At 32.2% G+C, this 144,179-nt stretch overlaps 6 protein-coding genes and 3 long non-coding RNA genes across 33 annotated transcripts; 3 read left to right on the top strand and 6 right to left on the bottom strand.

Moving 5' to 3' along the window:
- Nucleotides 1-28,010: 28,010 nt before the first annotated feature.
- LOC145318627 (neural/ectodermal development factor IMP-L2-like) lies at nucleotides 28,011-36,761 on the top strand. Its single transcript, XM_080160017.1, has 9 exons — nucleotides 28,011-28,107; nucleotides 31,316-31,359; nucleotides 31,807-31,835; nucleotides 32,744-32,840; nucleotides 33,807-33,864; nucleotides 34,374-34,441; nucleotides 34,860-34,994; nucleotides 35,760-35,887; nucleotides 36,210-36,761. Exons 1-9 carry the CDS (start codon nucleotides 28,050-28,052, stop codon nucleotides 36,295-36,297), a joined length of 705 nt encoding a protein of 234 aa, XP_080016143.1. The 5' UTR covers nucleotides 28,011-28,049; the 3' UTR covers nucleotides 36,298-36,761.
- Nucleotides 36,762-38,385: 1,624 nt separating this feature from the next.
- On the bottom strand, nucleotides 38,386-39,106 carry LOC145318646 (uncharacterized). Its single transcript, XR_013879404.1, has 2 exons — nucleotides 39,001-39,106; nucleotides 38,386-38,499 (listed from the first exon to the last, which is right to left on the bottom strand). It is a non-coding gene; the product is annotated as an uncharacterized LOC145318646 (long non-coding RNA).
- Nucleotides 39,107-40,451: 1,345 nt separating this feature from the next.
- LOC145318644 (uncharacterized) lies at nucleotides 40,452-78,128 on the bottom strand. Of its 4 annotated transcripts, none has more exons than XM_080160050.1 (12): nucleotides 78,056-78,128; nucleotides 72,138-72,202; nucleotides 71,562-71,628; nucleotides 67,186-67,242; nucleotides 65,970-66,077; nucleotides 62,978-63,043; nucleotides 58,449-58,535; nucleotides 53,303-53,377; nucleotides 46,207-46,327; nucleotides 45,675-45,712; nucleotides 41,610-41,835; nucleotides 40,452-40,744 (listed from the first exon to the last, which is right to left on the bottom strand). In XM_080160050.1, exons 2-12 carry the CDS (start codon nucleotides 72,182-72,184, stop codon nucleotides 40,563-40,565), a joined length of 1,074 nt encoding a protein of 357 aa, XP_080016176.1. In that variant the 5' UTR covers nucleotides 72,185-72,202; nucleotides 78,056-78,128; the 3' UTR covers nucleotides 40,452-40,562. The 4 variants fall into 4 exon arrangements, with proteins under 4 accessions (XP_080016176.1, XP_080016178.1, XP_080016175.1 ...); XM_080160052.1 differs by having other exon boundaries at nucleotides 67,186-67,244; nucleotides 71,570-71,628; XM_080160049.1 differs by lacking the exon at nucleotides 78,056-78,128 and adding an exon at nucleotides 75,085-75,153.
- On the bottom strand, nucleotides 78,126-95,227 carry Sap30 (SIN3-associated polypeptide 30). Its single transcript, XM_080160054.1, has 7 exons — nucleotides 95,150-95,227; nucleotides 94,263-94,311; nucleotides 93,773-93,917; nucleotides 93,475-93,545; nucleotides 86,793-86,879; nucleotides 82,476-82,550; nucleotides 78,126-80,350 (listed from the first exon to the last, which is right to left on the bottom strand). Exons 1-7 carry the CDS (start codon nucleotides 95,211-95,213, stop codon nucleotides 80,215-80,217), a joined length of 627 nt encoding a protein of 208 aa, XP_080016180.1. The 5' UTR covers nucleotides 95,214-95,227; the 3' UTR covers nucleotides 78,126-80,214.
- LOC145318641 (uncharacterized) lies at nucleotides 95,226-107,734 on the bottom strand. 10 transcript variants are annotated; one of them, XM_080160040.1, is made up of 10 exons: nucleotides 107,482-107,734; nucleotides 106,777-107,253; nucleotides 106,089-106,433; nucleotides 105,364-105,736; nucleotides 103,134-104,410; nucleotides 102,802-102,902; nucleotides 102,510-102,613; nucleotides 102,205-102,300; nucleotides 100,958-101,223; nucleotides 95,226-95,463 (listed from the first exon to the last, which is right to left on the bottom strand). In XM_080160040.1, the coding sequence occupies exons 1-9, from the start codon at nucleotides 107,531-107,533 to the stop codon at nucleotides 101,100-101,102; spliced, it is 2,949 nt and encodes a 982-aa protein (XP_080016166.1). In that variant the 5' UTR covers nucleotides 107,534-107,734; the 3' UTR covers nucleotides 95,226-95,463; nucleotides 100,958-101,099. The 10 variants fall into 10 exon arrangements, with proteins under 10 accessions (XP_080016166.1, XP_080016173.1, XP_080016169.1 ...); XM_080160047.1 differs by having other exon boundaries at nucleotides 95,226-95,908; nucleotides 101,004-101,223; XM_080160043.1 differs by having other exon boundaries at nucleotides 101,004-101,223.
- Nucleotides 107,735-109,778: 2,044 nt separating this feature from the next.
- On the top strand, nucleotides 109,779-111,402 carry Pus10 (Pseudouridine synthase 10). Its single transcript, XM_080160016.1, has one exon. It carries the CDS (start codon nucleotides 109,824-109,826, stop codon nucleotides 111,294-111,296), a length of 1,473 nt encoding a protein of 490 aa, XP_080016142.1. The 5' UTR covers nucleotides 109,779-109,823; the 3' UTR covers nucleotides 111,297-111,402.
- AP-1-2beta (adaptor protein complex 1/2, beta subunit) lies at nucleotides 111,378-143,926 on the top strand. 13 transcript variants are annotated; one of them, XR_013879399.1, is made up of 30 exons: nucleotides 111,378-111,627; nucleotides 112,360-112,562; nucleotides 115,548-115,652; nucleotides 116,509-116,590; nucleotides 117,017-117,096; nucleotides 118,130-118,255; nucleotides 119,274-119,381; nucleotides 122,287-122,361; nucleotides 122,646-122,756; nucleotides 123,559-123,630; nucleotides 125,030-125,140; nucleotides 125,534-125,630; nucleotides 131,067-131,146; nucleotides 131,862-131,960; nucleotides 132,221-132,329; nucleotides 132,860-132,969; nucleotides 134,666-134,731; nucleotides 136,838-136,973; nucleotides 137,739-137,762; nucleotides 138,142-138,216; nucleotides 138,483-138,558; nucleotides 139,474-139,625; nucleotides 139,730-139,794; nucleotides 140,392-140,505; nucleotides 140,702-140,762; nucleotides 141,377-141,493; nucleotides 142,163-142,245; nucleotides 142,586-142,858; nucleotides 143,064-143,166; nucleotides 143,713-143,926. XR_013879399.1 is itself a non-coding variant. In XM_080160013.1 (28 exons), exons 1-28 carry the CDS (start codon nucleotides 111,438-111,440, stop codon nucleotides 142,610-142,612), a joined length of 2,754 nt encoding a protein of 917 aa, XP_080016139.1. In that variant the 5' UTR covers nucleotides 111,378-111,437; the 3' UTR covers nucleotides 142,613-143,926. The 13 variants fall into 13 exon arrangements, 2 of the variants coding, with proteins under 2 accessions (XP_080016139.1, XP_080016140.1); XR_013879398.1 differs by having other exon boundaries at nucleotides 143,064-143,227; nucleotides 143,697-143,926; XR_013879396.1 differs by lacking the exon at nucleotides 143,064-143,166 and having other exon boundaries at nucleotides 142,586-142,934; nucleotides 143,780-143,926.
- On the bottom strand, nucleotides 134,924-135,406 carry LOC145318626 (uncharacterized). Its single transcript, XR_013879403.1, has 2 exons — nucleotides 135,243-135,406; nucleotides 134,924-135,002 (listed from the first exon to the last, which is right to left on the bottom strand). It is a non-coding gene; the product is annotated as an uncharacterized LOC145318626 (long non-coding RNA).
- Nucleotides 135,415-136,068, bottom strand: LOC145318625 (uncharacterized). The gene is made up of 3 exons (XR_013879402.1): nucleotides 135,932-136,068; nucleotides 135,699-135,780; nucleotides 135,415-135,517 (listed from the first exon to the last, which is right to left on the bottom strand). It is a non-coding gene; the product is annotated as an uncharacterized LOC145318625 (long non-coding RNA).
- Nucleotides 143,927-144,179: the final 253 nt, after the last annotated feature.

The following is a 144,179-nucleotide window of genomic DNA, read 5'->3' as shown; positions in this document are numbered from 1 at the left end:
AAAAATCCAAGATACAAAAAAATACATTGATAACTGATTTCCACTTTATTACGACTATCATTTAACGAAAGCTTTTTAATTCAACCTTCCGACGAAGCCTTGTGTGATGCTAGGGTGTTTGGAGTTCTTAGGGAACCACACTAATTACATAAAATTATCTTGAGATATCCAGGTTTTAAGCTATAAACAGACTTATACAATTGAATATGTCAATATCTTTAAGTTATTTATAATTTATAGAATGGCACGGTTTTTTTAAGCCCATATCATATTCAACCTATATTCGCCCTTTAAGGAAATATGTTTATTACCTTTTTAAAAGCGAAGCTTTTCTATAATTAGGGTCGTTCCGTCCGTACGTCCCAGTTAGCTCTTTTCGTAAATTTAAATAGGTTAGAATTGTCCTATCGATTTCAAACTTTGCAAGATGATTCCTGTAGTAGTTAGGTACAATGAAGAAAGCGAAGCAACTCTATAATCAATGCCAGAATGTCTGTACGTCCATTTTAAACATGTCGTTTTTTTATAACTTTTTTGACAATAAATTTTTGTATGTTAAAATTATCCGATTCTTCTGATTTTTGAAAACTGATTTTCCTATTACAAAAAGGTACAATGTTATAAGCGAAGAATCTCTATAAACAAGTCCCAAAAATGTAAGTATTTCCTTAAACACTATCATCTATTTATGCAGTTTTGCAACAAATTTACTTACAATATTGTTTGTACTGATGCATTAATAATCTGCTAATTGAGTTCTGACAATCTACAAGTGTTAATGTTCGTTGTCTTTCCATTTCAGAGTTTCACTTTTATGGATGTTGTCATCCTTGTTAAATATAAAATAGTTCTTGAAACACTTTCTTATATTATTTTCTTCAGTAACCTATATGTTTAAGAAGAAAAAATCATAAATATTTTAGTTCATTTCATTCATTCGTAAACAATTTTAACTCTACTGATATTGATCTTCCTAAAAATATATTCAGCAATATTTCTTATATTCTCATTTACGGATCTACTCTATAATTCAATCCAATGTTGTTCTGTCTGTCAGTCTGTTATCAACTCAGTGAGGGGCCAAAGCTTAAGTTTTCATTTTATCCTTATATAAAATTAACAGGATGTGTGTGTGTGTGTGTGTGTGTGTGTATGGCTCTTCTTTACAATGTAGCTTTTCATAGGTCCTTTGAAGGTTGAAACCTATTTCAAGGGAGGCTACTTCCCCTCCGAAAAAAATGAGGGGGGGAGGGGGGGATTTTTAGTTTTTCCTTCTAAAAAGTATGGAGGAGCGGGAGGGTTGAATTCAACCCCCACCACTTCAAGTGCTCCTAGAGGCATCTAGAACGTAAACGCAAGTTTTTAATATAGGAACAACGTTCAGTTATAAAATTTTCCATTTCTTTTGAAATTTCTGAGTGCAAAATATTATTTTTCCCCTAAATTTTATTTTATCCATGACGTTTGTTGGTGAAATAATTGTACAATAATTTTGTTATGTTGTTCAACTTTTTCTTATTTTTTTCATTATTTAGCTCCTTTGTCCCTCAATCTAAAAGTAACAGGGACTTTTTCCATTAGTAACAAGTAAAAAAAACACATGTTACAGTGCATGCTTGTGGTCGAAGATGTTTCGGGTTAAAGTCTGGATCACACAGCGTCATAATAATGACGTTTAATATTGTATCTGCTGGCGCGGGACACTAATACACAGGTACAACTCATTACCATGTACAGAATAGGGTAAGAGGTAAATAGAAGAATAATTGGGTATAGTCTCTTTCGTGGCAACGCCTCTTAAGGGGTTAAATTGCAGTAGATCCGAAATTATGAAAACTTTTTTCACCTATACTTTTAACCCTGCTTAAATTGAAGTACTCTCCTACACATTCCATAGAACAATATGGTAAACTTAATTATTTATATCAATACAAATCAGGTATCTTTCGTGATAAGACAATAAATTGACATACATTCCCAGTAATAAAACTATAGTGTTGTCTTCTGCTCTTTTGAGAATTTAGAAAAATGATTGCATGTCGATACTCTGTCAACCAACTATATTTAGTATGGTTGGGCCGGATACTTTTTTGGCCGGATACCGGATACCAGATATCCGGCTGATTGTAATGCCGTATATTCGGTTCCTGCCGGATATCTGGCCAACGTTCGATATCCGGCAAATTACCGGATACCGGTTCGGATGACCGGATATCCGGCATTAAAATCAGCCGGAAATCCGGTATCCGGATAGTTTCAATATCCTGTATCCGGCCGGATAATTAGCCAAACCGGATATCCGGCCCAACCCTAATATTTAGTATATTAGAATCGACACTAATGTTATCAATGATCTCATTTGAACAATGGCTTGTCGAAATTAATTTCATGCTTACAAAATGGTAACACTTTTGGAAGTGTAAGTGTAGGATTGAGAAGAACCCCGCAAGGTTAGGGGTTCGCAGGACCTAACCTTGTCGCATGGGTGTAGCTTATACTAATAATGAAATTAATTCGGGAAAAAAAATCACGAAACCTATTTCAGTTTTTTTCAGTGTTTTTCAGCTGTCGTTGGGGGGCAACACATCGTAAAATTGACGACCTATCCATTTGCCCCCCAAATATTATTTTAGATTTATTTCTCTTATTGGTTATACCTTATTTCTGGGAGAAGTGGCATAGAAAACCCCTAAAAAAGAGATGCATAATCACTCATTTTTATGACGTCACATGGCTGTCACATGACTTTGTAAAGTTTCTTTACTTGACCTTTTATCTGTGGATGATGTATTTGTACTAACTAAAAATATTTTACCCAATTGCAAATATATTAATTATAGATTAAGATTTTTAACATTACGTAAACATAAAATAGAATAAGAATGACAACATCTATTTAAGCAAATCTTAACAAACCAGGACAAACGACCTGCTTACACTTTTAAGACTTTAGTAAAAGTAGTTGTAAAAATAGTTTATTGCAAATAAAAATAATTTTCTCTTAATTATAAAGGCAAAGATTTATTGCAAATAACGAATGTAATACGGATGGAAAACTGTAAAGAAGTTAAACTGAAGGGAATGCCATGACCCATACAAGGCGCAACTCTGCTGCCAGATGTTTAGGAGCTAGCTGAATTTAAAGCCATTTAGTCAGAATAATATCCTTGGAATTCTGTTTTGGTCCATTAGAGAATCCAAATCATGTACTCAGGGTTCGGAAGCCGCGCCTCAGCCGCGCATAAGCCTCAGTTTTAAACCTGGTTGTGAGCAGAAAAAAAATTTCAGAAAGAAGGATTGTCTGCTAAAGAGCAGTTTTATACATCCAGCTGAATTTTATAGTGATAAAATATAGATTTCAATGAGGCTTACACGCGGCTTACGCGCGGCTTCCGAACCCTGCATGTACTACAGGTTTTTAAGGCATAATTTTTTTGAAAACCGGAAAAAAGTTTCTTTTGCACGCCAAAAAACTCCCAACGCCAATGAAGAAAATAAGATATAAATGACTAATTTCTTTGAATGGTAAGTGGGTTATTTATGAAATACTTTTGTTCCTTTAAAAAAATACCCCGTAAATAATTAATATGATACAAATTCAATTGGCAAATGCATTCAAAATTTATCAAACGCCTTTTTAAAGTCTAAAGAACAGAAATTAAACCAATTGCGCCTTTGTCTTCTGCAAGTCCTAACTGTGCAGGACAATGAGATGCGCCTGGTTTTTTTAGCCAAGTCATTCCCCCTACTATAAATTATATATTAATGGCGCGCATCTGAAATAGCAACATTGGGATCTAAATTTGATATCTTTAGTTATGACGCGGTGTTAATCCGAGATTCGAACCCTCCTCGACGACGAGCGGATGTTTATTGTGTTTATATGTACAGCTTATCAGCGCTTAGTTACAGATATAAACTCTTGTTCTTCATAAAAATAATTGATTTCCAAAAATAGTTTAAATTAATTGAAGAAAATTAGCATGATGATTTTTTAGCTCGTTCTCAAAGTGCCGGGCAAGCACTAAATCTTACCCCCCTGTATTTGAAAATACGTTGAAATAAAGGTGATTAAACTAACCATTACGGGGCCCTAACCCTGCGGGGTTTACTTGTACCCAATACAACCTAACCTAAATAAAATAAAAATGAACATATGCAAAACTACGCTCTCCCTTAATTTTAAAATAAGGTGGGGAGGATTTCTGTGCTCGACTTCGCACTATGAAGGAAACCGCCAATAACTTTCTTATGAAAATGAATAATGGAAATATAATTTTACCCGTAAGTAGCGCAGCAATAACAAGAAGATGAATAATAAGTGTATTGATTTAGCTGCGATCATAAGACAAATTTCCCCAACAGAAGATAAAAATTATCAGTAACAAATTTTGATTACAGCTAATTTAAGCTACCCAATCTAATGAATAAGAAGCTTTCAGGGGTTTTAAAGCCTACGAAAGAGAGAATGTGTTTACAAACTTTAAAGGCATGTATGATTTAAAGTCCAATATTTCCTCCCACACTGAATTTTAGGGAATTTAGTCTAACGGCAGTAAAAATGTTAAAAGCCTGCCACAGTTGAATTCAGCTTAATTGCAGATTATAATGCATAAACCACGCTTATATTGAACCCAGTAATATTGTCGGACTGATTATGACGTAAAAAAAATGAGAGGCCATTATTGACCAATGGTAAAATTTATAGTGGCCTCTCATTGGCTAATTATTTTTTTTACGTCATAATCAGTCCGACACTTTTACTGGGTTCCTTATATTTATATTATATTTGGCTTATATTTTGAAGAAAAAATGTAATTAAAAAATGTCCTGATATTAGATCTAAAAAAGTGACTAGAGCCTAATTTTAAGATGAAAAAATAAGATAAGTAAAAATATATCAAGGGCCTGAAGACTGGTTGTGCTTGAGAGTAGCTGCGCCTCTAATAATATGATAATTCAAAAATTACTGTTGCTAAATGTTTTTGTTATGTAAACTTAAAAAGTTTTATATCAATTTAGGTTTCCAAGCAAAATCTTCATGAGGGTATTTGAAAAGCCAGGCTAATAAAAGCGTTATCCTTATATCCAGAGTGTTTTATAATGCTTATATTCCCTTAACATTTAAGATATTTTAGCTAAAATATTAAGGATTTGGCATCCTACTACTGACCATTTTATGACATGAAAAATCTGCAAAATTTATAGAAAAAATTGTACAAGCTAGTACATAACAGTTCACCAACCAAATTTTTCTTGCTGAGATAATGATCGATCAGTACCTTGTAGATTTTTTTCTGTTAGCTTTGCGGATTATTCGTTATTATCCTATAAAACGGACAAAAGTAAGCTACCAGTACATTTTAATTTTACTTAGTAAAAATTATTTTTTTACTTTTTCATTTTAAAACTAAAATTGAAAGTAGAGGGTGGTCGCCCCGGGTCATCTCAAAAAACGCCTATCTCAGAAAACGCCTATCTCAAAAAAACGCCCATCTCAGAAAACGCCTATCTCAAAAAACGCCCATCTCAGAAAACGCCTATCTCAAAAAACGCCTTTTTCATAAAATGCCTACTAATTTATAAAAATAAAGCCTAATTTATTAATAGTATTCAAAAGAATAATACAATACTTGTCATTTGTGATCTCTTATTTAAAATACAAATAAATAGTTACCAAATCAACCATTTTGTAAACTATGTACAAAGATGGATAAAATGGTAAACTAGAGTAGCTGCTATATTTAGAGAAAAGGGGTTTAAATAAATGGGAGAAAATTATTGGAGGGAGAACTCATTGGAGGAAAGAGTTTAAAGCATATCATACTCATTTTAATAATTATATAACATGAATCTAAAATTTCTTTCAAGCATAATAAAAACTAGAACATAATTTTGTGTTTTCCAAACTATTTATCCCTTCCTTACACCCTACCCAAATTTCACAACCCCACTTTGAAATTCACCCAACCAAAATTCCACAACATCTTTATAATTATCTCTGAACAAATTTACTAGGTTTAGTCATATTTACAACATTTCAACCTGATATTCTGATAATTCAAGATATTAGGTCAAATAATAAAGAAAATAAATAAAAAGTATGTTTTAATAGAGCTCATAGTTGTTCATCTTTTTGTATTTACTGAAAAGTAAGCTGGGTTGTTTGCAGTAGATATATGAAAAAAAAATTAAAAGATTAATTAACTAGGTAAAAGTTTTTGATATTCAATTGTGATAAACCTTTAGTATGTTGTTACTCAAAAGTCTTACAAAAATAAAAAGTGCCTAAGGAATGTACAAAAGTGACATTATACTTTCCCCCCCGCTGCTTTCCATGCTAATATAAAAATAATCATCGTCGACAAGAAATGTACTGTATTTCCGCCAAATGTCAAACGATGAGAGAGATGCTGTAATAGTTGACAATAAAGAAAATGTTAAAAAAAAATGGCTATTATTATAGAACAGTTTAAGGCAAAATAAATGAATTGGCTATAGATATAATTAATTTCAAATGATGAAGAGAATTTGAGAGATTTTTATAGATCATTTTAAATTTTTGTCATAAAAATTGAAACCATATTAAAGTATATTGTTAATAATATGATGTCGTTGTAATTTTGTTTCTTAAGTCCTCTAAAACAGCGTAACCTTTACAAATCTTATATTCAGTTAAGTTCTTTCGTGTTTGCTGCAAAAAAGGATTAAATAATCATTAAGGATTAATTAAGATATCAAAAATTAATTTTATTATCTTAAAAACTAATTTACAAATTTCTTTTGATTGGAAATCATTAAACCAATAAAATAAAACTAACATTAAAGATACTAAATTTCCATAAGTTTATTATATTTCCAATACTGTAAACTTAGGGATAGTTCAATGGGGGTTGGGTGGGGCTTCATGGAGAGAACATTCATAAGTAGCGAAACTCAAAAATTATGGATGGATATCCGGAAAAAATAAACTATAGAGCAGTTTCATAGAAAAACATTAAACTAAAAAATCACGAAACTTTGGAAGATTTATAATGTAAAAATCTAGGAATCGATCTAGCAACTCAACTAATAAGCAAATCTTAATGAAACTTGATAAAAGTATGCAGAATATAAAAGTATCCAATCCCTGAAAATTTAAGCCGTCTATCTAAAATAGGAGTTGAGAAAATCATGAAAACCTAAAAATGTAGGAATCGATCTAGTACCCCAATCAATTGACGAATCTTAATGAAACTTGATAAAAGTATGCAGAATATAAAAGTATTCAATTCCTAAAAATTTCCGCAGTCTATCTTGAATAGGAGTTGAGAAAATCATAAAAACTTAAAAATGTAGGAATCGATCTAGAACCACAACCAATTGACGAATCTTAATGAAACCTGATAAAAGTATGCAGAATATAAAAGTATTCCATTCCTAAAAATTTCAGCAGTCTATCTTGAATAGGAGTTGAGAAAATCATGAAAACTTGAAAATTAAGGAATCAATCTAGAACCCCAACCAATTGACAAATCTTAATGAAACTTTGTGAAAATATGAAAAATGTTAACATATTTAATCCCTAAAAATTTCAGCCCTCTATCTTTTATAGGAGCCGAGAAAATCACGTTTCCCCCTTTCTGCCTCTGACGGACGTACATTTCGAATTGTAGAGTAGCTTCGCTACTAAAAAACTACCCCATCACTTATATTAAATTCTTATAAAAAAAAGGGGGGGAGGGGGTAAATGCTTGATAGAGACTTTGATGGACAAAACAACAGAAATGATTATTTCTATAAACAAGGATGCCCACATGCATAAGTAGCGAAGCTTAAAAAATATGGATGGACATACACAAAAATTGAACTATAGAACAATGTTATACAAATTAAACATTAAAATCACGAAACCTTTTATGATGTATAATGTGAAAATATATGAATCGATATAGCACCACAACAAATAAGTAAATCTGAATGAAACTTTGTGAAAATATGTAAAACTAGCGGCTACGCCCCCTAGAGGCCTCTAGAGGCACTTGAGTAGGGAGAGTCAAATTTGATAACCCAATTTCTTATTTCACATTTTAAAAAAAAAGCAAAAATAATTTGGGGGGGGGAAATTTTTTTCTTGAGGGGGGGGGGTGCCCCCCAACCAATTTTGAATTTTGTTAAAAAACTGAAGAAATTTTATTTTTTTTTTTGGGGGGGGGTAATTTTTTCTAGGGGCGATTTCTCTTTGGAGTGTGTTGGTACCCTCCCCCAAAATAGTTATAAACCTTCCCGGGACCTATGAGAAGCTACCCTGTTAAGGAGAGCCCGATGGGTTCAGCGGTTAGCGAGATCCTCCGGTACACACAAACAGACAAACATCCTGTTTCTTTAGTACAAGGATGTGAACTTATTCAATCCCTAAAAATTTCAGCCGTCTATCTGGACTAGGAGTTGAATAAAATCTTGAAAACTTAAAAATCTAGAAATCGATCTAGCACCCCAATCAATAAGCAAATCTCAATGAAACTTATAAGAAGTATTCAGAATTTGAACCTTTGTAATCCCTGAAAATTTCAGCCGTCTATCTGGACTACGAGTTGAATAAAATCTTGAAAACTTAAAAATCTTTGAATCGATCTAGCACCCCAATTTAATGACATATCTTAAAAAACTTGGTAATAATATGAAAAATGGGAACTTATTTACTCAATGAAAATTTCAGTCGTCTGTCTAGAAACGACGAGACGAGAAAATCATGTTTCCATAAAAACGTTCCAGACAGACATACGGACATTTCAAATTATAGAGTAACTTCGCTAGTAAAAAGAATTTAACAGTGTTATAGTCGGATATATATCATATAGGATGTACATCATATTACTTACATCAGATTAATAATGATATCATTATAAAATCCAAGAATTTATTTTGGACAATGATGTAATTCATTCTTAAATTTCATGTCAGATTAGTAATTCATTATTAACATGTCATACACTAGTTTTCTTAAATAATATCTATCTTATTTACCCTTATGAGTAATAATAGAAATTTATCATCCTTTTTTTCTCATCCTTATAATAAAGTTACAGGATGTTTGTCTGTGTGTTTGTCTGTATGTTTGTCTGTGTGTTTGTATGTTTGTATCGAAGGATCTCGCTAACCACTGAACCGATCGGGTTCTCCTTAACAGGGTAGCTTCTCATAGGTCACTGGAAAGCCGGATTTGATAGTTATCAACCGTAAAAAGTAGCGATTTTCGTTTTTTTGGCCAAAACTCAAGCAGGGAGTTGTTTTTTGGGATTGACACCCAAAAGCAAGTTTGTACAACTTTTTTGGGGCGGACTTTTCTTTACTTACGCATTATCTGCCACAGGTGAACCGTTTGGCCGATACGCGCCGCCAAAGGCACGATTTTTGACGATTTTTCAAAAAATCTTGTTTTTTGCCCCTTTAGGGTATGACGGAGCCGATTTAGCGACTTAGGACACTTCTTCATTAATGTTCAACTTTTTGAGGCGGACATTTCTTTACTTATGTATCATTCACCTCTGGCGAACCGTTTGGCCGTTATTCGTCGCCGAAATCGGCTCTGTCATCCCCTAAAGGGCAAAAAAACAAGATTTTTGAAAAATCGTCAAAAATCGTGCCTTTGGCGGCGCGTATCGGCCAAACGGTTCACCTGTGGCAGATAATGCGTAAGTAAAGAAAAGTCCGCCTCAAAAAGTTGTACAAACTTGCTTTTGGGTGTCAATCCCAAAAAACAACTCCCTGCTTGAGTTTTGGCCAAAAAAACGAAAATCGCTACTTTTTACGGTTGATAACTATCAAATCCGGCTTTTAGACGGCCACCTGTTAAAAGCTTTCTGGCCAGCCGTACGGCCTTAATGATATATCCCTGGAACCGCCAGGGTATGTAGAATTTTGGTTCAGAAAAACATTTAGACCTTCTCATTGCAATTTTGTTGGATATGGCGTGTCTTAAAGACCATAGTCAGCCTAAATTCTAACGTATGTATAAATCCATCAAATTTTTAGGATTTACCAACATTTTTAAAATTGACACAAGTTTGTCAATTGTCAACCTTTTTTCACATTTTAAGTTGCTAAAATTATCTTCATTTCCTAAGGTTTTTGGTTTTTGAAAAATTATTAATGAAAAATGTAATTTAAAGCATATTTTTTTAATTTTAGATGAAATTTTGAATTTTTAAAATTTTTTTTTTGGGCCGGAAATGGCCGGAAACCGGTCAAAAGACCGGATTTTAACAATTTTTTCAACTCTAGGGATCATATCCAGTGTTGAGGAATTCAGATCAGACCTTAAAGCAAAAATCATCATTGGGGCGTACCCAGGAGGGGGCTTGATTTACAGATACCCCCTAAAAACCGGGAAAAAAACGGTTTTGGCCGGATCCGGCTCAAATTTTGCATGGAGTCATCCTTTGGTATTCCCCACAGTTGATACTTGATCTGGCAAGATCCCAGAAAAGTGTGGTATATCTACCCCGCCCCCCCCCCCCCAAAAAAAAAAAAAAGATTCATGATCAAAATTAAATACAACAATTGGCTATTAAGTACAAAAATCATTAAATTGAAATTGAAAAATATTCTATACAAAACTAGCAACTACGTCCCTTGTGAACCCTAAAGCCCTTGTGGAAAAGCAGGGGGGGGGGGTGAAAGTTGGAATCTTCACTTTCCTAGACCTACTTAAACTTTACTGTAAAGGAGAACCATATAGATTCAGCGGTTAGTGAAATCTTTCGCTACGAACCCTCAGACTTATACAATGATATCCTGTTACTTTATTTAAAGACTAGCGTCTTCGCCCCTAGCCTCTAGGGGCTTTTTTCCTGAAGGTTCAGGGGAGAATTTTATAAATTTTGTTTCAAATTTTTTAGATATTTTCTGTATTTTATAACTTTTTATAACTCTTTATGACATTTTATAACTCTTTATAACTTTTTATAACTTTTCATATTTATTTATACTGATTTATATTATTTAAAACCTCGATTTTTTTTTTAATGTTTTTAAAAATTTCTTTGCTATTAGCCTCTTGGGCTTCCTACAGGAGAAGGAAGGTTTCACATTCTTTTTGAATTTGAAAAAACAAAGTTTAAAAGAAGAAAAGAAATTTAAAAAGGAGAAAAAAATTGAAAATATAAAAAAGTATAAAAAAAGTTTAAAAATTTATGAAAATATATAAAAACATAAAAAAAACTTTAAAATTTAAAAAAAATATGAAATTTTTTTTTTTTGGGGGGGGGAAATTTTCATTTTTTGGGAGGTTGGGGGTGTCCCACCCCCCAGGAAAATAGCTTAAAACCACCACAGGACCAGTAGACATATTCTCTGAAGAGTAGAATCCAATCGGTTCAGTGGTCACCGAGATCTTAAGGGACAGACGGACGGACGGACAGACAGACATTGTTCTACTTTGAATTATAGATAAATCACAGGTATATTTAAGTTAATGCATCTTATATCTATAAAACAAGTTTCTCCTTCAGCTATAGCCGCGAAATCATATTCAACCCATAGAAATAATATTTTTATTAAACCCCTTGCAGAAGTCTAAAATGCAGAAATTGATAAGTTGGTTTTAAGTGTCAATTAAAAAAAGTTACAAGACTTTATGTTTAAGTTTCTATAATTAGGGTCTGTCCGTCCGTACGTTTATTATATACATGTTGATTTTTTTTACTTTTTTAACAACAAATTTTTATGTGATCTAATTATCCGATTGTTCTGATTTTTGGTAAACTGATTCCTGGGACAACAAAGTAAAATATTATAAGCAAAGCAACTCTATAATCAAGTCCTAAAAATGTAAGTATTTCCATAAACATTATCCTGTATCAAGAAGTTTTTAACCAATTTTCTCATAATTTTGCTTTGACTCTTATACATTTATATTCTGATTATTAATTTCCGACACTATACAAGTGTTAATGTCCGTTTGTTCTACCGTTTCAGAGCTTCGCTTTTTGGATGTTGTCAACCTTGTTTTTAACATAATTTGACTTTCTGTGGGTCCCCCATCAATTATTCTAAAGTGTTTTATTTTGCTGCTAAATGACATAGGCTTCTGGAATTTCTTTTAATGATTCTCTTGACCAATTAACATCTACTCTGTAAAACTTACTTCATCAGTCATTTTTTACTAATTTAGCAAAGTTATTTTTTATTTCACTGCTGCGCTACTTTCATTCGAAACCTTTCTATAATGAGGGCATGTACGTATGTCCGCAAGTTACGGTTAGCTCTTTTCGTTAACTTAGACACGTTAAAATTTTAAATTTTACATGATAATTCTTGTATCAGTAAGGAACAATTTAGAAAGCATAACAACTCTATAATCGTTACCAGGAGGTCCGAGCAGATTTTTAACTTTCTTGACAACATTTGTTTTATGATACAATTATCTTATTCATTTAATTTTTTGAACAATGATTCCTAGGACAATAAGATACATCTCTATATTTCAATAATAAAATTTAAAAGGTGTTTTTAAAGAGAATTCTGTATTTACGCAATTTTTGTTTATACCTTTCAATGAATATTCTGTTTATCAAGTTTTGATACACTATGTACAGATGTTCATGTTTATTTGTTTGATTTTAGAGTTTCGCTTTTAATGGATGTTCTCATTTTTGTGCCTTCATGGGAGATTTGCACGAAATGGAAAGAAATACATAGTTCTCGTGTGACTAATAAAATGAAAATGAAATTAATAATTATAATCTGCATTGATTGCCAACTTGCAGAAAGACATGTACTTTAAGGACATGGATATGGTACTAGCAGACAAAATATAGATATAGAGTTAAATTAGATTTAAAACCTTAGTTATAAACCTTCCCTGGACCTAAGAAAAACTGCCCTGTAAAGGAGAACCATACCGATTCAATGGTTAGCGAGATCCTTTGGTACAGACAAACATCCTGTTACTTTATTATAAGGAATAATATTACATTCAATTAATTAGTTTATTAATTGTTCTTGCGGGGCTTTAAAATTACCTGACCTAACCTAAATTTAAGGTGAGTTGGGGGGGGGGGGGGAGAAGCTTCACTTACGATTTGATGGATGTAGCTCAATAATTTCTTCATGTTCCAATATTTTTTTTTACAAGAACAAACGTAACAACCAATATATTAGCTATTGTCACGCTAAAGGAATAAAGATATAATACTAAAATAAAATCCTAGCGTTTAAAAAAAAACTTTTATGTCTTTAACTTTTTCACCATTTCAGGTTTGAGACAAAATATTTTTTTAGGGTGCCATTACATATTTTCAATAAATATTAAAGCTTATTTTTCCCTTTTAGTAGCGTAGCTACTTTATAATTCGAAATGTCCGTCCGTCCGTCTGTCCGTATGTCTGCCCGTCTGAGACAGAAAAGGAAACGTGATTTTCTCGGCTCCTATAAAAGATAGAGACATTTTCAGGGATTAATTATGTTAATATTCTTCATATTTTCACCAAGTTTAGTTTAGATTAATCAGTTGGTTGAAGTGCTAGATCGATTCCTACATTTTTAAGTTTTCATGATTTTATCAAATCCTATTCAACATAGACGGCTGAAATTTTCAGGGATTGAATACTTTCATATTCTGCATACTTTTATCAAGTTTTATCGAGATTTGCTTATTGGTTGGGGTGCTAGTTCGATTCCTAGATTTTTAGGTTTTCATGATTTTCTTTACTTCTATTTGAGATAGACGGCTGATATTTTTAACGATTAAATAAGTTCACAATTAACATATCCCCACAAAGTTACTATAAGATTTGCTAATTTGCTGAGGTGCTAGATCGATTACTAGATTTTCACGTTATAAATCTTAGAAGGTTTATGAAACTGCAATAAAGTTCATTTTTCCGGATATCCATTCTTAATTTTTAAGCTTCGCTACTTATGGATGTTGTCATCCTTGTTTAATTTTAAATTGCACTTTAAAATAAATATTATATCCATAAATAGCACAGCAGTATGAAGCAAGCAAAATTATAAAGTCTGTTTAACTCAATTCTTCAAGATTTATCAAATATACAAAAATTTTATTTTAGGGAATTTATCATATTTTAATACAAATATATCCATAGATGGGCAACCATATAAAATAATCTGTCAAACCTAAATAGATTTTTGTTTATATTTAGTAACATATGATTTAATTTCATGAAATAAGCGACGAAAATATTTTAGAATATAATTTCCCCAAGCAAAGCTGTATGATAACTATGCATTGCAGACTTATTCTAAATATTTGATAAACAAGGATGACAAAATCTATAAAAGAGGTACCTTCAGACAAATGAACATCACACTTAAGCTCTGAAACGTTATGACTAACGAATATTAACATTTTCAAAACTAAATAATCAGAATATAAATGTATAAAATTCGAAACAAAATTATAATAAATATATTTGTTGAGAAACGGCTTAAATACAGGATAGTGCTTAAGGACATACTTACATTTTTGGACTTGAATATAGAGATGCTTTGCTTATAACGTTGTGCTTTGTTGTCCTAGGAATCGGTATGCCAAAAATCAAATCAATCGGATAAATATAACACATAAATAATTGTTAAATAAAGTTAAAAATTAACATGTTTAAAATGGACGTACGGACATTCTGGTAACGAATTTAGAGCCACTACGCTTTCCAAATCATACCTACCTACTACAGGAATCACCATGCAAAGTTTGAAATCGATAGGACAATTCTAACATGTCCAAATTAACGAAAAGGGCTAACCGTTCCACGAAAAAAAACTAACCGTTATGGACGGACATAAATACCCTAATTATAGAAAAGCTTTGCTTTTAGAAATGCCAGACCTTTTGTACAAACAATTTGCTGATAATATATATATTGCACTGAGAAAATATAGAATATTTTTTATACTAATTAATTAACAAACAAAGATAATCAAAGATAGTCAAGGACGTCTAAGCGTTTTTTCATGCAGGAGAGGGTGATGTAGAAGATGCTCCCTTTTTAAAAAAAAGGGAGCATTTCTAAGCATAAACTTGTCCCTGTTGCCTAGTTACAAGTCACACTTAAATCTGGTTAGTGGCAGTCTTATCTTGTAGTAGGGGAACAGGAAAGATATTTGGGCCTTATTTAGGTGGTATCTAGGCATAAGCTGAACCAACATTATTTTAAATTTAAATGGATATTTCGTGGTAAATCTGTCTGGATAGTGATTCTTTAATCAATAAGATAGTCATTTCGGTTCGGACTCTTTGGCGTAAGTTGGACTTGATCCATATTTAAGGATTGGGCTTAAAGTACCAGGGAGACACGAAATATCTAGTGAGTTACACTAGAAACCCTACAGTGAAATGGCAGGTGATTTAGGCGATTTATTTATTATCTAATTTGTAAATTGTATGAGCTTTTAATCATGGGTTGGTGGTAGGATAAAGTAAATGGTTGAAGGAGGCAAAGACGAGTAAAAGTGAGACAGCGAGGGATGAGAACAACTGATGAGATGCTACGCAACTACATAACATTCATTTTTACAAGTACATCTTTACATGTCGTCATTCTATTAGTCTTGATATTAGAATAGGAATATAGAAATATGTTTTTTAATAGCCATCTTTCTTCATCCCTTGGTAAGCCTAAGGGGTGAAAAAAATTTTTTTTTTAATGACTATGGTAGACTTCACCTCCTTCAATGGATTTTTTTATTTTACTCCAATAAAGTGAAACTTGTAGCAGGCTAAAATAACGCCCCCCCCCTCACCCTCCATCAACCCCATTTACCCCCTACCATAATATCCACGTATATTTCAGATCCCTTCCCCCTCCCTTAAAGTTTAATTAATAAATAATTATCCATAACTAGGACATGCTCAGTGTAATAAATTTATAAATATAGATGTATAACCAGACAACTAATTAACTAATTCCCCCTGTTGGTGACCTTTATCGTCTGCTAGGAAATTTTTCCCTGCTCTTTTGTAGCGACTTGGCTGTGTTAATATTCCAGATGCTATTTGTAGATTTTCAAAGTCGACACAGGGTCCTCGGTGTGTTGACATACAGTAATTTACCCCCTGCACTCTCTATTCTTTTACTTTAATTACCTTGCTTAAATTACTTAAATTATTATACAAAAAATATTTTCTAAATAAATATATAATGTACAGTTCTAATTTTTTAACGACATCTTTTTCTTTAATTTTCTCTTTTTTAAAATTTCTGTTGGTATTTTTTTCGACTTTCTGTTTCTTTTTTCTTTAACACATTCAATGGTTGGTCGTACTTTTTGCTCATAATTTCAAATAGATTTGCTACTTTTAGACATAATTGACCTTATTATTTTTTTTTATATTTTGGTTTTTATCCTTATTTTTAGCCCTGTCTTTAACATTTTTAAAAGCGAAGCTTTTCTATAATTAGGGTCGGTCCGTCCGTACGTCCGTAACGGATAGCTTTTTTCGTTTATTTAGGCATGTTAGAATTGTCCTATCGATTTCAAATTTTGCATGGTGATTCCTTTAATAGTTAGGTACAATTTAGAAAGCGTAGCAACTCTAAAATCATCACCAAAATGTCCGTTTAAAACATGTTGATTTTTTTTACTTTTTTAAATTTCATGTGATCTAATCATCCGATTGATCTGATTTTTGGTATATTGATTCCTGGGACAACAAAGTATAATGTAGTAAGCGAAGCAACTCTATAATCAGGTCCTAAAAATGTAAGTATGTCCATAAGCATTATCCTGAATCAAGCAGTTTTTCAAAAAATTTACTTACAATTTTGCTTTGACTCTTATACATTTATATTATGATTATTCAGTTCTGACACTATGCAAGTGTTAATGTCTGTTTTCCTACCGTTTCAGTGCTTCGCTTTAATGGATGTTGTCATCCTTGTTTTAAATAAAAATAACATTTTTACAATACTTGAAAATTTTACCTCTTAAAGCACCCAATTACAGTGGATTTAATATTTCATAATGATACATTATTTTAAATTATTTTATAAAATGTACAAATATAACTAAAATTTTTAGAAACATGAAGAAAATTATTGGATCGAGAATATAAGTGGATATTATGAAAGGGAAACAATTGTTATCAATTTAGTTTGCTAACATGGAACTCATTTATTGGTCAATTCGTTCATCCAGTAGAAGGAAGGCGAGGGGGTAAAAGGGAAATTCGTTATTTTAGCCCTCTACATGTTTTACTTTATTGGAGAACATGGAAATCTGGTGTAAGATCCAAGTAATAATATATACATTAAAGTTTTACATTGTGAAAATTAAATGGATTTAGTAGAATTGAATATTTAAACTATTTAAGTAAAGTATGACGTATAAAATAACGGACAGACAAGCCGGAATGATATTAGTTATTTCAAGCATCGTATTATAAACAGCTTTCCGCGGATATATAATGTACAATTAAAGGATTAAAACCAGTTTTTTTAGCCCCAAGGTGCCGAAGGCACAGGATAAAAAAACTTGTTTTAATCTTATGATTGTACATTTCTATATTCGTAGAAAGGTGGATATAATACGATGCTAGACATATTTTTTTCGTATGGATGAGAACTGGTTTCTATCCACCGGATTCGAATGAATACGAGAAAATAGATTACCTACGTATAAAAATGTGTGGGTTAAAGTACAACAAAATTATAATTTCAAAGTACATAAATCATAATTGAAACATTTTCATTGTTCCTTTGCTTTTTTTATACATAGCCTAAAAACTGGCCTTGATCAATACCCAGATTACAATAGTAAAGTCGTTTACGGGCATAAAAATACTTGATTATTGAAATTCGATAGAGTAACTTAGCATAATGAATGATGATCGACGCACCCAATTTATAGAATAGCTGTGATACTAAAACGATTCGAGGACAAACGCAGGTGTGACAAACGTCGGAGTGGACAAACGCAGGAGTGTTAAAATATACAAGGGTTGAGATATGAATATGCAAAGAAGCCCTCGCAAAAGTTAGGCATTTAAAAAACATATACGATTTTAATAATATGTTAGGTTAGGTTAAGTGTCCACTCTGACGTATGTCACGCCTGCGTTTGTCCTAAAAGACTACTTAAATGACAAGAAAATACAACTTTAAGACTTATTCTTTTATATATTTTAAGCTGTATTAACTGTTGCAAATTTCATCCTTGTTTTGTTAATGTACAATGTAGGTGTTAGGATTCTAGCATTTAATTACATACATGTAATAACATCATGAAGTCAGAATAATAAATATATAATTACACATCTCGTGCAATGTTAAAAAAAGATTCAATTTGAAGATGAATTTTATAGAAAAAGAAATTATTAAGATATTATCATAGTTCTTTTTAGCAGTAGGTAATCTATAAGAGTTCATGTATGTCAGTTTTGTCCCTAATTGATTTATATCATAATATCATTAAATTTTTTCAAAAAGTGATGTCTTTGTCTGTCTGTGTGTACAAAAGGATCTAACGGCTAAACCGATACGTTTCTTCTTTACAATGTAGATTCTTACAGGCCCTTACAGGTACCACAAGAAAACAATCCCCGCCTCCCATTTATTTACTTTTCTTTTTCTAACTAAAATTTAAAGTGGGTGGTAGAAATGTCCCCCCCCCCCCCCCACACACACACAACTTCAAATGCTTCTTGGGGCATAGTCGCTAAGTTATTCAAATAAACAAAAATAAAAAGAGGTATAAATAGAAATTATTTATTTTGTGTTTTTATCTAGTTTTCATCCTTAATGAAGTATCAAGAAAATACAGCATCCATAATTAGCAAAGCCTCTTGATAAAAACAAACATTATTAAAATTTCAATTCCATCAAATAGACAGACAAAAAATTAATGGACAGATGCTCCTTCAAAAGGGGCTCTTAAGATTCTATCTAATGCCACATTAATAAATTTTGTAATTTTCACATAAAAATAAAAGACAAACCGACATTTGTAAATTAAAAAGCAGCTGGAGGTCTAAAAATGTCTGTGTATTGAATTTTTAGACACCTAGACGGATTTTAATATGCGGCTTACGGTTGCATTTAAACAATGAATACATAGAACATAATAAATATATTTATTAATAAATAAGTTATCAAAGGATTGGCTTATGAAATAATTCATGTTTGTTTACAAATGCACTCAATTCATTATTTTCTCCTTTCTATTTTTGATTTTGTTGATAGAAATAAATTTTTGGTATATAAGATATTCTACAGGCCTTATTGGTTGGTTTCAATAATAGTTTTCAGGCGATTAAATTGTTACTCCGATTATTAGATTAGATTTATTATTCTTGGGTGTACATACATAGAAAAAAAACAATAATAAATGAATTAATTGAATATTATATACAATTATATATACAGTCAAATTTTATTGATGTGATTAATTCATAAAAGAATTTTTTCCCCAAATTGCAGCTTCCTAAAAAGTATGCAGTAATGTTTTTTCACACATTGTTTTCAAACAGGCCGTGAGTGATGTTTAGCACCTTCCAATAATGATGTGAAACCTTTTTTTTGTGTGAAGTTTTCTATTGAATATAGTTATATTAGCTAAAAATTTAAGTTCCATAACAGTTTTACAAGGACGTCAAAGCTTTTTATTTGTGGAGGGGGGTTGGATGGGTACAAAAACTAAAAATTATAAAAAAAATTAGGGGGGGGGGGTAATCTTTATAACATAGGACGACCAAGCTTTTTTTATTAGGGGGGGGGGGGGAGGGTGATCAAAATAAAATTGTTTTTTTTTTTGGGGGGGGGGGATAATCACCCCTTTATTAAAAAATTATAACAGATATGACGTATAGTCGATGTACAGACGTACGAGTGTCTAATTACAGAGCAAATTCGATACAGTTTAAAATATTAATGATTACCAAATAAGTTTAATTAAAAAATTGTATTTACAGGTATATAAAAAATAACACATAAAAGCACTAGCAAATTAAAAGGATTTGTAGGAATAGAATGGATATAAAATGTGAGTAAGCTTGGACGTTCTGCACTCTATCAATACTGATACTGGCGATGATGGATAGACCGCGTAGGCGTTCACAGGGAAGGCCACAGTCAAACACTAGTGTGCTGGGAAGATAACTTCACACAATGGCACACTACAATCAACTGCCGGCTGGAGCTTCAAGTCTGATAAAGATGGCGCCTGGATGTGATGGGAACACAGTAGGAGAGCTGGAATACATTGGGACAGGAACAATGATTCTGGAGATCAAGGACTAGTGCTTTTAATATCACAGATATTTTTATAAGAATAATATCAAATGTTTTGTTGAGTTCAGCGTGTATTTAAAAGATTACAAAAATAGCCTTTTATACTAGAAAATGGAGGAGTACAATAAGGACATTTACATTTTTTACATGCTTAGATTAACGATAGGGACTTGCCGTTACATAGGAAAGGGCAGACGTTTGGACGGCCCTTATAAAAGATCGGGCCAACAAAAGTGTTGTCAAAATATGACATTTCTTGAAGATAAAATACCGCAATACATGCAATTTGTTATCCTTGTTCATTTATAAATTTATTCATTTTTTCCCATTAAGTAATGAATAACTATATTCATGCCATTTGGAATATTTACACAATGTATTTGTTTTCAATTTTAGAAATTTCATTTTAAAAAATATAATATAAATAGATGATCTATAAACAATTATAAGGTTTTTTTTATATATTTAAGTACGTAAATCATTTTTCAACCTTACAAAAGGTTCTTACTTTTAGTTTATACTAGCGGCTACACCCCTAGCATCTAGGGGCTAGAAAAATAGCTTAATACCATCACAAGACTTAAATCTGATAACAAAATAGCCTAAAACCATCATAGGACCTATATGAAGCTTGCCTGAAATAGAGAAGACAATCGGTTCACCAGTTATTGAGATCTTAAGCTTCAGACAAAAAAAACATAATAGGATTAACACTATAACAAAAAACTAGCAGCTACGCTAGAAAAATAGCTTCAAACCATCCTGGTACAGTACAATTTTAAAATGATACAGACAAAAACCATCAAATGACCTAGGTAAAGCTTACCTAAACTAGAGTTTCCAATTGGTTCAGACTAAAAACATTTATCTATAATACAAAGTACAACGATGTCTATCTGTCCGTCCGTCCGTCTGTCTGTCCACATCTCGGTAACCACAGAACCGATCGGATTCTACCCTTCAGGGAATATACCTCGTGGGGCAAAGCTTCTAGAGGCTAGGGGCGAAGCCGATAGTTACTTTATATAATAGGATAATAAAAAATATATTTGAAATCATTTTTCAGTTTACAATCACTTTACTAAATCTATTGGAAAGAGAACATAGGTAATACGTGTTAAATTCATCTTCATCCTTGGGACAAAATTGTTTTTTTTTCATTGTTATATCCCTCATTTACTCACATTCATTTATTTAAAGTTACTCTTTTTAAAAGCAAAGCTTTTCTATAATTAAGATCGGTCCGCACGTCCCTCCTTACGTCCGTCCGTCCGAGACGGACAGCTTTTTTCGTTAATTTAGGCATGTTTTAAACTTTGCATGGTGATTCCTGTGGTAGTTAGGTACGGTATAGAAAGCGTAACATGTCTATAATCATTACCAGAATGTCCGTACGTCCATTTTAAAAATGTTGATTTTTTACTTTTTTAACAACAAATTTTTAAGTGATCTAATTATCCGATTGTTCCGTTTTTCCGTCCAATATTATAATTAAATAAACTCTATAATCAATTCCGTAAACATTATCCTGTATCAAGAAGTTTTTCAACAAATTTACTCACAATTTTGCTTTGACTCTTATTCATTTATATTCTGACTAGCTGCTAAGACCCTAGCATCTATATATGGGCTATATATTCGAAGTTATGTGTAAGGGAAGAAAAATAGCTTAAAACCATACTCAGGATTTTTTTACAAAAACATAAAATAGCCTAAAACCATCCCGAGACCTATAAGATGCTTCATTGTAAAGGAGAACCAAATCGTTTGGGTGATTAGTGAGATCCTTCGCTACAGACAAAAAAAGCTTATTACTTTATAAAATAGGATTATTCAGTTCTGACACTATACAAGTGTTAATGTCCGTTTGTACTACCGTTTCAGAGCATCGCTTTTATGGATGTTGTCACCCTTGTTTTTCTAAAATCAATTACACTTTTTATGTTTCTTTAGTAATTAAAATTTTATGTCTTCTTAGGAAATTAAAGATGAATCCAACAATTATAAGATCTTACCAGGGACATGAATTCAGAATTAATCAAGTTTTTATTGTGTGTCATTCTGCCTTTGGTTTCTTCCTTTTAACATGTTTCCTTTTCAATCATGAATCTAGCGGGTGGTCTTTCCCCCCCCCCCTCTGAAAACCCAACAAAAATAGCTACCAAATCCCCCCCCCCCCCCATAAAAAGTAATTTAAATTATCTTGCTGGAGCCAACCAAACTTTCAACTAATATATAATATTAGACCCAGAAATTTTGGGCAGGTCTTGATGAAAGTGAATTAAAATTCTCTAATAAATGTATCTGTTTACATATAGGATATTATCTTATAGATGGGAAAATAAAGCATTTCAATGGCTGCTAGCACCAGTGATCTAAATGGATAAAACGTTTGGACAATCAGCTAAATAAACCAATCGATCAAAATTCAATAAAAGTGTCCAAAGTCAACGAATAAGAAAACGTTAAAATAAAAATTTTGGGTTCAAGTGTAATTTATTTATCAATCTATTATTATTTTAAATAAATTCATTGTTTAAAAGCAGCCGTAAATAAGCGAAAATTCTAGGTGTCCTAAAATTTCAATGAACTGACAGTAGTGTGGCCCAAATGAAGGTCTAAATCGTTTTTCAATGTGCGGAATGTAAAAATAGGTTATGTATTGTTTGTAGATTTTAGCCCTATAATTGATTTTAAGAAAAAATCTATCGCTACTTCGTCAAATGCATATTTATTTTCACCTTATCTACCCCCAAAGTAAGAAAGCCTTACACAAGATATAAAGCAAAACATAAAATTATCTGTCTGTTTGTTTACAAACATTGAAATAAAATATTAAAATCACCAGGAATAAACATATGAAGAAAGAACGTATTAAAATTTATTTATGTACAATTACAATAATTTAGGAAAGCTAATTCATACTGCAAAATAATTGAAAAAAAATAATTAAAGATAAGCCTTACTCTTTCTCCTGGTTTGATAATAAACAATCAAATTATTATTTGCAATATTAATTTTTTTTATTAGTATCCTTTTTTTTTAAAGTTGAATATGAGAATAAGTATATTACTTATTTTTTTACCTTCATTTAATTTTTTATTTAAATAAATTGTCTCTTTATTGGCGACAATGTCTGTTAAGCCATGAAATTTATTAAAAACACCTTTTCCTATTTTATGTCTTTAAAACGTATATCTTTTAGAGTTTTTCATCATTTCTCTTCTCATAAGACTAATAGCTACTGTTTTAGTTCAATTTCTTACACAAATTATTAATTTTAATAAAACAATGTTTTTATACGTTTTTCGGAATTATTCGGCAGGAATGGCGGTTCTGCCTATTTTTTATAATTGCTTCATATTTGAACTCTTGTTACATTATTTTAGGCTGGCAGTTCTCTAATTATTTCTTGTTAAAATCGTGAAAATATGAAGTTTTTGAGGTCAATTTTCATTGTAGAGAGGTCTAGTTTTCACTAAAAGGTCTACTTTTGAGCCGGTAACAACTTCAAGGTATCCGCAAATTGATATGATAAAGATTTTAAAATTCATGTTTTTTTGGGCTAGTCTAGACTGACAGTTTTAAGTTTATCAATCGTCTTTAATGCCCTAGTAGACATGGATTTTATTATAGAAAATAAAGATGATTAAAGTTCCTCCACAGATTATGACGTCATATGATAGAATAGCCAATGAGAGGCCAGTATAAATTTTATCATTGGTCAATTACAGTGTATACAGTGGAGGGACTTTATTCATTATAATCAGATAATTAAAGTGTAATTGACCAATATGGTAAAATTTATGCTGGCCTCTCATTGGCTATTCTATCATATGACGTCATAATCTGTGGAGGAACTTTAATCATCTTCAAGACAAAACAAATAATTTCTATCGATAGCCCGTGCCTTCAGCATCTCGGGGCTAAAAAGACTGCTTTTAATATTATAATTATAAATTTTATGTTTATAATACGATGCAAGAAATAGCATATTCCAATTTAACCCAATAAAGAATAATTGAAACCCTCTTCAAATGAATATATAATATATTTTTAGAAACAAAATAATGAATACTTTTTATCAGGAAAAAATACATTCATAAAGTGGTTAAAAAAATACTATTCAAAGGACATTAATTTTATTCCATATTGATCTAAAAAAAGGTGCTTTCCTTAAACCTATATCTTCTAATTTTACCCCCCCCCCCTCTTTTTTTTTTAAATTTTTGAGAAATAAACATTTATATTCCTACAGGGTACCTTCCACGCGGGGCTCTTCAAACATTTAATTAAACCAACCGGACGACACTGTTTCTATAACTGGCAGAAATACAAAAAATAGCAAAAACAATTATCATAATGCTTTAAAAATTAAATTCAGAGCCCTTTTAATTAAACAAATTAAGTGTATTTTAAAATAAAACAAGGATGACAACGTTCATAACTCGTAGAGTGTCAAAACTTTACAAAACAGATTATTGATTTGTAAAATTGTATGTAAATTGTCCAAAAGTTCAAAGTCAGCATGTTTTAAATGGAAATACGTACTTTTTAAAAAACAATTGTATAGTTACAACGCTCTCTTTATCGTGCCTAACTATTACATGAATTAACATTCAAAATTTGAAACCAATAGGACAATTTCACATGCCTAAATTAACAAACAAAAAAAGCTAACCGTTACGGACGGACGGACGGACCTACCATAATTATAGAAAAGCTTCGCTTTTAAAAATGTTTAGACATCTTTGATTTTTAGCCAGCTGGCCTTTAATTACACTATGTCTTAATCATAAACACCAAAGATATGAAGAAAAATGTGAAAAATTTAAAAAAAAACCAAAAACCTGCAAAAAGGCAGTCTGCCCGCCATTGATGTGTTCTTGAAACGAAAGGAAATTTAATTTTGATATCTATAACTGAAAAATTTTTGAAATCGGACCATAAACACCAAAGATATGGAGAAAAATGTGAAAAATACAAAAATAGCCTAAAACCTGCTAAATAGCGGTCCTATCGCCATTGATGTTTTATAGTTAATTGTGCTCCTTGATAATGGGAATGTTGTCAAAAAATTTCAGCCTTTTATCTTTTATAGGAGCCGAGAAAATCTTGTTTCCCCCAAACTAAGACGGACAGACAGACATACGGACAGACGGACATACGGACAGACGAACATTTCAAATTATAGAGTAGCTTCGCTACTAAAAAGGTTGCATAAGGCGGTTGATGGGGTAATACAGTTATTTACCCCCCTCTTTTGTTTTACCTTAATCAATCGCCAACAGAGAAGGGTGGACTATGTTCCATGGAAATTGTGAGGCAGTTGGTTCAGCCAATTATGAGATCTTACTGAACATAATTTGACATGACAAGAAGTGGTGCTTTCACTTATTCCTGTTTTTGGACCACCAATCACCCTCCCGTATTACTAATATTTTAAGAAGAGAAATTTATAATAGCCTCCCCTCCGTAGGGGGGGGGGGACTTTAATCTTTCTGACCCCTATGAAATATTATCCCAGGGGGCTCTTTTAACAAAACTTACCTACATATTTTTTTTTCTTTAATAGTTTGTTTATTTTTGTGGAGATTTTCATTCTTGATTCATATAAACCTAGTAATACAATACAAAATATTATTATACACATTACTATTGGCTAATTAAATGAACAGATAATTTAATACAACCCCTAGTGTTATAAAGATAGAGAGTATCTCTGTTAAACTTGTTGCTCTTGTTAAATCGACCTCAGAAAATATCCATAATATCAGATCAGAGAACAGAATTGTTCTATCTTCGACATAAAGTAGACGCAAAATAATGTACATTACTCCATAAAATAGCAAATTCATAATGAAACTTTTATAATTTTTTTTATTCTCAAGCAGAGTTGGGTTTTTGGAGGGTAGGGGGGTGTATCTTCTCTCCTGGATACACCTCCCTAGGTGTCCACCCCCCTAAAAGAGCCAAGGGGTGGTGCCGAGGTAATAAAGTCAAACATCCCCTGAGATGGGTTTTTGAAAGAAGAATGCCGCGTTTTATTATGAAATTATTATGAAAATGCCTCGTAGGATTTAAACAGAGTATACTACTTAGGAATTCAAAATTTTAAAATTATTATTTCAGCCATTTGTGTAATGTCTAATAATGCTCTAAAAATATGCATTAATTAATATACAGCAAAAATGGATTTAAGATTATTTATTTTTCTTCTATAAAAGCCGTACCAACAAAAGCGAAAAAATTAAATAAATAGTTGTATACTCTGTTTAAATCCTACGAGGCATTCTTCTTTCAAAAACCCATCTCTGAAATTTAAGGAAGATGTAAATTTGTTTTGCTATTTACCAGCAAAGGCTGAGTATGTTGATTATCTAGAAAGTTGAATATACCGCCCTGAAATAAATACACTTTATTGTTTTTTCTTCTCAATTTTGCTTTAAGAGGGATGAGAAGATTTTCGGGTACCCTGGAAAAATCCCGAGCACGCCACTGTACTTAAATCATAGCTTTTCCTGTTCTAAGATAATTTTTCACAACACTTCTCCCCCCCCCCCCTTGCTGATGTCCATACACCGCACCGGAAGTGCAAAGCCCCGCGGGGGGCGGGGGGGCCTTGTCCACCAACCTAAAAATAACACACACACAATTATTTCATCATATCACAATGACGTCAAGGCTCTAGATATAGACGGGGATAGGTACTCTAGAAAATAAAAAGGCAAGATTAAGAAATTACTTAAATACTGATTAATTAAACAATAGTTCAATAGAAGGAAAGCTTTTTGAAAATTATTAACATTTGGGAGAGATTAAGTAATGGGCTACTATTCCAGACTGACAAAACGAACAAAAAAAAACACAAACTTATATTGAACATTAGCTAAGATGTGGCGTACATTCAAAACCATACTTCACTTCAACTGTTAAAAAGTTAAAGTTTATCATTGAATGCTTAAGACCAAAATAACGCTAAAAATTGTCCCTTTAGCCTTTTTTTTATACAGAAATACGTCAGAAACAGAAGCAGCTGTGGAAAATTGTCCGTAACACGATGCTATAAATTTCACTATGGCTGATAACCGGTTCTTATCCAGCGGATATTAATCGGTTCCGAAGCCACACTGGAAAATTCTCTCCAAATCTTTGTCTTCAATTGTATATAGAAACCTTGTCTCTGTTTTCATTGTTTCCGGATATCGGAGACCAAAACTTCTCCGTCAGGATAAAACCAAAATAATTTCTCGCACGATTTTTTTTGTGCCACCCAGTTGGAGCTGTCTTTAATAATAGAAATTTTATATGAAATTATCTAAACCAAACATATAAACATATGTAGAGGTTTAAATTTTATCAAGAAAGGGAGGGAATGCCTTGTCCCCCCCCCCCCCCAAACAAAAATAGCTCTAACATGCGCAATTATGACTTACAGATAAATGGTTTGCAATCAAAGGTTGGTTTTCTACAAAAATTGAAATTTTCAGACTTTTTTCAAACAACAAATAATAAATAGAGGAAAAGACAATTTTTAATTAGACTTACTGACTATTCTATGTAATAAGTAATAAAACATCTGTTTAATGTTGACATTCTTAACGTCTTTTGTATGGTAAAGTGATATTTATGCTTAAATAACTCAATTAGATATACATATTAAACATAATCACAAAAAGTCAGCTATTGTTGACTATCCCAGAAAAAAAAAATCCTTCGAAAAATTTCCAGCTAATGGACGGAGAAATTGACGGATTTTTTTTTGTATAAATATTGTGAAGTTTTCATTCTCTGTCCAGTTTGTTGTTCGCTCCTGACATGCACACACACATCCACACACTTCTGGCCGTTAACACCCTTCTTGTCTCTTCTCTAGGTACACATTATTAAATTAGAAATAACCTGGGGAGGGGGGGGACACTGGGCTGTTTTTTACACTTGTAACCAAAGTTTTAACATAACATTTTCTTATTTGTTAGCTTAACAACTTTAGGGACTTTTATTTAATTTTGATTGGTTGGTTAGTTAAGTATCGAAACGTGTCAAGTACTATTTGTAATCTAAAGAAGGGGTAATTTTGTGTATCCTCATTGTGGATTTATCAATTTATCCGCCATTGTCCTATCCCTGATAGACTCAGGAAAAGATAGGTCAGCTGAATTTGAGTTTACATAGTTTCCTCATTAGACTATAGATCTGTTGTTTCCTCATGCTATCTCAATATTTACTACTAGCTAAAAAAGCTTCAAACTTCCAAAAAAAAATTGAAAAATTAAAATTTTTAATGCATAATGTACAAATCGTTCATACATTATATCGCTTTTCCCTATGACCGGAGTAGCTGAAAATAGGTTTTTGCTATATTTTGGTTATCTGCTGTACAACTTCGGAAATTAGGGAAGAAATAGGCAATCAATTTTCAGTTGATCAAAAGATTATATCTCAGTGAAATAAAATGGGGAAAGATTAAGAACACTTAAATTAATCCACATCTCTTTTTTTTCTCCAAATAATTGTATGCTACCCAAGACAAATTTTTACATGAGATTTAAGATGAAGATTATTTTATTGTTCATTGTTCATTTTTTCGATGATTTTCATTTTTAACTTGTTAATATTATTTTCACAGTAGGTACTTTTTTCAGAAATTACCTATTTCTTTTTTACAAATGAATTATAAGTTTTATATAGGACTTCAAATCGTAACATAATATTGTTTCTCGTATTTATTCGAATCCGGTGGATAGGAACCGGTTCTCATCCATACGAAAAAACTATGTCTAGCATCGTATTATATCCAGCTTTCTACGAATATAAAAATGTACAATCATAAGATTAAAACCAGTTTTTTTAGCCCGTGCCTATATCCGCGGAAAGCCGTTTATAATACGATGCGAGAAATAACTATTAAATGATTTTATAGAACTTGAAGTTTCAACGAAATAAGAATTTATCTTATAAGTTTAAATAATCTTCTATCAATAAAACTTTAATTCTTGTTAGTATTTTTTTTTGCAAAAAAGTATTATATTATATTTAGATTTCAGCTAAATATAAACTATTTGTTTAAAATGAAGTCTATTACATTAGAGCCCAAACCAGTACAGGCATTCTGAGATTTATATTGAGTTTTATTAATTTTTAGTACGTATGTCTTGTGAGAAACAAGATTTTTTTCATAGATTTAAAAAAAAAATTACATTTCAAATATTAAAAGTCTTAAAACTGAAAAGTATTTCAGCCAAAAGTCATTTTAGCAAAACAATTGTAGGGTGAATAGTGCTGTAATAACAATTTTTCAAAACTGGTGAAATTTTGAAACGATAAAAAAGATTTTGTGCAAAAGTAATATTTCTCTCCGGCCACAGATTATTACGTCATACGATAGTACAGCCAATGAGAGGCCAGTATACACTGTAATTGACCAATGGTAAAATTTATGCTGTCCTCTCATTGGTTATTTTATCGTATGACGTCATAATCTGTGGAGGGACTTTAATCATCTTCCCATTTCTCTAAATTTTAATCTAATTAATGTAAAGTTTTTAAAATGGAGCCATATTTTTATTACTAAATTATTCATTATACGCATGTATTACGCTGATCAGCACATTTTTTGTTGAGTTTAGAATTTTTTTGTATTAAGGAAAAACAAGGATGATTTTTCCAAACATATAAAATATACAATTATCAAGGAGAGAAAGCCAACACACTTTGGATTAAGTTAAGCAGAGCGTGCCAGTTTCCTGTTTTAACTTTTACCTAATTTTTAAGCTTCTAAAGGCATAATTTTACAAGTAAAAAGTCATTATCATCATTGCCTTTTAGTTCTCACTAGAACTAGGCCACGCACAATGGTTAAATTGGTCATTACTTTGTGCGGATTAAAATTGAGCAGATTTTTTCTAGGGAAGGTTTGTTAGCCCCACCCAACCCCCTAATCTATTTTTCGTATTTTAACACAATATTACATTTGGGGGGGGGGGGGGAGAGGATACATTTCTCCATCTTTTTGGGATAAATGTACACCATTACGAAGACAGACATGAAATTTTTATGCGTTAAATGTAAATTATGAAAGAGCTTCACCATTCCTAAAATAAATATTATGTCAGTAAACATTTTAAAAAAATTTTTTTTTTTCATGAATGACTTAAAATATTAAGACGTTGATATTTAAAATTTTTTATAATTTAAAAAAGTTTAATTACTACATAAGAACATTAAAAAAATCATTTTAAAACTAACTAACTAGAAGGAATGGAAGGTCGAAAAAAAGAAAAAAAAGTTTGAAAAGAAATATTTTTTTCTATATGCGATTTCTTTTAAGAGGGTAGGGTATCTTTTGGTAAAAACACACAGACAGTCTCACAGATAGTCATACATCCTGTTACTTTAATATAAGAAGTAATATCCAAACGGAATTTACAATGCATTTATATGAAAAAACATTTCAATAGAAATTTTTAAAAGCGAAGCTTTTCTATAATTAGGGTCGGTCCGTCCGTCCGAGATAGATTTTATTAATTAATTTAGGCATGTTAGAATTCTCCTATCGATTTCAAACTTTGCACGATGATTCATGTAGTAGTTAGGTACGATTTAGAAAGCGTAGCAACTCTATAATCATTACCAGAATGTCCGTATGTCCATTTTAAACATGTTGATTTTTCTACTTTTTTAACATCAAATTTTTATGTGATCTAATTATCCTTTGATCTGATTTTTGGTATATTGATTCCTAGGACAACAAAGTATAATGTAGTAAGCGAAGCAACTCTATAATCAAGTCCTGAAAATGTAAGTATGTCCATAAGCATTATCCTAAATCAAGCAGTTTTTCAAAAAATTTACCTACAATTTGATTCGACTCTTATACTTTTATATTCTGATTATTCAGTTCTGACACTATACAAGTGTTAATGTCCGTTTGTCCTACCGTTTCAGTGCTTCGCTTTTATGGATGTTGTCATCCTTGTTTTTATAAAAGTATTGTGTGATATTTTTACAACATAAGTAATACTTGTAAATAATAATTGTACTATGATCATATTTTTTAAATTAATCCGGTTTTTATATTTTAGCCCTTGGGCCTCCCTTCAAAGGAGACGCATTTGTTAAATTCAAGGTAAGAGTTTAATTCCTAGTATAGCATAGTATTACAGACAATTTTCCATGGATATTAATATAAAAATCATAAAAATAATACCAGCTTTGGTAGCCCCTAAGGGTCAACAAAATCTAATTTAATCTAAATTAATTTTTGTTATTTACTATCCACGGAAATCTGTTTATAATACATTATGATAAATAATTATTACAAATGGTTAATGTTAACATTACTATAACAACTTAATTGGAAATTGTTTTTATTGCTGTTTTGTGGGGTTTATGCTAGTTGTAGTTTGGACCAAATTTTTTGCTTGTTGGTCAAAATTATTCCTTATACTTACAGCAAAATAGTTTTATAGGAATACTATGTAAAATATCCACATATGCGATCAGTAGTAGTTGAATATCCACGTGGATATTTAAGTACACTTGAGTAATTTATAATTTTATTTTGTTATTTCAGGAGGTGCCTCCTATGGAGATTATTGCCAGGTCAGTTAATAAATTTTTTTGGTGCTTTCCCTTAAAATATCTATCGAGCACTGACTCCCCTGTCCTTTAAATAAATTGAAAGTAAAGAGGGATATTTTTGTCTTTTGCCTAACCCCTGCAGGACTCAACATAACCTAACCTTTTCTGACCTAAAGTAACGAACAAAGAAACGAAAAAATAACAACCCCCCAATTTATTTAAAGGAGGAAGGTCTTTTTGTTCGACTTGGCACTTTCAGGGAAACCCCCTTAATTTTGTCATACTTCCCAGAGAAGGCACAAATACTGTAAAAAGCTAGCCATTCCAAAACTAATCTTCACAGTATTTCAAACCATTTTCTCTAGCATTACTGTATTAGAGTTTACTGTCTTTAAGTATGTTGTTGCTGCTCAACTTGAAAAACTTTGTATGGCTTTATCAACTCCCTCTTATTAAGTGTCTTCCCATTATAAACTATCTTATCTATGGCTTTTTAATTTCCCCTTAACAAAATAATATTAACTTGCGACTGAGTGTCCCTAGTATCTAAATCTGATAAAAATAATAAGATGTTTGTCAAGGGAAAATTTTAGAAACTTCACCTTTTTTCTTTGGATTTACATGTTCTTTAACTTGTAAGTTTCAGAATGATGGGATTTGTATCAGAGAGAGAGCATACAATTAGCTGTTTATTAAACTAGCCCCCAAAATTTTTTGATAACTTTTTCTTATTAAACTTTGGGGACTTTAGTGAATTTTGAATGGTTCTTTCGGTTGAGTGTTCAAACGTTCAACCATTAATCTTAATCTAATAAAGGGGTATAATTGTGTATCATCAATGGGGATGTAAATCAATTTATAGGCCAGTGTCTTTACCTTAAGATTACCCAGTATTTGTATTGTTTTTCAACTATTTTTTCTTTCTTTAGGAATTCAGGAAGTATCAGTTTACTATGCTCAGCTGCTGGCAACCCTTCCCCCACAGTTTCTTGGTACAGAGATGGGGTCAAGCTCACAACAACACAGGTTAGACAGGCAGATTTAGGGTTCCCGAGTGGCTAGGGTGTTTTAATTAGGGTTGGGCTGGATACATATTTATCCGGATACTGGATGCCTGGTATCCGGCTGATTTCTAATAGCGGATATCCGGCCGTATAACCAGATATTGAACATTGGAATAGCAAAAAAGGTTAAAACTTAAGAATTAAGTAACTATTAAATATTGAATTTGGGCTGGATATTGAAAATGGCCGGATATCCAGCCCAAACCTAGTTGCAATATCAAATTGCTCATTAAACTTAGATTTAGGTTGAGCAAAAGTTTTTTTGAGATTTTCACGTCCACTAGGAACAATCAACCCAATTGATTGCATGACTTTTGTGTGAAGTCATAAATGTGTTTTTTAAGTTGTCAAGGTTTCTTACATAGGTATATCAATATTGTAAGGTGCTTAATAGATGTGCAGTTGTAGGAGCCATTTCTACTTTAGTTAGGACACGGTTTAAACCGAAACTAGAACTTTTATTTTCCCTATCAACAAGAATTATAATTTGATCTTTATTGTTCATATGATAAATTGCGTTTTAAACATTTTATCCTTATTTTGTCAAAGTTCTGTAGAAAATTTATAATTCAATATTTCTGTAAATATATGAATAAATGCGAAATAAAATATTTTATAAATTTTTCTAATGAAACATAAAAAATGCGCCTTAGTTGTTGTAGATATTTTTCCTATTCATAAAATTTGTCACTTCTATGAAATTGGGAAAAGTTTCCTTAAAATTGGACAAATAAGAGAGGGAGGAGACACTAGCCTCTACATTATAGTGGCTTTATACTTTAATTCAATCATGATTGGTTGGTTCAAACTAGGCAAGTCTAAACTTATAATCCAAAAATTTTAAATTACAAAAGAGATAATTTTGTCACTTGGGAATTGGGTTTACATTTATTTATCGTCCATTGATTTTAATTAATTTTTTTTTCAGGGTTCAGACGCAGGTTTAGGGGAGACCTGGGCTAAATTATTTCTTCCTTGTGTTAATAGTAAGTTATCTTTATAGAAGTGATGCTGCTCTACAGTAAGTATACAATGTCCGTACGTCCGTAACCATAATTAAAATGCACTACAAATGTTTTTAAATCAATTTATGACTTTAGTTTTTAAAGCTAAACTTAATAATTAGGTCTGTCTGTTAGAAACTGATAGCTCTTAAGTTAATTTAAGAAGTTAGAATTGTCCCATCGATTTTAAACTTAACAAGATAATGCCTTTAACAGTAGGTACAATTTAGATATAGTGGAAAGTTACTCTACAAGTAATAGTGTTCGTTTGTTCAGCTGTTTCAGAGCTTAGCTTTTTTGGATATTGTCATCATTACTTTACCCAATTTTTTTTAAGAGGTATTTTTGGGGGGCGATTTCTCTTGGGAGGTGGGTGGCACCCTCCTCCAAAATAGAACCATATCGGTTCAGCGGTAGGCAAGATCATGCGGTACACACAAACTGACAGACAAACATCCTGTTACTTTATTATAATGATAATGTTAATCTAGGTGAAGACAGCGGTGTATATGAATGTGTTGGCGAAGCTGTTGGCCAACAGATATCTGCTGAAACTAAGGTACGCCACTCTGCACTGGTTATTCTTAACAATAATAAACCTTTTTTTTAATTTGAAGAAAAAAACGTATTACGGTGTCTATTTTAGGTTAGGTTATTAGAAGGATTGGAGAACTTTTTAGAGTTAGTGCCTATGAGGGGCTAGACACATACATCTCCTTTCAAAATGAAAAATGGGAGGGGGGGGGGGAGCGGGGTAAAGGGCCGTTTCAATGGTTCGTGTAATTAAAATTATAGCCTTATTTTGCACTTGCAAATTAATGAAAATACGAATTTCACACATATATGCAAATGATAATATAACTGCAAAAAAAGCGCAATAGTAAAATAATAGATGGTGAATGTGATGTATGATAATTAACAATTGAAAAATGTTGTCAAACTTGTAGTAAAGACTTTCATCCATATTTTGTATTTAGCTTGATGTAGTGGGACACCCCCATTTCGGCTGCTTGCCACGTGGAGCTGGCGGCAGCGCACCCAAGATTCTGGGCTGGTATAACACAGTTATGGTTCAGTCCGACAGAACAGCCGTCCTTCCATGCAGAGTTAATGTAAGTTTGTCCTTGTTTATGTTGTTGAAATATTTATAAGGGGATAGTTACATCAAGGGGTTTTATAAAAATTCAGCCTTTGTTGTAGTTGTAGATTTTAATAAAGTATACTTACAAAATAGCCGCTGCACCACGAGCATCTAGGAATTCTGTCTTTAAAGTGGTAAGAAATAAAGTCTTAAATTATCCAAAGGCTGAAATCTAAAATTATCCCTGGACCTATGTTAAGCTTCCCTAAAAAATGAGTAACTCAATCAGTTCTGTAAATATTGAAATCTTAAGGTTTATTACTTTTTATAATACTAGTGGCTACGCCCCTAGAAGCCTCTAGGGGCACTTAAGGTTGTTGGGGGAAAAATCGACATCTTTTAAATTTGAGTTTCAGAAAAGTGAAAAAATTATTTTTGGGGGGAGGGGCGGTGAAGACACCCTCCCCAAAAATAGTTTAAAACCTTCCCAGGACCTATAAGAAGCTTTACTTTAAAGGAGAACAATATCGGTTCAGCGGTTAGCGAGATCCTTCGGGACAGACAAAAAACGCTTACTACTTTAAATAATAGGACTAGCAGCGGCTACGCCCCTAGAGGCTTCTAGGGGTGTTTTCTCTTGGGATGGTGGTGGTACCTTTCCCCAAAACAGTAATTAACATTACCAGGATCTATGAGAAGCTACCGTTGGTTCAGTGATTAATCAATTCCTTCGGTACACAGACACACACTAACACATATATCCTGTAACTTTATTATAAGGATGATTATATATCAGGATAAGGCCGGGAAGGTACAGGTATTGTGGAGAGACAGTGCCGGTCAACCTATTGAGGAAGACGACAATATGCAGGTGAAGGGAACAGATCTCGTCATCACCAGAGTCAGATGGGCACATATGGGCAGGTAAACAGTTTTCATACATTTTCCAGTTTGGCTTCCAAACCGATTAATATCCGGTGGATTAGAACCGGTTCTAAGCCATACAAAAATTCATGTATCGTAACATATGAAAATGTGCAATCATAGTTTTAATAACCAATTTTGTTCGGCATCTAAGGGCTAACAAAACAAGTTTAAATCTAATTGACTTAAATTACCAGAGACTCAAGAGGACATTGGACTATTAAATTATACAATAACCCAAAGTTTTACGAACAAACTCTCTTAATCGAATGCTGAAATGCTTTGCTTAAAAAAATACCTCTCTTCATCCTTAATATTGCAGGTACACCTGTACAGTCCAGAACGGATTCGGCGTGGACATGATCTCCACATTTGTGTACCCGCTGGCGCCGGCCATGAACCTTGTCTAATTCATTCACCACCGCAACCGCAACAACAACAACCACCACCACCAACAACGACTATAATATCCTAATGGAATAATGAACACAATTAGATGTATATTCGACAGGGTTCAAGAAAGTTAGCATTTTAATAAAAGTTACTTTGAAGCAACATGGATTTTTTCATGGCAAAAATAACTTTTATTTTAATGCACAACACCTTTGCCATATGAGCCTTTGACAAGAAGAATCGCTATAATACAGTAATATTAATATTATTGTAAAAATTGAATTATTCGAGTTTATCTAATCTGTATGTGATTTTAAACAACTACATGTTACATTATTAAAAAATATGTAGTTTTGAACTGAACAAAAGGCATCATTAAGGCTGCTGTGTTAACTAACCGAAATTATAAAAATCTAAATTATGCTTAAAAATACATTTAAACATTCTTTTTTCAATATTTAATACAAAATTTCAAAATCTTTTTTTTCACTAATATGATGCATTTTTGTTGAATATTACGCACAGTTTTATACAAGTTTTAAACAATAGTCACAATGTAATTCTAAAAAATTATGGAAAAATAAATGTTTAGAAACTTAAAATTGGTTATGAATAAAATTTAAATAATACACATGTTAAAATGGAATCATAAAAGACAATTATATATATATTGCCATTCTTTATCCGCTTACAGCGCATTTTTAATTACACCTGTGGCCACGGGTTTACAATTAAAAATGCTAAAAGAAAACTGCTTTCGTAATTTAAGGGCATTAATGTGATATTAATTGATGTGATGTATATTATACTACATAAATGTTTGAACAAGGATGATGAGTACAAATAAAAAGTAGGCTGGAAATATAAATAATATAAAATTACTTCATCTAATAGGAGTGAAATGTTAACATTATACTTGAGGTACAAAGGGCTGTAAATTATACAGGCGCCCAAAATATTGAATTTTACTCGGTTAAGTTTAGCAGTGTCCAAATTTTCAACTATCAATTTTATTCTAAAGAGATGGAATTGATATAATATATCTAGATGTTGCATCTGACCCAAATTTTCATAGGGTGGCCAGTAGAGAGATTACTTAAGAGACATAATGTTTGATTCCACCAATAGGAGAATCCTTAAGAAACATTCAAGAGATCTCATTGGTTGAAATTGTGTACACCTTTTATTACGAACGCATATTTTTTTCATCTTATACATAGATAAAAGTCAGCTGTAAACAGTTTAAAAATCTACAAAAATGAAATAAAATCATAAAAGGGTTATTAACATAAAAATTTCTTTAATTTTGGTAGATTTTTAAGGTGATTTTGGATAATTTTGCCTTACCAGAAAGTAGCGAGCCTACTTTTTTTTAAGAATCCACCTCAGCTTGACTCGAAAGTGAATATTTCTTTCGTCTGCTAGTAACGTTCCTTTTTAGATTTGACGAAAAATCGGGTCAGACGGGTAATCTAGTTATAGTATGTCTATTGGGTGGCCTTTCATAAGGTGGACAAAAGTTGAGTTCCACTTGGGTTCTAAAAGCCCAACTAATGCATACATGGTTTCGACGATGGGTATAATTCTTAAAAAGAGAACTTTAAACTAAGAAATTTAACTATTCATTTAAATATTTTATTATATCTTTTATCATATGGTTCACATTATGCTTTTACTTGCCAAAGATATGCGACAATTTATAGCGGACTCATAATGAGAACGAAATAAAAAAATATGTCTTTACCTTCCACAACCTGTAAACAGACCTAAGCGGAATTTCCCAATCAACTCTCGGAACTAAGCCACTAATATTTTATTTAATAACTAGCGGTTTCACCCCTAGCCACAAGGGGCTTTGCCCCAAGAGGTAATTTAAAAAAAATAAGTATTTCAGGTTCTGGCATTTTATGTGAAGTAGTTTCCAAAGAAGACAATTGTTTTGTGGGGGGGGGGGTGTCCAACCCCCAAGAAAATAGCTTAAAACCATCACTGGACCAATAGGTATGAACGCTGAAGAGTAGAATCCAATCGGTTCAGTGGTTACCGAGATTTTAAGGGACGAACAGACAGACATCAAGCTACTTTGTATTATAGGTAGAACTTAACACATAGAGATTATTTATTGAAAGTGTAAAAAATCACATTAAGAAAATATCAATATTTTTCACAGGTTTTCAGATTCTAATATTTTTGGCAGTTATAAGTACATACATACAGATCTTATTAGGGTTGGCAATCAGCCGAATTTTTGGGTCGGATTCGGATTCTTACAAAACCCCGCCAAAAATTAAAGCGGAATAATCCGTGGATTGCGGATTCTTGTTTTTTTTTTCGGATTGCGGATTCTTGCAATATTTTAAAAGGTCTTTTTATAAATACATAAACTAACCATGAAAATCAACTGTAAAAATAAAATCCAAAAAAATTTGGGGTGCTACCAACCATTTTACTTGTAGTTAAAAAAAAATAATAGTTATTTCTCGCATCGTATTATAAACAGCTTTCCGCTTTTTCGTATGGATGAGAACCGGTTCCTATCCACCGGATTCGAATAAATACGAGATAATACTTTTTTTTGGTTTTGGTCAACCACATTCTAAATAAAACAAATTTGTAAGTGCAATAAAAGTCATAAAAATTAACAATCCGAATCCGTTATTTAAATTGCGGATTCGGATTCTGGGTAAAAAAGTTGTCCAAAAATTGAACGGATTGCCAACCCTAGGTCTTATAATAGATTCTTTGGGAAAAAATATGCTTTATAAAAATGGTAAAGTGCAATGATTTCTGTAAAAAGGGAGGAGTAGGTTGCGCAAAAAATCCGTAAAGGTGTGAGTTTTAAGTCTTAAAAATAGTAGTATAAAGATAATATTCACTAAATATGTGTATTTCTTATTGAGAAAGAACTATAGACAAATAAAAAAAAAGTTAACATAAATTTTTATCGTTCTACTACTGTTTTTAACTTAAAACTCACAACCTTTACGGATTTAAAGCGCAACCTTTTCCTTCCTTTTTCAATTAGGCATATTAACAAAAAAATATAGATAATATTATTAAGTTTGAATAAAACTCAGCAGATATTCTACATATGTTATTAAACTTGCATCAACGCATACCTATAACCCTGACAATAAATGTTAAACTTATCAAATTTCCCGTAACACATGAGATAAATTAGAAATGCTGCTCAATTGCTTCTCTGTTGTAAGGTATCTTTTAGCCGTGAGCCATCCCTTCCACATAAACATTAGTTTTTTTTTACAACAGCACAAATCAGAATAGCTAGATTTAAATATGTTATTGATTTATAATAGGGTTGTGCCGGATATCCGGCTGATTTATAATGCTGGATATCCGGTAATTTGCCAGATATCGAACGTGAGCCAGATACCAGCCGGATACAGGATATCCAGAATTAGAAATCAGCCGGATATCCGGTATCCGGCAAAAAGTATCCGGCCCAACTCTAATTTATAGTAGCGCTAAACAAACGTTAGCAATTTTTTCAAAATGGTTTTCAGATTCGTGATCAGCATTTCAATGCGGTCATTTTGATATGCAACATGCCTGTGTTTGAAGGAATTTTAATTTTGGTTTTATAAGGGGGTGGGCACTTTTTATACCCCCCGCGCGCCCGTTGTTTTTGGATTAAAAGACCACTTTAAGGTTTCACAGGGTTTTATATTGGCCCTGTAACCACTGCCAATGTCTACTAATGTGAAAATCCCAAAAAGATTGCAAATCAACCCCCCCCTGCTGTACAAATTTGGAAAAGTTTCCAAAAATAAAGTTTTTGGGGACGGGGGATAGAGGAAATTATTATCTCAATAAGGGGTTGGGAATTTTAACCACGAACTTTTTTTAGGGAATGGGAAATTTTTTTTCAGTTATTCCGTGTCAGAAATAGGGTTTAGCCAACAAGCGAATCAAATCTAAAACAATATTTTGGGGGCCGATAAAAAGGTCGACAATTCTGTGTTGCCCCCCAACGACAGTTATGACCACATTTTAATTTATGAGTAGGCATAAATCATTAAAATTTAAATCGACATTACGATTTTTACAGAATAGGAAGTCTCAATAACAAATAAATTTTTTTAATCAAATCTTACGCTGATTTATTCTACTCATATAAACTGCACATATTCTTATCTAAAAACGTACTTTGTTTCATAACAATTATACTTTCTTAAAAGCTTAAACAAATACATATATATAAACATTCATTAAAAAAATACAAATGCAAAATAACAAAAATAAATTGCAAAAAAATCCGCAATCACTTTGCAGAAAAATCTGCAAACAATTTGCACAAATTATCCAAACCGAAGACAAAATTTCTATCTTTGATTCCGTTAGCCGGGAATACATGCGCGAAATCAATTATTTTGAGCCGAACATGCTTGCTAATTTGAGGATCAATGTCAGAATTTAATTTGGCTGTTGCATCAGAAAATATCTATTGTTAACAAGACGTTGATTTGGTATCGTTCATAATGTCAATCATAGCGGCCTCTAGGGGCACATACGGTGTGTTGTGTAGAGGGGAGCGGGGGTGAATTCAATCCCCCTTGTTTGATTTCAGTTTTAAAAGATTTAAACTTTTTTGGGGGGTGGTAATATTTATCTAATGGCGATTTCTCTTTGGAGTGGGGTAGTACCCTTCCACAAAATAGTTATGAACCTTCCATGGATCCATAAAAAGCTACATTATAAGAGAGAACCATAATGATATTCATAGGTACAGACAGACAAACATCCTGTCACTTTTATATAAGGATTAATTCCTATATATAAAGATGTAGGATGTATTATCTTTAACTGCAAAGACATTTCAGTCCTGAACGAAAACTATTATTTTGGGGACATCCGTTGAATTGGGAAAGGGGAGTGAATCATTTGTGTATTTGTCTGTGTGTCTGTACCGAAGGATCTCGCTAACCGCTGAACCGATCGGGTTCTCCTTAACAGGGTAGCTTCTCATAGGTCCCGGGAAGATTTATAACTATTTTTGGGGAGGGTACCACCACCCTCCAAAGAGAAATCGCCCCTAGAAAAAAATTATCCAACCACCTAAAAAAATTTTTTTTTTAAACTAAAATTATAAATGAGCTAGGGGAGGCACCCACACCCCAAAAAAAAATATTTTACCCAACAAAAATTTTTTTTACTTAAAAAAAATCTAAATTAAGAAATTGGGTTATCAAATTCGACCCCCCCCCTCCTCAAGTGCCCCTAGAGGCCTCTAGGGGGCGTAGCCGCTAGTGTTAATAATCCAACAATGATCACCTATCAAGTCATAATCAAGTAAATCAACGCTTTTCCTTGTAATCATAAACTAGTAACAACGAACTAGCATAGATATGGTAACGAGTTTGAGTCTCAAAAAACTGCTGCACATCCGAGAGGAGGACTGAGAACTGTTGCACCAATTTCTCAATAACTTGTCTGTCTTCTGAGGGAGTGTTGAAAAAAACTTGGAGGATTTTTTTGACGGAATCAGTTTGTAATTCCATGCCAAAGGATTTGTCGTATCTTTTCATGCTACCATTCTAAATCAATACAAGCAATATTAGTTTTCATTAAAAATGTTCATTTTTGTTAGAAATAGAAACCCTAAAGAACTTCTAGAATCTTTTTTTTTCCTGAAACATGCAAGCTAATAAAAATTTTACGTCTTTAGGTAAAACTCGGAGAAGGACCGAGATTCGTACCTATCGCCTTACCGACAAGGCGTGGATGCGCTACGTGTTACGCCACAGTCACTGGCAAGAACTATCCCTTAAGAATTTATACAAAATATTTTTTTACCTAATACTAACTTAAAAAAAGATTATAAGAGAATAATGAGAAAAAATTCTAATAGAAAAATGTGTCAACTTTTAGAAGGCTTCAGCTATTTCAAGTTAACATGTACAATCATATTCATACGTAGCGAGTTTACATGATTAAGAACAGTAAATTATTTCATTTTATTTCCATAAGTAGAATGATTTTTGAGAATATCCTAAGGTGTGTCAGCAAATCACTTAGTATCAGTAACTAACAGATTATTTATTTACAGCATAGCCCCGCTTCTACTTAGTAACAAAACTAAAATAAAAATAAGAAAATACGTGGATTCTTTAAAATTGTAAATCTAAGAAACCAGTAGAGCGCAATTCCGTAAAGTCGGGTGTTGGGTTGTAGTCAAATGCTCTTATTAAGTCAAACTGTTCATAGTCGAGGACAATTTCATACATATTTGGTTATTATTAAGCAGTGTTGCAGATCCGGATCCGGGATCCTGGGGTATAAATTTAGGGAAAAATCTACCTAAATTTATATAAAATAGTCAATTACAAATTTTGAAAAATCTGGTAACCTTGTTAAGATCAGCTGATTCACTCCCACACTCTTCTCTCTCACATTGCATATAATCTCCCCTTCCCTTTTCGTATACCCCTGGTCGGGAAAAATTTGGTGATTTTATTTTTATTGTCAAGGATCCGGATCCGCACTGACCAAATTTGGAGGATCCGGATCCGCAACACTGTTATTAAGAACACTTACGACTTAACAAGAGCAGTTGACTACAATCCAACACCCCACTTTACTGAATTCCGTAAAAAATGACCCATTATTTATCAAAGTCTAAATAACATATGTTATATAATATCTATTCCAAAATCAGATATTAGTCCAAAGCTATGAATAAAAGAAGCAAACTGAAAATATCAACCAAATCATACAAAACATAACACGGTTGGGCCCTCAGATGTCAAAACTTTATTTTAGTGTTTGGCCAAAATGACTTTGCAATTGTATCTGTAAGTACGTCTAATAACACCCTTTGCTATTTTTAAAATCCTAGAAAATTTTTTTTGCAAGAAAATTGCATAAATTCGCAACCTTTTTTAGAACCACTACATAACTCGAGTTTTAAAACTTTTTATATAAAATCCTTTTTACAAAAAATATCAATAATTACTTAAAATTAAACCTGAAAGAAAAAAAATCTCATTACACGTGTTAATTTGCATGTTTTAGGTCTTTTTTTGAGGAAAGTATAACTTCCACATTTTTGACAATAATTATATTTTTTTAACATTTCAAAGTAAAATATAATAAAACTTAAACGATTTTTCTTGAATTATCAGTTGAAAATTTCATCAAACATGCAATTTAAGTGATGAAAATTTAATAAAATCATTTTTTGAATGTTTAGAATTACCAATTTTCTACATTTAAAACAAAATGTTAACAAAATTTAAAAACATTTTAACATATAACTTCAAAAATAAATAACATTTTATAAAAAGATGTTTCAAAAAATAAATCATTAAAAGGTATTAAAATGCATTTCAAATTACTTAAAATTAAAACGAGAACATCTTTTTACAATGTATTCTGTGTAATAGAGTTTAAATGACATGATTAGTAAATGAAATATTTCCTAAACTCATTAAGCCTTTTTGTGACTATATTAAAAATAATTTATTTTGTTTTATAGTGTTTTTTTATTCAAATATTTGACAAAATTTTCCCTACGTCAATAAAATAAAGTCAGTTTTTTACTGTTCCCAGGTTTTTCTTTATAATTATAACAATTAAATATAATATAAATCTTCATTATCTTTTATTTGAATTATCATACACATTAAAATGTAAAGTATAAGCTAGAATAGCACTTTTTTTAACGAATATTTTAATGACATTATATCAAAATAATTCCTCTTAAATATCACACAACATATGATTGGGAAGTATAGCCATTTCTTGGAGGTATAATATTTACAAAAATACCATTAATTCTGTTTTTATCAGAAGTTAAAAAAATTGAACAATTCTAAAACAATGGTTGGCTGTCTAGATATTGAGTACACTAAGACTACGGCTCTGTTCTATTGAAATAACGTTGCAAAAAGAGGGGTTCTGAAAGTAATCTACCTAATTATTTTTAAAGAACCAACAAGTACTGTCAGTATCTTTTTTCTTGTAATCTAGCAGACAATCAAATCATAACACAATTTTCATGATAAAATATTCAGGTTTCTACTTCACATTTTAAAAAATATACTGATCAATAAAATGTTCAAAATTTTACTTTGTACTAATTGAAAAAATATGTTGTAATTCTTATTTTAAAGTTACATTTTTATCCCTGACAAAATCATAGACGACTTTTAAAGGCATCTTATCTAAACTTTTTGAAGAAAAACTTAAAAACGTTAATTAAGTATTAAAACTATTTTCTTCGATTTTTCTGAAGTTATTATCGCATTCTATGGGTTTTTTATTATCATTTACTTATATCGAAAGTGCCAAACATTGTACCCTAACTTATTCATTTAATAAAAAACCAAGCGTGATAACCAAAAACTTTAAAACCTGTTTTTCAGGGATAAATATTGCATAACAAAATACACATTTTTAAAAGCGAAGCTTTTCTATAATTAGGGTCGATCCGTCCGTACGTCCGTCCGTAACGGATAGCTTTTTTCGTTAATATAGGCATGTTAGAATTGTCCTATCGATTTCAAATTTTGCATGGTGATTCCTTTAAAAGTTAGGTACGATTTAGAAAGCGTAGCATCTCTATAATCATCACCAAAATGTCCGTACGTCCATTTTAAACATGTTGATTTTTTTTACTTTTTTAATAAAAAAAATTTTTATGTGATCTAATCATCCGATTCATCTGATTTTTGGTATATTGATTCCTGGGACAACAAAGTATAATGTGAAAAGCAAAGCAACTCTATAATCTATTCCTAAAAATATAAGTATGTACATACTACATAAACATTATCCTGAATCAAGCAGTTTTTCAACAAATTTACTTACAATTTTGCTTTGACTCTTATACATTTATATTATGATTATTAAGTTCTGACACTATACAAGTGTTAATGTCTGTTTGTCCTACCGTTTCAGTGCTTCGCTTTTATGGATGTTGTCATCCTTGTTAACGTTAATTTCACTGCGTCTAGATAGTTGTTAGGTAATGGGTTAATCCGCGACTGTCGCAAAACTTTTTCATTCTCAGGCCATTGATAAGTTCGAATCTTGGCCTTGGCGTTTTAACTAGTAGGGTGAATGCCTTGCCCCACAACAAAATAAACTTACTAACATACAAAGTTACTTCCAGAAAAAATCGTGCAACAAAAAGGTTTGTTGTATGTTGGACGATTTGCCGCGTTATTTGGTTGAGATGTACACCAAGATAAGATATAATAGTGAGTCCATTCCACACTGGGTTATTTAGTCACGCCAAAAGCCGCGTTATAACTAAAGACAAATAAACAAGTCAAACTGTTATAAGATGCTTCTGATTTACAAAGTCATATCTCTTAACTTATTTAGGGCTAACTAATAAAAGGTTTGTAGTCTAGTGGGCGTTATTTTTTACCTGTCCAGATCTATTTATGATTCCAAGAACACTAAATCCTGAAATGTAGAAATCGTCATGGAATTTAAAAGGTATTTGATATTTTAGAAAAATTATAAAATATAATTAAAATCTTTCCAGGGCTTTAACATTCGGTGCTTCTCTTCAATGTGTATTGTCGACCTACTCCCTCTTTTTAAAAAATAAATTGAAACTAAGAGAGGATTGGGTTACTTTTTAAAATTACTTTAAATCAAGTTAAGTTACATTATATACTTGGTATCCCCCCTGTTAGTGCTACCTGAAGGGGGTTAATCATAAGAGCGAACATAACTAATCCCCTTATTTTCTATTTATTTAATATTATAACAAGGGGGGGGGGGGGGGGGGCAGTTGTCGACAGTTTAACTATAAGGGAGAGGACAAATAGCTTATAAATCAATTCTACTTTCATATGTGTAATTCTGTTTTATCGCTTATCTTTATTATTCTAGCGGTTACATACATCCAACTACTTAGGAACACATGAAGCTCATTTAATCATGATTCTTACCTAGCGGCTTCTTAGTGCCAAGATACTTGGCGTCTTCCTGGGCTATTTTAGCGGCTGAAGCTGTCGGCCCGTAGGTTTTAGCACCAATCTTGATGTCCATCACACAAGGAGCGATCATACCCTGTAAGAAAAAAAAATAACCCTTATAATTACGGAAGAGGATCGTTGTACAGAAGGATCTCCATAACCAATTAACCGATACGGTTCTCCTTTACAGTTTATCTTCTTGTAGGTCCTGAGCAAGTTTGTAATTTTTTTTTGGAGAGGGTACCAACACTCTAACAAGTGAAATCGCCATGTTCTATGAAACGGCATTTTAGATATTTTTGGTAAACACCTGATCTTTACATGAATTTGAAAGAAAACCTTTTACATTCCGCTAAAGGCCTCTAGGGGCGTAGCCTTTATAAAGTGGAAGCAGATTAGTAAGAAAAATAAGCTATTATAGCATAGACGTGTAAATCACATTTCTCCTCAAAAACGTATAAAGTCAATGGCCTGGAAGACCTTCAAATTTAAAAGGGGAAAATTTCACTACGGGGTATAAAATGTATCATATCCCCCCCCCCTCAATCTGAAAATTGTTTACACAAACTTGTATGTACTGCGCTACCTTTGGATTAAAGTGTCCTCGTTATAAAATTAAGCTATCCATTCCACTTACGGACATACACAATTTAAAATAAATTCTATTTTTAAAGATGAAAAATTTCTTTGGAAAAAATATTTAATAATAAATGCCTTTTGTTACCAATTCTATTTCTGTTCTTCTATTGAACAATGTATTGATCTTTTAAATTTCAGGGGTAAATATATGACAGATTATTATTCAGTATCTAGACAAAATTTCTTTAAAATTAAGACGTTTCTATACTAACCCCTACTGGTATAAAATATTAGTAATAAAAGGGGGGAGGGGGCGTAATGACATTAAAACTTAAACCGTGAGCAAAATGGTCTAAATATTGAGCTAGACACTTGAAACTTGGTACATAAGCCTAGTCCTAAAGGTACTTTATCTAACTGAAATTTTTTTATTTTTTTTTATTTTTAGGTTAGGTTAGGTAAGAAAAACCTTGCGGAAATGGGCGAAAATGGGATATTTACGTATTATTGGGTCTATTTTGATGTAAAAACTTACCTTTATTTGGTTTTAATAGGTTTTTTTCCTTGAATACACTGTGTCTATACACAAGAACATTATTTAAGATGATTCAGCAAGTCTGGGACCGCCCCCAGCGGGCTAGTTGGGTGGCTTGCAGGAGTAAAGTGCATTTTTTTTCTAAAGTTTGTGCGTCATATACCAAATATATGTTCTTTTTTAAATTTTGGTCCCAAACTTGACTAATCATCTTATAGACATACAGTATTTAAGGAAAAAACTTGAGAAAAAACAATTAAAAGTGAGTTTTTACATCAAATTACACCAAAACAGGCCAAAAAAGGCCTAAAAATCCCATTTCCGCAGGGTTTTCTTACCTAACCTTAAAATAAAATAATAAAATTTCCATTTGGATGTAGTATCTGACCATTTTGCTCACGGTTTAAGTTTAAATGTCATTACGCCCCCCCCCCCTTGTTTACAAGATATATTGAAATTAGTTGTAAAGTCAAAAGCTACAAAAAAAGTTGTCTAAAAGTAGTCCGACCGCCATGGATGTTTAATACTTAATTATGCTCCATGATTCATAAGCTTCATAAGAATTTTCGGGTATAGTCCTTTCCACGACATCCCTCCATAAGGAGCGATTCTTCGTATTTTTCACAGTAGCTTTTCTCCTATTTCTAGCCCCTGCGGGGGGCTCTAACCCTGCGGGGCCAATTACCTAACCCTGTGGGGCAATCACCTAACACAATATAACCTAACCTAACCTAAAATAACCTATAAAAAGCCATTTTAAAAATAAGACTAATCGCTCCTTATGGAGGGATGTCGTGGAAAGGACTATACCCGAATTTTCAGCTATCTATCGTTTATGTGAACCGAGAAAATCACATTTCCCCGATAACGCTTAAGACAGGCGGATATTTCAAGTCACAGAATAGCTTCGCTTCTAAAAAGGTTATTTTGATAAGGTAGAGAGAGGATATAGAAGGTTAATTATACTTTTTCCAGAACTATTTTATCTATCAAGCTCAAACCAAAGGCAGAATTGTAACTAAATTGGGACATTATTAATTCAATATCAATTGTTCTATCCCCGTATTCCAAACTGACATAATATTACTAGAGACCAAATCTTAATTGGTTGGTACAAACCAGCAGTGTCGAATCTGTTCCATCAACAAGATTAATCAACATTAAGGGTAATTTTGCTTTTCACAATTGGGGGTTAACTTAAATCATCAACCATAGGTTAGCCCCTAAATAATCATCCATTATATGATTATACCATCCCTCAAGATTCCTGAGGTTAATTCTTAAGAAACTTTGCCTCACTGAAATTCCCCCACTCTTTTGCCCCATTAAATTGCCCCATTGTTTCTCCCATTTTTTTGCCCCATTAAATTGGGGAAATGTGATTTCCATTCTTTAAAAAAAAATTATTGGGAAAAACAGTGAGGCTGGTTGGTCAGCTATATTTCCATATATATTCAACAATATAAAAGATTGTAATCAAAATTAACAGGAATTTTTACAAATTTGAATCCGGATCCCAATAAATTATGGATTTTAAAGTAAAATCCTGATATGTTTCTGATTATTTAAACAAATATTAGTTGTCTATATGCAGCAGTAGCGAAGCAAATCAATAAAAAACAAAAATAAAGTAGAAGATTATTAACCTTAAGAAGTTCACAAAAAGTTTTAGGGCACAGTTTGAAAGAGTTTCTTTATAAGCCTAAGTAATCAGTTTTGTAATATCTTTCTATTTCATAAAACTAATGAAAATACTAGAAATATTATTTTATGGTTATATATAAAATAACATATAATAACTTACACCTAAATTTGCATACTTTTAATATTTTCATTAATTTTCCATGAAATAGAAAGATATTACACAACTTATTACCGGAGCTTATAAAGTTTTCAGTTACTTAGGTCGAAAAGCATTTTTTACAGAGTAATGGCCAAATATATGATCAAACATATAAAAACTTACAGACTTTATAGTGTAGATTCGCTTAAAATACATCCAGACGACAAAGATTGATCAGTTAAGGTTTTAAAAGTTGATTATATGTAACAGATGTCCAATTTGATTTGTGTTGATTTTACTTCATGTAGTTTTGTCTTTGCAAGAGTATTTGATGCAATTAACCATTACTTTTTACAATCAAACCTATGACAACCAAGGAAATTTAGTATGGGGGTAAAATGTAACTAAATCTTTAAAATTTTTTATTTAAAGAAATCTAATACTTATTTTGTTATTAGGCAAATAGTCAATTTCCGTCAAATCACTATTGCAACACCAATTACCCATCCGTCTAATAATTTTTTTTTCTTCAGGGTTAGTTTATTTCTGCTAAGGAAAAGAAAACTGTAGGATAGGTTCGCATGACAAAAGCTCCCCACAATGTACAGTGGGGCAAAACTGGACTTTTAAATAGTTTCACAAGTAACTATGGGCTTACTCCATTAAAGGTTTTATGCACCCCAGCCTTCGACCCCCTAATGGGGGTTTACCAGCCTTATTTTTCCTCTATTCAAAAAAATCCTCATAAATAAAAACTTTAATATTTCTATATGACAATATATTAGAAAAGATATTGAAAACAGGCAGAGAGAGTCTCCAAACGTTTTAACTACTAAATTACTAATTATAATCTACAGAAGGGGTAATTTATGCATCATCAATGGGGATGTACACCAGTTTATAGGCAATTGTCAAATCCCTTTAGAATCCTGGAAAACAGAACTAAGTTTGAATTTAATCTTTGTCTTAATGTAAAGGCCAAAAACACCAGCACATCCTGATTTAAAGAGGTGACCTGAAAAAGATCTTTGAAACTTTAAAAAGTTAAAATACTTAAATGTGCTCACAAAAAAAAACTAGATTAGAAAATATCTAGCCCAACTATGCATTAGAAAAAGTTTTAAAAAGAGAGAAAGGGATCGACCACTGGAAACTAAAGATATTGGCAAATTCTGACTAAATTTTGAATCATTTTAAAATTCCTGCATTTTTATCATATTTTCCAGTCTTAAATTATATGAAAATTTGACTTGATGTCATTAATTAAAAATAAAATCTCCCATTAAAACATTTTTGAAGTAAATAAATCTAAAGAGGATTAATACTATTGAGATTATACTTTTCATACAATCAATTAAAAATATCTTTAACAAGGATGACAACATCTATCAAAGCGAAGCTCTGAAACTGTATGACAGACAAACATTAACTTTTGTGGAGTGTCAGAACTGAATATACAAAATAAGAATATATAAGTTTTGACAAAAATATACGTAAATTTGTTACAAAATTTCTTAAATACAGAATTCTGTTTAAGGACATACTTACATTTTTAGGACTTGATTATAGAGATGCTTCGCTCATAATATTGTACCTTATTGTAATTGGAATCATTCAGTAATCCAAAAATCAGATCAATCGGATGCCTTTATCACATAAAAATTGTTGTTAAAAAAGTAAAAAAACAACATGTTTAAAATGGACGTACAGACATTCTTTTTAAATCGTACCTAACTACTACAGGAATCATCATGCAATTGATAGGATAAATCTAACATGCCTAAATTAACGAAAAAAGCTATCCGTTGCGAACTGACGGACTGACTGACCGACCCTAATTATAGAAAAGCTTCGCTTTTAAAAATAAATAAAAATAATAATAATTATTAAGAAAAGGTCAAGTAGACAACTTGAAATAATATTAATCCGGTTCAAGATAGGAATATTAACAATAACCAAGTTAAGTAGGGAGAGTGAAAATTGACGTCAAATTTATCAATTAGTTTATGTTAATAAAGGAATAACATTTTTTTTATTTTTTAAATATAAATGGCAAAATGTAACTACTTCAAACAAGAATTTTTCATGAAAACTAATGCCTTTTAAAAATGATTAATCTCCTTTAGTGTACATACATACCAACCCTATTATTTTCTGAATCCTAATATAAAAGTAACAGGATCTGTGTGTGTCTGTTTGTATTGAAGGATCCCACTAAACGCTGATCTGATATAGTTCTTCTTGAAGCTTAGGTCCTGGGATCCGAGGATTTATAACTATTTTTGAAGGAGATTAACCACCACCCTCCACAGATTATATCTACCTACTTATTATACCCTTATCGCTGGTAGCTAAGGATCTATTCATTTTTAAAAGCGAAGCTTTTCTATAATTAGGGTCGGTCCGTCCGTACGTCCGTCCGTCCGAGATAGATAGCTTTTATTCGTTAATTAAGGCAGGTTAGAATTGTCCTATCGATTTCAAATTTTGCATGATGATTCCTGTAGTAGTTAGGTACGATTTAGAAAGCGTTGCAACTCTATAATCATTACCAGAATGTCCGTACGTCCATTTTAAACATGTTGATTTTTCTACTTTTTTAACAACAAATTTTTATGTGATCTAGTTATCCGTTTGATCTGATTTTTTTTGTATATTGATTCACGGGACAACAAAGAACAATAGTATAAGCGAAGCAACTCTATAAGGAACAAGGATGACAACATCCATAAAAGCGAAGCACTGAAACGGTAGGACAAACGGACATTAACACTTGTATAGTATCTGAACTGAATAATCATAATATAAATGTATAAGAGTCAAAGCAAAATTGTAAGTAAATTTGTTAAAAAACTGCTTGATACAGGATAATGTTTATGGACATACTTACATTTTTAGGACTTGATTATAGAGTTGCTTCGCTTATAATATTGTTCTTTTTTGTCCCAGGAATCAATATACCAAAAATCAGATCAAACTGATAATTAGATCACATAAAAATTTGTTGTTAAAAAAGTACAAAAATCAACATGTTTAAAATGGACATACGGACATTCTGGTAATGATTATAGAGTTGCTACGCTTTCTAAATCGTACCAAACTACTACAGGAATCATCATGCAAAGTTTGAATTCGATAGGACAATTCTAACATGCCTAAATTAACGAATAAAAGCTATCTATCTCGGACGGACGGACGGACGGACGTACGGACGGACGGACGGACCGACCCTAATTATAGAAAAGCTTCGCTTTTAAAAATAGTAATAGGAAAAGAGCAAAAATAACTGAATTTACATCAGTCTTTTTATCATTTATAAATAGAGTTTAAGATTATTATTATCTACTTAATGTTGTATTTTAATTTAATTTTTAAAAGCGTGGTTGTCTATAATTTGGATCCGTCCGTCCAATAGCTCTTTACGTTAATTTATACAGAGCGTAGCAACTCTCTAGTCGTTACCAGAATGTCCGCGCGTCCACATGTTGATTTTTAACTTTTGTAACAAAAATTTTTTAATGTGATAAAATCATCTGATTCATCTGATTTTTGGTAAACTGATTTATAGGAAAACAAAATACAGTGTTATATTCGGAGCATCTCTATAAGTCCTAAAAATGTAAGTCATTATCAATATCCTGTATTTAAGCAGTTTTTCAATGAATTTACTTACAATTTTGGTTTGATTTTTTTTTACATTTATACTGATTAATCAGTTCTGCAAGTGTAAATGTTTGTTTATCCTACATCTTCAGAGCTTCGCTTTTATCGATGTTGAAATATTCTTATTTTAGTTTACATTATCCTGCAAGGAGGGAGGGGAAATTGTTCTGTTAATTATTATGGTACTAGAGTTTTAAAATCACGCTTTTAATTCGCTTGCTTAAAACTTTATTTAGGTACTTTTTATTTAATCATGATTCAAAGATTTCAAACTTTTCAACCAATAAAGAAGTCCCTCTTCTGGACACTAGACTCACCTCTGTAAGATCTTCTAGAACCAGGTAATGGCTGAGAGGTAGTCCATCTAGACTTACTATATATAGAGTATCCTTGCTACTAGACACTAGACTCACCTCTGTAAGATCTTCTAGAACCAGGTAATGGCTGAGAGGTAGCCAATCTAGACTTACTATATATAGAGTATCCTTGCTACTAGACAATAGACTTACCTCTGTAAGATCTTCTAGAACAAGGTAATGGCTGTGAGGTAGTCCATCTAGACTTATCTTCTCTGTACCATAGAACTAAAAATAGGTTAGAGTTGCATGATTATATTTTTAAGGGAGGGACATGTCACATGACAGTAGAATGGAAATTTCATGATTACACAAAGTTTTGAAGCCTTAAAACTTAATTCGTTGGCTTAAAAACTTATGGTACTTTTTATTGAATTTTAATTGGGTAGATAGTTCCAACAGTTTAGACTTTTTAATCAATATTTAGAATAGGTATTCAGAAAGGGGTAATTTTGTTTATCATCATTGGGGATGTATTATATCTTTAGGATCTACTGCAGTTCATGGTAAAATATTGCTGGTAACGAATGCTTCCTGGTTATTGGCAATATTACAACTGAACCGCTGAACCGATATGGTCCTTTATAGTGAAGCTTCTTATAGGTCATATGATGGTTTTAAGCTATTTCATCTTTATAAAAAAAAAGTCTGGGTATGATTTTAGGCTATTTTTCTACCAATCCATATCCCTTCTTGATGCTAGGGGCGTAGCCTCTAGTAACATAATAATAAAGTATAGGATTTAAATCTAAAATATTTATGAAATTGCAGGCATGCGTTTCAGTTTAGGTTTTAGGATAGTTTCTTTCTCAGTAAAAAAAGTTTAACTTAACATAGACAAACATCAAATCAATTTCATAAAGCCTAACTGCTTCAATTCTCCAAAATGTTTAATATACGGATTTCGTGGCTATTTATGAGGCATAGCTCCCACTTACAAAACTAAGCATACTCAAGATTAGTTTTTCGATTTCTTGATATTTATACTGCCCCATCCCTTTACTCTGCGTAATTCCTGGCTAATTATATAATATGCCTACCCAAATTCTTAACATTTAACTTTCATGCTGAATGGAAGCCATAAATATTCTATAAAGCCTCCCATTTTTTATTATTGTACTCCAGGCAATTTTCTTGGTGTACCAACCAATAGTAAATTTCTAATCATACTGTTTATAAGTAACATAATTCTGCAATATTTATACTAATTCCCCCCTCCCCTTTCCCTTCAATCTCTCCAATTATTATTGGTGTGCATGCATGTATACATCATGCCCATTTATATGGAATGTTTGTTGTCCAACCTTTAAACTGTGGGGTAAGATTAATAAAAGGGAAATGGGAATTAAAAAGGGAAATATTGCTTTTTAACAGGAATGTTTGAAACATGGCAGTGGCCAGGAATATGCATAAATTGCCAGCAACCGGGAAAGTTAAACATTGGTAGCTCCAGAAATATTTCTTGTTATGCTAGATCCAGGAATCTTCTAATATTGCCAGGAAACAGGAAGCATTCGTTACCAGCAATATTTTACCCTGAACTGCAGTAGATCCCATCTTTAATCATACTTTTTACTAGGCCTCTACAATAGTCCCCCTCCCTCCCTCCCTATGGTCTTAAATTAAGTTTTCCTTATAGACTTTTAAAATTTCTTTTTATTGCTAAAGGCTATATAATTGTCAATAATATGACGTCAAACAGACATAAAACTTGATAATGGAAATCCAAGAAATGTGAAGAATGAAAAGATATTAAAAACTCCATTTTTACTTTAAATATTTTATTTTTAGTCTCTGTTCTTTTTGTGAAATGTAATGGAATCATCGTTTATTTTGACTTTTATTCTTTGTAATGGATAATAAAGGAAAAAAAATACATGTTAGTCATTCTTTTAGTAAGCTTTGTAAAGAAAAAAGTGATTTTTCTTGGCTGCTATCAAATGATAGAAGTCTTAAATTCATTACAAGTAGGGTTGGCAATCCGCCTAATTTTGGACCGGATTTGGATTCTTACAAGAATCCGTCCAAAAATAAAACAGATTCTCCACGAATTCTTATTCTTTGACGAATTCCAGATTCTAGCAATATTTTAAAGGGCTTTATTAAAAATATAATAAGGGATTAAATTATACCGGGTACTGGGGAGAATCTAAAGTTGCGTTTTTTCATATTTTCTGATCTGGTAATGTAGTTGGAGAAAGATGGAGGGGGGGTGATCTTTACCTTCAAAGAGGAGGGGTTGAAAGAAAACACACAAGACGCTAATTTTAGCCTAACAATTAAGAATCCGAATCCGCTATAAAAAAAAAACGGATTCCGGATTCCAAAATTGGCCAAAAATTTGGCGGATTCCGGATTATATTTAATAAACATCCACTATACATTAGGGTGGGTTGATTTTGGACATTTTTTTTCTGAGGCCAAAGCGGGGATCTGCACTCAATTTATATAGATATAATACACCTCTGGATGATTTAAAATTTATCCTAAGTCTTAAAACCGCTGACGACCAGACGTTCAATTGTATAGCTATTTGTAAATGGGAGTCAAAAATTTATTGAATCAAACTATGGCTTCGTGGTGCTCCCTGAAAATGCCTTGAGGAGCTGAGTCAAGAACTTTTGTCCGTTTCAAAAAATCTCGTTCCTAGCCTGAGAAAATCTAAAAAACCTCTACAAATTGGACAATTCTCATTAAACCTTAAAAAAATTTGATTTTTTAGTGATTTCTAAGGCTAGGAACGAGATATTTTGAAACGGACAAAAGTTTCTGATTCAGCTCCTCAAGGCCTTTCCAGGGAGCACCATGAATCCATAGTTCTGATTCAAAAATTTTTTTGAATGTCGTCTTTGCATACTAATAAGTAAGGAATTATATTTTTAAGTGGTCGTGTTCTAAAACTCAATTTGTAAAAATTCTTTTTCGGTCAGAAATGTTTTTAAGGTTAATTTTATCTGTTGCATATCCCCGCTTTGTCTAATTCCGATATGAACCCACCCTACTATACATCTGCTCAACTCATTTGATTCCTAATGGATAATATGACAGGGGAAATATTGTCGTCAATTTAGGTTGCTAATATGGATATCATTTATAGGTCAGTTCATTTATCCAGTAGGTTGGGTAAGGGTTGGGGTAAGGGGGTGGATGAAGGGATCGTTATTTTAGCCAGCTACAAGTTTCACTTTATGAGTACATGAAAATTTAGTATAAGATCCAAGTAATAATAAATCCATTTGATCATTTTAAAAGCAGGTAAAGACAGCTTGGATATCAGGGATCTAAAGGGATATGACAATGGCCGATGAATTGATGCACATCCCCAATGCCAATAAACAAATCTAACTCTTAAAAGTAGTGGTTGAAACGTTTGAATAACCAACTAAACGAACCAACCAATCAAAATTTACTAGTGTCACCAAAGTTGTAAGACCAACGAATAAGAAAACGTTATAATAAAACTTTTGGGGACTAGTGTCATAATGTACATGATCCTCTAAGACATACATTCCCACAGAAATCCTGTTACTTTTTACTGGCTCTATTATTATAAATCACGTTGTTTTACAATTTTAATCATCCTACGTCATGATGTAAATATCACAAATATAATCAAAGTTTATATTGATGTTATTTAGGATAAAGAAGACTTACAAGATGATGATTGATATGATGATAACAAGATTGATGATACCAAGAATGATGATGATGATGATGATGATAATAATAATGATGATGAATATATGATGCAAGAAGATCTCAATGACAAATTAGCATGATCAGAAATAAACATGAAGATCTTTACAATAAATGTCTCATCAATAATAAGCTCCAAGTCATCATCAATAAATACAATTTCTAAATCAATATTCATTTCAAACTATCAGCATAAGTATTTTAATATTTATTGATAAACAGTCTTCTTCATAATGATTTTATTGGACTTTTATAAGTGATTTTAATGGACTTTTATATAATCATTTTATAAACATTTTATCTAAAGTTTTATCAAAATCCTCAAGCAATTTTATTAATAAAAATAAACATACATTCTTTGCCTCATGTATGTAAGCAATGAATAAGTCTTCCAATTATTAGAAATATTTATTTGTCGCCTGGAGTGCTCCCATGAATATGTGATTAACTAAAGTGAAATGTATTGCCATGTGTTCAATCTGATTGTGAACTTTATTATCAAGATTATTGTCATATGTCTCTTGTTCAACAATCATTCACACTATTCACGGGAACACTCAAGGCTCACTAACGCATCTCTTTTAGAGTCGGAGCTTGCGGTTCACATCACTGCTTGACTCAACAAAGATGAACTGAGATCAGAGGCTCAACAGGTGAGCTACCTTATGTTACGTATTCCTATCCTTCATTTATCGTACTTAAAATACTTAAACTGTAGAACAAAATTTTTTTTAATCCGTTTAAATGGGGCAGCTATTCTATAACTAAAGTCTTTCTGTCAGCCCAAGGACGTCCAAGCTTTACTATTTGTGGGAAGGGGGGGGGGGATGGCGGTAAACAATTAAAATTTTTTTAAAAATTCTTTGGGGGGGGGGGGTAATCTTTTACTAAGTATATTTGCGATAACTTTTATTTAATGAAATCTTCCAATTTTTAACATGTACAAAACGGCCTGCTTACTTGCTTCAAGATCCATGTCAGATCTATATAGGAAATAAATGTCTATAAACGAGCTCAAGTTTTCCAAGGAATATATGACTAAAACTCATAGTGCTCCAATAATCCATAATAAACTCGCATTGCCCAGAACGATAAGACTCATTATTTTACTTTATTAAAAATAAATTCCCTTTTTTTATTTCATGTAGCTATTTACCTTATATTGATGTATTTAATTTCTAATCATAAAAGAGAAAATTTAAATTTATAATATAATAAATTTAAGAAAACTCTGTTTTAAAAGAATTCGATTGTGGCGACATTTTGTGTGGTCAAATATTAAACTAAAATTGTAATCAGCATCATTAACCCTTTAGTGATGGTAATGTAAAGAAAAAAATATAATTTAAAAAATCTTTTTAAAATCATTTAAATTATTAAATATTTACTTTTTTTTAGATAGTAATGCCGGGTGAGGAAAATAGATTTATTGAGAAATAGATATGCATATAGAAAACTAGCCAATAGGGAGATAATTATATCGAGCCAACTCTAGTTATATCATAGAGGCAAGGGCGTCCAAGATTTTTTTATTTTCCGCACGCTTGTGCTGTGTAGTCAACCCAACAGCTAATTATCTTCTGTGTAAATATCCCTAACTTACCTTTGGCATAAAAGAATATAGTTTAGCATCTACTGGGTTTAAGGAACGGGATATGGTTTCATAGAATTCTATCTCTCTAGTTCCCTTCACAAGAAAGCGTTCATTTTAAAAATCAAATAGTAAATAAATGCTTTAAATTTAAAAAAAAACCGTGGAAAATCAAGATGGAGATGTTATCAAAGAAGAAACAAACCATCATAATAATAGTCCACCATATGCATAGTAAGGACTTATAGACACCCGCGACCGTGGCTAAACACGTAGCGCACTCGATCGTCGTCGGGGAGGTGATAGGTTCGAATCTCGGCTTAACACCGCGTCATAACTAAAGACGTTAAAATGGTTCCTACTGCTGCTATGTCAGGTGCGCAACATCAATACAGACTGGCCAGCCAATTTTGAAAATAAAAAACGTACATAACGTACACAAAAAAAATACGTTACGTACATAAAAAAAGTAAAAAAACGTACAAAAAACGTACATTCCTAATAAAAATAAGTTAAATAATTTCCTAGTTACCTATTATCAATACATTTAAGTCTACTAGCAGCTACCTGTAAAGGAGAACCATAGCGAACTGACAGACACAAGATATCCTATTACTCTATTCAAAAGAACTAGCGTCTACGCTCCTAAAGGCCTCTAGGGGCACTTGAGGAGGGGAGAGTTGAATTCAATAAAAAAAAACATGGATGACAACATACATAAGTAGCGAAGCTCAAAAGTTATTTATAGACATCTGGAAAAAAAAATTAACTTAAAATCAGTGAGCAATTAAAATTCATTTTTGGGGGGAGGAGGTAGTTTTTTTCTAAAGTCAATTTCTCTTGGGTGGGTGGATGGTGATACTCTTCCCCAAAATAGTTATTATGTAAAAGTATATCCTATTATAAGGACCAGCGACTTAGAGGCATCTAGAGGAACTTGATTAGGGGGGGGGGAGGAGTTGAATTCAAAAACCCATTTTTTTTTATTTAAAAATAAAAAGTAACAAGGATGACAACATCCATAAGTAGCGAAGCACAAAAAATTGTGGATGGGAATACGTAGAAGTAGATTTAAAGTGTATTTTATTATTAAAATCAAGAATAGATTTATTGGAGAAAATATAGACGAAACCTTGTTTTATTTTGTATGATGAAGACTGTTAAAGTAAATTACATACTAGATGCACATAACAATGGGGGGAAAAAATTTGAAACTGTTAATGCAAAAAAGTTTTAAAATTGGACCAAAAATACCAAAGATATGGGGAAATATGTCAAACATATAAAAATAGTCAAAAACCTGCTAAAAGGCAGTTTGGCCGCCATTGTTTCTTTTCTTAAAACACCAAAAATTTAATGTTAATATCTTTAACTGAAAATTTTTTGAAAATTGGACTATAAACACAAAGATATGGGTAAAAATGTGATATATACAAAAATAGCCAAAAACCTGCAAAAAGGCAGTCTGACAGTCATTGTTGTTTTCTTCAAACGACAGGAAATTTAATTTTGATATCTTTAACTGAAAAAAATTTGAAAATCGGACCATAAACACCCAATATATGGGGAAAAATGTAAAAAATATAAAAATAGCCAAAAACCTGCAAAAAGGCAGTCTGACCGTAATTGTTGTTTTCTTCAAATGACGGGAAATTTAATTTTGATATCTTTAACTGAAAAAAATTTGAAAATCGGACCATAAACACCAAAGATATGGGGAAAATTTGGAAAATATAAAAAATAGCCTAAAACCAGCTCTCTATCTTTTATAGGAGCCGAGAAAATCACGTTTCCCCCAATTCATTAATTACGGACGGACGGACAGACGGACGGACGGACGGACGGACAGACGGACATTGTGAATTATAGAGTAGCTTCGATACTAAAAAACAAGGATGACAACATCCTTAAGTAGCAAAGCTCAAAAGTTATGGATGGAAATCTGGGAACTATATAAACTATAGAGTAGTGTTGTAAAAAATAAGCATTTAACTTATTTAAATAAATCACAAAACCTTTTAAAAATATATAACGTGAAAATCTAGGAATAAATTCAGCCCCCCAACCAATAAGCAAATCTCAATGAAATTTAGTGGAAGTATTAAGAATGAAAACTAATACAATCCCTGAAAATTACAACCGTCTATCAGGAATATGAGTTGTGAAAATCGATCTAGCACTGCAACAAATAGACAAACCTTAAATAAACTTTTTGAAAATATGTAGAATGTGAATTTATTTATTCCCTGAAAATTTCAGCCGTCTATCTTGAATAGAAGTCGAGAAAACCATGAAAAAAAGAAAATCTAGGAATAGATCTAGCACCCAACTAAAAGGCAAATCTCAATAAAAATATGTAGAATGTGAACTTATTCAATCAAAAAACAGGAGCCGAGAAAATCACGTTTCTCCGATAGCATAACGGACTGACAAAGTGATTATAGAGTAGCTTTGCTAATAAATTTTTTAGTGAGGGAGGGGGAAGTAGACCACCCCCATTTCTGATTTCAATTTTAAAAAGAAAGAATAAATAGGGGAAGGGGGGTAATTTTTTTCTAAGAGTGGTTTCTCTTGGGAGGGTGGTTGTACCCTCTCCCAGGACCTATGAGAAGCTACCCTGTAAAGGAGAACCATATCGGTTTAGCAGTTAGCGAGAACCTTCGGTACAAATAAACTGACAGAGAGACATACATCCTGTTATTACGTACTAAGTATATTCTATTAAATAAAGTAGTAAGTTTTTTGTCTGATGCTTAAGATTTTCATAACTACTTCAAACAGTTACCGAGATGGTTTTAGGCTATTTTTCTACCATTTTGAATACAGGTTCTTGAAGGGATATGGAAGGACAGAAAAAATAGCCCACAACCTCACAAAGATCATGTCGGTTCAGCAGTTAGCGAGATTCTTCGTTACAGAAAAAAAGGATTTATAGGATAAACATATAATAGGATATAGGGTTATTTTGTCTATTGCTAAAGATCTCAGAAAATACTAGTCTTTAATAAAAAGTAAATCAATGCCTGTCTGTCTAAAGCTTAAGATCTTGGTAAACGCTGAACAGATTGGATTCTAAATTCTAATTTTCAGGGAATATATCTACTGGTCCTGTGGTAGTTTTAGGCTATTTTCTTAGAGTGTGGGAAACCCACCCCCCAAAAAAAATCAACCAACCCTCAATTTATTTTTGTAAACTAAATACCTTCACCCTGGGGCGAAGCCTAAATGAAAAAAATAATCACAATCTTTTTTATATTTTTTTTTGACAAATTTCCAACAAACGATTCTATAAAAGAGGGGACGAAGCCTCTAGAGGCTAGGGGCGAAGCCTCTAATCCTAGTAGAAAGTAAAAAGCTTTAAGTGTCCCTCCCCCAAAGAAAATAGCAAAAAACCATCACAGGACTATTAGGTATATTCCATGAAGAGTAGAGCCCAATAGGTTCAGTGGTTACTGAGATATTAAGCTTCTGATATACAGACGGACAAACAGACAGACAGACATCATTCTACTTTGTATTATAGATAATATACTATTTTTGTAATACTTTTTGTACAAATACAAATAAATATACAAATACTTTTATACTTATATTTGATTCTTATTCTTTAAAAACTGAAGATACCAAAAAATAAGACTTCTTAATCCTAAACTGAGCACCATATGATAGCTCGGAAAATTTACCCAAGTATATAAAGAATTTGAAAAAAATTATCGTAAAATCTATTAAAGGGGTAGTAGCATGAAATGCATTTAAACTTGAATTTAGTCAACTGCATATCTCTTTCTGTTCAATAGTTTAAACTAAATCTATAGGACATATATTTCAAATCCATAAATTTAAACTGTAAGTTCTAATAACATATATGCATAATTTACCTAGATATTTTTGTTCTATGAAAATTTAAGATAATATTGAATTTATTTAATATAATACACCTATAGTTTTTGTTAAAATTTTCGTAAAAAACATACAAATTACTTTTCTGCTAATATTTGATTCTTATTATTTTTAAAAAAACGTAAAACGTACAAAAATACAAATTTCAAAATACGTTACGTACACATATCAAAATAACGTCCAGAACGTACACAGATTCGATGCGTAACGTACAAAACGTACAAAACGTACACTCTGGCCAGTCTGTCAATAGTTATAGTAGGGGGAATGCCTTGGCCCAAAACAGGCGCAACTCATTACCATGCTCAGTTAGGACTTCTCAGACAAAGGACGTGCAATCAAAGGGTTGGTTGTCTGATGGGTGTTACTTAACCTAATGCCCAGGGTGTTTGGACTGAAAAAGAGACATTTGGCTCCCCTTGGTTATCCTGGGTTGTTGGACCATGACGTTTGAATGTCATGGACAGCATCTCCGCCCGTATGAGGTAAGGACTTATAGACAATGGGCGTACAATAAAAGAATTGGTTAATCTATTGTTAACCCAAGACGCTTTAGAAAAGAAAAGATAGATGTTAAATGTTAAAAAATGCAAAGTTGTAATAATGTTAAGTAATCTTTTTTTCATAACATTTCTTTCCTTAGGTGGAGCTTGTGCTGGCTTCAGGACAAATCCGTTCGCATGGTGTAACATTCCACGGTGGGAGATCTAAAAAAAAGTATAATCACATCAATGTAACAAATATTTAAAAACAACGGGACAAACTTTTGTAGGATGACAACATCCAAAAAAAGTGAAGCTCATTAAAACAGTTTTTAAACATAAATAAAGGATGCTTGACATGATAATATGTACTTGTATGCTTAAAGCATTGTGCCTAATCGCCTTAGAAATCAACTATAAAAACTGTTGAAAAGCTTTTCTCGTATTCATTCGAATCTGGTGGATAGGAACCGGTTCTCATCCATACGAAAAAACTATGTCTATCATCGTATTATATCCAGCTTTCTACGAATATAGAAATGTACAATCATAAGATTAAAACCAGTTTTTTTAGCCCGTGCCTTTTTGGCAACTCGGGGCTAAAAAACTAGTTTTAATCTTATAATTGTACATTCTATATCCGCGGAAAGCGGTTTATAATACGATGAAAGAAATAACTATTCTTTAAAATACAAAAGATTTAACATTTTGTACATTCTATCTAAAATCTCCGTTGTCCTTATCTAAGAATTTAGAACTAATGTCTGTTGGAATAATGATATTTCTTTTTTGATACTCATAGCGTGTTCTTTAGAAGCTTATATTTCCTCGCTCTTATTTTCACACCCCGTTTTCTGCTTCCATTACTTTATCATTAATATTTACTTATTTTACAAAAGGGAGGATAATCTGTTAACAAGACATTGTTTCAATCTAAGACTTATAATTTAATTTTATTCAGGGGTCTCAAGGGATAGGACCAGTGTTTCGGAGCCGGAGCCGTATTTTTCGTTAAAAACGGCTCCGGCTTCAGATTAGCTAAAAATAATTTTTTAAAGTTGTTGTTGTTGTAGCCATGATTCTCTGAAGTTAGGACTCAGATGCACACGGAGACTGGAAGAGAGAATCCTTTGGCCAATCTTAGATTGATAAGCTTCGCGCACAGATGATTGTATTCTATGTTACATTACAAGCTGACCCGCAATTCTCGTTGAAGCTACTTAATTATTACATCACCCTGGCCTAGAGTGTTGGCAGGTGTTCCATATTAAGCCACCCTAATTAATGGCACTCTCATACGAGGAGCATAGATGAGGGAAAAGTAATATTATAATTTGGCAACGGTCTATTTCCATATAATAAACTGAAAAACTATTGTTACTTAACAAATAGACACACATCCTTCTACTTTTATATAGCTTTAATCAAATAAAAGCAAAATATTATATATTATTTATTTTATTTTATCAAATTCAATAATGAACAAAAATTGATATATTAATTTTAAGTTAGGAGCCGGAGCAGGAGCCGGAGCCGCATAAAAATTAAACGGCTCCGACACCCTGGATAGGACAATAGACAATAAAAATGGTGATGATAAACAAAATTATATCTTGAAAAGGTTGAACACTACTAGTACGATTACTGAACCAACCAACCAATCACAAAACAATTCAATAAAAGTATCCAATTTTTTTGAGCAAACGAATCAGCTAACGTGGTAACAAATATTGAAGTACCAATGTAAACTACAATCCAATGTCTCCTACCTCACTGCTCTTCATATAATCGTGTTATGAACGTATTTAGTCTTGTTTTTATTTTAAAAATATAATGAATTTTTAAAAATATTTTTGAAAGATCAAAACTAGTCTAGGATTCTTTAGGTGCATGAGGAAAATAAAAAGTACACAAAGAGAAGACAAAAGAGGAGTATGCAAATGCATTAACGTGAGCAAGCGATTCTAGGCACCTTCCAGCAGTGATTCTAAATGTGTTTTTATTTGTGAATATATTAGGGTCATGTTTAATATCGTTATATTAATTTTAAAAAGTAAGTTTAACCATGGTTTTATATGAAAAAAACTGTGAAATTTTAGGATTTTTTTTTTACTAAATATAATCAAATATTTTGTTGAGTTCAAACTGCTGTGGAACAAAATAAACTTTTTCAATGAAAAATATTAATTTAGAAATAGGGATGTTAACTTGGAATATCATAAACAGGTTTATTAGTATACTCTTGTAATTTACAGCATTTCATAGAAAACCATGGTAAAACTTATTTTTTAAATTTGATATAACGATATAAAACATAACCCTAGTATTTACAAAAAAAAACATTTAGAATCACTGCTGGAACTTTGGAAGGTGCTTAGAATCGCTTGCTCTCGTTCGTGCATAGTACCCTTTAACATTCCAGTCCATTTTTTTGCTTCCAAACTAAAAGCAATACTCGCTGGACCCATTTGAATATTTGATATACAAATAAATCAGGGATTTCTTTTTACAAAACTTTAAAGATAATTGGGAGGGGGGGGGGGGGGTTGCGTAATGACATCTGAACTTAAACAGTGAGCAAAATGGTCTAAATATTGAGCTAGATTCCTGAAAATTGGTGCATAAGCCTAATCCTATATGTACTACATCTAAATGAAAACAAATTCTAATGAAAACAATTTTTTACTTTTAGGTTAGGTAAGAAAAACCCTGCAAAAATGGGGTTTAAAGGGTTTGGTCTATTTTGGACTATTTTGGTCAAGAAACGTTCTTTTATTGTTTTTTTTCTCAAGTTTTTTCCTTGAATACACTATACCTATCTATTTATAAGGACACTAATTAAAATAATTTAGCAAGTTGGGGACCAAAACCCAAAAACCTATATTTTTAAATATAAATAACACAAAACAAGAAAAAAATGCACTTAACTCCTGCGAGCCACCTACCTAGCCCGCTGGGTTTGGTATAAGACTTGCTGAATCATCTTAAATAATGTCATTATGAATAGATACAGCGTATTCAAGCAAAGAAACCTAAGAAAAATCAATTAAAGGTAAGTTTCTACATCAAAATAGACCAAAAAAGGCAAAAAAACATTTCAGCAGGGTTTTTCATACCTAACCAAACATTTAAAAAAAAAAGTTTATCTAACCTTATCTCCTGTACCATGGCCAGCCACTTGTGTTTCAAGAGGTTTTAATTTGTCCGTATCTTGGATACTGCCAGCAACAAGCTTTTTAATACTCAACTTTGCATCTTCCTAAATATAACAAGGACAATTATGTACATATTTTATCATATAATATAAAGAATTTAGTAAAGTTTATTTGTCTGAAGATTAAGATTTCGATGACTGCTGATAAGTTTAAGTTCTCCAATTAAGGAAAACTTCGCATAAGTCCCCCAAAACTTGGTTTTAGACTATATCATTTTAAGAATTAAGTCTTGGGATAGTTTAAGGCTATTTTTTAAATCTTTGAATACTGAGCCCCTAAATCAGGGTTGGCAGGAAAAGTCCATAACAGATTAAACCACATGGTTTTTTCCGGGTTTAACCACCAACAAAAATCCACAGCAAAAGTCCACTTTGAAAAAAAATGCTGTTTTCGCCTCCAAAAAGGTCCTAAATTACTACTTTTTCTTAAGAAACTTCTTAATTTTTCTTAAAATGCCTGTTACACACAGCATTAAACATTAGAATTTACAACAAAAAAGACTTGTTTTTAGAAAGCAACATTTTTATTTGAAAAATGTACTAGGTATGCGAGCGGCAATAGTGAGCTGATTTCTTGGTAGTACAGATACTCTACAATTCTCTTGAATGAATAAACGTTAGTAGTAAATTTAGGCTTGCCTCTTAAATTATAAAATTTACACATACAAATTTTTTAATTTAATATGCTCCAAAATTTATCTATGAAACATAGAATAAGAATTCAGAAACTAAAAAATACTTTTAGCTTAACTTAGGAACAGTGATCTTTTGACATTTGACATTTAACATTAATGTCGATAAGTTAATTTTATATGTTAAGAGGCAATCCTAAATTTTATAGTAACGTATGAACATTCAAGAGAATTGTAGAGTATCCTTACTACCAAGAAATCAACTCATTTCCCTATTGCCTCTCTCATACCTAAATACAAATGATTGGGTCAATACGTTGACATTTACGGAGATTATTTTTTTTTTAAATTAACTTTTTTTTAAAAGTCCGGACTTTTCCCGGATTAAACCAATAAGATCCGGACTTTTGCTTGTCCGCGGACTTTTCTACAAAAATCCCGAATTTTGCCAACCCTGTCCTAAATGCTAGGAAATTGAGAAGAAAGCGATGATTTAATCTGAAATGATTTTTGTTATTTACCTGTTTTAATCTTATTGGTTTGACTGTGAGATCCTTTTCTTTTTTCCCTTCTTTCTCCTGAATAAAATTAATTATGTAAGAGTGTTATCAACAGGAGTGCGGTGCCGGAGCCGCCAAATTTTACAGGCTCCGCGGGTAGCTAAAAAAATATCTGGATTTTTTATGCCTACCTTGATTTAACTTAATGTTTAAATGTTATAATTTAAAAACCCTTTTAAGTGTTGCAAGTCCATTTATTTTTCTCAAAAATTAAACTTTTAAAACCTTCAAAAGTCAAAAATATACTTGAAAATAGATTTTTAATTTTTTCTTGATTTTAGGTAGGAGCCGGAGCCGCAACAAAGTCAAACGGCACCGCATCCCTGGTTATAAAGAATTTGAATTAAGATGGATTAGAAACTTTTAAAAATAGGTTTTATCACTTTCAGCAGCCTACCTTTTTAATTCGGGGAAAATAAGATAAGGCAAATTGATAAAAAGAAGATTAATATTTTATTACGAAATAAAGCAAAGCAATCTTAAAATCTATTAAAGCTTTTAAAAGAAGTAAAATTGAAAATAAAGTAATTACCTAGGTATATGACATATTAATCAGTAAATGTCATGTTTAATGGTCAATCAATAATTAAAAGCAAAGCTTTTATATAATTAGGATCGGTCCGTCCGAGAAAGCATAGCAACTCTATAATCCCTACCAGAATGTCCTTACGTCCATTTTAAACATGTTGATTTTTTACTTTTTTAACAACAAAGGGAGAGGTCATTTTCTAGTAAATCCCGTAAAGGTGTGTGTTATAAGGCCTGAAAATAGTAGTAGAACGATAAGGTGCTCTAGATATATGTATTCCCTATTGAATAGAACAATAGGGAAATTTTTTTTTTTTTTTGATAACCGTACCTGGATTATCTAAAAAAAATACGAAATTTCTATCAAACGCTTTGTTTGGCTCAAACTGACAAAAATTTAAAAAAAATATAATTATAATAATAATGTTTTCTATAGGTACAAGGTAAAGGTTAAGAACAATCTATACCATTAAACAAAGGAAGAAGTCATTCTTTACAGGTTGATTTATTATAATTATATTTTTTTTTTATTTGTGTCAGTTTGAGCCAAACAAAGCATTTGATAGAAATTTAAGATATTCCAGGTACGGTTATCAAAAAAAAAAAAAAAAATTTCTTCCCTATTGTTCTATTCAATAGGAAATACAAATATATAGAGCACCTTATCGTTCTACTACTATTTTTAGGCCTTATAACACACACCTTTACGGGATTTACTAGAAAATGACCTCTCCCTTTGTATGTGAACTAATTATCCAATTGATCTGACTTTTGGTATACTGATTCCTGAGACAACAAAGTACAATATTATAAGCGAAGCAACTATATAATCAAGTCCTAAAAATGTAAGTATGTCCATAATCATTATCCTGTATCAAGCCGTTTTTCAACAAAACTTACAATTTTGCTTCGACTCTTATACATTTATATTATGGTTATTCAGTTATTACACTCTACAAGTGTTAATGTCCGTTTGTCCTACAGTTTCAGAGCTTCGCTTTTATCGATGTTGTCATCCTTGTTTAATAGCAATCTGCTTCTTTATTTAAGTCAGGTTGTTTGTCCGCAACTAAAATTTCTAAATCAGGAAGTTTTCTTGATAAACTTCTTGTAATATTCAACATTGTGTTTTGTTTCTTTTAGATTTTTAAAGAAACCTGGTGTAATAGTGATATTCAAGATGCCATGCTCAGACTAAAACTATCCAGAAATGTATTCAGTGTTAGAGCAGCTAAATTCTGGAATGATCTTCCTTTTCATGTGAAAAAGGCCGTCACTTTGTCTACATTCAAGAAAAGACTTGATAGTAATATTCCGACTCTGGCCTGGTTATTCAAACCTCTTACTATGACCCTGATCAATGAATAAATGGCACTTAGAATTCGAATTTCGATTTGAAATTTTGCATGAGTAATCATTGGTAGGTCTATTTTCCCTAAATTGAACAAAATGTTGAAAAAGTAACGGCTAATGGCTGGCGGCTAAGCCGTTTGGCCATTTTTTTGGTATTCTCAATGCAAATCCATCACGAAACCTATCTTGACATATTACTTTTTGCTGCTCCAAAACGTTTTCAAACGATTCTAGCCGGTAGTTGCTGGTACTAGAAATTAAAAAAAAATGTTTTTTTTTTATCATTTCACATGATTTAAAGCAAAAATATGTTTTAAAATGTTGATTTCTACGTAATTTATGACAGAATTGCCCTAAAAATAGCCAAAAAAAAACGGCTAAACAGCTGAGCCGTAAGCCGTTACTTTTCCAACTTTTTGTTCGATTTAGGGAAAATAGACCTACCAAGGATTACTCATGCAAAATTTCAGATCAAAATTCGAATTTTAAGTGACATTTATACATTGATTACGAGATGGTTGCATTAACTCCCCCCCCCCCCCTTTGCTTTACAGCACAGAAATGACGAAAGTTTATCCAACAAATGAACATCCACTTATTGCCCTATTCACTTATTAATTAAAAGAAGATTAAAAGTATAAAACAAATTAGATCCTTGACAATATAACTGTTAAAAAGTAGGTATTTGAAGATATTAGAGCCACTATAAATAGGTATTAACTATTCTAATATGGTTTAATTACACAAACATAAAAAGACATAATTTTTAGTACTTTTTTAAGAGATGATTAACTTTTTTCCTATCCACTTTTGTCTTTTTTAAAGTCTTGAATCATTCCTTTTCTATTATACTTTTGTTTTATCATAAAGACAAATCTTTTAAAAGTATCACGTAATTGTATTTGATAACTGGTGTACTTTTGATATTCATATAAGTAGGTACAGACAATTTAAATATCATACATGATAGGTCATACTTTATGAAGAAACTAGCGGCTTCGCCTCTAGCATCTAGGGGCTTCGCCCCAAGAGGTATGGAAAGTCCCCCTCCTATATAGAATCGCTAGTTCATAATTAAAAAAAAATTGAGGGGGAGGGGGGTATTGGAGCAACAGACCCTTAAAAACACTAAAATTATGAGTTCTGAGCTTATTTTGAAAGATATCAACCTGATTTTAAAAAAAAAACTTTTTTAATAGAACTGAACTAAGTAATCATTACAGATTTCATCTTACGACTTTACTTCTAGGGGCTAGTGGGGCAAACGACCCCTAAAAACTAAAAATATGAGTTATGAGCTTATATTTAAAGATATCAAGCTGATACAGGAGCACAGGAGAGGCACTTAATATAATATATACCTTGATAAACGAGAATTTGAAAAAATGACAACGCCTTCCCGCAAGATTAGTTATAAGGGGAAAAGTTTTTTAAAAAAATAACATGGTCTCAAATGATTCCAAATTGCCTAATTCGGCGAGAAATCCGATAATCCTAAAAGTAACTTTGGCCCTACAGAAGCATTGATATATGATCCGAAATTAGCTCACTCTAGCCGAAGGATTCTCGAGTACCCCCCCCCCAAACCATTTTAGCGCACATCCTCCTTTGGTGCTGAATTTAATTTCCTATAAGTGTACAAACTCCCCCCCCCCCCTATTTGATAAATAAAGCAAAAAGTGTGTTATTTTACTGGAAAGTACTCTAACAATTTTCAATAATGATTTTGATAAATATTTAGTAGAAAACTTAAACAGTTTTACAAGTCTCAAAAGTTTTTGAATGTAAATAATTTAAATTCATACAAAAAGTTAATAAAGGGGGGGTTTAATGCAACCATCTCGTAATCAATGCATAAACGGCACTTAGAATCCGAATTTCGTTATGAAATTTGGCATGAGTAATCCTTGGTTTGGTCTTTTTTCCCTAAAACGAACAAAAAGTTGAAAAGTAACAAATGGGACAAAAGGTTTAGAATTAAAAAAATGTTAACTTAAATTTTTTTATTTTTTTCTATAGGTAGTTCCTTACAATGAGAAATACACATATTTGGATTCCAGGTTCAGGTGCTGCAGGTGCTCCAGGTTGTCTCTGGACGGGTAAAAATAAAAAATAAATATTTTTTTGCGAGTGAGTTCAACCTAATAAGCATCTTTTATCTTCAAATATGTAAACAACATAAAAATATGGATATTTTGTTTCATAAGTTAACTTCTAACTCTTCATTTTTTTAAATTATTTTTATTTAACCTGTCCAGAAGCAACCTGAAGGCCTGCAGCACCTGAAACTGGAGGTCAAAGTCAATTTTTTAGATATAGGGAAACTATATCCAAAAGAAACTTTTTTGCCAAGTAACCTATCCTCTCACTCCCAAGACAAAGCCTGTTTATGCAAAAGTGTCAGAACTTCCCCCTCCCCTTATCTGATCCTTATATAGATCCCTTATGAATCCTACCTTGCAGTTGGTTTGTGCGTTGCTAGGCCAGCCAGGTATAGGAGGCTGGATACACATACATTGTTCTACAACCAGTTATACTTTTCATTCTAATAACAAGGGGGCAGGCCTATTAAGAATAATCTTCTAGGCTAAATTAAGCTTGTGATCAAATTAATATAGGAATTAAGCCATACATGATCATAGACGCCTCTAGTGGCACTTTAAATGTTTGGTTTTTAAAAAAAATAATATGATACCTAGCTATGTTGCTTTCAAGTTTCTACGATACTTAGCTATGTTGCGTAGGAGTCTCTAATGTAAAACAAATTGATTTTTTGTGATTTCTTTTGGGAGGGTGGTAATACCCTCCCCCAAAATAGTTAAAAACCTTCCCAGCCTATGAGAAGCCACCCTGATCGGTTCAGCGGTTAGCGAGATCCTTCGGTACACACAAACAAACAGACAAAATCCTTTTACTTTATCATAATGATTTAAAAATACCATTTATAAAGATTGCAAAAGTAATTCTAGTATTATCCTAGTATCGTATGAATATGATCATGATTAGAACCAAATGTATTAAGTATAATCCCTGGATGTGTCCTGATACAACCACTAACGCTCAGTCTTCCACTCTCCATATCAACACTAAACACGACCTAAACAGATCAATTTAACTTTCGTTTACCTATAAATATTTCCATGTTAAAATTAAAAAAAGGATAGGTAGTTACAACTGCAATAAGTAGTGAAGCTACTCTACTTGTTACAAGTTAAGTGTCAGTCTAAAAATCTGCCATATGATTGTTTTGTGAGGTCTTTGTAGGATATTTCCATTCAATAATATAAAGTAGTAAGTATTTTTGTCTGAAGCTTAAGATCTCGGAAATTGCTGGTCCCGAATAAGTTGTATTTTCAAATTGTACTCAAATTTTCAAAATGAAAAAAATTCTAAGAGGATAACGCCTTTATTTGTTTTTATTTTTCCTCTTATGGAATATTTCTCGTTTTTTAATGAAGAAATATAAAAAATACTATAAATTGCACTTACGACCTTATTATTAAAGTTTTTATGTCATAAAAAGTTCAGAAACGACAAGATTATCTTATGCTCTAGATAATCCTGAGTTAAGAGGTTTATTGTTTATTATAGTCTTAATATTTAAGTATTTCTGTCTTGATTAAAAAAATAAGCCGACAATAAAAAAATTAAGTAAAAGAATGTCTTTCTGTGTGTACCGCTGCACTGAACCAATATGCTTCTACTGTACAAGGTGGCTTCTTATAGGCCCTGGGAAGGTTTATAACTATTTTGGTGGAGGGTACTACGGTTTACCACAACCCTCCCAAGAGAAATCGCCGCTATAAAAAAGGGAAGCAACTTTTTCTGTAACATTTTCTTCTAAAAACTAAAATAGAAATTGTTTGGGGATCGATCCCCCGCCCCCCAAACCTCAAGTACCTTTTTAAGAATAGCTACACTACTTAATATTAACAAGAACCTAGAATATCTATTTATATCCCTGGTAACTGTTTAAATCTCAGATAATCTTAAGTCATATCCTATTCCTTTTAAAACACTTTGACGTTTCTATGCATTAATTTAAGAAGGCCTCTTTGTAATCAACTTTAAAGGACACTTAAAAACGCCATGGAAAGCTAAAATTTTCTGGAAACGAGAAATACAACCTCAACAAAACTGATTTTTTAAAAAAATTCTAGTTTTATTCTAAAGTTAGCATGTTTTTTATACTATCTTTGTCTTTTGTAGAAGTGAAACAAGCAATATTAAAATCTTAGTAAATGATTTTTTTTAAACAATCGGCAGACTTAACTTGTAGTATTGTATTCCTTACTAAATGATCCCCTAGCATCTAGGGGATCTAAAACCAACTTAGGAACTATAGAAAGCTTTACTGTAAAGAAGAACCACATCGGTTCAGAAGTTAGTGAGGTTCTTCGCTACATACATAAAAGCTTACTACTTTATGTAATAGGATAACCCTCATATCTTAATTACGAGTTATTGAATTAATTGATCACTCCTACAACTTTTTTTAATTTGAAGATTTATTCCCTACTTAAGATAATGTTTTTATTTATGTAATTTTGACTTTGATATAACATTTGATATACAAAACGTTTACATTATGAATTTGTTCATAAAATATGTGACGTTGAAATAATCACGGATTAAAATAGACCTTTTTGCCAGGTACATTGGGACATTTATTACAATAGTCCCTAAAGTCTTATGATAACGTCTTCTTATTCGTTTACTTAACAACCTTGATTGGTGGATCGTTTTGTTGAATGTCTAAACGGTTTAATAACCAATGATAGTAATCTTCGGAAAGGGTAATTTTGTGTATTATTATTGGGGATGTACATTAATTTATCAGCCATTGTCTTAACCCTTTACAACCCTGCCTTTAACGCTGCAAGTTCTTTTCATAGAGGTTTAATTGTTGTAATGATGATACAAAAAGATCAACTTTTACAACAAGGTTTAAGCTGCAATTAAGCAACACTGAATGGTTTATCATTTTCTGGAGAAAATATACCTATGTAGTTTATTTTTAAAATTTGTATTCATTATTATAATGATGCTTATTCCTCTGAAGGCCATAATGCTTAAGTCGAGTGTGCTTAATCCTTATAATTAAGTAACAGGATGTTTATCTGTCTATTTGTTTGTCAGTTTGTACGGAAGGATCTCGCTAACCGTTGAACATAATATGGTTCTCCTTTACAATGTAGCTTCTCATAGGTACTGAGAAGAATAATAGCTATTTTAGGGGGGGGGGGGGGGGGTACCATAACCCTCCCAAAAGAAATCGCCAACAATAATAAAAACACTTTTAAAAACAGCTAAAACCCAAAATAATAACTAGCGGAGAAAAAAAATATGTTTGGTAAACAGCTGATTTTAACATAGATTGAAAAAAAATATTTTGCGTGACCCTAGAGGCCTCTTAGGGCTGGTGGCTAATATATAATAATTGAGCATAGATGACAACATCCATGTGAGCGAGAAAAAAAGGAAGATAAAAGAACAAACACGATAATTTTAAAAAGGAAATACGGACTTCATAGTAAAGTTTATAGAGCTGTACTCTACTAGTAGCTACTGTTTCATGAATCATTATGAAAACATGACTGAATAAATTAGTTACAAAGAGACCTACTAAAAATATATACTACCAAAATTAGAGCGGGATTATCCTTCGATTTCATCTTTAGATCCGCTTGTAATGGGATGCAATACTCTAACGCCCAATAATGGATATTAAGTAACAGACAACCAGGCAACCAAACCTTTGATTGCACAACCTTTGTCTGAGAAGTCCTCACTGTGCATGGTAATGAGTTGAGACAGTATATGGTCCAAGGCATTACCCCTACTATTAACTAAATTAGGAGCAGTAGGAACCATTTTTAACGTCTTCAATTCTGACGCGGTGTCAGGCCGAGATTTGAACCTATCAACTCCCCGAAGACGGTCGAGGGTAAAAAATTATGTATGTAAACTATTAGGTACCTTATATCATAAATACACTTAAAATAGAAATGCTTTTGTGTAACATCATGGACATTTTCTTTATCTGAAACATTTGTAAAAGAAATCATAATCAAGTTTGAATCGCTCGTATGAAGGTCATATCTAAGTTTTAAGAAGATAAATATGTTTGTTTGTTTTTTTTGGGGGGGGGTTATTCTTTTTTTACTGCTATTTCTCTTAGGAGGGTGCTAGTACCCTTTCCAAATATAGTTATAAACCTTCCCAGGACATATGAGAAGCTTTTTTTATAATAAGTTTATCATTAGTTAATATAAATTATATAAATTGAACTAATGGGGTAAAAAAAAGAGAGGAAGGCAGGCCTGAAACGTATTTTTTGTCTGGAAAGGGTGTGGCTACATTAAATCAACCCACACACCCATGATTACTTGCATAAAATATTAGCAGATTTATATTTAAATTATCATTATCAAATAAGTTACTTAAGCATGGTAACACATTTCCAAATATTTTAATTAAATAGATAAAATATCCACTTCAAATTGAAGAGGTTTATTTTTATATTTGAATGATATCGGTGTCCATTTTGTTCCGTAGTGTCATTTTCAGCTAACAGCTAGAATGATATAGCGTCGGATAGCCTTTAGGACGAAAAACAACAGGTGGTCTTATTTTAGTGCGTCTCTGGCTTAATGCTGTTTAGGGTTATGTGGTAATACGTCTTTCAGACAACCCTGCCTTTAATTACACATCCTTTGTCTTTGAAGTCCTAACTGTGCATGGTAATGAGTTATTCCTGTTTTGGACCAATGCATTTCTCCTACTCTAACTATTGATGGCGCACCTGACATAGCAGCAGCATTTTTAACATATTTAGCTAAGACGCATTGTTTTATTTTAATCCTATCATATAAAGTAGTAGCGTTTTTTGTCTATCCCGAAGGATCTCGCTAACCACTGAACCTATATTAGTCTCCTTTACAGTGAAACTTCTTATAGGTCCTGGGAAGGTTTTAAACTATTTTTGAGAAGGGTATCTTCACGCCCCCCCCCCAAACAAAAAATATTTTTTTACTCTTTTGAAACTCAAATTCAAAATAGGCTGAGGTTGACTTTTCCCCCTCCTACCCCTAGATGCTTCTAGGGGTGTAGCCGCTAGTAACAAAAAAAAGAGGCATGGGGGGAAGCATTCAGTAATATAAAAAAGACGGACGAATACGCCCCTAGAGGCATTTAAGGAGGGGGGAGTTGAATTCGATTGCCCTTGCCCAAATTTTTTTTAGATATATAAAGAAAATTTGGGTATAGTCCCTTTACTGGCAACGCCCCTTTAGGGGCGATTCGTCGTATTTTCAAACTGGCTTTAGATAGGTAATTTTAGCTTAGGTTAGGTTATGTCGGGTTAGAGCCCCCCGCTGGGGCTAGAAATAGGAGAAAAGCTACTGTGAAAATACGAAGTAACGCCGAATGGGACTGTACTCGAACTTCTTTTTTTTTTAGGGGGGGGGGGGAAATTTTTTTCCAGGGGCGATTTTTCTTGAGAGGGTTGGGTACCCTCCCCCAAAATAGTTATAAACCTTCCCAGGACCTATGAGAAACTACCCTGTAAAGGAGAACCATAAAGGTCCAGTGGTTAGCGAGATCCATCGGTACAGACATCCTGTTACTTTATTATAAGGATGAACATGTTACTGGTGATTTATTTGCAGAAATGATTGCATACCGATAAAATACCTATTGTACATTCATAATAGGTCTTGTTTCTAGGCCATAGAGGATCTCTGGTTTCCAGGACTCTTAAGTGGATAAGATAATGGACGATAAATTGGTATACATATACCCAAAATGATGATTATCAATATTAACCCATATGTTAGAATCAACCAATCAAAATTCAATAAAGATACTCTTAAGTTTTTCCAGTGAAAAGGGAATGATATTCTGACAAACAATTCTAAAGTAAAATTTCCCCACAACCCCCTTCCCCCCCCCCCCTTCTTGCCCACCCCTCTTCAGTTACATGAACATAGCAAGATATAACCCCATCTAACTTCCAAAGGTTTCGTGGTTTTTTGTAGAATTGATTGCTGGAATAGCTACCCCTGAGTTTTTAAGCCAATGAATAAGATAACATTGTTATGAAACTTGGGTACCAGCTTAATTAACAGTCCAACAAAACTTATTTTTATGCATTATAAAATAAATATAAGTGATTGGCGGCCAAACTGAAATGTATGCGTTTATTTCAATTGGCCCTGCGATATTTCAGCTATGATTCCTGCCCTTTCTACTCTCTATAACAGTCTTTTCTGGATACAACCTGAGATTTATAATGATTTGATTCCGTTTTTCTAACACCTTTCATTCTAAGTAAAAGATTTTTGAAAGATTGATTTTCTAATACTATTTTTTTTTATATTTGTTAGAATTATCATTGTTAAGTAGTTTGATCCAGTAAATCAGTTGAAAATACTAATTATTAGGTCTTACTTTCTAATAAATAGATTATAACTATAGAGGGGGAAAGGGTTAAATAACTCTATGTAACCTTTTTGAGTACAATGTGCCAACATTCAATTGGGTCGGGAATATTAACACAGCCGAGTCGCTACAAAAGTGCAGAAAGCAATTTGCTAGTAGACGAAAAAGGACCTAACCAGGGGGATCCAGGTAGTTGTCTGGATATTCATCTACATATATTTTTAGATTCATTACTTTCTAAAACAAAAAAGATTCTTAACTAAATTAATTGTTTAAGAAATCCAGTGATCCTAATAGGACAATAGACGATAATTTACTAGGCACAAAAAGCCTGACAAACAAATTTCCATTTTATGTAGATTACAAAAGTTTGGACACTTCAGGACGATTTATAAACATTTAACTTTTTGAAATGAATTCGTATTCTGCTTTGTTATTTACAAAGCTTTGTAGTTGCTGCGCTAGTTAAGGGTTTAATTATCCTCGCTTTAATATTTGAATTGCTTACTAATAAATCAAGTGCAGTAGATGTATATTCATTTTTAATTACTTATCCAAATATTACATCTTTGATAACATCTGAAAATTAATAAGTAGGTATTTAATTAAGAATTCTATATTAAGATATTATTATTGCATATATTTTTATAATTAACTAAGGGTACAACAATTAATATTTGGTAGGTTTGTAATGAATATATTGTTAGGTATTTGATGTGGCATTTTTTTAGTTTTAGCGAATTATAAAATTTAAATTGATAAACATTTAACAGGGGTGTATATTCTGCACAAGATTCATTTTTTTCCCCTGCTGCAAAATTTTATTTTTCCCCTCCTATTTTTTCCCAGCAAGGAAGGGGATAAAATGGAAAAATAATTTTAAAACTCTTTAGGTATTTTATTCATATTATCCCCCTACCACATATTCTTTAAGTTCTTTCGCTAAAGAAGGAAGAAAAATAGAAAAAAATACTTTTAGTTCTCTTAATTTTAACATTTTTTTCCTCCAACAACATATTTTTAATTCTTTACCCCCCCCCCCCCCTCAGCAGTGTCAAATTTGCAGAATATACACCCCTGACATTTGGTTAGGTAATAGGTATGCAGGGGTAATATTCTCCATGGGATCCCCTGCTAAAGGGGGGGGGGGGACAAAAACTATGTAGGAGGAGGGGGGAAAATAAAGAAATAAACAGTCCTGAAAACATATTTTCCATTTTATTCTCCTCCTTAGGGGGAAAAAACAATAAAAATATATGGGAGGGGGAAAAAAAGAATAGATTAAGAGTGCAGAAAATATTTTTCCATTTTTTCTCCCTCATTGGGGAAAAAACTAGGAGGGGATAAAATGAAATATTTTACAGCAGAGGGACAAAAACCAATCTTGTGCAGAATATACACCCCTGCAGGTATTTATTGGTAGGGTTGAAGTCACTTTAATGAAGTTGGTTAAACCCCTTGTAAGTCAAAAATTAAAACAAATATAAATATTAGTGTATAAATTCATTTTTCACTTTCTTTACCCCAAAACTAAGAAAATGTCAATTAACAATTGAGATGTGTAAATAAATCATGCAACAGACTAAAACAAATAAATTATAATGAAAACAAATACATAAATTGGCATCTTATTCTTATAGCTACACAATTATTACATAAAGCAATTCATTTTATTTTCAATAAATATCAACATTTTATAGATATAATTGTAGAAAGGTAAATAGTTTAATCAAGTTAATTGTTAAGAAGCTGCGCTTCAGAAAATGTTTAAATATTACACATAAACTTTAAAAAATCAGTTTGGCAAATCTCTTATTTTGCAAAGGAGCCCCCGTACAATCAACCTCCTCCCCGCTTTAATATTATAAAGGGCCTATGTGATGCTTATTTCGAATTGAGAGGGAGTTGGGGGAAAAGAGGATTACACCAAAATTACTAGCTTAAGTTATTTTTTTACTACAAATATTTTTTAAACAAAGGTTTTATCTCTTTTTCCATTCAAAATGAGAGAAGAGAAAAAATGGCAGCACAAAGCGAAAATTAATCTAAATTTTAATACTTTTTTTTGCAAGTAACAAGAACAAAAGTAAAAGATTTTAAAATTATAATTAGCAGATTGGAATTTTTGTAAATGGTAAATTAAAAACGTACTTATTAGAAGAAGGGCATATCTATAGCAATTTTAGTCATGTTATGATATTACAGTTTCTTTTTTTTTCCGTTGTAAGATAAATAAATGTTTAATTGAAATTTTTCAACAATTCTTTCACTTTTTATTACAATCAATTACTAGTTCCTCGTTTATAATTCAATTTGGTATCATTTAACAATAAGATAAATTTATATACAACTAAATATTCATTCATAATGAAAACAAAATTTACAAAAGACAAAAGTTTCCCCCCGTAAAAATCGGGAGAACAAGGAAGTCTGTAGCAGCAGTAGAGCAGCTAGAAGGTTGGTTTTGTACATAAAATGATTGCAGTACATACACACACCCGTCCTCAACATTATTTAGGTTTATTGTAAAGTTCTACAAATGGCAGGTGTGATAGATATTAATTTTGTGTGTCTATTTAAATATTTTGATACTTTTCTTATAATTGTTCAAGACTGATGTGAATATATAAACGTGAAAAAGGAAACCACAAGGGATGAATAAAAATATTAGTCCACATCCCCCTGTGCCTGGTTCGAATCCTGGCCCGGCCGTTCCTGGTCCAGTTTACTTTGGCGGGTTTTGATCATGTAAATGAAGAATGTGAGGGCCTCCTTCTCTGCTACTGGAATGGTTTTGAAATGTCTGAAAAATTTAGAATAATGACTTTTAATAATTAAACTCAATCAACATGAAAGCTAGAGTATATTTAATTGGAATCGAAGCTTTTCTGCGATTTAAAATGTCCATCTGTAAGTCTGGGAGAGACAGATTTTCCGGGCACTATCAATTCAAAACAGAAATGACTAAAAAAAAATTCTGCTATAAAACTCTATTTGTCTGTCATAATGCAGTAGCTCGTGGAAATGACGTCATTAACAACTACTTGAAACGTCAAATAGAATCAGTGATTTCATCTGTTTTCAAGGTTTGTTTTCTATGACCCAAAATAATATCTATTACAAATTTCTTTTATAAAAATTCTTAATAGAAGTACCTAATTTTTTTATAAAACCAACTTTTTGTCCTGTCAATTCTTAAACAAAAATCCTTATTATTTTTTAATGGACCCATGTTTATACTCAGATGCATAAATAATTCTATTTCACGTTTTGTAAAATTAACGCAATAAATGTTATTTCTTTCATCGTATCATAAACGGCTTTTCGCGGATATAGAATGTACGTACAATTATAAGATTAAAACCAGTTTTTTAGCCCCGAGGTGCCGAAGGCACGGGCTAAAAAAACAGGTTTTTTAATCTTATGATTGTACATTTTTATATTCGTAGAAAGCCGTTTATAATACGATGCTAGACATAGTTTTTTCGTATGGATGAGAACCGGTTCCTATCCACCGGATTCGAATGAATACGAGAATAGTTATTTCTCGCATCGTATTATAAACGGCTTTCCGCGGATATAGAATGTAAAATTATGAGATTAAAACTAGTTTTTTTAGCCCCGAGGTGCCGAAGGCACGGGCTAAAAAAACTGGTTTTAATCTTATGATTGTACATTTTTATATTCGTAGAAAGCCGTTTATAATACGATGCTAGACATAGTTTTTTCGTATGGATGAGAACTGGTTCCTATCCACCGGATTCGAATGAATACGAGAAAAAAGAATAAACAATTTTGAAAAGAATGAATGGTTTGTCAGTGATACAGGGAGAAGTCAACAAAAGATAAATTAACATTTTTAAAGGAAATAATTTCATATGGAGCAGCGGGCTGTAAAAAACAAATGTTTTAATTCGAGAGAAGAAATAATTCTTCATAGGTGAATTCAAAAAATTAAAACTCTCAGAATTATCGCCATATTTTTAGAGTCACTTTTTTCTAGTGCTCTTTCTTTCATACGCAAGGGGAGGGAGGGGGGCATTGAACAGTCACCCCAACCCTGACCGGGTTAACAGAATGAAGTAGTTTTTCAAAAAATATAAAATATTTTATTTATATATCGCAGTATCCATTGTATTTTTATTCATGAATAACATTTTCAAGCAACAAGGAAAAAAGCGTCCAGGCCATATATAATGGAAAATAAACCTACATTATAAAAGTCCCCCAAAAAAGCATTATTAAAAAAGAAAATTAGAGGATTATAAACATCAAAGCCGCAAGCAGGGTGTCGGAGCCGTATAATTTTGATGCGGCTCCGGCTCCACGGAGCCGTTTTTGGAAATACGGCTCCGGCTCCGGCTCCTACCTTAATATTAATATATCAATTTTTTTTCATTATTGAATTTGATAAAATTAAATAAATAATATAAAATATTTTGCTTTTATTTGATTAAAGCTATATAAAAGTAGAAGGATGTGTGTCTATTTGTTAAGTAACAATAGTTTTTCAGTTTATTATATGGAAATAGACCGTTGCCAAATTATAATATTACTTTAAAAAATAATTTTTAGCTAATCCGGAGCCGGAGCCGTTTTTAACGAAAAATACGGCTCCGGATCCGGCTCCACCAAAAATGTTGCTGCTCCCTGCTCCCGGCTCCGAAACACTGGCCGCAAGTGAAATAATAAAATTAAAAAAAAACGAAGTGTTTAGGAAATCAGAAATAATTAAACTGAATAAATAAAATAAAACAGAAATTCAATAATAAGATGTCATCAACTATGAAATGTGACACGTGATAGGTTCATTTTGGCGGCAAATTTACAGATTTAAATGTACGCCGTCCCTTAGGAAAAGATGGTCACACAAAATAGCATAAACTGCTAAAAGAGCAGCTGCGCAACCCTAACAAAGAAACACTTACCTAGTGAGAGATTCTGCAAGTTGTGTTTTATTCATTCCGGGTCGGGAGGTCACTTTGAAATGTTTCTTATACCGCCTAAAAAATAAACAGCAGTAAGTAACGAAGCACAAAAATATTCAGTTCTCAAAACAATGAAATAGGAGAGGGAATATGCAAAAAACAAACTCCGAGAAAATCACGAAACCTTAAAAAACAATGTTTACATTTTTTTAAGTATGACCGAAAGACAGATGACCAAACAATATTTAGATTAGGTGGGCAAATGTTACAGTAAAAAAAGGGCCCTTTAACAAATTTTGACAAATACATCAAGACACAGTTCATTACTATAAAAATTTAGTTTGAAATTCTTAATCTTAACCAGACCACTGCCATCTAGCCATTCAAGATGCGTAGATTTCATATCTGGCAACTAGAAAATCCAACGAAATCTAATTTTTGAAAACTTTAAGTTTGAAAATTTCAAGTTCAAATTTCATCCCCTAGGAGCTTACATTCATCCATAATAAGAAAAACAAATATTCATTTTTTTCAATTCTTTTCAACTTTGCTTTTATGAAGTCTTTCATAAAACCACTTTATATATGATTTATTTAAGGCTGAATTTCCGTGACCTTAGCAAAGCAACTGATAAAAATAGTAATTGATTAACTCCCTTCAGGAGTGGTTTTATAAAGAACTTTATAAAAGCAAAATTGTAAATTAATAATCTTTGCTTTTCTTGTCATGATTGTGTGGTAACTCCTAGGGAATGAAAATTGAACTTGAAATTTTCAAATCTAATTTTCTCAAAAATTAGATTTCATTAGATTTTCTGGTTGTCAGATATGAAATCTACGCATCTTGTTTGGTGGTCTGGTTAAGATTGAGAATTTAAAACTAAATTTTTATAGTAATGAACTGTGAAGAGTTGTTTTAATTTCAACTCAACTTCCAAATACTTCAATATTATAAAGAGGTAAAGGTTTTTTGTCTCAAGCTTATGATTTAAATTTTCAATAATAAAGAACTCAAATGTGTTCTCGATTTCAGTGAAGCTTCATATAGCTCCTGTAATTGTTTAAAACAATTATATTTTAAGATTAAGTCTGGCGATTGTTTTGGGCTATTTCTCTTCAAATACAGCCCCCGAGAGCCTAGGACGTAGCCGCTAGTACCTAATTTTACAATTATATATATGAATGTTTAACTATCCAATATGAACCACAAAAGAGATTAATATGAAATTATAATTCTAACAAATTAATAGTTATTTCTCGCATCGTATTATAAACGGCTTTCCGCGGATATAGAATGTACAATTATAAGATTAAAACTAGTTTTTTTATCCCCGAGGTGCCGAAGGCACCGGCTAAAAAAACTGGTTTTAATCTTATGATTGTACATTTTTATATTCGTAGAAGGCTGGATATAATATGATGCTAGACATAGTTTTTTCGTATGGATGAGAACCGGTTCCTATTCACCGGATTCGAATGAATACGAGAAAATCATGTTCTTTATATTTTGTCATCCATGTTTTTATTAAAGTTGTGCACAAGAAACGAAAGAGACTTGTCAAGAACATATATGCACATTTTCATGGCAGGGAGGGAGGGGGACATTGGACTGTTAAAATACGTGCTCTCATTCGTTTATTAAAAAATTTAGAGCACATTGGTCAAATCTTGCAATGGTACAATGTTCGAAATTTTTAACCAATAATTTAAATCAAGAGATGGAGTAGTTTAGTTTGACATAATAGGGGATGTAAATATATTCATGGTCTATTTTCTTATCCCCTGAAAATATGATGGAGAAGTACACTCTTATAATCAGGTAAAGTTTATGAATCGGGTTCGAGTCCTATAAATATGCAAGGAATTAGTCTTAACGATCATAAATCCGACGTTTTTTAGCCCATTGCAATTTATAGGTACCTTCTACTGCTTGGGACATTGTTCTAGTAAGTTTAGGTATACTTTTTTTACTTTACAAGCAGTGTTGCGGATCTTCATTGATTGTATGCGGATCCGGATCCTCCAAATTTGGTCAGTGTGGATCCGGATCCTTAATAAATAAAAATAAAATCACCAAATTTTTCAAAAATATTTATTCTTTAATCTCGAAGTCAAAAATACTTTTAATGTTCAAGTCTGAACCTAAACCTTAAAGATTGGCTCTATCACGAGAATGTCTGATTTTCAAAATTTGTAAGTGACTATTTTATATAAATTTAGGTAGATTTATACCCCAGGATCCGGATCCTTGGACCCAAAAAAGTGCGGATCCTTGCGGATCCGGATCCACAACACTGTTACAAAGGGAATAGTAGTTTACATAATATTGCGTAAAGTTGTGAGTAAGACTCCTGTCAAATGCGCTTATTAGGTCAAACTATTTTCAAATATGCTTTTAATTATACTATGCGTTTCTTCATTATTAAGACTAAATAAGCGCCTTTGGAATCTTTCTCACAACTTTACGCAATATTGTGAATGTTACTAATCCCTTTATAATTTGTATTGTTGATCAAAATAATTTGTTTTTAATATTCTATCCATTACATAATTTTCTGTGTTGAAATATCTTAAAAAATTTTTCTTTGCATTTGCTATATATAGAAATTTCTTTATTGTTAATATGGAGTAATAAACAGGATAGAGTATAAAAAAAAATATCTTCAAAAAGCATTAATATTTCCTAATATTTGAAAAATATATCTAACAAGGGCGCTGTAATAATATTTTGTCTTTGGGGCATAAGCCTAATCGAAGAAATACTTTTTAAGGAATAAAGTAATGATAACATAGTAAATAAATCTTAAATAACATTTGGGGGGCAGATAGAAAGTTCGTCCTTACTACGAAACGTTGCCCAAAAAAAAACAACCCACTAAAAATCGGTTAATTACCAAATATTTTTTCGTATTGATTCAATTCTTGTTAATGATGCTTTTTTCCTTTTATTACTTTTCTGACTTTGATAGCAAACTTTATTGGATTACGTTCATACATTTTCAAAACTGGCCCAATTAAAGTTTCGAAGATCACCTTCAATCACTTTAAAAATTAAAAAGCTGGAAAATACGGATTTTTCGCGCGTTTTCATCAAAGCAAGCACTTAGTGATCTACATTACGCTTTTTCCAGATATTTTAGATATTTTGAGGAGTCAGGCGAAGCCTTTAGAGTAGTTGAAAAATGTATGCAATGAAGAACTGCGGCATTAAAAACTTTCAAATAATTCTTCAAATATGATACACCAATACCATTTGTCCCTGGAAAAGATATTTGAAATATCATTCTCATGCAGGGAGTAAGGGAGGGGACAATGGGCAATTAATTCAATTTAAGAGGGTTCGCTGAAAAGCAATGAAAACCAGATTTATCAAGAAAATTTGACCAAAATTGTAAAGGGATCATGGTAATCGAATTTATAACAAAATTAGTTTTAAGAAAAAAATCATTTACTTGAAAATTAAATTACCAATACATCACAATGTAGTAAACATTCTGTAATTAATCACTAGAAAAATCTTGTTTAGAACTACGTCAACCCTTCTCATATATTTTTAACTGACACCTAAATTCAAGTGGTTCTTAGATTGTTTAATACATAAATATCACATTAGAGTTTCTATAGGTAAATGAAATGACATTTTCTTGGGAAAAAATATTTGTTAAAACCAGCCATCTATAACAAATTTTTCTGTCTGCATATTCAAAACTAACTCAGCTAGTTAACGGGGCATTGATGCGCTAGTACCCAAAGTCAGTCAGAATCTGCTGTATTCGTGCACATTCCCTTTAAGCCAGTACCCAAAGTCTGAGACTCTTAAAAATTGATATTCGATCCATTGTCCCCTCCCCTACTCCCTGATTCTCATTTATTATTTATCCAGCAAACAAAATAAGAAAATGTTAAGAAACAATGATGATGTAGTCCAATGGAATTAAACAAAACAAAACTTTTTAAAATTTTTTATTCGAATGGCAATACTTTAGAAAGGAGTATGTTTTAAGTCGTTTTATAAAATAAATAATCACGTTTCCCCCATAGCGTTACTGACTGACTGACGGACGGACGGACAGACAAAGTGAAAAATAGAGTAGCTTCGCTACTAAAAAAATCAAACTTAATAGACTCTTTAATGAGGAATTTCAGGATTTCATTAACTTTATTTTCCAATTTACTACCAGTTGCATTGATTTTTTTTTCTATTAATATAAAAGTAAGAAAAAAATCTTCCAAAACATACCTAAACATTAGAGGATTTTTATTCCCCCTCTTTATTGATCAATAAAACGCGAATATTAATATACAAAGCTTTGCTCACCTAAGAGTATTCATTTGAAGTTGAAATAAATCTACATGAGGTGTGTCTGCTACGCTATCGGTTCCCCCACTCTCTTCACTTTCTCTCCTAAAATAGATAGATAGTTAGTAGGTATATAGATAGACAGATGGATAGATAGATAGACTCATAGTTAGTATAAAGAGCGACAGATAGATAGATAGGTTCCCCCACTCTCCTAGAATAGATAGATAGGTACATAGATAGTATACAGATAGACATAATAAATAGATAGTCTTTGTTAAATGGATAGATAAATACAAGGTTATGTCATAGGTAAACTCTAGTTCACATTAAACACCTAAAAAAAATTAATATTACACTCCAAATTTAACACTAAAATAAACTAAATACCTAATGATGAAAACTGTTTGTTTTAGACCCACAGTTTTGATCAAAACAGAGGAGCATGAATCTATTAATCTATTTTTAAATGTTTCTTTTCTTTAAAACTTTCGGATCTACTGCAGTTGACGGTAAAATATTGCTGGTAACGAATATTGCTGAAAACCTATGGATTTAAAAGGCTGCTAGCTGCCAAACGGTTGAATGTACAGATCATGCCCGCACACTGTTTTAAGCGGCATAAGAAGGACTACAAATAATCTGGAATAGCCATAAATCAAAAATGCATAATTATCTCGCAGTGCAGAGAAATGCGCGAAAAAGGTCTATTTTACGCGTTTTTTCTTCAGTGAAGCTTTCCCTGTGCATCATTGGATCTTGGCTATTCAAGATTATTTGTAGGCCTTCTTATACCGCTTAAAATGGTGTGCGGGTATGATCTGTACGTTCAGCCGTTTGGCAGCTAGCAGCACTTGAAATTCATAGATTTTTAGCAATAGTCGTTACCAGCAATATTTTACCGTGAACTGCAGTAGATCCAAACTTTCAATTTCAAACTTCTAGTTATATTATATACAAAATTAGATAGAAAATATTCAACTGAATGTAAAAGCAATTGTAGGAATCTGTTATAATTTAGGTACCTACTAAATTTACTGATAACTTAATATAACCTACCAAAATCCACAAAAAAACCGGGTTTGAGTTTTTGGTTGGGTTATAGGTTAACAACCCTGCGCTTAGGGGTGGTAATGATAGTGAAGTAATATTATTAAGGCAAAGCAAACAGCAAAGCAGTTTTGTAAAGAATACTCAACCCATTTATTACAAAATTAAAACTTGTTTGTTTTAATTTCATAGCACTTTTTTATAACTAAAGAACATGACCAATTGTATAGTAGATGCGCAACAAAAAGGTTAGGTAATACTTATTGCTATTAAAGACAATTCGAGGGTAAAGGGGTAGTTTCACGAAATGCATTCAAACTTAATTTAGTGAACCGCATATTTTTTACTAGTTAATGGGTTAAACTATATTTATATGGCATATACTTGAAAGACTTTCAATTTTCTACCACGTAGTTTTGAAAATATCAAGACATGAAAATCATCTTTTTGTGATATATGCAATTTAAAAAGACGATTTTCAAGTCTTGATAGTTTAAAAACTACATGGTAGAAAATTGAAATTCTTTCAAATATATACCATATAAATGTAGTTAAACTAATTAACCAGGAAAAAATATGCGGATCACTAAATTAAGTTCAAATGCCTTTCGCGAAACAACCCCTTTTAAGTGAAAAATATCTATTGACGTCGACAATTTCAGAAATAAAATGTATTTGTTATCCAAATAAAAACACATATAAAAAAGCTACACACATCATCCATCCACACTTTCCAGAAAAGTTTAGTTTTGGTCCATGGCAGGGATTAAGTCATTTCTACCATGAGATTTGAAACCAACACCCTCCAAAAAAGTCATAATGGAATAAAACAAATTGTGAATGGCTGTTCTGTTAGAAATTTCAAAAATATATTAAGGGGGGAGGCGGATGTGCCACTTTTTGAAACCAAAAGTATAACGTGCATGATCTCAGCCCATAGAAGAGTTACAGCTCTAAAATTCGGCACAGAAGTTGCTTTTGTGAAGAACAATATGGAACTGTGAAGAAACGGCGGCGGAACCGCCATCCCGCCGAAAACCACCGTTTCCCGCCAATTTTTTTTTCCTTTTTTCGCCAAATTAGACAGTTCTCAAGCACATGAGATCAATCTTTTTCTCATAAAAATTTCCCTTATATTTTCACGTGACACTTATAATATTTCAAACATGTCAATATTAAAAAAAATTTTAAAGTGTAAAATCTTACAAGTGTCAAGTGAAAATTATAATATAAGCGAAATTTTTGTGAAAAAAAAGTTTATCTCAGATGATTTGAAATTGTCTACTATGGCGGGAGCGGCGGTTCCGCCGCCGTTTCTTCACAGTTCCATATTGTTCTCCACAAAAGCAACTGCTGTGCCGAGTTTTAGAGCTGTAACGCTTTCATGGGCTGAGATCATGCACGTTTTACTATTGGTTTTAAAAAGTGGCACATCCGCCTCCCCCCTTTGATTTTTTCATTATACCATTATTTTAGATTTTTCTTACACAATATTTTTTAATAACTTTCTATCAAAAACTTAAAAATAACAATAAATCTATTGTTTATTATTTAGAAATATTATCAAAATAAACATTACAATAAAAATATTTTTTTTATCATGTAAAAATTAAAAATAACAAAGTTTCTTTCGAATTTCTATTCTTTCAAAATATTTATTATTGTGATTTTCTTTTGTAAAAATAGTTTTATTCATACTGAAATATTTTATAAGCTTCCTTCATTGCTTTAATGAATGGAAACCGATGTTCGATAATCCTAGCCACAGGGTTGAATGTATATATTATCATGGGTAGCTATACTAACCAACAATTCTACAAAAAATCACGAAACCTTATTAAGTATCTGGTGGTATATTTTGTTTTTGTCATGTAACTGAAGAGGGGATGGGAAAGATGGGGAGGGAAAGAAGGGGAGGAAAAGAGGAAGGGGGTTGTGGGGAAATTTTCCTTTTGAGTTGTTTGTCAGAATATCATTCCCTGATATACAATGTTTTCACAAAGGACTGAATCACCTACGAGTGTGTGAGTCTGTCCAAATTTCAAACTTATTTCCCCTTTAACTATTCTTCATCTGTAAAGGTAAGTGTTCTAAAAAATTTAAAACTGGAGAACACTAAAATTTGGCATTGCATTTTTTATGAGTGTACAAAATATAGAAATGTGAAGAGAACAAAAAACGCAGATGCCGCCAATTTTTTTTTTCCTTTTTCTCGCCAAATTAGAGAATTTAGAATCATTTGAGACGAAACTTTAAAAAAATTCGCATTAACATTAAGTTTTCATTTGAGGAATTTTTTTTCAATTTTGACATTTTAAAGATTTTATAAATACATCAAAATCTCAATACATTGATAACCCAGTTACTAAAATATTCGGATCATGGAAAGAAAACGAAGTTACGGGTTTCGTTGTATTTTCACAGAAGCTTTTGAGAGGTTATTTTAGGTTAAGTAAGGTTAGGTGATTGCCCCGCAGGGTTAGGCAAATGGCCCCGCAGGGTTAGAGCCCCCCCGATGGGGCTAGAAATAGGAGAAAAGCTACTGTGAAAATACGACAAAACCCTCTACTTCGTTTTCTTCATGCTTCAAACATTCTAGTCTTTGTTAAATTGTAATGTTTCCTCTACTTAAAAAAAAACTTGATGCCAACCCCTCAGTGTTATTTACATAATAAAATAGCACAAAAATACCCCCCCCCCCCCCCCCCTATTACACAGACCCATAAGATTGTCTAAGACATTGCAATCATTTTTGAATATCATGAGTTTTATAAAATATGATAAAATATTTAGATAAAATTCAATATTCCATCTGTATTTAAAAACAAGGATAAAAAGTATTGAAAAGTGGCGCAGCGAATGTCTTATTACATAAAAGTAGAAAGTAAGTTTGTCTTTTTCTGTTACAAATACAACGATTGAGTTTTTATTCAAGGTAGGATTAAAATAGGTCCTGTGATGTTTTAAGGCTCTTTTACACTCCACCGAAAATTACAATGTCCAAAAAGCAACAAAATATGTCAGATTCTGCCTTTATATGCTAAATCGCTAAACCGATATGGTTCTGTTTTACAGGGTAGCTTCTCATAAGTCATGGAAAGGTTTATAATTAATTTTGGAAAGGATACTACCACCACCCTCCTAAATAATGAAATAAACATTTTATGTTACGCTGAATGCCTCTAGGGGCAAAGCCGCTTGTATTATTAAAAGGAAAGAGTTGTAGCTAGATTTTTAAACCGCTATTCCTTTATGGAGAGAAAAAGCACCAGGGGGGGGGGGAGACAGTTCAAGTCGTAGATTCGCTTCTATGAAGTTTACAATTTGCAGTGTCTATAAATATGCAAGTTCATTTATTTTCTTGAAATTAAAAAAAAATAACCATGTGATACGTTGCAAATAAATGATATTATGATTTTCTCGGCTCCTATAAAAGGTAGAAAGCTGAAACTTTTTGACAACATTCTCATCATTAAGGAGCACAATTAACTATAAAACATCAATGACGGTCGGACTGCTTTTTAGCAGGTTTTAGGCTATTTTTAAATTTTTCAAATTTTCCCCATATCTTTGGTTTTTATGGTCCGATTTTCGAAATTTTTTCAGTTAAAGATATCAAAATTAAATTTCCTGTCATTTGAACAAAACAACAATGGCGGTCAGACTTCCTTTTAACAGGTTTTTGGCTTTTTTTTATATGTTTGACATATTTCCCCATATCTTTGGTATTTTTGGTCCAATTTTAAAACTTTTTTTGCATTAACAGTTTTATGTGCATCTAGTATGTAATTTACTTTAACCGTCTTCATCATACAAAATAAAACAAGGTTTTGTGTTTATTTTCTCCAATAAATCTATTCTTGATTTAATAAATACACTTTAAATCTACTTGTACGTATTCCCATCCACAATTTTTTGTGCTTCGCTACTTATGGATGTTGTCATCCTTGTTCAAATCTAATTCTTCTGCTGACCTAAAAGCTATTTTAGGGGCCAATAAATAAATGTACAAAATTTTATCTCTACTGGGTACCTAGCGCCAAGCCTCTAAAAAATCAACAGCAAAAGTAGTGGATTCGAAAAAGGGTATTTTGAATCTGAATTTGTACGGATACCTACCCATCCTTGCGTGTATGCCACTTATTGAATCATAAAATAACACAAAGAATCTAACTTTTTGTAACTTTATTATCGCCGAATACCGCAAAACCGGCGTCGATTTTTTCAATTTGAGAAAATAAGATAATTCTTAAATAATTTAGCCCAACTTATTTCCAAAAATCCAGATGTTGTTATTTATCATTTTTTTACTTAGGGGGGAGGGAGGTGGGGTGGTAGTAACTTAGTTCTTTTGTGTTATGGATTATACGGACGTTGTTATTCTTGTTTTATTATTTATTATTCAAAGATAGTATGCATTTACTGTAAGAAAAATTAAAATATACAAGTAGGATTCTAAGCACCTACTCATTCAATTAGGTACACAATTTTCAGAAATACAGTGATAAGGCAGTGAAGGATAAATCGTTTTTTTATTTGGTTCCAGAAATAATAATGGATTAGACAAATTATTGGTCGAAAAGTTTGGATAATTCTAGTTTCAATCAACTAATCAATCTATTACCTATATAAATTACTAAGGCCGAAGCTAAAGATTTCAATAACTACTGAACCGATGGAGTTCTCCATTTTATGGAAGCTTCTTTTAGGGACATGGATTGTTGTAGATTATTAAATTTTTATATCTATGTTGGGTTTTAGGCTATTTTGCTACTCTCCTTACTCCTTCAAATACAAAGCTTCCAAATGCTAGGAGTTGCACCGCTAGTACTTTTTAAAAGTAATACAAGTTTTAAGCTAAATAATAAGCTGAGTATGTTATAAAACTTTGAGTAACAGTTAATGCCCCCTCCCCAGCAAAAAAAAAATACATCAAATACAAAAAACTTTATTCTGAATATTTTTATAAAACCAACAGACTGAAATCATTCTTTAAAAAAATCTTTCTTGAGACTTCCTAGAAAGTTTTGAAAAAATAACTGTATTTCACCTTTCTCTTTATCTAAGACACTTAGCTTACAGCTTAGCAGAGTACTTTACAAATTTAGAAAATACATTCATTATATTAAATGAGAAATACTTTAAAAGGAATCAAAATATTGTAGGTAGTTTGTTTATAAAAAATATCTACATGCAGATAAAAATCTTTTTAACTCGGTACTTTCTTAGACTCATTTATTCTTTAACACCGAACAAATCCTTATTTTTTTTAGTGGAAACGTATTTCTAGCCCCTGTTGAGGCTCTAATTCTGCGAACCTTTTCCCACCAGACACCTATTCCTGTGCTCTTCTAACTTTTACTTATCCGTCTGTTACCCACATATTGCATATGGATCACAGAAGATTTTTATGTTTGATTTTAAGTTAGAATTTGTAAAAATCAAGAAGTCAATCTAGTGCTAGAAAAGTTTTTTTTTAAATTCCATAAGTTAAAATATTAAAGGAGGTGGGACGGTCCAATGGTAAAAATTAGGTTTGTGTAAAGGTTGAAGGACCTCTTAACCTAATCTACCTACCTATTACGGTTTCTAAAAGTATAGTAATTCTTTTTATATCTTGTAATCTATAAGAAAGAAGCAAATATGTTACCTTTTTCGTTTTACTCTGACTGTTTGAATCATGGCTTTGTGAAATTCACAGATATAAATGTGTCGAGAATTCTAAAAAAATGGAAACATAATTATGAATAGAAGCTACTCTATAAATTACTCTATCGGTTTGTCTGTACGGCTAAGGAAAAACGTGATTTTCTCATCTTGAATACCTATTTGTTTAGAAATTAAATAATCCACATATATTTTTACTCTTGCTATCACGAGTGAAACATAACAGCAGTTTCAACAGTGTGACGCAGGTTTCAAGTAATAACAATAATAATTATGATTACCTGGTCAAGTGATAATTTCATATTTCTTTGTGTCACAGTCTTCTGGATTCTTTTGCTGTAGGATGCGTTGCCAGCCGGCCGCAGGCAACGTTTACCTGTGTCCAGCAGGCAACAGTGTTGCTCTGCTCCTCCAGGTCCTACTAATCTAAATATTTTTATTAATGAGAGGTAAGAAATAATTCAACAGTAATAAAACCAATCTAACCTCCCCCCCCCCCCCCCCACAAGCTCGTAGTTATAAGGTACTAAATTTAGAATTAGAGGCAAAATTAATTTACTGTCCATTGTTTCATCCTCATTAATGGAATACCTACCTATTTTTTTTATTTTTTTTTTAACTAAATGTGTTCTTACAAAAACTTATTTATTTGTTTGAAGTCCGTTATTATTCTGAAGTCCAAAAATTGTTTTTTTTTCTTTTTCTTTGTCTATTTGCTTTTGTTTGTGCTTTTATCTGTCTAATTTTGTCCGTCTGTCTTTCTATTTATACCTGGAACCTGCCAGTCCAGCGGCCTGTTGTGAACTTGTCATGCCTCCACCTGTAACAGTTAACATCATATTAGATTACTGGCGGCTGTGTCCCTGGAATCTATGGGATATATATTCGCAAGGCTAGGGAGGGCAGAAAAATAGACTAAAACCATCTCAAGACTTAAATCTAAAAAATAAATTAGCCTAAGACCTTCCCAGGGGCCAGAACCTATGCGAAACTTCTTTAAACTGGAAAACTCAGTCTGTTCAGTCGTTATCAAAACAGACAAAAAAAAGAAATCCTACTATTTTATATAATGGGATTAGCTTTTTGGTCATTCATGTGTTATTAACACCAAACTAATTTCTTACAAAAATTAAATATATTTTGTTATTCATTAAGGCTAGTGACTTTTGGTTCATTGTCAGGTTTTTAGATCACCTCTCATAAAAATCAATATAGGAGAGATGGAACCTACAGGCTAAGGAAGAAGCCACTTGTTTGTTATCAAAATAAATTTCTTACTTTAAATTAAATTTTCAAGTAGTAAATATCCAATTACGACAGAAATGTATGTTAATATCATAGCTTAGAATTAATCCAATATAAAATAGTTTTCATACATGTCACTATTTTACACCCGTAGGTGTAATCGTAGTAAACATTCTATAGAATCTAATTAACTATATCTAAATATGTAATTTATGTACTAAGAAAAGTGTTATATTTATTATAAGTTAATTATATAGATATTAACAAAACACGGAAAACAACATTCATTGCACAAAGCTTTTCAGAAAGTTGGAATTTTAATAGCCCATTTACTACACAGCCGCCCTTGAGAGACAGACAAACAACCAGACAAATAATTATAGATTAGCTACGCTACTAAAAAAATTACTCACTTAATAATGTGACCGAAGTATCTTCCATTTTACTCGAATACCCATTCAGCCTTCTATTGTCCATTTTATAGAAGGCCTGAAAAATAAACCTTCAATTACATAAAAAGATATTATTTCCTCAGTTTTCAATAACTCGCCAACCTATATTGGATGTTTTTGTTATTGAAAATTTCGAGGATTTATCCGATGAACAGTGATACAATATTCAATTACATAGTATCAATATAAGTAATTTCAAACTTGAGGTCATAAAATGTATAATATATAGGTAATATTTTCACTAAATTATATTGTTTAAAATAAGAGGATTGACACTATAACAACCAGCAAAAGTTCATTTTAAAACAAAACTAATTTTTACTTAATCATAAACTGAACAAGACAAAATTAAACCAATTCACTAAAATAAAGTATTACCATTGAAAAAAACAATCTACTATTATGTTAGGTATATTAATAAAAATGAATTAAATTTTTCTAATTAATAAAAAGTAATATTTTTTGCTGTTTGTTAATGTGTCAGGTACAATACAAATTTGAATAGCAAATGGCTTTACTTTAGTTACTAGAGGTAAAAAGACACAAATCTAAAGCTAGAAAAAACTAAGGTGAGAAAAAACATAATAAGAAATAACTTTTGTTTAATATAATACTTTTTAATTAACAATGAGATAATAAAACCAAAAATACTTTCTTTTTCTATTAAATATCACAACGCAATTTGTTAGTTAGAAAATTGAGCATTAGATTATTTGGATTCTGAGCATTAGGTGTAAATTCAAAAATTTTAAAAAATCTATTTTTGAAAAAAGGACAGTGCTAGTTTGATTAAATAATAGCTATTTAACGCACCGTATTGTAGACACCTATCCGCGGATATTAAAATGAAGAATCATAAGGTTAATACCAAGGGACCAAAGGACCAAGCTTACAAAACTAGTATAAATCTTATGATTTTTATTTTATTATTCGTGGGAAATTGTCCTCTTGCTATAAATAATTTTCAGTATGGCTGAGAACCGGTTCTAATCCATAGGATATTAATCGGTTTCGAAGCCATACTGGAAAAATATTTAAAATGCTGACATCTGTTCAGACTTCCAAGTGCTTAATTCACTATCATGTTCTACTATCTTTTTTTCAGTGTATCTATCCATGTTTTATAATGAATCCAATTGCTTTTCAAGTGTTACATAGAAAATGGATAAAATGGCACTTACATCAATAGGTCAGTAATGGTGAGGTTAAAAAAATTAATTTCTGAAATGAATTTTCAAATATTTACACTTTTATAAAACATTCATAAAAAATAAAAGTTTACTTTAATACATTAAAACTATATATTTTTGTACATTGAATTGTTACGTAAGGAGATCCTTATTTTCACTCGGTTTTAAGTAACTTTTAAACAATACCTAGATACTTTATTAAGTTTTTATTTTTATTTAAATACCTTTATTATTTTCTGTAAAAATGGAACAGAACGATAAATGTGAAAATTTGCAGTTTATTAATTTAGAAGTTGTTTCATATATCATTAAATTAATCTTAAATACAGTAGGTAACTTTAGATGAAATACTTAAGAGATCGTAAAAAACTAAAAATATTTAAAAAATAATACCCTGAAATGTCTTAAATCACGCAGGAAAAAAAATACATTAATTAGTATAAGTATTATTAAAGCATTTGATATAAAAATAAGCGTATTTTTTTATTTTTGTCATTCTTACTTAAGATAAATATTAGGTAATCTTTTTAAAACTTTCTAATAATAAACAAGACGTAATAAAAAATATTTGAAATGGGGCCTCCAACTTTATGTATTATCATATTGTATTATTTCCATTATTTTCAAACAGAAAGCGTAGTTATTTATATAAATTCTTATTCAAAAACAAAAATCAGGGAAACAGAAATAGTAAAATCCGCAAAAGAGAAGAAAAAATGTCCAAAATTAGTTACAGCTATAAAGTTATCCTAGTTTAAAAATTGACAGAAGTCAATAGAAGCAGGATTACATCATTAAGGAGAAACCAATCGAAAAAATAACCTTTCCCAAAATGATCTACTAAAAATGAGAAAGGTATATAAAAAAAAAAGAGCATTAAAGGGGACTATGCACGAACAATAGCATGTTATAAATGAGAAAGGTATGTAAAAAGAGAGCATTAAAGGGGACTATGCACGAACAATAGCATGTTATAAATGAGAAAGGTATGTAAAAAGAGAGCATTAAAGGGGACTATGCACGAACAATAGCATGTTATAAATGAGAAAGGTATGTAAAAAGAGAGAATTAAAGGGGACTATGCACGAACAATAGCATGTTATAAATGAGAAAGGTATGTAAAAAGAGAGCATTAAAGGGGACTATGCACGAACAATAGCATGTTATAAATGAGAAAGGTATGTAAAAAGAGAGAATTAAAGGGGACTATGCACAAACGAACAATAGCATGTGATCTTAACACATCAAAGCATTTTTTCAAAGCTATTTTGTCTTCTGCTAGGTTAACGTTAAAAATAGATAGGTAAACGAACAAAAATTAGTTTCTATTTTAGTTATATAAAAAAAAAGACCGGAAAACATGTTGCGTTGAAAATAATCAAAAGCTAAACAAAATCAAAAACCTACTATGAAACCTCAAAAGATTTATATTAAGTCTGAAAATTGCTAGAATACTTGCACTCGTTCATGCATAGTACTTCTTAATGGAAGATTAACTTATCCGCCAATGGACTATCCCCATATTCCATGGGTGGAGAAAGAGTTAAGAAAATGTTGTGCGTATAAGTAATTCCATTGATAAAGATGCGTCTGGACTATTCTTACTATAGTATAAAAGATCTTATTCTCTCCAAAGTTCATTTCTTAAAAAAAAAATTTCCAAGGACAAAGAGATATGAGAACCGAGGAAGTAAATGACATTTAGTACAAACCAATCATGGTTAAACTCTTAACCTCTTACTCATGGGTTAATAAGAAAATTGACAAGGCAGACAGAAAAAATAAAATAAGAGAAAGAAAATAAATAAATGACCAGTTTCCTAAATTTTTCTAGTTAATATACCACTAACAATCTTATACAGCTCCGAGATAACATTCTCTAGAGGTTCACTTGAACTTTTAGATATTTTTAGTAGCTCATTTTTTCTACATTTAAATCCTTTAACCTTTGAATGCACTATTGTTGTTAACAAAGTCTTTGATATTTAATCCTTTTAATACTTGCAAAGCAAAAAATTGAATCTTAAAATATCAACATTTTCACTTCAATGCTATTTGGATCAGAAGATAAGTTCTAAAATTAGGGGAGGAGAGAGTTAATTGGTCGCTTCAAGGGATCATACAAAAATCTACCTTTAAGCACAAATTTTTAAGTAATTGACTCAGAACTATGAATAGACAATTTATGTATAAAAACAAGAAAATAGCCTTTGTCTGAAATTTACATCTTCAATAAACAGTAAACATACTATTGTTAAAAATGTATAAAAAATATAAAACTGTATAATAAAGAGTGAAAGTTGCAGACAGAATATCTAAAGTAGAACGACGTTTGTTTGTTTGTCTGTCCGTCCATTAGTTTCCTAATTCTGAATGAATGAACCGATTAGATTGAGTTCTTAAGAGATTAAACCAACTGGTCCTGTAGTGATTTTAATCTATTTTGCCCTCCTTAAAAATACCCCATTCTAAAAAAGGGCATTACTATTGTTTGGAATATTGGAATAATTTTCCCTCCTCTGGAAATATTTAAGGTTGGGAGAGGGAAGGCGATCTCCATAGTCCATCTTAGGGCAAGCAATTAGTATTTTTGAAAGAATTAGATTATCTTGTTTTCTAAGATATTTCAGTACTGGTTTGGTAACTACTGGTTAACATTAAACAAAAGAAAATAAATTGATATTTCCTGGTTTTAAAAAAGAAGGAAACTTTAAAACTGATTATTAAAATGTGCAACATAAAACGTAGTTACTTTTTCTTATTTTCTAGTTTCCATAAAATATTTCCTGCTGCTATTGTCTTCGCTTGCAAAATTCAGCTGTATTTGATATTCTATTATTTTTCAATGATTTTTGAATCAGTCCTTAATATAAAACATAAATTGAAATGATTGATAATTGAACATTTGCAATCTCTTTTAATTATTAAAATCTTACTTATTACAGTGCAGCCTAGAAAAATTAAACTTTTTACATTACATTCAAATTTCCTCAATTAGTTATGGAGAATGATAGAAATATAACTTTATATTCAATTATGAATATAAATCATAAGAAGGCTTAATGGATATTGGATAATGTTATTTGTTACATATATTTGCAGATTAATTTTGTAGTCTGTCTTTCATATGCTATACTGAAAATATCCATGCTTGACTTACAATAAGAGATTATTGATTGTACTCAACATTATATATAATAATACCCTTATTATTTGTACTAATAAAATAAGGGGGGGGGGAAGTTTTGACACATTTGCGTAAACAGGGAGCATAGGCTTTATCTTTGGACTGAGAGGATAGGTTATTAGGGATAAAATCATTCTTATATGATGAATTTTCCCAAGTTTTAAGATTTTTTGGATAGGCCTCCAGGTTCCGGAGCTCCAGGCCTCCAGGTCCTCTCTTTACAGGTAAAAATGAAAAAAAAAAATTTTTTTTTAAGAGTTAGAAGTCAACTTATGAAACAAAATTTGCATTTTTTTTCTTTAAATATGTGAATAACATTAAAAAATATGCATATTTTGTTTCATAGGTTGACTTCTAACTCTTAAAAAAAAAATTTATTTTTTTAATTTTTACCTGTACAGAGAGGACCTGGAGGCCTGGAGCTCCGGAACCTGGAGGCCTATCCAAAAAATCTTAAAACTTGGGAAAATTCATCATATAAGAATGATTTTATCCCTAATAACCTATCCTCTCAGTCCAAAGATAAAGACTATGCTCCCTGTTTACGCAAATGTGTCAAAACTTCCCCCCCCCCTTATCAACTTATCATAAATGTAAAGCATGTAAAACTTACAAAAATATATTAAAAATAATGTAAAAATCTTTATAAGAAGTAAAAAATATCAACGAGTGTTGTATACTTAACTTGTACAATGAAAACATTGCAAATGTTGTTAGTTAGGTAATTAAAATTAATTTTTCTTACATTCAATATACCCTTAGAAATGGCAGAAAAGGGTAATTTAAATGTTATGATAATATCAACATATGTTTCACTAATATGGCAGGATAGTTACTAAATTAAGGCACAACATAAGACATAAATTAAATTACTTTTGATTCACAGATTATTTAAAATAAGGCAAGACGGTAGTAAGTTTAATATATAGAATATTAACTTTTTATGAAATCGGCAGTAAAGGGTAAAAGGTAAAACTTGAACAAGATAACTATTGTTTGCGGCAAACTAGTGTAGTGTATGTATAGGTATGGTGCAATTAAATCTTATTCTAGATGCTTAAAAAAAGTGACAAACTAGAAAATTATAGTATAGCAGTACAGACAAAGACCTAACTTACGTCAAAATAAAAAAAAATTAGTTTAGGCATAATTAGTTGTCTTAAGGGATAAGACAATGGACGATAAATTGATGAATACCTTTTTTATGAAGAGCAGAATACCCCACCAAGATTTAATAAAAGTAACCAAAATGTCAAAGCAAACTAATGAGAAATTGAGTTGAGGTAAAATTTGGGTACCAGTAAAAACCACAGCCCAATGTCAACTCCATCCCTGGAACGATTTCTATTTTGAGTTTGCTTCAGTTAAATATTAGAGAAATCTTTGTCCGACCTGTTCTACTTGATGATTATTTTACAATAATTGTTCTTATATTTACCTTGTTTTAAATCACGGGGTCTAAAATCTAATTCAAATTATGAAGAGCTTTTCTTCCAAACCTTGAGCAGAGCAAGAATCAATTTGATTTCGCGGGTTAAAATATCACATTTGGATGTTCATAAATGCTGGCATACAGCTGCAGGTCTAGGCTGTGAAAGGTGATGTGACCGTTGATGGCGGATTTCTCGTGGTAAACCTCTTGATGGCACAACTTACATCTAGAATAGTATAAAATTAATCTTAGGGATAAGAGAAAAAAACATTGTCTAGATACTTCTAGAAATTATTTTTTTTTTTAAATTTCAGTATAAGATGCAGTTACACAGTCACAAAAACTAATAAAAATTGTAATTGTTCCTTCGTTATTGTAGCGCAACAATGTGTTATGATAGTAAATCTATGCATGTAATATTATTATTATTTCAGAAAAGTAAAGGTTTAAAGGGAGGGGGCGGAAGTGACATTTTAAAACCAAAACTAAAAATCAAAGGAACTCGACTAAATAAAGAGTTACAGCTCTGAGATTTGGTATGGCAGTTGCTTTAAAGAGGTACAATATGGAACTGTGAAAAAAAACGGAAGCGGAACCGCCGCTCTTGCCGAAAACCACCGTTTCCCGCCGAATTTTTTTTCCTTTTCTCGCAAATTAAACAATTTGGAATCATCTGAGACAAACTTATTTTTTTTTCATAAAGTTTCCCAAATATTTTTTTTGACACTTGTGGTTTTTCTCCATATTCAAACATTTTCAACATATTGAAAAAAATGTCAAGTGCAAATATTAGGAATTTGTTTTATTGGAATAAAATTTGTCTCAAATGATTGAATATTATATTTTCTACTTTGACGAGAAAATGCAAAACAAATCTCGGCGGGAAACGGCGGTTTTCGGCAGGAGCGGCGGTTCCGCCGCCGTTTTTTCACTTTTCCATATTGTACCTTTTTAAAGCAACTACCATGCCAAATCTCAGAGCTGTAACTCTTTATTTGGTTGAGTTCCTTTGATTTTAGTTTTGGTTTCAAAAAGTGTCACTTCCGCCCCCTCCCTTTAGAAGTGTAACATTTCTAAGGTCTTGATTAGACGGTCAACAGGTAGGTAAATTCTTTTAGGACATATTATTTCTTTCATCCTGGATATAATAATTCAAGTGTCTATTCATTTGGCGATCAGGTACTATACGAACAAGATTATTTTTTACCTGTACATAATGTTAGTGCGAGATACAGAATTCTGGAAATCTGGCGGACTCTGGTTATGGTAATCGTTCATGTGGACGGTCAGATTTTCAAGCGATCTGAGTAACATAGATCAATGTAGCAATGTAGATTATTGATCATGTAACTTATTTAGTTCAAGTACGTAATTTAAATGTACTTCACCCCCCCCCCCCCCAACGCTCCTATCCTAATACTTTGTTTGAGGTTGCGGTAGTCAAAAAAAATGCAGTTTTAGCAGTGGAATTTGCTACAATTTAAAATTAAATTAAACTACAGAAATCTATGCCTTGATATGAAGCCACACTGGAGACATTGGAACGTGTTTCCGTCGTACCAGGCATCATCGTCCAGACCCGCCAACGGCGATAATGTCGCATCCTCGCCGGTATTCTAAAGTAAAGAATGAATTTAGATTTATTTTGAATATTTTATTTCGAATAAATAATCCAAAAGTTATTAAGGGTTTTCATCTTTAGATTTTTACATCCAAATGCAATACTGCCTATCAATACATGTTAAGCGAAGCTTTTCTATAGAAAGAGTTTGTTTTTCTGTAAAACTGTTGGCATCATATTTACCTGTGGCGGAGAGAGCTCAGATTTAATGGCAGTATGAATTGGAGACAGGGGTTTAGTTATTGGTAGCAGAGAGGAGGACAGAGGTTCTGCCGGCTTAAGACCTTAAAAAAAATTATTTTTAATGATAGCATATAAAGGCATTCATGTTGCAAGTTCTAGTGTGAATTAAGGATTCTAAAAAATAATTTTAAAAAGTTAACATAAAAGAAAAGAAGGTACCTATTGGTAATTTAAGAATAAATTACCCCCCCCCCTCCCCCTACCCAACAAAAAATCAAAAGTAAAATTATCATTCACCCATTGACCTATGCCTCTTTATTAAACAAAATTACCTAAATAATCAATTTTCTCTTCTTGAACACCGGGTTCTGTTTTGACCGTGGCGGCCAGGCAGCCCATGGTGGTGCCACCAGGACCAACCTGCTGCTCAACCACCTGGAAATGACCAGTATACTGACCTCCTCCACCTAATGGCTGTTGGGGCAAACCGGGTTCTGTCTTTATTTGCGGCTCAAACTGACCGTTATTGTAGTTGTTTGGGTTGGGGGCGGTGGGTTGATAGGAATTGTAGGTTGGCTCTTGTTTGACTTGATTTTGTGGAAGACCCGTCGTGGGCTCCAGTTTTGTGACAGTCTCCAATAATAGTCCTCCAATTCTATTTGACTGATTTTGGACATTGTTGACATAGTGATACGGATTTGTATTGGGCTGATTGTTGGTTAACATAGATTTTAGGACACCACCACTTTGAATTTGATAATTATGACTCAATGAGTTAGCTGGAGTGTAGCTGCCAATATGTTGCTGGGAATGTTGTGGATTATCTGGTTCTTGTTTAACCTGAGGTGGCTCTTGAACCAGCACAAAGTGGGGTGAACAATAAGCTGTCAGTTGCGGGGCTTTGCTGCTTTGTGGGTGTTGCACAAACTGAACTGCCATCATAGGCTGTTGGCTATTTTGCTGGTGGATTGAACCTCCAGGTGACATGAGCTGATGATGTGGAGAAGCCCTGGCGTTACTAGGGATCGGGGACATTGGCTGAATGTATTGATTTTGGGGATAGCTGGGGCTACTGTTACCTATACGTTGGTTAGGGCGCATGCTTGGTAGAAACCCAGCCGGGTGCTGGGGTATGAATGTTTGCTGTTGACTTTGTTGGTAATAAACACCAGACGGTTGTTGCGGTTGATACTGGTTGTTGCTTTGTAGAATTACGGTATTATTATATCGTTCTTGGTCACCAATAGGACTGTTAAATCCATAAGCATTGTTCGGAACATATTCTCCAATATTTTCCTTGGCAATATTTGTGTTAATCGTTGTAAGATAGTTATTTTGACCCTGTTGAATTTCATTTGTAGTATCCTTATTAGGATCGTTTGCGGCAAAAACATCTTTGGCCATTTTCTTTTTGGCACTTTTAGGGGTTGAACCGGTTGATTTGGGCTGTCCACCGGCGTCCAAGTTACATACTTCTTGGTCGAACGGATTGTATTTTTCCACATATTCTTTGTAGTTTACGTCATGAGATCTTTTGGTGTGTTTGGTGATTGAGTTGGCGGTGAATTTCAAGTCTTTGCCGCATGCTTTACATTTGTGATAGGTTAGCCTAAACAAAAAAGTTTAAATATATTTCATAATTCAATTGTAAGTATCTTAAAATAAACTACTACTACTAATAAAATTAAATAGAAAAGCTAACTAAAAATGGAAATAAAAGGTTTCATGTAATTCCAAATCCTGCTAGATAATCCCAGTAGCTTAGTAAAGATTTAAATGTTATTTTTAAAAATATACAATGCTTTTTTATTAGTTTCATATTTAGAAACCCTATAGGTATATATAACATATTTTCTCTCTCTAAAAAGTCTTAAATAAAATAGCATTAATGAACATAGGTGGTAGCTCAGCGCTAAGAAAAACAAAACAAATATGTTACAGTCATTTTACAACTTCAAGTAGGGTTGTTAACCCATAACCAAAACCAGGTATTTTGTGGAGTTTGGATAGGTTATAAAAAAAGGTTTTTTTTTTTTTTGGGGGGGGGGGGGTTATTCTATATTAAGTTAGTACTTAGTAACAGATTCCTACAACTGTGTTTTACATTTAGTTGAATATTTCCTATATAACTATAACTAGAAGTTGAAAATTGGAAGTTTTAAAGAAAAGAAACATTTAAAAATAGATAAATAAATTCATAATTGTATGTCTAAAACAATCAGTTTTCATCATCATATAGTTTATTTTAAAGCCCATAATTTAACATTTCTAAAAAACGGGTTTTGTTGAAAAAATCTGGGGTTTTTTGGTACCCGAGTTGGGTCAAACTTTTGATTTGAAAACCCGGGTTATAACAACCCTGACTACAAATGTGAATTGCATAAAATAATCAGCAAATCAGTCAGACATCTAGGTGGACAGACGTACAGATATCAATGTTAAAAGAGTAGAATAAATGGATTAATCCACAAAAAAAAGGTTAGGTTATTATTTTTGTTTATAGTAGCTGTGCTAATAAAACCAAATTGTAAAAATCCGCAAAAATATTAAAATATCTCCCACCTGATATAATCCATACTGCTTGTATTCTCCTTAATTCCACGATGATTCACATAAATATGAGACTTGAGCTGATCCGCAAACATTATCTCGCCGCAGACACGACACTGGCGGACACACATTTCCGCCGGGTTATTAGAGTAGTAGCGCACCGTGTTATTGAGAGTTATGCTCCAGCGCGCAATCTCCTCCTCGTCCATGCAGAATTTGTTGCGGCCTTTTCCGCGTGGTTTGTGCGGCTTAGGTGTTGGGGTTTTGGACGCCAGCTTAGCCATGGGTGTTGTTGGGGTGCTTGAAGGATCCTGGCGTGCGAGACGCATTTGTTTGGCTTTTTCTTTGTCTTGGGCTTTTATGTAGGCTTTATATTCTTTGTCGCCTAAAATCAAATAAGGCAGATTAAATAAATGGTTAAAATTTGCACTATGTATGCATATTTGAATTATTATAAAAAAAATGTCTCTCTGTGTGTAACGAAAGATCACGCTAACCACTGGATCAATATTAATTCACACCTAGATTTTTTTATCATGGAGAAATTTTCATTAGGGGGGGGGGGGGGCTAGATCAACCCTCAAAAAATATTTCACTCAATGAAAGATAGAGGCACACTCGGCAGTTAAGAATAAGGTTATTTTGGCGAAATATGTAGAAGAACATTTTATAGACAGGCATTTTAAAATACATTGCAAACCGATTATAGGACTTCGCAGATAAAAATATCAAATTACCTGTAAAGGCAGTGTATGTATTTTTGTAGGTATGCATTGTACTATTATGTACAACGGACAAATGCTTATTAATTGCATCAAAATGAAACAGCACAACCTCATTACACATTTTACATGCGTAATAAGAGCGGTTGATAAATTCAATTTTAGTTGGAAAATCTGTGTCTTGGTCTTCGTGCTCTTTCTGCAGGTGTCGCTTCAATGAGTTGAGATACATTCTCTGGTCGCAGACAAAGCATTTGACTTGGCACATGTTGACAAGGTTGTCAGTAATGACTCTCTCTTCACCTTCGGCTAATGGCAAGTTTCCGCATTCCTCTATACTTTGGTCAATCATACAATCACCTGAATATTGAAAATTCATAAGGAAAATACATAATAAGATTAAATAGGTAATAAAAGAGGAAAATAATTAAAATAACTATTAATCATTTAATTTTTCTACGAACTACTTGGCAAATTCAATTTAGTACTTCTATGAATTAAATCAATATTATCTGAATCAATTGGTATATCAAATAATAAATAAAAAAGACCATCATAATATTTCCAAGTAAAATTAGTTACCTTATAATCTTACTTCGGATATTTTTTTCAATAACAAGGATTATTTTTAGTGTATTTCTTAAGCTGTATTATATTTTCCTTGTTAACTTAAATGGCACTAGATATACCAGGACAAACTTACCTTGAAATGCTCCAGGAACTGTATCTCTATACTGTTGCAGCGTCATCTGATGTCTTGATCGAGCATGCTGTCCAATAGTGTAAAAGCTAAACAACATCTCAGCAGGGCACAACTTACAACGGTAGTTGGATATCTTAAGAAATATAAACTTATCCTTAGCTGGAAGCTTATGCGTGCGTTCAATGTGCTTAAGCATGCGATGGTGCACAAAAATCTTGCCACAAACGCCACATTGGCAATTACACATATCCTTCAAATGATCAGAAAGCTCCCGTGGACCGATATCTTCTAAATCAGCCGCCATGTGAAGTCTTTTGTTAGGCGGAGGCGTTGGGGTATAATTATTTTCACTGAGGTGTGATCTGTTTATTGTCGAGTTTGAATCATCATCGTCCATGTCGAAACTGCTTTTTCTGGCCATGAACTTGCCACTCCCTTGGCCGCCATCATCGTAATCCAGGAATTTTCTTCTCATTCCTATCATAGGCAATATGATTAATTATATTTAAAGTTTTTAATTTAAATCCATCATTTCTTAAGTACTTTAAATTGTTCTATATAAAATCATACATACAATCGCAATCAACACACTTACCTTATAGTATGAAGATAAAATAAGAAAAGAGTTTATCTGTTAAATATAGAAGTTTTCCTAATAACTTCAGGTAATAAATTTTAATATACAGCTAAGGGCATTGAACGTACCTGATTGATTTAAATCGTCATCAGTAAGAAACGGCGGAGTGTAGACATCCATTTTTGTATGTTTAATTAAATAATTATCATAATGTGGTTAGCAGAATTGAGATTATTTAAAGTTTGTGAGGGTTAGTTAGAGTTTAGTTAAGATTACTGTCTTAAACAACCGAAATCACATCTTTTTGTCTAAACATAAAATAATAAATACAAGAAACATAACAAAAATAATTGTTAACTTAGTACAAAATCCATGTTAAAATTAACTTTAAAAGATATAAAGAAATAAAAGACTTAAAGGGACATAGAACGTACGTTAAAAAGCACTTTTAAAGCTAATTTTTAATATAAAAGACAATCAAATTTATGAAATAATCATTAGTAGCATCTAAAAACCCCGCACGATTTTCAAGGCTGAAACAGAAACCAAGTAGAGAAAATGTAAACAAAGTTTATTCTATTCCGCGGCAATTTAGTGGCTTATAGTAAACTAAAACAAAAAACTAAACAATATATACATTGAATTTTAATTAATAATTAAATTAATTCAACATAGAATGTTTAAAAATATAAAAATTTATCATTATTAAAATTATTATATTTATAATATATATAACAGATAAAATAAAAACACCCTTATTCTTATTTTAAAAATTTACAAAAAGCCTAAATAGAGGTCAATACTAGACGTATTTTTTCTGAATAACTTTTTTTTAAAGCTAGCTCTGGCTCTCGAAAAATAAACTATAGTTTATCATAGAAAATTAAAATTATTTCATAAAAATTTTTTCATTCAGTTTATTGAAATGACTAAATATAGAGTGAAAAAATTCGAAAAAATCAAAATTTTCGTGGTTACCATTTTATCATGGTTAAAAAACACATTAACTAAAAATAGATTGCAAAAGTTATTCACAATCATAAAAAACCTTAAACGGCTTTTGTATTGGAAAAAAAGAGAATTTAGTTTTAAGGATATATTTTTATTGATAGAAAATGCGCCAATGCCGGTATTTAATGATATAGAAAAATGCGGCAACCATGTTTTGTAAAATCAGCTGATGTCTGTTTACTACCTGCTGACTAACACAGCACACACATACACCCGCATAGCAGAGCCACCCAATAATTGAATACTAGTTGACAAATAGGACAACTTCACGTCTAGGGAACACCTCCCCCTTAACTTGTTCGTCTGTACCAACCATGTCTGTCTGTTTGTCAGTGTCTGCTAGGAGTTAAAAAAGCATAGATGTGAATTGAACCGGTGATATAACTACGAAAAAGTTATTGTTAAGCAGATTTTATTGTCACGTGATTTTTATTTGAATCTGTTTATAGTCTTCCCTGTACGTTGAGTTGTACGGTTTATCCTTTTTAAGCTTAAAACATAAAATAAACAAATTTCGACAAATGCTATTATTTCCATTTGCCATTTTTTTATTTCTTAAAATGTAAAATCAGCAGAGTTTAATTTGAAAACGTATTTGTGATTTGTTCGACCCGCCCGGTTAGAAAAGGTACAGACCCAACCATACAGCATATAATATAGGTATAGAATCTTACTGAGGCTATAAGGGTGATCCTTCCTGATATATGTGTTTAAGCTCAAATAATGAAATGAATAGTTGCATGAAGTGCATTTCAGAAAAATGTTATCAAGCATAAGTTACATATATACCATCAAACATATTATATGTAATTTAGTATTGCAATAAATAATAAACAATTAGACATAACTAAATTATTCTGCATGCTTTGTTTTCTCGAAAATAAGCCAGTTTTATTAATTGTATATTTCACAAGAACACGCTTTTCAAGTCTTGATATTTTTAAACTACATGCAGGTGGAAAATTGCAATTCTTTCGAATATATGCTTTTTTAGAATATAGATGTTGTTTAAACCATTGACCAGGAAAAATTATGCGGTTCACTAAATTCAAGTTCAAATGCATTTCGTGCAACTACCCCTTTTAACTTTATATATAATCTGACAATTGTGTAAGGGAGATCTCTATAATGGATTAATTAGGCAGACCCTGTGAAAACAAAATTTTTGTCTCAACTTTGTATTTGCCATGTAGCTTCAATAATAATTTTAGTATGTTCACCATAAAAATTCATAGCAAGACTTCACTTAGCTCTTATATTTCATCTATTTGTAAGGAAAACCAGCTATTTATATTCTACTAGTGTTCGCCCCTAGCCTTTATGGGCATTTCAATATATTCATATTCAAATAAGAACTAGTACCTATAATTAAACTTCTCTTCACTAAATGTTATAAATATTAGAAATTTTCAATAACATTATTAAAGATAATTTATTAGTTTTCAGACATTAATACAAAATGGTTAATTGGAGTGACAGCCAAGAGGAGAAGATTATCGAAATCTTAGAGAACGGTGGGGCTTGCCGAAAATGTTGTCAACGATTTCTTGGTAAAAAACAGTCATATTTGTACAAAACTGTCCATCAACTTGAAATGGATAAAATGAGTGAAAATAAACAGAGTAAACCTAATCCATGTGTTGTGTGTTTGGGTATCTTACAGGATGTTTATATGATGCCAAGGGTTAACGAAATCATAACAAGCATTAAGACGTCTGGCTACGATGCTGATAAGTTTACATTATCCATATCTTTACCCATTTCTCTATCGATCAGAGAACACTCATTATGGTTACATCTAGAAAAGGCTGGCAAGGATATTATTGATGGTAATTTATCAAAAGAAGACGTAACCCCATTGAAACAAGTTTGGAAATATGTTTATCCAGAGTTGGTGACTTCACAAGTAGGCCTTACCCATGAGTCCGGGGACACAGCGGATTTTTATGTTGAACTAGTTGTCTTATGGGAAAAAGATACAGAAGAAATGAAAGCCATGGAACGGCTGTGTCCTAAAGAATATGCCGAACGCGCCAAAAAGACAAATGTTTACAATATGGGAGTTTATTCAAGACAAGGAGTTGATAATTCTCTTGAAAACATTAAATATGACAATTTTGCGCCAGAATATCCAGTTCCACCTGCAGTACCTGACAAACCATTTGATCTGGATTTCAGAATGTCAAGAAATAGTATCTGGATCGGGGGGAGATACAATAAATATACGCGACATTTGCCCCAAACGCCATGGCTTATTAAAGGCGTTAGAAAATGTGGTTCAAGTGTCGAGGAGCTTATTGGTGATAGACTGAAAGAATATCTGCAATGTGAACAAGTTAAGTTTCTGTCGTCTGGCAGAGAAGATGTAGATGTTAGAATGTTAGGATCAGGACGGCCATTTGCATTTGAGTGTGTCAACAGTAAGAAGACCAAACTACCTCAAAGTAACTTGGATGAGCTGACTAAGTTTATAAATGATAACCACGAATCTGTTCAAGTTAACGGCTTATCCCCGGTATCAAAATCAAGCATTAAGAAATTAAAACAGGGAGAGGAAGAGAAAAGAAAGAAATACACCGCCCTGTGCAGAACTAAAGATCCATATTGTTTAGAAACACTTAAAAAACTGGAAGAAATGACAGATTTAGTTTTGAAGCAAGAAACTCCCATCAGAGTGCTCCATAGGCGCAGTAATGCCTTTAGGGATAAGGTAGTCCATAGCATGAATATTACTCAAGTTAGCCCAACTTTGTTTAAGTTGGAAGCTATAGCCGCAGCAGGTACCTACATCAAGGAGTTAGTCCATGGTGATTTTGAGCGTACCCAGCCAAATCTCTGCACTCTGCTGGGACTTGAAACTGACATACTTGCCCTTGATGTTGAGGAGGTATTTCTTGAATGGCCGCTGGAGGAAAAGAATGGAAACAAATAAATATTGAAATTGACTGTGATATTAAAGTTAAAATAATGTATTTTTTACCTTAGTATTTAAAAATGCATTGATATTCTTTTGTTATTTGATTATTATTTTCAGATAATAGTATTAGACAGAACCAAATAGACAATTTTAAAAATGTCAGATTCAAAGTACTTTACAACCACCAAGAAGGGTGAAATCTTTGAGTTGAAGTCTGAGTTGAACTCGGACAAGAAGGAGAGGAAACGGGAGGCGGTAAAAAAGACCATCGCCAACATGACTGTCGGAAAAGACGTGTCGGCCCTGTTCCCAGATGTTATCAACTGTATACAGACGGATAATTTAGGTTAGTTTATATATCAAAATCTTAGCTGTAAAACTATCAAAACCCCTTTGTACAAAAATTTGATAAATGTATGTATTTAAAAGCTTCTTTTTGGTTTTGTAAATTAAAGTAAGTCATGGGCGGAGGAGCTCTCTAAAGGGATTAAAACTAATTACAGAAAGAGATTGAACTTAAAAGTAAGGAAAGAGTGGGGGGGGGGGGGGGGGTTAATCCATGGGCAGTTTAAGTTCTTATTAATTTTAATCCTTTTTTAATTATGTCTATGACGTATAAATGCTTTACATTCTCTGTAACATTTTAATTTTAAAAATACCATTTCTTAATTTTTAACATCCAAAAATAGTTCAAATAAATGAAATATTTTATTGTTTTTTTCCTAAAATTAGTTGTATGAGTTATTTATGTTTTCAATCGGATTTTCTTTAGGTATTAAATTCATAATTTTATTTATAATTTTGCACCTAAATCTATGTAATTTAAAAATTATATGGAGGATTGATGTGTATATCTCTTTATTTCAAATATCTACCTATTTCATTTATAACCAACCATCTTAGAAAGCTAAAACTGAATTTATTGTTTCCTTAAAACTGAACAATAAAAAATCTCAATTGAATTAAATACCTATCCAAATCATATCCTTAAATGTTAAAATTATGCCTTATTATCAATATTTGTTTGGTACCTACATATGTTTAGTTTAATTTAGCATTAAGAACATTTCTATTTTAGAATTAAAGAAGTTGGTGTACCTTTACCTGATGAACTACGCCAAGTCCCAGCCCGACATGGCCATCATGGCCGTCAACACCTTTGTCAAGGACTGCGAGGATCCGAACCCGTTGATTCGTGCCCTAGCCGTTAGGACCATGGGCTGCATCCGGGTTGAGAAGATTACAGAGTATTTGTGCGAGCCACTTCGGAAGTGTCTTAAGGTTAGTTTTATATAAAAAAAAAGCTATTTTATCCTAAGTAGCGCAGAAATAACTGGATAATAATATGGATATCCCAAGTTAATTTATTTACTGAAAAATCTTTTGATTAAAAGTTTAGATGAAGTACATTAAATACAAGAAGGGATCAAACAAAATTATTCAAATACCTAGCCTGTTTACGTCATTGGTAGATTTTTAATTTTGAAATTATTTTCAAAGGTTTAAGTATGAAGATAATGTTATAGTAAGCTCAGTGTATTTAGTAAAGCAGCTTCAATCATCTTGAATGATATGTTTGGGAGTTAAAAAGTTTTTATTTCTCCGCACCAGTCGTTAACTACAAAGCAGTGTATTGGATTCGTTTGATATTGGTGTGGCTCCGGCTCCGGATTTGGACTTGAAAAAACTTAAAAGGGGCGTTTGCACACGACACAACAGATTTACCAAATTATAATTAATAAAAAAAACTCTGTTTTTAGCTAACCCGGAGCCGGAGTCGTTTTTTAACGAAAATTACGGCTTTAGCTCCGGCTCCAGCAAAATATGGCGGCTCCCGGCTCCGGCTCCACAACGCTGCTGAAAAAAATAGCTAAGTAACGGATGTAATTGTTTCTAATTACTATTTTTTCTCAAAACATCCAAATCAACATGTTTTCCTGTTTTTCTATAACAAGTGACATAGAATTTTTAAAATATATTCAATTTTATTCACATTAATAAGTCAAGTTAAATCTTTGAATATTTTTCAATGTCACCGAGATTAAATGTATATTTTAGGCTACATAATAATCCTATTTTACGGATACAAAAACTATTTATATCCTTTTTTGATGTCTACTTATTCCTGGAAAATTTTTTAATTTTTACTTTCAATCACCTCTATCCGTCTAAATATTTTGTTATGCAAATATTTGATAAAAATAATATTGCAGTCAGGATAGCACCTTTCGCTCTTGACCGGTGTCTGTTGCATTGCAAATATTATAAGTAAATAGTCTTGCAGTTTCGGAGAATATTTTTATCTATTCTGTATACACACAAATGTTTCAATTGGCGGATTGTTATTCCCTTACTATTTGCCAATTGAACCTATATTTTTAAAAATAAATCATAAAGTATTTAGATACATATGTCATGAAACATTGTTTTGTTTTCTTTTAGATAATTTGATATTTAGAATTTTCTTGTGTTATTAGGCAGGGCATTTAAAAATATTTTAGGAAAAGATTTTTTTCAAGATTAATATTAAAGAATAAAATGTACCACATACATACAACATAAAGTATTGAGATATTAGTGTCCATTTCAAAATGAATTTTGAAGAATAATGCATTTTTATTTTTGTTTCATTCATAGTATTAAAAATAGACTAATAACATTGGTAAAAACGGCTGCAGCCAGCTGGAGGCGAATTTTTGTGAATAATTCTATATTGTTATATTTATAATTTTGCATAAAAAAATTATATTTAAATTGTTCCAAAAAAGTTATTAGGTATGGGATTAAGAATTTTTTTTTTCAATTTCTGTCATTTTTTACTCCAAATTAGTGTCTTTTGGCTGCGGGAACCTTTACTTGGCTGTTATCTGATGGTCAGCAACTTTGTTAATTTACCTACTTAATCATTTTAAGAAATAACAAAAACAAAATATATCTTATATAATTTTAATTGTTTAATTATTGAAAGTTATTATGACGTTTCCTTTTCAATAATGATTCAAGTGCTTTCATATTAAAAACTAAGAAAATGGAAATTTCCCTGGAAAGTTATTAATAATCTATTGATAGAATTTATGAAGCGAAGTTTTTCTTCAAAACTTGAAACAGGTTTTTTATTCCAAAAACAACGGGCGTGCGGGGGGCATAAAAAGTGCCCACCCCCTTATAAAACCAAAAATTGAAATTCCTTCAAACACAGGCATGTTGCATATCAAAATGACCGCAGTGAAATGCTGATTATGAATCTGAAAACCGTTTCGAAAAATACTGCTCCTAGTTCGAATAAGAGCTCATGAAGTACCTAAAAAAGCTGATTTAGTAAAAATTGTTCATTTTGGTAGGTTATTTGAAAATCATTTCAGACTGAATCAATATTTTTCAAAACGGTTTTCAGATCTGTAATCAGCATTTCAATGCGGTCATTTTGATGTGCAACATGCCTATGTTTGAAGGAATTTCAATTTTTGGTTTTATAAGGGGGCGGGCACATTTTATAACCCCCGCGCGCCCGTTGTTTTTGGATTAAAAAACCCAAGTTTCACAGGGTTTTATTATTTATATAGGCCCAGTAACCCTTGCCAATGTGAAAAAATGTGAAATTCCAAAAAAGATGGAAATCAACCCGCCCTAATGTATATTGATAATTAAGAAGGGGGGGGGGGGTGCTTTGTGCCATTATCAAGAATCCTCCTTAATTTTTTATTAAAAAACTACACGTGTATTTTTTATGAATAGATGGAAAATAAGAAACACTTTATCACGCTCTTGTTCTTAAGAAGGATTATAAGATGGTGTCTAAAATTTCTCATGAAGGTTTTTGGAGATTTTCTAATTACATTTCATATTATGAATTTAACCCTTTAAGTACCTTGTTAAATAACTAGCGGCTGCGCCCCTATCATCTAGGGGCTCTATCTATATACAAAGGGCAGAAAAATATCAAAGAAAGAAACAAAACAAAAAAGCTTATTACTTTATATTATAGAGGATAAATAGATATATAGATCTTTTAGGCATTGAATCATCCTTTAGATGAAAGTAACAGGATGTTAGTCTTTGTGTGTCACTGAACTTATATGGTTCTCCTTGCAATAAAGCTTCCCATAGCAAAAAATGACCCCCCTTAAAAAATTGCTGTGTATGCAGAGAAGGGGGAATTATTGAAAATATAAACCCTAATAAGAAACTATTGTCAACACTTCAACGACAAATAAAACTTGTATTGGAAAATTCCTTTTAAATATTAAAATATGTTATGCATTCTAGGATGAAGACCCGTATGTACGCAAGACTGCAGCTGTGGCAGTGGCCAAGCTACATGACATCAATGCTGGTCTTGTTGAGGAACAGGGATTCTTAGAATCACTCAAGGTAAGAAAACTAGTAGAACAGGACAAACAAAGATTACAGTTTAAAGTATATTAACTTAATAGGGGATCATGAAAAGAAAACGAAGTAGCGGGTTTCGTTGTATTTTTACAGTAGCTTACAGTAGGTTATTGTTAGGTAAATCTTAATCGCAGCTGGTTAAAGCCCTGCAACAAGAGCTAGAAATAGGAGAATAGCTACTTTAAAAATACGACGAAACTCGATAGGTACTTAATTTTGTTTATCGAAAAACTTTATTGGGGGATTAATTAAACTTCTTTCTTGTGAATAGGCCTGGTGAATGAAATTCCCCACTCCCACTCTAACGCCTTTCTGGACTATGACATACTTGAGGGTGGTCAAAGATTGCTAACAGCAGGGTTTCGGATCCGGATCCGGATCCGCAAGGATCCGCATATTTTTGGGTCCAAGGATCCGGATCCAGATCCTTGGACTCAAAAAAATGCGGAAAAAGTGGAAAAATCTACCTAAATTTATATAAAATCTCAGACATTCTCTTGATGAGAGCCAATCTTTAAGGTTTAGGGTCAGACTTGAAAATTAAAAGTAATTTTGACTTCAAATTAAAGAATAAATATTTTTGAAAAATTTGGTGATTTTATTTTTATTGTCAAGGATCCGGAACCGGATCCGGATCCGCATCCGGATCCGCACTGACCCAATTTGGAGGATCCGGATCCGGATCCGCAAAAAATCAATGCGGATCCGAAACCCTGGCTAACAGGATCTATTGTACATTATAGCAAATGTTTTTTTTGACATGATAATTTACAGTATTAATTTCTTTTTAAATCTTTGCAATTTCTAATGCTAAAAAAATAATTCTGAACTATTTAAGGACTTGTTAGGGGACTCGAACCCTATGGTGGTTGCCAACGCCGTAGCTGCTCTTTCTGAAATCAATGAATCAAGCCCAACAGGTAGTAATTCTATCAATAGGAGCATAGCTACTCTTCTATTTAAGTCTTATCTCCCACTTTTACAAACGTATAGGTTACAAATCTTAATAATCTGTATTTTATGTTCTTACATACTTGCATTTCTAACCTTTTTATTCTTGTAGAATTATATTGTTTTTTTTGTTCATTTCATTAATCATATAGTATTAGATTTTTTTTATCCCTCGCTAATAAAGAACTGGTAATGATAATATACCTCAAGAAAAAAAATCTTTTTCCACCTTTCAAAATGATCATTGATTAAGACACATTTTGTTATTTCTTAGCAATATGTTATAAGATTGTATGACTTCATTTTGATTGTAGTTTGAGAGTGTAGATTGACGCAAAGTTCTTTTGTTTATTTATTAAATCTCAAAGGTTTTAAGTTGTATGATTTTTTTCCAGGGCAACCCATAATTGAGGTGACAACTGCAACTGTAAACAAACTGTTGACTGCCCTAAATGAATGTACAGAATGGGGTCAGGTACGTCATTTATACAAACTTTTTTAGAAGACTTGATGAAATCAACGAATGAAATGCCGTGTTTATAAAACCTTGGGTGAAATTGGAAGACATTCTTATTTTTAAAAGCGAAGATTTTCTCTAATTAGGGTCGGTCCGTACGTACGTTACGGATAGCTTTTTTCGTTACTTTAGGCATGTTAGAATTGTCCTATCGATTTCAAACTTAGCATGATGATTCCTGTAGTAGTTTTTTTTTAAAACAATTTATTGCGATAAAATCATCCGATTCATTCGACTTTTGGAGTACTGATTCCTAATACAATAAGGTACAATATTGTAAGCGACGCATCTCTATAATCAAGTCCTAAAAATGTCAATATGTCCTTAACCGGGATTCTATATTTAAGAAGTTTTGCAACAAATTTACGTACAATTTTGTCAAAACTTATAAAGGGGGGAGGCGGATGTGCCACTTTTTGAAACCAAAACTAAAAGTCAAAGGAGCTCAACTAAAAAAAGAGTTACAGGTCTGAGATTTTGCATGGCAGTTGCTTTATAGGGTTACAATATGGAACAGTGAAGAAACGGCGGCGCATCCGCCGAAAACCGCCGAGAAATTGCAAAAAAAAATTCGGCGGGAAACGGCGGTTTTCGGCGGTTGCGCCGCCGTTTCTTCACAGTTCCATATTGTACCCCTATAAAGCAACTGCCATGCAAAATCTCAGACCTGTAACTCTTTTTTTAGTTGAGCTCCTTTGACTTTTAGTTTTGGTTTCAAAAAGTGGCACATCCGCCTCCCCCCTTTATATTTTATATATTTAGTTCTGACACTCTACAAGAGTTAATGTTCGTCTGTCACACCATTTCAGAGCCTCAAAATCAGATGAAAGGACAAACGAACAATAACTCTTGTAGAGTGTTAAAACTAAAAAAATCATACCTAATACCTACCTATTTATTAATTAAAAAATTCAAACAATGTATTCTGTTGACCGTCAATTTTGCTTTAAAAAATTTACATATATAAAAGACTACAAACATCCATTTTTAGGTATTCATCCTGGACTCTTTGGCTAATTACAACCCTGTTGACGACAGGGAGGCCAAGTCCATTTGTGAGAGAATTACTCCGCGCCTGGCACATGCCAATGCAGCTGTTGTCTTGTCAGCTGTTAAGGTGATTTTCATTTTTATTTGTTGCAAATATTTTATTGGTCAGTAGTAACATCAAAAAAGTTATTATGCACTAACGAGCAGTGATTTTGATTAGGTATTTTTTTGTGAATATACTAGGTTTCTGGTTATTATAGCTATATTACCTAATAAAAGTCTCGCCATGGTTTTATGAAAAAACTTTGTAATGTTGAGATTTTCGACGAAATATCAACAAATGTTGGTTTAAGTTCAAAGTGCAAAATAAAATAATACTGGAAAAGCATAAGTACATTCATCAAGCTGTTTAAGAACAATTTGCCACCCCTTTTGCAAAATATATATTTTTTATCGAAAAGATACACTCTTGTGTCAAAGCATTATATAATCCTAACTTGTTATACAATATACATACATATTCAAATTTTTTTTGTCAAGACCATGGTAACCTTAACTTTTAAAATTATTTAGCCCAATATAATAGAAACCAAGTATACCAACCTAAATAAATGCCTAAACGCACAGAGTTACGGTGATGAGAGTTCGAGTTCTAGTCTCCATGTGGCAACTTGAATTTCTCAGTTGAATACATTCACGCAACTTCCCCTGGTTGTGTAAGAAGGGGATTATTGAGTAAGTTTGGATACTCAATAGTCACGTACATAATATTAGTACTACCCTTATCCCAAGCTCCTCTGCGGTGAGCGTCATTCATTACGGTGACTTAATTTGGGACACCTGCCATACTCGGCGAGGGTGAGGTAATAATGAGTAGCTCTCATGAGATAGTGGGTCAAGTTATAATGTGCTTGAACGAGGAGCTTGATAGCCCTAGTGGCTATACAAAAGTGTCTCAGCCTCCTCCATGACTACTTAGGTCCAAATCCTAAGAAACTATGGCTAATCAATCAATCAATCAAACCTAAATAAATGCCTTACATTTTTGGTTCTCGTTCGTACATAGTCCTCTTTAATACAAACGTCAATTTTATTTTAAAATGTGATGATAACAGACAGAGCCTGTACATAAAACATATTTGCAGGTGTTGATGAAATATATGGAGATGATGGGCCATGACTCTGACACTGTGTCCAACCTCAGCAAGAAGCTGTCACCTCCCCTGGTCACTCTGCTCTCCAGTGAGCCTGAGGTATGTGTACAACATGGGGGTGTTGGGGGTTGCATAAAAGGGCGATGAAGGAAGATCTCGATCATAACTATTTTCGGATAGATTCACCCCCTCTCTTTCTCCATTCCCTTTGAACTGGATGGTTCTGGATTATCTATTCCAAAACTTGTTAGCGATAAGGTGTTTATACAAGTGCGCCAATATTTTTTTATATAAAATTGTTAAAAAATGACATCTGTTTGGTTTTCCTTTGCAATTAAGCTTTTTTTTAGGTACAGGGAAGGTTTTTAACTATTTTGGGGGAGCGTAGCTCCACCCTCCCAATTTAAAATCACACCCCCAAATTTTTTTTCTGAATATTTCTTATTAAAACTCAAATTAAAAAGTAGAAGGGCGGTTGACTTATCCCCCTCCCACCTTAAGAACACCTAGAGGCTTCTTGGGGGCGTCCGTTGCCCCTAGTCTTTCTTAAAATAAAAGCTATGTCTTGCATTTTTTTTCAATTAGGTGTTTGATCACGAATTTCATATGGTAAAAATATTTTTCTTATTTAATTGTTATCCTAATAAGATAAAAGTTATGCTTGAAAATTGTTTTAATAGCTATTATTATATGTTGCATTTTTAGATAAACGTCAGAATTTGCGTCAGAATTTGCGTCATTTGCGTCATTTATATTTCAGATTTTTATTACCCGTCATCAAAAGGGCATAGGAATCTAGTGGGAAGGTGGTAGGACACTACACACTGCAAATTTTAAAAGAAAAAAAGTTGACCCTTAAAATTCCACCTTGAAGTGATACTTTTCTAATAGTTTATAGTCCACTAAGTCGTAAGCAGTAAAAATTAAAATCCATTAAGTCCCTTCTAACGAGATATTGGCAACTTTTTGCACACATTTTCGCAAACGGCAATTATTTCCTTTATTTGGAGTTTTGGTTAATAACATTTTCATAAAAGTTTTCAGTAATAATCATTTAAGATCCATTGTTGAGAAGAAATGACTGAAAAAGTGTGTTTCCATGCAAAATAAGCTTAAAATCTAATGATTTTAAAAATTAGCGATTTAATAGTAAAAAAAAAATATTTTTAACTTTTTGATAGCCTGAATATGTTTAATTTAGTTTTTTTATATAATCTATTCTTTAAAAAGACAGGCATATTCTTTCAGATTTGAAAAAAAATTAAAAAAATTAAAAATCGGAATTAATCAAAATTAATCTATAGCCTTTAAAAAATACTTTTGATATTTTTAACCTATATAATCAATAAAATCAATGGAAAATAAAATATTTTTATAAAACAAAGTTTTGGAAAAGGTTTAAGATAACTTCATAAAAGAAGCATTTAAGTAGGATATTTTTCTTGTCTTTTAAAAAAATGCAAATTAAACATAGTTAACGACTATTTAATTAGCAAGAATGGTAATAAAATATTTCAATAACTGCTTAAACCTTTTTGTGGCCATGTTATTTACTTAAACAGAAATTCTATTTTGTCAGAATTATAAAAATAATGAAGTATTTTCAAAAAAGCTTGCAAAATAAACGTAATTTTATCAAACTTCCTCACAGTTTATAGAGGGTATTGTTGTAAAATGTTAATTATCAAAATAAAATCTTCAATTTACAACATTTAAAACACCTAAAAGTAAATTCTAAGCAAAATTAGATTTATTTCCTAGATTTAGAGTAGCTGCGCTACTTAAAAAAACATCTAGTATTAAAACCAATCAGCTGATCAAATTGCTATAGACATCATTTGTTGGGTTGTTATTAACTGAAACATTTATTTTCTTTTTAATTCTAAAACGATGCTTGCCATGCTAAAAACGCTATGCCCCCAGCAATCATTATGGGCACTAGAATTTAATCCCCTCTATTTTTAAATTTAAGTTTTACAAAAAAAACAAGGACCACATCTGTTTAGCGGATAACGAGTTCCTTTGCTAGAGACAGATATACATACATCCCGTTATTTCCATATAAGGACTAGCGGCTACGTACCCTTAAATCCTCTAGGGACAAGTGGCTCAGATAATAGGGGAGGGGGCGTTGAACACCACCCCCTCACCCCCGACCGATAAAGATGCGGCAAGGGGCCCGACTGTTAAGAATTAAGTAAATTATACAATATGACATTTAGTCAAATTTCAAACAAATATTTTTTCATTAATTCATTTATAAAAATCAATATTATAAATATGAACTCACAAAGAGACGTTGCATGTTATCATAATACATTTAGTCTGCTATGTAAAACAAAACAAATTTTTTTCTTCTTTCATTGCAGGGATGATTCTGGTACAAAAAAAACAAAAAAAAATAAATTATTTTTAATTTAATTTGATATTACCGTACAATATTTTTTATATACATAATTTAAGAAATATATTCATAACATCTTTACCTGTCATAAAGACGACATATAAAATCAACATCCTGATAAGGATATTAAAGTTTATGTTAAAAATTTTCAAATTCATTTTATGCTTAAGAAGGAACGAGAAGGAATTGAATCTCAACATTAACTTGTTATTTTGCTTGTATATTTATCATATTTGTTTACAGTTTATTGGTAAAGTTTGGTAATACTTTATTTCGAGTCTATCATGCAGTGTACATGACCCTTTGTGTTGCTTAATCAAAGAATAATGATGGATAAGATCTGTTTAAATATCATATGCTAGGTTCAATAGAAGGCTGAGTGTTCCAAACTTTCAACCAATAACTTTAATCTAAAAAAAGTAGATGATTTGGTTTATCTTAATTAGGGATGTACATCAGCATCGTTCACTGTCTTATACCTGAAGATCCGTGGTTAATATTCAAATGGCTAACAAAGGAAAATAACCAATAAGCTAGAGCACCACAACTAAAATTAAGGTTTCTTGATAGTTTGTTCTAAATATGTAATATTTTGTTTAGGTTCAATATGTTGCTCTGAGAAATATTAATCTTATCATACAAAAGAGAGCTGATATTCTAAAGCATGAAATGAAGGTTAGTTGTTTTACATTACTGTCTAGGATGTCTGTCGGTCGTATTTTTATGTTCATTATGATCTTAAAAACGGCTAGACTGACGGTTCCATAATTTTAGGGAGGTAAATAATTTGCTTCCCTTACCTCCTACAGTTAAAATTAGATAGTGTGCAAGTAATTCCTTACTAGCTTGACATTTCATTATATAACGATGCTTACATCAACCTATCTATTATTATCCCTATCTGTACGAATATTATTTGCGTTTTGATAGGCAGTGTCATTAAATCCTTTAACTTTCAGGTGTTCTTTGTAAAGTACAATGATCCAATTTACATCAAGATGGAAAAGTTGGATATTATGATTAGGTTGACCAACCAATCCAATATTGCTCAGGTTCTCTCTGAACTTAAGGTAAGGACATAATTTTATTCTGTATTTAAATATGCAGCAGTGCAGTTGTTAGACAATACCTAAGATGCTAAGATGAAATGAATATTTTTCAAAAACGGCCCTACCTACCTCACCTTAATAAACTTAAAGATTTTTTTTGTGAACAATCAATAAAACGCTTTTTTCTAAATCAATAATATATCTTATGATAAAACTCTTCCATGTTTTTTTATTATTTCTAAGCAATTTTTTGATAACAAGGATGACAACATCCATAAAAGCGAAGCACTGAAACGGTAGGACAAACGGACATTAACACTTGTATAGTATCTGAACTGAAAAATCGGAACATAAATGTATAAATGTCGAATCAAAATTGTAGGTAATTTTGTTGAAAAACTGCTTAAAAACAGGATAATATTTATTGACATACTTACATTTTTGGACTTGATTATAGAGTTGCTTCGCTTATAATATTCTTCTTTGTTGTCCCAGGAATCAATATACCAAAAATCAGATCAAACGGATAATTAAAACACTTGAAAATTTGTTGTTAAAAAAGTAGAAAAATCAACATGTTTAAAATGGACGTATGGACATTCTGGTAATGATTATAGAGTTGCTACGCTTTCTAAATCGTACCCAACTACTACAGAAATCATCATGCAAAGTTTGAAATCGATAGGACAATTCTAACATGCCTAAATTAACGAATAAAAGCTATCTATCTCGGACGGACGTACGGACGGACGGACGGACGTACGGACGGACGGACCGACCCTAATTATAGAAAAGCTTCGCTTTTAAAAATATTTTTGTGTAGGAATATGCCACAGAAGTTGACGTTGATTTCGTGAGAAAGTCCGTCAGAGCAATTGGACGTTGTGCTATCAAGGTAAGCGGGAGCGCAGCTACTCAATCAATTGTCTTGTCTGTGTGGTAGTACGTTGCCAGTGTAAATGGTACATGTACGATATCAAGTTAAGCTGGAATGCAAGGCAAATTCATAAGGTCCATAAATAATTGAAAAGTGTTATATCAAGATTTTTATTTCTATGTATTCCCTCCTATATAACTATTTATGAAAATAGCCTAAAACCAAAGATCGGTATAAGGCTTCTTAAATTGTCATAACTCAATTTGTTCAGCTTCCTGGCATCTATTGCTGCAAACAGATATAATAATATTGTACATGAGAAATGTTTTTGTGTTAATTTAGCTGCCCTATTACTATCAATGAATGTAATTATCCTTGTTTTATAAAGAATGTTGGTATTTATATTTGATAATTTTATCAATTTGATTATTAGTTGAATTCAAAGACTAAATACCTAAAATGTTTCCGACGAAATTTTTATAAAATTTAAATTTTACTTTGAAGAATAAATTTAAAAGAGTAGAAAGGAAATAACGTCATGAAATTAGAAAAAAAATAGATGAAACAGAAATTATTAGGTGATATTTTTAGCTTTATTTTATTATTTGTTTTATTAAATCTCTCCCTAGTTATAATATTATATTTTGAAAGGTTATTTTTACTATTTAAACCTGTGATAGATAAAATTTCATCCAGTTCCTTCATCTGTAATTTATCTATCAGTCCAAAGGTTTAGTGATTTTTTTAACTAAAAAATAAATATGTAGAATTAACAAATAAAAATATTTTTCACATAATTTTCCAAATATATTGTATTTTATATCCATTTGAATTGAAAAAAAAGTTTGTCTTAAAGTTGTGTAGGTAGGTATTCAGTTTTTGCAACAACCAACCAATCCAGTTTATGAAACTATCAAACAATCCTTAAATTACGTGGATATGGGTTAATATTAGTGATGGCAATCCGTCGAATTTTTGGGACGGATTCGGATTCCAGATTCTTAAAGAATCCGTCAAAAAAAGTGGCGGATTCCGGATTCTTATTTTTGGCGGATTCCGGATTCGGATTCCAGATTCTTGCAATATTTTAAAAGGATTTTTAAATTTTTTTTAAAAATTAAGTGCTACATATGTCCTAAAAATCAATGTTCTTGGTGTTCTCTATAATTCACTTCCGAGAATCGAACCAGATTTTAAAAGAATTTATATATAATGATGAAAATCTTTGCCTTCAAAGAGGAGGAGTTGAAAGAAAAAACCCAAGACGCTAATTTTAACCTACCAAATAAGAATCCGGAATCCGCTATTAAAAAACGGATTCCGGATTCCAAAATTGGGCGGATTCCGGATCCGGATTGCCAACCCTAGTTAATATTATTTTTTGTTGCTTATGTTTGAACCACTTCTTTTCTTCCAGGTTGAGCAATCTGCAGAGAGATGTGTGTCAACATTGCTGGATCTTATTCAAACCAAAGTGAACTATGTTGTCCAGGAAGCTATTGTCGTCATCAAGGATATCTTCAGAAAGGTTAGTCATAGGTTCTGCTATACCAATGGATGTATAATATATGTGGATGGGTATTGTTACTGCCAGACTTGGGGATTTTTGTCGTCAATTTAGGTTGCTTTTATAGCCATCAGCTATTGGTGAATGCGTTTTACTATGGTTAGGGAGAGGATGGGTAAAAGAGGGGAGGGGGGGGGGGGTAGAGGGAGTATCGTTATATTAGCCATCTGAAAGTATATTATTGTAGAAATGAAAAAAAAAATAGAAAATAGTGTTTAAAACACCCCCAACACCCCCTCCTTATACCACAAAGTGATAGATCTATTTAAAGGCCCTAATTACAAAAATATCGCATCAATAGTTCTATTTACAAAACTATTGTATGAATACTAATATTACAAATTAATATTTTAGTATCCTAACAAGTACGAGAGTATTATTGCTACGCTGTGCGAGAATTTGGATACTCTAGATGAACCAGAAGCTAGAGCTAGTATGATTTGGATTATTGGTAAGTTACAGGGATATAAGGATAAGATAAGATAAGATGTGAGTAATGGAATAAAAGGGGACTATCCACGAACAAGAGCAAGTGATTTTAAGCACCTTCCAGCATTGATTCTAAATGTTATTTAGGTGAATTGAATATACTAGGGTTATGTTTGATATCGTAATTCCAATTTAAAAAAATAAGTTTCACATAATTTTTTTATGAATAAAACTTTGAAATTTTTTATGAAATATCATCAAATGTTTTGTTGAGTTTAGCGGTTCAAATAAAGTAACGCGCCAAAACATAATGAAATGCTGTAAATTACGAAAGTACACTAATAAAACTGTTGACAATATTACAAGTTACCACCCCTTATTCTAAATTAACACTTTTCATAAAAAAAAGTTTATTTTGTGTCATAGCAATTTGAACTCAACAAAACATTCGATGATAAATAGTAAAAAAATCATAACATTTTGAAGCGTTTTTCATATAAAACCATGGTAAAACTTATTATTTTAAATTGATACAACGATATTAATCATAACTCTAGTATATTCACTAAAAAAAAACATTTAGAATCACTGCTGGAAGGTGCTTACTTAGAATCACTTGCTCTCATTCGTGGATAGTCCCCTTCAGTTAGTAATGATAAAAAATCTGGACCTAATTTTAAAATTAATATTACGATATATAGGGCAGTGTAGGTATTGCAAAGGGGGGAGGCGGATGTGCCACTTTTTGAAACCAAAACTAAAAGTCAAAGGAACTCAACTAAAAAAAAGAGTTACAGGTCTGAGATTTTGCATGGCAGTTGCTTAATAGGGGTACAATATGGAACTGTGAAGAAACGGTGGCGCAACCGCCGAAAACCGAAGAGAAAAGGCAAAAAAATTTCGGCGGAAAACGCCAGTTTTCGGCGGTTGCGCCGCCGTTTCTTCACAGTTCCATATTGTACCCCTATAAAGCAACTGCCATGCAAAATCTCAGACCTTTAACTCTTTTTTTTAGATGAGTTCCTTTGTTGACTTTTGGTTTTGGTTTCAAAAAGTGGCACATCCGCCTCCCCCCTTTTATAGACATTTAAGTACAATTCATACAGTACTTTAAGAATGTAAAATGTTTTTAATAACGTGATAAATACTGAAATCTAAATTTGAAATTGCCAAGAAAAAAACATCAAAGAATTGTTGTTTTCTATTTATAATACGTCTTTAAAGAATTTAATTTATTATGATGATTTGTGTTTTTTTTTACTGAGATAGAATAAATTTGAAAAGATTGCTTTACCCATGTTACGGTTCCGTAAAACTAAGTACTTGGTGCAATAAATAACCTAAAAAAAATCACATATAACTTTAAACAGTATTTGGGAGCTCAATTGAAAAAAAATATCTGAATCTTATTCTTTGCCCTAAAAATACCGATTTTACATCAAATGCTTTGCAATGTAAAAAAAAAATCTTTAAGTTTTAGCTGCCAAGAATTTTTCTAATTTACTGAACACTTGGTTTTACTAAATTTTGTCCCCATTATAAAAAGTGTTTATGTTGCTAACGTTATTTTGGCAAAATCATTGTTCTTTTTCAACTTTACTTGAATTTTTTAACTAAGCTCCTATAGCGTTTACACAGGAAAAGAGTGGTTCATATTTTTTAAAATCTAGAAATGACTACCATTAAAATGTATGCCTATAATTTGATACATCTATATTTTTTCCACAATTTTGATTTTATAAATCCCTTTTAACTAAGTAGGGTAGTGCGGGGTTAATGCGGTCATCGGGTCAATTCCGGTCAAACGACCAACTTTTTTAAAACCGTTTTTTACCGGTGTTCTAAACGTTTGCGAGAGTTCTTCAGGAAAGCAAAATTGTAGTTTATTGCCTATACTTTCATTTCTTACTTCAGCAAATTTTTATCAGATCACTCCTTCTATGATTTTTTTGCCCTCAAAAAGTTGCAAAAAATTTCAAAATAGGCCATGTTCAATCTAAAATTGTGAAAAAATGGTAAGTCCTATCGACCCCCGGGTTTTTGTAAAATGAAAGATATGGCATTCATTTATCGTTTGCAATTGGAGGCATTGTTCTAACTTGATTTTTTCATAATTTTTTTTTCGTCTAAAAAAAAATGGTCTATTCCGGTCACTTTTTTTACTTTTTTTTATTACTGTATTTATAACTGTATAATACCCTAATGTTTAATTTAGGTGATCTGGAAGCATAAACAACCTAAATGCATGACCTAAGCTTTAATCATTGCCTTGCCTGTTGTGTGATGTACATTACTAGTCATTTTACTGCTTGTATTATGTCATGTTTTGTTGCCTAAGCTTTTCAATTTGTAAAGACATTAAAAATTTTTCAGACACATTTTTATAGTAATGGGAAGAGTATATCACCCAAAGGAACGCCTTAAATATTTGCCTGAAGATGTATCAGCTGCATTGGCTCATGTAAGAAGGGGTATGTCTATTAGAAAGACCGCTAGAAGATTTAAAATTCCATATGAAACCCTTGCATCTTTTTCGTATAAGAGGGTGTTCGCGATTTTTGCGCGGTTTGGATTTTTTATGTCAAATCGGCTAGGATTAAGCTAGAAATGTGTTTAAGGTGTCTATAGAAAGCTCTTTGCATGTCCTAACAAAAACTCCCCAGGATATGGGTTCTATCTCCAAGATTTAGAGTACATATTCAAGATTTTGCATTTTCAAAATTCCTGTTGCATAAAATGTGTTGAAATATTAGAGTTCTACTCCATGACTACTTAGGTCCCAACCCTAAGAGACTATGGCTAATCAATCAATCAAATATTAGAGTTAGACCCCATATCATTTCGAGTTAATTGTCAGGCATGTAATTTTGCATCTTTAGACACCTTAACCACCCTTGTAGGTCAATCCTAGCCAATTTGAGACAAGAAAAAATGTATCAAAAACTGCTGTCAAAACTGGCAGGATTTTTACAATTAAAAATTTTTTGGGAAAAAATCACTTTTTTAAAGAAATTCCAAGACTTGCGAATCAGAAATTGCCTCTAATTTATGTATAAAGCTTAAAAAAAACCTTATCATATAATAAAAAGTATGATTTTTAGTAGCGAAGCTACTCTATAATTTGAAATGTCCGTCTGTCCGTCCGTCTGTCCGTCCGTCCGTCTGTCCGTCTTAGTTTGGGGGAAACGTAAATTTCTTGGCTCCTATAAAAGATAAAAGGCTGAAATTTTTTGACAACATTCCTATTATTAAGGAGCACAATTAACTATAAAACATCAATGGCGGTCGGACCGCTTTTTAGCAGGTTTTAGGCTATTTTTGTATTTTTCACATTTTTCTCCATATCTTTGGTGTTTATGGTCCGATTTCCAAAATTTTTTCAGTTAAAGATATCAAAATTGAATTTCCTGTCGATTTAAGAAAACAACTATGACGGTCAGACTGTCTTTAAGCAGGTTTTAGGCTATTTTTGTATTTTTCACATTTTCTTCCATACCTTTGGTGTTTATGGTCCGATTTCCAAATTTTTTTTCAGTTAAAGACATCAAAATTGAATTTCCTGTCGATTTAAGAAAACAACTATGACGGTCAGACTGTTTTTAAGAAGGTTTTAGGCTATTTTTGAATTTTTCACATTTTATTCCATACCTATGGTGTTTATGGTCCGATTTCCAAAATTTTTTCAGTTAAAGATATCAAAATTAAATTTTCTATCATTTAAAGAAAACAACTATGACGGTCAGAATTGCCTTTTTTCAGGTTTTTGGCTATTTTTATATTTTTTACATTTTTCCTCATATCTTTGGTGTTTATGGTCCGTTTTTTTTTTAATTTTTGTAGTTAAACATATCAAAATTAAATTTCCCGTTGTTTTGAGCATCCACTATGTAATTTACTTTAACCATCAGTCAGTTTATCATAGTACTGAAATATAAATATTAAGAAATTAAAAACAAATGTTGAAAAGGTTTCGTGATTTTTTCCTAATATACATGCTTTTGACAACTAATATCTAAATTCTTATTTAATTGTTTGTGCTTCGCTACTTATGGATGTTGTCATCCTTGTTTTTTAAAAGTTTGCATGAAAAAAATTGACGTTTTTTTTGCGATTTTACCGACTTTTTTAAAATGGGGAAAATGTTGTCAAAAAATTGTCTGATCTGCCTGCGACTAGTACCGTTAGAAAGCTAATGACCTCAGCTTTCTACTCATAGTTTAAAATGTTAAAAAAAATATTTTAAGGGGGTGTTCCACCCCCCCAAAGTCAACTGACCGAAATAGCCCCACCGGTGGGGTTATTCCGGTATAGGCCAACCGCCGCCCTTTAAACCGATTTTTGACCGACTTCTAGTTACGAGATCTTAATGGGACCAAAACAGGCTTCTTCGTTATTGCCATATCGTTCATTTGCACTCTTAAAAACCGGAAAAAGTTTTTGGAAAGTATGTTTTTAGTAGCGAAGCTACTCTATAATTTGAAATGTCCGTCTGTCCGTCTTAGTTTGGGGGAAACGTAAATTTCTCGGCTCCTATAAAAGATAAAAGGCTGAACTTTTTTGACAACATTCCTATTATTAAGGAGCACAATTAACTACAAAACATCAATGGCGGTCGGACCGCTTTTTAGCAGGTTTTAGGCTATTTTTGTATTTTTCACATTTTTCTCCATATCTTTGGTGTTTATGGTCCGATTTCCAAAATTTTTTCAGTTAAAGATATCAAAATTGAATTTCCTGTCGATTTAAGAAAACAACTATGACGGTCAGACTGTCTTTAAGCAGGTTTTAGGCTATTTTTGTATTTTTCACATTTTCTTCCATACCTTTGGTGTTTATGGTCCGATTTCCAAATTTTTTTCAGTTAAAGACATCAAAATTGAATTTCCTGTCGATTTAAGAAAACAACTATGACGGTCAGACTGTCTTTAAGCAGGTTTTAGGCTATTTTTGTATTTTTCACATTTTCTTCCATACCTTTGGTGTTTATGGTCCGATTTCCAAATTTTTTCAGTTAAAGATATCAAAATTAAATTTTAGTACTGAAATATAAATATTAAGAAATTAAAAACAAATGTTGAAAAGGTTTCGTGATTTTTTCCTAATATACATGCTTTTGACAACTAATATCTAAATTCTTATTTAATTGTTTGTGCTTCGCTACTTATGGATGTTGTCATCCTTGTTTTTAAGTTGAAGCAAAAAATTGACCGGCTACAGGATTATATCTTTATTGTTTATATAACCAATAAATGTAGATTGTAGAATCCTTTTCTCGCGAAAATGTAAATAAAATTGTACACTAAAAAATACTTTGGTTTCAATGATAATAATCTCGACTAAATGCGGTTTTTCTTTTCCTGTTTGTATTTTCATATACTGGAGGCAAAAAAAATTCTGCCTAAAAAACCCTACTTCACCATGCAACTGTTAACAAGATCCTAAGTAACATTATTTTAAGGCGAGTATGCTGAGAGAATTGACAATGCTGATGAGTTGCTGGAATCATTCCTGGACAACTTCCATGACGAGAACAGCCAGGTTGGTGCCAGGGACATAAAGGGATAAGACAATGACCGATAAATTGATGTACATGTCCAATTATGTTACACAAAATTACCCCTTAGGTAGATTAAAATTAGTGGCTGAAACGTTTGAACACTCAACTTAATGAATCAACCAATCAAAATTCACTTAAGTTCCAAAAGTTGATAAGTCAACGAAATAGAAAACGTTATTAAAAACTCTGGGGACTAACCCGCTGCATTAGCATGACTGCCTGCTGTCGGGAAGATGCTAGCTTCGAGTCTAGACTTAAGCGCGTCTTCCTAGTGAGAGTAGGGGTAAAGCCTTTGTCTGTAGTAAAGTACAACTCATTATCATGCTTTGTTAAGACTTCTTAATCCTTTTTAAATATAGAAAGGCTTAAAGAGGTTGGTGCACCTTGACTAACCCGTGGAATTAGCGTGCCTGTCTGCTGACGGGTTGTGCTAGGTTCGAGTCTTGACCACATCGCGTCATACTAGAGACGTTAAAAATGGTACCCACTGCTGTTGTGTGGCGTTAGACACATGTAGAGAGAGTAGGGGGAATGCCTTGGTCCGTAAAAAGGTGCATCACATTATCATGCATTGTTAGCATTTTTCTCTTCTTGTAGATTATAGAAAGGCAGGGAGAGACATTCCTAAAGACCGTTTGGAGACTCCCGTCCTCCTGCGGTTATAGAGATAATGCGATAATAATATTATTTGTTTAGGTTCAACTGCAACTGTTGACTGCCATTGTGAAGCTCTTCCTGAAGCGACCCACTGATACTCAGGAACTTGTTCAACAAGTTCTTTCCTTGGCTACACAGGTAAATAAGATTGGGATATTTAAATCAGGCATATTATCCAAAGAATTATTTTAATCATCCATTATGTCAATTTAAAACAAAAACTTACTCAAGTAATGAAATGTGTAAAGGGTTGCAAGTGTTGCTGGTGCCAAGAAAAAAATAAACTTTGGAGGTTTAAGGATTATTTCTTGTGCTGCTAGATCCAGGAACCTTGTAATAATCCTAGGAACCAGGAATATTTTACTGTAAACTGCAATTAACCCAATATTTTTTTTAAGGATTCTGAAAATCCAGATCTACGTGACCGTGGCTTTATCTACTGGAGATTGTTGTCAACTGATCCCGCTGCCGCCAAAGATGTCGTTCTTGCGGACAAACCTTTGATTGGTGAGATTGGGATTTCCTTCCATTTTGCCGTCTTGGATTTTGTGTCAATAGTTATGTTCTGGAATAGCCATTTATAGCATCATGTCAGACAGGTTTCTGCACTTAGTAAACTAAAATTTTATGGGATTATTTATAATTTACAGGCCCCGTACCAACAAAACAAATTAAGGTTTTTTTAATGCAACCATCTCGTAATCAATGTATAAATTAAAACGGCACTTAGAATTCTAATTTCGATCTGAAATTTTGCATGAGTAATCCTTGGTAGGTCTATTTTCTCTAAATCGAACAAAAAGTTGAAAAGTATCGGCCAACGGCTAATTAAGAGGAAAGTAGTTGAACTCAAAGCTATACTTAAAAAGGTTATTTACCTCATCGTATTATAGACAGACAGCTTTCCGCGGATAATTAAATTAAAAGATTAATCTCTGTATTGTATAGGTATTTCTGTTGTAAAATAAAGTAACAAGCAAAATATTTTTTATTGTAATACTTCATCAAGATTTAAATGATAAAATATTTCTTTTCAGCTGAGGAGACTGATTTGTTGGAGCCAACTCTACTTGATGAGCTCATTTGTCACATCAGCTCTCTGGCCAGTGTGTATCATAAACCTCCTACAGCTTTTGTGGAAGGAAAGGTAACAATAATTTTTAAATCGAAACAATCCGGGCTCGGCAGGCGCTCGTCAGCCGCGAAATTAAAATTTTGGATGTTTTTTTTTAAAGTGATTGCTATATTTGGGTTACGTTCAGTCTTTCAGCTTGGACGAGGTATCACATAGCCCGGGCCTGAGAAACCCAGCAATAGGGTATTTTAATTTCCCGCCTAATTTTAAAGGTCTCAATGTTAATTATTGGGGTTGAACACCCTGAACAGCGCTAATAAGCATTATAGATAGAATTTTTAAACTGCTTTGTTATTTTGTGCCAAAATATTCAAATAATTTTGAAAAAATATGTTGAGTTTTTAAAAAAAACTGATTGAAATGCTCAAAAATGGTAATTTATAAAAAACTTACTAAAATAGACATTTTATTATTGTAGGTATTACTGAAGCATAAGTGATAATGATATTTACCCACCCTCATTAAGAGAATTTATTATACATGCCATATAATTCCCTTTCCTAATGTATCCCCTCCCCTCTCCCCAGTTATCTTCACACAATCTACAAAGAAACAGGAAATATGATAGTGGACCGAATAATAACAACCCCGGTGCACAATGTTCTGTCTCAATTAAACTAACCCCCCTCCCCTCGAAGGAGTCTTAGAAAATGCCATTTCTCGCGGTCGTTGCGGTCATACGTCATGTTGGAGGGTGATGCAAACTTCAGCTCTTTGATATCGCGATTTGAGAAAAAATTTATCTTGATATCATAGCGAATCAAATAATCTTGCAATCCTTAAATAGTAAATCAAATTGTGAAAACTAAGATCTTACATTTGTGTCACCTTTCCAACATTTCATATGACTGCGTACGACCGCGAGAAATGGCATGCTATTAAACTCATTATCATTATCCCCTTTTCCCTACCTTAAAATCCAATTTGAGGGCAATTTCAAACCGGAATAATTTACCTTGAAATTGGTGGGAATCCCAAAATATGAACTTTAAATCTTATTACTGGGTTTTTGAGGCGGGGCATTTGAATGTTTTCCCTTCAGCTTAATTTTAAAGATTGTGAAGGTTCCCTGAGGCTTACTGTCGGCTGAGGCGCGGCTGTCGAGCCCGGCAAACCATACTAATCTAAAATTGTTTATTCTCCTTTGATGAAAGACGTAAGCGGATTAGCTCATATTATAGTTAACTTGCTACTCTATCATGATTTTCTAAATTATTTTGATATAAAATATATTCTTGCAAAATAAGAAAGAATTTTAAAAATATTTGAACTATAAAATTATGTAGTTATGTAAAAATAGAAAATAACTTCTTAATAATATAAATTTTAGATCTAATATTAAAATTACTTTTAAACCGACTCGATAAATATTTGTTCAAAAAAAATTACATTACATTGTTGTTAAACTTTAATATGCTTATCAAATATTAGATATACTTGAAAAAATGAACCCTAGAATTCTGTGACAAAAATTAAACGCAAGGAGGGGGTGCAGGTTAATCCTGTATGGCCACTAAGTACAAAACCTAACTTAATCTGACACAAAGTAAAAAAAACGAAAAAATACCCCTCACCTCTTCCTTTTTAATTATTTTATTCACAAATAAGGTTTCTGTTCTTAACAAAGCACTTTGTGGGGAAAAGCCTTCAATACTTTTTTTTTCAAAGCTAATACCGTCCTACATATGATATATTCTTATTTTGTCAGGTTGGATTGAAGAAGATTCTACCAACCAGAACTGATGGAGATACAGATTCTGCTGGCGAGGCACAGGTATCAACAGGACAGAAAGGCACTGCAGATATATAGATTCAGATAGATTTACGGCAAGATAATTATATCTTGTCTTGTTAACCATTAAATACGGAGGAATATTTTAAATATGTGTTCTGACCTGCATAGTATTTCAGCTTGACTGCCCACAGGTAGAATTTTAAAGTTTGTTTCTAGCCATTCTGTGTTGACTTCTGCAAATATTTCAACTTTATTTACACACAGTTTCTTAATTTGTTCAATAGTTTCTTACATCAAAGGTGCGGTAAACCTAAAAAGAATAGACCATTAGACTAATCCAGATATCCTTTACAATAAATATATGCATTTGATTTAAAATTTAAAATGTTTAAAATTGATAAAAATAAAACTTTTGGAATGATTTTGAATTGAATATTTTTTAGTGACAGAAGGTCAAACTTTATCTGCTTTTGTAAAAGAAATTGATTGAATTTGAATTATTGAAGAAAGAAATTAAAATAAATTGGTTTACAATAATAATTAAACTTACATAGTCTTTCTCAAGCATCTTTTACTTCAACATTTCTTGGCTGTCAACATCAATAACTTCATCACTCATAGCTTCTTCATCATTACTTTCATCATCATCTTTGGTATCATCATCAACTATATCATCATCTTTGGTATCATCATCAACTATATCATCATCTTGATCAGATCATCAGCAATCAACTCTTATCTCATCCTCTAGTACTCCTTTGTCAATGGGTGCTCCTTTGTCAATTGGTGCTCCTTGTCAGCTTGTGATTGTCAGCAGCTGCAGCTCTAAAATAGATATACTTGAGGAGCTGGAAGATGATGATAATGAATCATCAGTTATTTTAAAGACTTGACTTAAGATTCTTTTGTTCAACACTATTAAAGATGACTTAAAGGACTTAATTGCTGATATTGATGAAATTGCTAGTTTCAAGGCTCTTTAAATTTGACTCTTAAATGTATGTACCTTTTTCAAGTGGCAGTTTTGCTTGTAGGCCACTTCTTGCAGGGTTCCCTCTCTACTGGGCTGGCTCCACTCCAAGCCACTCCTAAAGATCATCAGATTAGGATTGAATGGATACATAATCATCAGACAATTTAAACTATTCAGTGCCAGATTCAATTTTAAGGAGATCAACTTTGCTTGCATGAATTTGATTGCTTTAAACATCAGATAGCATTAAATTAAACTTTACACACCTGCAAGCTTCCCAACTCAAGCTCAACCCTTGTTTGGTAGGGTGTTGGGGATTTGAGTGCCAGACATTTATCCACAGTTGACCAACTCTAGTGTTGCTTGATCCTCCTCTCTGAACTCTACCAGATCATCTCTGTCACCATCACCATCAGCAGCAACAGTCCTTAACAAGACAAGATCAGGATCAACATCAACAATGCCTCAGCCCCACCTCTCTTGGCTACTGAGCAAATTGTAAAAAAGAGTCAAAATTCTACCTTTTTAAATCTTTGGTTTCTTTCAGATTGTTTCAGACATTCATTTTAAATAAAACACTTAGGATATCTGGAAATAAAATTAACAATTAATAAGGTCTATTCATAAATTATCTTTCTTGCCTATGACTGCTAATTTAAGTTAAGTTAAGGGAATTAAATGCAGCAAAAGCAAAATCAAGAAAAGAATCATTTAGACTTTTACATTTACATAAGAATCATTAATATTGGCATCCTATTTACATAAAGCCTTACTCAAGCTAAACAAGTTTAAATAATAATTTCATAACTAAATCTTCTTGATCTTTGGTGGAAATAATCATCTGGAGGATCCTCTTGACAATGGGGACTCTTCTGCCAATGATGATCTAGAAAATTCAGAAGATTAAGGTGAAATTCCATTTTGCTGCTCTAGATGTACATTCTGTACAATATGAGCTCTACGTCTAGATGTTACAATGATACATCAACATCAAAGTCAGACCCGCATTTCCAACTGGGTGTTACACATTCTTTCCATAAACCTTGTCTCACAATGGCTGGTGGCTTATCTTAATTCATCCAAATAAATATCTTGACAGAAAAGCCAAATTTTGTAGATGGATAACCATAATTTCATATCAATGCCAGGTAGTTGACTTTTATTAACTTTAGGTTATTCCTGGACCGGACAACCTTATTGGTGACCTGTTGGACATTAACATTGGCGGTGGGTCACCCGCCGCCCCGACCACTACAGACCTGCTCGGCGGCGGCCTGGATCAGCTTATTGGTGGCGGATTGGATCACGGTAGGCCCATTTTCTTTGTTTTAGTATCAGAACATCAAAGGGTACACTTCATGAACAAGATTTTACTTTTTTTTTCAAGTTACTAGCGAAATTTCTATAATCTTTTTCATGGATGGTCCCTTTAATGACTATTTTAACTTTTTAAGCACTGCACTAAAATGGGATTCCTTACAAGACAAAACATACAAAACACAACTATAAATGCTGAATAATTAACTAGAAATTAAATCAATAAAATTAATTTTCTTTTTTATGAACATTTTTCGTTTTCTTTTTTTCTGGGAGGGAGGGGACATTAGACAGCAAATAACACTGGAAACCAAAGTTTATAACAACAATAACTTGCCTCTATAGCTTTGTATACTTTGTCTAATTTTAATTGGTTGGTTCCAAACTAGTATTTAAACTTTTGAACCACTTTTTTCCAATATGGTAATTTTTTTTGTTCAGCATTGTTTCAATTTATCGTTCATTGTCTTTTCCCTATAGATCTCTGGGGTTTTGCACTGCATATTATACAGGAATAGGGATTTAGGTTCCAAAGTTTAATCGATCGAGTAGTTCAGCAAAAGATTACATCGCAAAGTTTAGATAAATTCCCACTTGGAATGAAAGATATTACAAAAAACATGAAATGGCAACAATGTTACTAAGTTGTAATGGATTTAAACACTTGTTAAAGCTGCACTGTGCTCCTAATTAAACCTTTGAACTCAACTCCCTATCCCTGGCACAAATGAAAGATTAACCCCGTACAAACTTTAGGTGAACCGGGTGCTGGTGCTGCTGGTATGTACCTCTTATATTTGGACGTCCAGCTACTCTATACTTGGATTTGTCTTTGTCTGTGCATATTTATTTGATGATTGAGAAACCTTAATCCGTTTTTTATATAAAAAGTTAAAAATATGTAATAATTTTGAAATATTTTTTAATGTAGACTTTGTTAACTTCAATTTCATTTTAACTATTATAGAGGATTTAAGTTTATTAAGACTTCTTATGTTAGAAAAAGTTTTTTAAACAGGGTAACTTTGTCTGCTATTTTAATTTTGAATTTTATTTCTGTTTTTTCTTCGAATAAACACGGCGACTTGAGAGCAAAAATTGTAAAACATGGGCGTTTTGAAATTGGACAACCCTTACTAACTGTTTGTAATGATGTCAGGTGGCAACACGAGTGGAGGTGGAATGAACAGTCTGCTTGGAGACATCTTCGGTACTGGACCTACCTCTCATACAGGTAATATTATGAATTTCATTGGGCTGTTTATTACACTAGTCCCTCAAAACTTTCTTATTCATTGGCTCAACAACTTTGGGGACTTTTATTGAACTTAAAGTTAAATAATCCAAAAAATCATTGGGTTTAACTTACCCCCTTCTCTTGGGTTTTTATTTAGAGTTTTAAACCGTCATGTACCTATTTTTTTCTTCTATTAACACCATTGCAATGTAACATATTATAATTGAGTGCTTTAGATAAATTATATTGTATCATTTTAACAGGATATGTACCAGCCAAACAGGTTTGGTTGTCTGCACAGAAGGGAAAGGGCCTAGAGGTTACTGGCAGCTGGTCAAGGTAATAATAGTTAGATAGATGGATAACCATTGGAAAAGTGGCTAGAGATGTTACTTTAAGTTAATTAGTCTGATAAGGAAAGAGGAGACATTGTGTAAACTATACATACTGGTTCTTTAAGTTCGTTGTATAAACATAATCTCTCATTAGTTAGCTTAAAAACTTTGATTGGGTCAGGGTTTCGGATCCGCATTGATTTTTTGCGGATCCGGATCCTCCAAATTGGGTCAGTGCGGATCCGGATGCGGATCCGGATGCGGATCCGGATGCGGATCCGGTTCCGGATCCTTGACAATAAAAATAAAATCACCAAATTTTTCAAAAATATTTATTCTTTAATTCGAAGTCAAAATTACTTTTAATTTTCAAGTCTGACCCTAAACCTTAAAGATTGGCTCTCATCAAGAGAATGTCTGAGATTTTATATAAATTTAGGTAGATTTTTCCATTTTTTCCGCATTTTTTTGAGTCCAAGGATCCGGATCCGCATTTTTTTGCGGATCCGGATCCTTGGACCCAAAAATATGCGGATCCAGATCCGGATCCGAAACCCTGGATTGGGTTGTACTAATCTTCAGTGTCTAAACTTTCCCGCCAATATTTTTATCAACAGAAGGGATATTTTATCATCCAGTGTCTTATCCCTTAAGATTTAATAAGATGTTATAATTTAAATTATTGATTGTACAGATGAATGGATAATAGGATATTCAGAAAGAAAGATATTAGATTGTATGGCAAGGTTTAGTAAGATATAAGTAGTAGTTATAATAGATAGATTTGTAACAAACAAAAGAAAATAGATAATGTCTGGACAGATTGAAAAACACAAATGTACTTATTAATGCACATGAAGTCAAATATAAAATTCAAGTCGAGTCTAGACACCAAAAAAAACTATTTGAATATTTTTAGGCGTAACAATGTAATCCACATGGAGCTAACCCTGTGTAACAAGGCCCTGTCTGCCATGACCAACTTCGCTATCCAGCTTAACAAGAACAGCTTTGGTTTGACACCAGCCCAGCCACTCAATGTTCCCGTGCTGAATGCTAACCAGACTTTAGGTAATGACGTTTGTTTTGAAAAAGATAGACATGAGACCTCATATTACTTTGAAATGTATGTTTTTTTTATGGATTCTTTCATTATATTTATGATCTTTATTTAGATATCTCTGTTCCAATGAATACTTCTGGACCAGTTCAGAAGATGGATCCTTTGACAAATATCCAGGTAAAGATTAATAGATTGATAAGTAATGGATAGATAGGTAGGTATTTTTAGTCTAAAAGATAGATAATGTGTTAATGAAATTTTCTCAAGTTTAATTTGTGGATTGACTTTGATACTTATATCCTCGGTTTGAACAGTTGTTGATAGATGTATACATCTTGTAATAGTTATTTCTCGCATCGTATTATAAACAGCTTTCCGCGGATATAGAATGTACAATTATAAGATTAAAACTAGTTTTTTTTTTAGCCCCGAGGTGCCGAAGGCACGGGCTAAAAAAACTGGTTTTAATCTTATGATTGTACATTTTTATATTCGTAGAAAGCTGGATAATAATACGATGCTAGACATAGTTTTTTCGTATGGATGAGAACCGGTTCCTATCCACCGGATTCGAATGAATACGAGAAAGATATATCTGTTAACTTTTATTTATGTTTCTTTTGATCAAATAGATAGATAAAAATTGTAATACAATAATTTTGAATTAAAATTGGGTAGGCCTGCCTTTCCCAATTTGTTTATCCCCTGAAGGCTTCACACCCCTGTGGTGAACCTGTGCACGCCACTGGTTATGATATATTTATTTTTGTTTAGATTGCTATGAAGAATAATGTTGATGTATTCTACTTTGCTTGTATTACTCCCCTTCATATATTCTTTGCTGATGATGGTAACATGGAGAAGAAAACATTCCTTGCTACTTGGAAGGTAAAAATTATCTATTAAATACTTGAAATTGCTGTTATTCGATGAATAACTACTTGGATGTTGCACCAGATTAATCATTTACTCTAATATAGTAATACCTTCACCTGGCTAGATTAGCGATACATCAATAGAGAGTAGTTGCGCTATTTAAATTGGTGGTTAAATTTTTTTTTATAATATTTGATCATTTGTTTAGGATATTCCAGCAACAAATGAAATGCAGTACACCATTGAAAACGTTGAATGTACAGCTGACGGTAAGAGTTAATTATAGAGTAGCCACTTTAGAACTCACATAACGTGATGATTTTTCACTAGAAATAGTTCTTACTACTTTGAGTAATGTTGAAATACAGGAAGTCAAAGGTCTAAGGGAATCGAATAGTAGCTTTTAAAAAATTCGGTAAAGCTGGGAGTTTTAAAACTTTAAAATAGGAGTAGAACTCTATTGTACCATATTAGAGCAACTGCCATACCAAATTTTAGAGATCTACAACACAAATATCTGTCTACAACGCCACTTGTTTTGAACTAAAATTCAATACAAGTTTTAGAACTGATACAAATAAATACGCAAATTTTCTTCTTAATTGCTTGATGCTCTCTGTTTATAGAACAGTTAGCGTCTACAACACCCCTAGCATCTAAGTTCATTGATGGGGCAGGGAGGGGCTAGAAAAATAGCTTAAAATAATTCTAGAAATTAAGCCTGAAAATAAGAATAGATTAAAACCATCACAGAACCAATGAGAATCTGACTTGAAATAGAGAACCCAATCTGTTTAGTGGTTATTGAGGCGAAAATAAGCATAAGTTTTTTTCTGAAGTAATTCTTAATGCCAAAAATGTCTACAACTTAAAACTTTTGCAGGAATCTCAACAAAGATGGCACAGAACAACGCCTTCACCGTGGCCAAGAGGACTCTGGAGGGACAGGACATGATCTATCAGTCTATCAAGCTTACCAACGGAATCTGGGCTCTTATGGGTAAGTTCTAAAAATGACACGCAGCATTAAATGCCAGAATCAGAACAGTCAGATAAACGTCATGTAATGAAAATATATGTCACCTTTGAGTGTACTGCATAACTGCCAAAAACCCAGAGTTTGAGGCACGGCGAAGCGTATAGCCTTAAGATAGCCTTTGAGGACGAGATGCACCACGAGATCTTATTTTGGTTCATCTCTGAACCAAATATTGATCAATTGCTGTGAATGATGTTTGCTGCCACACGCCCGTTGGACAACCAACCCTTTGATTGCAAGACATTTGTCTGGAAGTCCTAACTGTGCAGTGTGCATGGTAATGAGTTGGACCTCTTTGGGGCCAAGACATTCAAAATACTCGTAACTATATATGTTGCGCATTTGACATCAGTAGGGGTCACTTTTAACGTCTTTGGTTATGACGCAGTGTTGCCCCGAGATTCGAATCTATCACCTTCTCGACAACATGCGCAAATGCTACGTTTCACGCCTCAGTCGCGGGTTAGGGCAACGGTATAAGTGTGTTTTTGAATAAAAAATTGTGATTTCTTTCTTAGCGCTATACTGGTGGACTAACAGACATTAGATGCTACTAGATTGTACGAGGCCTTTGATCAAAACTTATTAAGCTAAATCTTTAAAAAATCAAATAATGACAATCTGTTTCAGAGTTGAAGTTACAGCCTGGAAATCCAAGTGTTCAGCTCAGTTTCAAGTCCAGGGTTACTGACATTGCCAATGGCATTTTCCAGGTATGATCCATTTTGCTCGTTGTTTATAACTATTTTTGGGGACCACCACCCTCCCAACAGAAATCGCCAAAAACTACAAAAACAAATATTTAATTTTTCCGTAGGGCGGCGCTAGGGTAGAAACATGAATATAAAACAGCTGATAAACAAATTAAATTTTAAAATAAAAAAATTGAACAAATTAGATTTTAAAATAAAAATAATTGAAGTGCCACTAGTAGCCTCTAGGGGCGTAGCCGCTAATTCTATGCAAAGCAACTCAATAGCATCTAAATCTTAAGATCTCTATTAAGAAACTAACTGCAGCTTTTTTCTAGTAATACCTACACTTTTTATTCAGATTTATGATGCGATACTCCACAACTAAGCAGCTGACTGTACCTCTCGGTGTGGCGTTTTAACAAAATTAAAATCATTCCTGGTCTCATATTTCCCCGATTTTCTGATGTTTCCCGCGTTTTTACACGTGTCTTAAAAAAAAACAAAATGGCAGAGCTTTGTTCGCGCCTTTTTTTTTATATTTGGCACTTCCTTAAATTCCAAGATGGCGACGAAGAATTACGCAACCATTTTGCTTTGAATAATGAACACTTGTTATGAAGAATTAAATTATGTATAATAAGGGACTTCATTAATGTTTTTTTATTATATTTTAAGTAGCTTAAAAATGTATTGTTTAGATATTTTATGTAGGTAAGCTGCAAAGCATGAATATAAAAATTAATTTAAGTGAAAATTTTAGATCTAGTCTTAAGAATTGACGTTTGATAAGTAGATGTAATCCATTGTTAATGAAGTCTTTTTATTCACTTTTAAAGCGTGGATGGATTTTTTCTTTGTATAATCGTTTGAATTTACATTTTTATTCCATAATAAAATCACTTAAATAAAGCATTTTTTGGCCTAGTAAATTTATAAAAGGTGATGGGGGTTAGTGTTTCTTTTTTTAAAACCAACTCAAAGAAACTCATCAAAAAATTATGTTACAACACTGAGATCTTATTAATTTTTTTTCCTTCTGATTTCTATCCCTGGCAGATTTAGAATTTTAATTAAAATTTTTGAAATCTTCCAAAATTTTTTTTTTAAATTTTCGAATAAAGATCCTCGGGTAGAGAATTGTTATTTCTCGCATCGTATTATGAACAGCGTTATGAGGATATAAAATGTACAAATATAAGATTAACCCGAGATGCCGAATGCACGGCCTAAAAAGCTAGTTTTAATCTGATGATTGTACAATGTACATTATATATATTCTTAGAAAACTGGATATAATACGATGCTGGACATAATTTTTTAGTATGGCTGAGAACCTGTTCTAATCCACCGGATATTAATCGGTTTTGAAGCAATACGGGAAATAGATTTTTCTTAATGCAAATTTTATATGCGAATGACGGTTTTTTTGGCAGTTAAAATGCATTTTTTCTCACATCCCAGTGCTGTAGATCATTTTTGGCTGAGGTTTGGTTAAGAAATATCACTTCCATCTCCCCAATTAAAAATCTCTTTACAATAACATGATTGTGAGTGTATGTGAAACTAAAAATGACCTATAATGTATTATTGTATTATTATTATTATTATTAATTATATTTTAATTTTATTATTGTAGAAATGATTCCCAGTGTATTTATTAAGAATGCATTTAGTAATAAAATGTTTTATGCTTTTATAATTTCTTTTTAAAAGCGAAGATTTTATATAATTAGGGTCGGTCCGTACGTCCGTACTTACGTCCGTCACAGAGGGATAGCTTTTTTCGTTAATTTAAGCATGTTAGAATTGTCCTAACGATTTAGAAAGCGTAGCAACTCAAGAATAATCATTACAAGGATGTCCGTACGTCAATTTGAAATATGTTGATTTTTTTACTTTTTTAACAACAAAATTTTATGTGATCCGATCACCCGATTGATCTGATTTTTGAT

Source organism: Acartia tonsa, chromosome 5 (assembly GCF_053477335.1).
Source record: "Acartia tonsa isolate MP-2025a chromosome 5, ASM5347733v1, whole genome shotgun sequence".
NCBI classification, from domain to species: domain Eukaryota; kingdom Metazoa; phylum Arthropoda; class Copepoda; order Calanoida; family Acartiidae; genus Acartia; species Acartia tonsa.
Note: the sequence above shows the minus strand (reverse complement) of the source record. Positions and strands in the feature narration are given on the sequence as shown.

What these genes read in the sequence shown, in the direction of transcription:
- LOC145318627 (XM_080160017.1), top strand. Translation starts at nt 28,050, where the DNA reads ATGCACACACACATCCACACACTTCTGGCCGTTAACACCCTTCTTGTC. An exon ending in AGATATCTGCTGAAACTAAG is followed by an intron (nt 34,442 to 34,859) that starts GTACGCCACTCT and finishes TTTTGTATTTAG; the next exon opens with CTTGATGTAGTGGGACACCC. An exon ending in AGATGGGCACATATGGGCAG is followed by an intron (nt 35,888 to 36,209) that starts GTAAACAGTTTT and finishes TTAATATTGCAG; the next exon opens with GTACACCTGTACAGTCCAGA.
- LOC145318644 (XM_080160050.1), bottom strand. Translation starts at nt 72,184, where the DNA reads ATGGAGAGTGGAAGACTGAGCGTTAGTGGTTGTATCAGGACACATCC. An exon ending in TATATTCTTTTATGCCAAAG is followed by an intron (nt 53,378 to 58,448) that starts GTAAGTTAGGGA and finishes ACCTATTTTTAG; the next exon opens with TTCTATGGTACAGAGAAGAT. An exon ending in TGGCACTAAGAAGCCGCTAG is followed by an intron (nt 45,713 to 46,206) that starts GTAAGAATCATG and finishes TCTACATTTCAG; the next exon opens with GATTTAGTGTTCTTGGAATC.
- Sap30 (XM_080160054.1), bottom strand. Translation starts at nt 95,213, where the DNA reads ATGGACAATAGAAGGCTGAATGGGTATTCGAGTAAAATGGAAGATACT. An exon ending in TACTTCGGTCACATTATTAA is followed by an intron (nt 94,312 to 95,149) that starts GTGAGTAATTTT and finishes TAACTGTTACAG; the next exon opens with GTGGAGGCATGACAAGTTCA. An exon ending in GTCAGAGTAAAACGAAAAAG is followed by an intron (nt 86,880 to 93,474) that starts GTAACATATTTG and finishes TATCTATTTTAG; the next exon opens with GAGAGAAAGTGAAGAGAGTG.
- LOC145318641 (XM_080160040.1), bottom strand. Translation starts at nt 107,533, where the DNA reads ATGGATGTCTACACTCCGCCGTTTCTTACTGATGACGATTTAAATCAA. An exon ending in AGTTCCTGGAGCATTTCAAG is followed by an intron (nt 106,434 to 106,776) that starts GTAAGTTTGTCC and finishes TTCAATATTCAG; the next exon opens with GTGATTGTATGATTGACCAA. An exon ending in CAGTGTGGCTTCATATCAAG is followed by an intron (nt 102,301 to 102,509) that starts GCATAGATTTCT and finishes TATGTTACTCAG; the next exon opens with ATCGCTTGAAAATCTGACCG.
- Pus10 (XM_080160016.1), top strand. Translation starts at nt 109,824, where the DNA reads ATGGTTAATTGGAGTGACAGCCAAGAGGAGAAGATTATCGAAATCTTA.
- AP-1-2beta (XM_080160013.1), top strand. Translation starts at nt 111,438, where the DNA reads ATGTCAGATTCAAAGTACTTTACAACCACCAAGAAGGGTGAAATCTTT. An exon ending in TCAAGGATATCTTCAGAAAG is followed by an intron (nt 125,141 to 125,533) that starts GTTAGTCATAGG and finishes TTAATATTTTAG; the next exon opens with TATCCTAACAAGTACGAGAG. An exon ending in TTGCCAATGGCATTTTCCAG is followed by an intron (nt 142,246 to 142,585) that starts GTATGATCCATT and finishes CTTTTTATTCAG; the next exon opens with ATTTATGATGCGATACTCCA.